At 44.8% G+C, this 144,179-nt stretch overlaps 1 protein-coding gene across 1 annotated transcript; it reads right to left on the reverse strand.

Moving 5' to 3' along the window:
• Positions 1–352: 352 nt before the first annotated feature.
• SHISAL1 (shisa like 1) lies at positions 353–91,838 on the reverse strand. Its single transcript, XM_063308287.1, has 5 exons — positions 91,748–91,838; positions 45,472–45,571; positions 42,973–43,186; positions 27,430–27,735; positions 353–2,122 (listed from the first exon to the last, which is right to left on the reverse strand). Coding segments are annotated over exons 2-5 (588 nt in total). The 5' UTR covers positions 45,539–45,571; positions 91,748–91,838; the 3' UTR covers positions 353–2,121.
• Between the last annotated feature and the right edge of the window lie 52,341 nt (positions 91,839–144,179).

The raw sequence follows: 144,179 nt of genomic DNA on the forward strand, positions 1-144,179 counted from the left end.
TTTCCAGTTTAAGTCAGCGTTCTTCACCACAGTTAAGGTTGAGATAGTCATAAGAAGCCCACTGACCTGGCCATGGGTAGTTTTTCATGGGAGAAAGGATACGCATCGAAGCCAAGGCTGTTTGAAGGGATTACATCACCTAAATTAATTCAAGAAGGTCACAATTCAAGAAGGTACAACTTTAAATCTACTTGAATTCTAAAGAAATGTTAAGGGATAAATTCTAATAACACCTCTGCAATTGCAGGTCAGACCGTCAGACTGTGTAATCCAGTGTTCCTCAACCTTGGCCACTTTAAGTTGTGTGGACTTCAACTCCCAGAATTCCCCAGCCAGCAAGGAATGGCTGGGGAATTCTGGGAGTTGAAGTCCACACATCTTAAAGTGGCCAAGGTTGAGGAACACTGGCATAATCCATCAACCATATAGAAGTGGAGGCAATCTCCAATTGAAAGTGGGCCCTAACTTCTCCTTCCTCTGATACAAATCCTTAGTTTTGGGGCACTCCTTTGCTAGAAGGTCAGGCATTCACCGCTGGTGTGAAAATGTGTCCACTGTATTTGTCAGAAACCACTGGTTGTGGGGTAAATAAAACATCCAGTGGCAAGGGCCGTCCTAGGAACATAAGTCCCCTTATGGAGAGATGGAATATGCAGGAATATTGCTCAGGCCAGTGCTGCTACAAGACTGAGGACATATGCAGGGCCTGTGGGAGAGAATTAATTCTCCCCTTGCTGCTTCCCCAGGATCCTTGCAAGGAATGGAAAAGCAAGACAATTTGAGCAAGCAACTTCAGCATGAAGTTAGGACCACTGCGTGGCAAAGGGCAGGAGAAAATGCCGATGTTCCCTTTCTTAGGAGGACGTGCCCAATCTTTGCCTACAAGGCAAGTTATCTCAGTGAAAAGCTGTTCTTTACGCTCTTTCTTGGATCTACCCAAAGCATACGATGTGTGTGTGTGTGTGTGTTTGTAATCCTAGTTCTGTATTCCTTTTGCACCAGCTATTATATTCTGCAGGAAAATGATCAATATTTTTCAGCCCAAAAGGTTTACACTGATGGGAGGAAACCAAATGTTTCCAGGAAAAACCTAACAACCACCTGCTAAACTGAATCGCTCTTCCGATATTGATTTGTTAAGTTGCTCGATGGAAGGGGGGGGGGAACTAATGGAATTTTGTAAGAACAAATCATCAGCTATGCCCTTTCTTTAAATATTCCTTTTCTTGACCAACTTATTTCAGAATGCACAAAGCTTGCCCACCATCCTGATCCTTAACCAAGGAATCGCTGCAGTTCTGTCAACAAGGACGTCACCAGCTTCCTGAGGGATTATTAGTTAATTATTAAGGTCAACTAATGGGCAAGGGATAGGTTGCTTACATGAACAAACGGGATAATGGCCTGACTGGGCAGGCAGCAGCTGTTTTATTGCTTTCACTTATTACAAGTGTTTCCATTTTTCTTTGATTTTTCCAGTTGGGGTCAGGAGAAAGGATGCTCTTTTCCCAATTCCCCACCTGCACAGGTAAGAGAGGCCACTTCGGTGTGCTCAGAAACTGAAATGCAAGGTTGCTACTTTCTTGCCCATCAAAACGGTACTTTTCCCCATTTCAAATTATAGCTTTTCTCTCATCCATCTCCCAAAGGAGGAAAACCATGAAGACAAAAGAAGATTAAGCCAACAAAGCCTACATCTAGCTTGTTGTGACAATATTCACTAGAGGACTTTAGGGAAAAGTCACCTACTTATTTTGACCCTTACGAGTTGGCTCAAGGGAGATTTAATGAACCAGAAGGACAAAGAAGTGTATTGGCCACGGGCTGGCGTTGTAGTGTATTTTCACCCTAGGTTGGACTTCCATGGGCATGGTACCCCCTCAATTTCTCTCTTCTTTCAGGATGGATGTCTTGGTCTCCAAGGTATCGCTTGTGTAACATTGCCTCACCAAGATCTCTGGATAGCATCGCTTGCCACGGTGGAGATTCAATTGACCCATCTCCTTGGAGTCATTTTCCTAATCGTTCAAGAACTTCCCATTGTGCTTTTCAGATAAAGCTGCTCTTCTTGGGCTGAAATCTTACCTCTCCCATCTTGAGGCACGTCAAAATACTCTCTTTTCTGGAAAACAGAGAACATCACAATAAGCAATCATTTGTGTCCTGGATGCTTAAAAAAATTCTCATTTTTTTCTAGAGCTGTGGTTCTGATTTGCCATGAACAAAATGGAACTACAGAATGTGAATACCCCTCGTATGCTTACTTCCTGTGTATGCAATAACACACTGTAGTTGCACATTTCTTAATTGGCTTCCTTTGTTCACGTGGGAACAAGCCCCATTGGATTCAATTCATAATCCTTCTGAGTGGATTGGACAGGACAAAATTTAAGCTTGAGTTGTTTTTTTGACCTACCTTAGCTTATTTTATCACTTCTCCTAGCTTCCTAACAGTATTAAAAACAGCTAAATATAATGCATGGAAGGTAAAGCAAAATTAAAAACTATCTGTCTGCCTGCCTGCTGTCTCAGTCACGAAATGACTCTAGACAGTTTGCAGAATAGATTTAAAACATAAGGTTAAAATAAAGAGACAAAATCCACAGTCAAGGACATGATACTCATTGGGGAGTAGCAGCTGAACAAACACATCCCCCACCAACTACCAGTAAGGACCAACTGATACATCTGGCCCCAAGGTCTGTTAAAAAAAATCTGGAAACCATGAGGGAATGTCAGGGGGGTAAGCTGGTTAAAATCCATCCATCCATCCATCCATTCATCCATCCATCCAAGATGAAGGCAAAACTATTTCCATATAGTTTTCCAAGAAACCTACATAGTTACATCCACAAAGTCACCAGGAGTCAATCTTCACTTGAAGATTAACCAAGCAGCTGACTATTTCATGTGTCCCACTGTTCTTTTCTGGAAGGCCACCTTTAAGGTAGAAATATGCAAACTGTGGAGGGATGTTGATGACCACCAGACAATGTACCTTGGATCTCATGGAGAAGCTGAATATGACCCTGAATACGTATGGAGCAGACTTCTCTGATGGAACACTTCTTCAGACCACGTTACTATGGGAGACAGGGGTGCTAGATCGTAGGTGAGCTCCACCCCCAGCTAAGATCTGAAGTGATACAGATCACACCAGCTCAGCAACAAACAGAGAACAGAAAGCATTTCATTCAAGTGGGGCTTAAGCTGGCATTTCTCAACCTCAGCAACTTTAAGATGAGTGGACTTCAAGTCCCAGAACTCTAGGAACTGAGGTCCACCCATCTTAAAAGTTGTTGAGGTTGAGAAACTCTGGCTTAAGCAAACAAGGAACAACCAGGAACACAGGACCTGACTCACTTAAGGGAAAGGGAACGCAGAAAAAGAACAAATAGGAGCAAGGAAGAGGGTTTTAAACATTGTACTTCTTTCACAGAAGGAGGTGCAGCTTCCTTAGATCATCTGAAAATCTTTTTTCAAACATGCTTTTAAAAAAATAACATTGTAGAGAGTGGGACATAATGGTTCCATAGTGATAAAAGTTTACAACCCCGAAGGTGAAAATCCATTCTAGAGGGGAGTTCCACAGGGCATCTTGGGGAGTCAAAAAAGTCAAAATGGTGGCCACAAAATGTGTGATTGAGCCCCACCTGCTTTGTGTATCTCATGTGACATCATAACACAAGTACAAAAGGTTACCAGGATGTTGTGCTACAAGCGGCGTCACTTGCCCTCCTCTGCAGATGACCATGTGCCAAGGCCAGAACACCCACAGGGAATTAGGAAAAACTGTGTTCCTCAAGGGCCTTCTCATCTGGCAAAAGGGCACTGGTGGGAAAAGTCTCTAGGTCAATAAACAAACATAACTGTGTGTACTTTGGCTAGGTTTTCCCTGAGATGATATAATCCTGGGTCTAGACTTAGTCTCTCGAAATCTTCCACAAGAACAGTGGAGCTGAAGGGATACAACGCAGAAGCGTCAGCTAGACTGAGGCTGTTGTCTCTTTATGCGACCAAGTCCGGCCCTTTGCATAATAAGAAGTGCATGTTATTACAAAATAAATATAAACCAATCTCAAATTATTGCTCGTTCAAAGGCAGAAAAAAAAATGTTCTTTTAGCATTTTTAGTAATTTCATGCCAAATATAAAGTTCACTCTGAGAAACTAACTAAACCAGAACTTAACATCTTGGAAAAGGAGCAGAGGCCTCAAGACCCAGGTTGTTCTGTGAGAAAAAGGTGGACATGAAAGGTTTTCTTGGGAAGGGGGTGCTTATCAATATATCAGATTGAGGCTTAAATGTTAATCAAGAGAGTTGCTTTGAAAGGAAGGCTGTGACACTCCATCTATTTGCTTTTCTAGCAATTTTTATGAAAGGGCAGATGCTTTCATGAGTGGAGCTCAATTCATCAGATGCACAGAAATCCCACATCAGTCCAGCCACTCTGTGCCTGCCTTTTCAGAAGAGAAATGTGGCAAGGTTTAGACTGCGATGGGGCATGTGTCATCTTGCAGATCTGGACCCCCCTCCCCCCTCCAGACCCCCTGCAAGTGGCACATATTCTCTACCATCAAAAGGCAGAATTGCAGTGCACCCAACAATGACAGGCAGGGAGCTGGGATCTATCGCTCCTTCCACCTCAGCTGATCAGTTGATGTTCTTCAGGTCTTCTGGAGGGCTGTAGAAAGTGTGGGGCACCACAAGCTGCTCTTAGCTGCCACAGCACCCCCAGGATGACAAACCAACGAAAAATGAATTTTCTCCCACTTCTGTCCTTCACCAGTCATATCCAGAGAAGGACTGACTCTGGAAGGGCATTATTCTCGCAACCTGAAGAAGCAATGGGAAGCTCGCTCCAAAAAGCATACAGACAGTGACCAGGCCAGCTTGCCCACTTCATTTGCGTTTGTACATTTAAATTAAGGATGACCATCAGCGGCTGCTTCCTCTTGTCAGACGCAGAGTGAAAATCAAATTAACCTGTTCAGCTGTCTCTGAAGAGCTTTGGAAAGCCAAGGAGAGAATGACTAACGTTCTCCTTTTGAAATTCAGTGGTTGTTGGGTGCCTCTGCAGATTGCTGGGCTGGTTTCCAGGTTTACTATCAAATTAAAAGAAAACAAAACGGAGCAAAGCAACAGCTTTTAAACAACTCCCAGATTCATTGTAATTGAACATCAGATAAACATAAAGGTGCCTCAGGAAATATTATGGAAATTGACGTATTGGCCAAATGGTGCTCAGAGCACCTTTGAATTCCACGGAAAGGGTTTGCCCGTGGGTTTGGTAGGGCGGGAGACGATATCCAGATTATTGCCTCCATGAAACCTGCTTCTGCCACAGGCTGTCTGCTCCCAAAGATGCACAGTTGTGCACCAAGTCTGTTGCACCGCAGGGTTTGCAAAAGGCATTGGCTGCGAAGGTAAGTTTTGGAGGGGAAGCCGCGGAGGGGAAAGTGGTTCAACTATTTTTTGGAATGATGGCTTTAGGTTTACACGTTTAAACCAAGAACGAGATTCTCAGTTATGCAATTTAAAAACACATTACAAGTAGTTGGGCTTTACTTCCCCAAAGACCTGCGTGCAGAGGGTGACTTCAGAAGCTGTGGGGGTCTAGTCCATTGCGGAGTCTTGTTAAATAAAATATACCAACTACGTGTTCCAAAATGGTAAACCTACAGGAAGGTTAGATACTTCATTGTGGTAAAAGTCAGGAGCCTGGTTGCACTTTTCCCAACTAACAAACGTTATAAAAAGCATTAACTTTTATTGAAAAGCTGTGCCTCATGAAACATATGCAGCTTACGACTAAAATGTGTTAGTCAGACTCCCCATTTTTTATCACCATAGACCATCCCAGCTCTCCTCCTCCAGTAACTTTGACAATCCTTTAAAAGCACACAATCACAGATGTGTGACTTACCCTATTCCAACATCCTGAGATCTTTCTGAGTTCCCTCAGTGCTTCCTAACTCTAATTAATCCGCAGTCCTCTGGATGTCGGCAGTCAGATATGGCAGCTCTCACTCCAAGGCCCTGGCTTCATCACCCTGAATGCAGGTCTTTTAAGGATAATGTCTTCTTGGCCATATTTAGATATTGGGCAAAATGGCTAAGCTTTTCAGCATCCTTTCCCAGGCTCATAAATGCTTGTTTGATAAGATAAGAATCAGTATCAATAATAGAATAAAGCATTCTATTCTATTGTTGATACTGATTAAAAAAAAACAGCTGGTAAAGTTGAAGTCAAATCTGGATGTGGACTGTTGGATCTAAAGCTGGGTTTCTCCACTGTGGCAACTTTAAGAAGTGTGGATTTCAACTCCCAGAATTCTGGAAGTTGAAGTCCATACTTCTTAAAGTTGCCACGGTTGAGAAACCCTGTTTTAAAACCATCCCTTTAGCTGCTCTCAACTAAGGCCTCTATCCTGTAAAACTCTGGTTTCCCTGATGCTTGTAACTTATCCAGAGGCAAGGAAAGTCCCTGAAGGTCCCAAAGGTGGTGGTGGGGAGCAAGATGGATCAATGACAACACTGGCATGATGACATCATCTCACAAATGCTGCAATGAATGCCTCTGCAAATCCATAATTGCAGCATTTTCAAGATGAGGTCATTGTCCATGTTTCATCATTCAGACATTGAAGTCGTTTGTTATGGATGCCACTGTCTCTGTTCTGTTTCAGAATTGCTGCATGACAATATTTGTTACACAAATCTATCTTCCATCCATCCATCCATCCATCCATCCCAGCAATGAGTAACCCCCAAATACAGCATTTCACAAAACACATTTTAATAAGCTTCAACTGAAATACAGTCTCCTTTGCTTTTGATGACTAAGTGATCTGTGTGATTTTGAAGGGGACAGATGAACATTTAATCAGGAAATAATGATGTCATGTTCTGAAGATGCATTTTGACGCAGACCTTAGGATTAGATGCAGACTGGCTGGCCTTGTCTGGAGTTGGCTTCAAAAACTCTAGCTTGGACAGGAGGAAATTTCCCCAAGGAAATTTCAGGGCTGGAGGCCAGACTGCAAAATGAAAAAAAAAAATCTTCTCAGGAGAAGGTAATGGCAAACCACTTCTTTACCGTTGCCAAAAAATCTTAACAGGCACATCCATGAAGCCACCAGCTGTCAAATCAACTCAACGGAGATGTGATTAGACCAGTAGCAGGAAATGACAACACAAAATCATTTGCAGCTCTTCTGTATATGGTGTGACTGTCACAACTGAGCATGTCCGGTCCATTGGCAGTGTATAGGCTCCTTGCCCAGAGCTCCAAAGTGTTTCCATTGGCAATAATTAAGCAAGACACATGTACATCTGATTTCCTGTGCAGTTTTCCAGAAGCTGATGACAGGCAGCTCCCTTGCAGAGAGAGAGGCCAACCCTTTATTGAGTCCACACTCTGCGATATGGCCGATAGTGGGGGAGGGAGGGGAAAGATGGGCCTGTGAGAGATTATGTGGCAGCTCCTCTTCCAGAAAAAGGAAAATTGCAACTTTCAACTGCTCTGCTCATGGAGGAAATGATCCCTGATGAGTTTTTTTTAGTTCTCCATTCCATTACTGACAGTTTTTTTCCTGAACCCCAGAAAAGCAACGTTCCAAAGATGACTAATTTTCCCATTATGAAAGAATCACTACATTCTGGGATGGGCTTTGTTTCAGGGCATCTTCTGTAACATACAATGAAGTACTGAGCTCTAGATTCATACCCAGAGAAACACTTGGGCCTCTAGACCTTGCTTGTACAATCTGCAAGTCTGCTGGTCAGGGCTTCCCAAGGCTGAGTTCGCAGCAGAAATTTCTTCTGGAGGTTGTTTCTACAGGGAGGGTGAGGGAGTTCAGACCTGCACAGGAACATGTCCACATGAACCTCCCTGGAGCAAAGATGCCTCCATCATCAGTAGCCAAACCCCTGGCAAGATCCCTGTCCCCCGCTCCTGTTCTGGATGTGCCCCATCTGGTTTGGGAGGCTAAGTAGGGGTAAGCCTGGTTACGGCTTGGATGGGAGACTGCCAGGGTTGCAGGCTACATTGGGAAGAAGGTAATAGCAAACTACTTGAAGGTTAGGCAGAGAGAGGACAGACAATTTCTATCTTACCTAGTCACAAAAGCAGCTGAATAATGAAAAATGAGCTAAATTATACACACACAGACACGTATAGTACAATATGCAATAATGTATGAAGATTGATTGAAGCACACAAAACAGTGAAACAAGGTAAAACATACAAAATAATAGCAATTACATTTGCTTAAATGCAAATAGCAATTACATTTGCTTAAAAGTTCACTGAATGGAAACCTTCATAAATGTTCTCACAAGGGATAATTTTGTTTCGTGGGCCCATCACCTGAATAACACAGCAAGGGGCAGTGCCCATCTGTGTTTGGAAGCTGAGCAGGGTCAGGCTTGGTCAGGCCTTGGAGGGGAGAGCGTAGGCTGAACTGGCTGGTTCAAAGACATCTTGCAAGGAGGCCACCGCAAACCATAACCTCAGCCTGGCCTGGAAAACATTAGGGGCCAACCTTGGCTCGAGGGAGCCCCTGCTTCTTCTACTGCCTGTGCATCCCTCAAATGGGCAGAAAGCAAGAAGGTGGGAAGGATTCATGCAGGGGAAGACACCCTCTCTTGATGTGAGCCACACCTTTGGCACTGTAGCTCTGGGACAGAGATGCACCCCATTCCCCCTTGACCCATTCCTTCTGGGTGTGCATAAAAGCTCCCCATATAAACAGCTCCATGATCAGGTCAGAGCAAGCAGGATTGCGGGGTCTGGTGATGGTTCCACCCACATGAGGACGTAAGCACCACAGGTGTTAACTTAAAAATGCAAAACCCTGCACTGAATTAGAGCCAATTTTAGAATAGAAATTGAAACTCAAAACAGGAGATTTCGGAATCTCAGGTTCAATACTCCATTTATGCAGAAGCATAATGAGCTTGTTCATTTCAAAACCCGTATTGCTTCTGGATGAGGATAAAATAAGCAGTCATTGCTATGTTTATACGCTGATTTTTCTAATGCCGGCATGTTTTTTAAAACAGACTTCATTCCATCCCTCCTCTCTTCCATACAGTAGGGAATGTGTTTCTTACACATGCACAAGGGATGAGGGTGAGGAGAGGGAAATAGGGGGACACATCTTTTATTAACACTGCCAGACTGCTTCGGAGTAATGTCACCAGAGTAAATGAACCTCAGAAATGGATAGGAGAAAAAAATAAATTCAAATGTCATCTTAGGAAACAGGAATCAATTTGTAATCAAAATCGCAGAAGAGTTTAGCCTAAGGTTAATAACTGGATTTGGTAAAGCTATAAACTCTGATGTGCTATATGGCCTCTCTTGAGCCTAATCTGGATTGCCAAGATTTTTTGTGACAGAGACAGTCGGACAGCAGGATTCTTTTCATTTTCTGAGTCTTTTCAATAAGCAGGTATCCAAGCTGCGTCTTCTCTTATCCAAGATGGTGGGTGTTCAGCTATAAACTTGTCAGCAGAAAACAATACTGTCCTCTTTCCATTCCAGGAAAGATACACTTACGAATTCAGCTCCCATGATCCCAGGCTGCAAGTTTATCTATCAATTATAAGAGATATTCTGGCATAAGGAGTGAGCAAGGTGCCTTGCTCCTTTCTATCCTAGAGAATACATATTCTAGAGAATGACATTCTAGAGGCGACGGACTCGTCCCTGGGGGAGCTGGGGGTGTTGACGACCGACAGGAAGCTCTGGTGTGGGCTGGTCCATGAAGCCACGAAGAGTCGGAAGCGACTGAACGAATAAACAACAACGTGCCTCGCTCCTCTTCCCTGTTGGCGCCAGCGTTCTCACTTTCCACTCTGTTGTGGCCTTGAAGACAAATCACGTTCCTCTTAGCCCACAATGGAGAGCACAGCCCGAGCACAGCCTTTCAACCACTACTCCCGGGTTATTAATACTTGAAGGGGCTTCACCCGGCGGCTTAGTTCACTCAGATTCCTGAAAACGGAAGTTTCTTTCTTGCTAGGATCTATGTCTAGATGACTGGGGTTAGGTTATCCAACAGAACAATGTTACCCAGTGAGATGTAGTGGTGAAAGTGGTGAAAGTCTTGGAGAAGGATTGGTGACCCCCAGGTTCAAGTTCACCCTCAGCCATGGAGGTTTACTGGGTGACTGAGCCAGTCACGCTTTCACTGCCCAACCCACCTTGCAGGAATGTTTTTGTGGGCCTATAATAAAGGGAGGTCCCCATGGGAACCACCTCGAGCTCCTTGGCCACTTGAAGATGGGTGGCTGGGGAATTCTGAGAGTTGAAGTCCACATTCGTTCAAGTGGCCAAGGTTGAGAAATACTGTCCTGGAAGAAGGGCAGGGTACAAATCCAATCAATTAATAAATAAGTATTCAGGCTGTGCAAATCTTTTGAAGGGCACTCCACTCTGAAGGTTTGAGCAAGCACATGTTCAGAGCTGCTTGCCATCTCATTTCTAAGAACAAAGCAAGGAGATACGGCTTGGCTAGAAGTCCACAGCCCTGAGGACTTCTAGCCAAGCTTTGGCACACAAGGTCTTCTGCCTGCCTGCCAAATCAAGACTGGAGAAGATGCCCTGCTCACCTCACCCAGCACATGCCTAGCTGAAGTTTGGGCAAGCTATTTCGGAGAGCCTGCCTTTCTGACTTCTCCAGCATGACCTTGCCAAATCAAGGAGAAGCTTCTGCCCTGAGAAGCTCCGAGGTCATGCAATGAGCTTGTACAAAACCAAGTGTGTTCCTCTTTGCTTCAGTGAAAAGTATCACTTTGCCTCTGTGTCACAAGCCTACCCGCGTGAGGAGACCTCCTGTTACTTATCTTCTCCTTCAAAAGTGGCCAGGAGCGTCCATAGGGTAAGGTCAAAAAAGTCAAGACGGTGGCTACAAGCGTGAGATTAAGCTCTGCCCATTTGTTATGCTGGTCGCCATGACACACATCTAAAACAGGCAGTATCAATCACACCATCGTGGCTGGCATCTTCTTTGACCACACCCTGCACACACCCCTAATGTGGCTTTAGAAAAGAAACGCAGGACATTAAGAACTCAATACTGTCTTTGCAACCTCCCACAGGCGAAGGCCTGAAATCGTTGCATCGCTTTGCAAAGTCCTCTTCAACCTTCAAGCCTTTCTGAAGAGAAGGAGATTCCACGCTGGCTCTTCTACGCCCTTAAGCTTCCCAAGACTTGATGACAAGCAGATGCAGACGCTGACTTCACTGGAAACAATCTGCTCGGATCTCATGTTGGAAGAGATGAAATGTGTGTGATGAAAGCTTGGGGTCCTATGGAGCTACTTATGGAAGCTGAGGCTGTCAACTGATGAATTAGACTTGGTTAACCAGCCCTGTGAGTTTCGTGACTGGAGCAAAGAAAGGAAATCCTTATTGCATGGGATGACATGGAGGCCAGGTGTAATGAGAGATGACAACCCATTGGAACCAGAAGAAAGTGTACAAGGAAGTTGAAAGACACACAAAAAAGTGAAATGTTATACAGAAGCAGGGACATCCGGGTGTGTGTGTCAGAAAAGTCAAGATGGTGGCTGCCACCACATGATCAAAGCCCCACCTCTTTTTTATATGCAATGCATCTTGAGTTTCTTGACACACCCCAACAGTGTACAGGAGCACAAACTATTAAGAAAGAATGTTCTTATTCTGAGAAATGGTCAGTCGTAAGCTGAGGGAAATACACGCTGGAGGCCCACCCCAAAGGTGCATTCCGGTGATCTGCAACTTGACCACTGCAGATTGTCATCTGAGAATCTTTCAAAGTTCATCTTCTAACCCAGTGATTTTTATCAGGATTAATGAGGCTTCTCCACAAAAGCCGTTTTTCATCTTGCAATCAACGCAGAGAGCAAAAATAACCTTTCATGTGTCTTGCCTGGCCAGGAGAATGTGTACAAGCAGATGGCTATTACAGAAATCTCTTTTCGTTTTTTTAGTGGTGTTTTTTAACCAGATTGTTTCCACTACAGAATCCACTCCTCCAGAGCTGAGAAGAAAGAGGCATAAAAAACTTCCTAAAATAGGAAACCTTCTTACCAGCCCACCTTGTCAACACTTCTTCCTGAAAGGACAAGTTATGCAATTGGTGAGACCTTCCTGCAAATGGACAGGGTGAGTCAAGCCATCGAAAGAGAAGATGGCTTGAAACGCCTCTTAGCCAAGAGAAAAGGCAGCTGTTAATTCTCTTAATGACAGCCCACATACATCCAACACTTGTCTGCCTGTGAGAGCCTCCACATGGGGTTGGGCAGGAGTTATCCATAAGGAAGACACAGAATAGGAGATGATCCCTCTTCCTAACAGAAGATTGGGAGGGGGGAGTCATAGGCAAAAATCCCACACAGGGCCCAGCTTTCCTCACTTGTCATCCTAGCATTGCCAACTCTAGAAGGATATACCTTTTCAGTCAATAAATGGGTGTGCATGATATCACTATATGCACACCCAGTTGTGCATTTAGGTATCTGCTAGAAGCTACCCTCTCCAAAGAGGGAGAAGCCAAGACAAAAAAAATCATGTATGTTATTCATATAAATTCAGTTCAACTAAATTGCATGTAAGATAAAGTACTCCATTTATAAATGTAATTGCTTGGTATGCACATACCAGCCATCCTCTTTCTCTCTCACAAGCTACTCTTATCATAGATACACATGCCTGGGGAGGGGGTGACTGTATCATCTGAACAAACAAATAATAAATCAATTTCCTCCTTTTAGCCAAAAGAACAAAACAAATAAAACCTTTTTAAAGGAACAGGACTGAAATGGGGTATGAAGACAGGTAGCTGCTGGGAAGGGGAGAAAAGAAGGGGCAGGAACAGAAGTTGAGGTGAAGAGGTCACTGGTCAGGGAAGGCAGTACGAAAAGGGTTAAATTAAGCCAGGCAGGCAGCTTCTCCAAGCAGCAGCTAATCTTCAAACTAGTCTTCAGAGATCCAAGCCTTGCAGTTATGACATCTGCAGCCACTGGCTAATTCCTTAATTTTCAAGAACTTCTAAGATGACCCCCAAATGCACAGGAAAAAACCAGCAATGGTGGTTGCATTACTTGAAGCTTGGACAAGAGTGACAGCCATAGAGACCCAGCATCTAGCAGCTTTTATTTGCAGTGCCTAGTACTGCTCTCAGATCTGAAAGGTCCTGGAGAAGCAGATGTTGCCAGAAGACACAAGGCCTTCTCAACAGAAAGCTGTCCTTGGTCTCGTCTGTGAGAATTCTAGTTCATTGACTCTCTGTGGCCTGCTCTGCTAGCTTATATCTACAATTGTTCAAAAACTGGGTTTAATTTCCTTCCAGAAATGTGCTCTCTTTACATTTCAGCCATTTGTGGGACTTGGTGAACTCAAGATCTTGCAGATGCTTAGTCGAAACCACCACCAAGCAGGACAGAAAGGAGTCGCCTCGTTTTCAGTCACAGACGCTTTATTCCGAGACTAGAAGCCAAGCGTGTTGGTGGTTGGTTTATGTTGTGGAAATGTACCTGACAGAATCTTGTTCCAGATCACACAGCTCTCAATGGTTTCCAGACTGAAGAAATGAAATGCTATAATTAGCCTGTAACTCTACTTGCCGCTAGAATCATGCTACAGCTTCAAAGTCAAAATTATGGTTGTTGAACTTAATTATTCTTCCTTCTTCCTCTATAAAACTTTAGTACCAAGCAACTGGGAACATATGATATATCCCAGAGGCCCCAGCTAGGATAATATTTTGACTACAGACATTTTTCCTGCAAATAAATAGGTACAATGGCCTGCTTCAACCAAAAACATCCCAACCATTCCAAACACCTTTGCTTCTGGGGCTCCTTGGAGAAGAGCAGCCTATAATCATATTTGCAGAGATGAAGTGAAAGATGAAAACTATTTGCATACATGAGTTGCAAAGCACTTCTTGCTTCAACTGACTTTCCACTATGAATCTAAAGCCCACATTCACAGAAACTCATCTACATTTAGAGATGCTTCTCATATTCATTGCAATAAATGTTAACAGACCCAGGCCAAAAGAAGATCAAAGTAATTTCATGTCTGCGAAAATGATCTTAGACTTAGTCTGGAATAAGAAGCAATGCGTATATATGATACCCTCTGGATAGCAAGTGGCCTTGTTTCCTATGGGGGTTATCAAGGGAATTGGGAATGTTTTCATTAAGAATGTTTCCTATGGGGGTTATCAATTTTTTTTAAAAATTAAAAAGTCATCTCCTTGACCATTTTTTCTGTAAATTGGGTGGCAGGTAGCAGCCAGCATGGACTATCACCCCACCTACTATTGTGGTTCAGGTGAAGAAAAAGGGGTATACGTTGAGTACATTGGGAAACACATGGTCTCATTTCCTGTGGATAAGAGCAAATATAATACAGTAGCTTATTTTTTTAAATGGAGTCTGGGTAGTTATAACACATTGACGTAGGTGCTCTTTTTGCCATTGTGCTGGGATAAACTTAGATATCCTAAGCTAAGTGGGGAAAAAAATCACATGTGCTTCTCCCAAGCACTGGGAGGACCAGCATAATTTTGCATGTGTTCCAGGTTGTGTAGCAAAAAAAAAAAAAAAAGAGGAGCAATTTTGAAAGCTTAGAAGAACATATTCAAAAAATATGAATATGAAACATTTCACAGGCCTACTATGGGGCTACAAAGCTCATTAAAACCTGGGTTTTGTTTGGTCATGCTTTGAAATCTTCATGGTACTCATGCTGGCTTAGTATTCCTTCACAGTTTCAATGCTCTTCTCATCTGGATCTGGAGAAAGAGCACTGCCGCATCAGGCACTGAATTCTTGTGAGAGAAAAAGTGAGCGGTTTCTAACATTTACACAGGACATTTTATTACTGTGGAGAGGAATCAGAACAAGTCAGAATCAGAACAAGTCGGAATCAGAAACTGTATTATGTGGTGAGAGAGCCCTGCCAACGAAAGTACTTAAAGCATTATTAGCCTCTGAAACTGCGGAGCAGAGAGAACAATTTGTTTACTCAAAAACTGGCAACTGTTTAGTTGCAATATGCATCTTCTGGGTTTCCAGAACATTGTGTATTTGGTTGCAGTTGGTTAAGGGTGGTGTGTCATCTGAAGCCCTCTGGACCTCGTCCCTGCAGGGACACGGCGCCTCTCTGCTCTTAATTAAAGCAGCCCCCACTTTGTTCAGCCTTCTACCTAGCCTGAAAAGGGATCCCGCTGCTTTAAGGCCTCTTTAAAGTAACTCCTCAAGCATTGGTGGCTTTCTTCTGGTTAGAAGAAAGAAGCTTGAAGGATAGTGGTGGCACTGAGGGGAAATCCAAAGCAGGCACAGCTCGCTTGTGTGTGCCAAGCCTGCTCGAAAAGAACTTTTCTCAGTGAAAAACCATTTTCTCTTCTTTCCTTAATTCACAGAGTCAGCTCTTGGAAACACTTCATGATCACCTTCTTCTGTGGTGATAGCAAATCCAACCGTCTCCTTTCGCTACTGATGGCTCTGATTTGGCCCATCCCAGGTGCCAAATTGTATAAAATGAACCTGGGGAGAAGGAAGGGGAGAAGAACCAGCTCCGCTCCAGACTTGAATCACATTACAGAAGTTTGATAAATGGCTTCTTTGCATGTTTAAATCCATTTAATATTAAAATTCCATGCCGATGTTCTATATGTTAATTAAAAGCCAACTAAACTCTAAACACGGGACGCGGTGGCGCTGCGGGTTAAACCGCTGAGCTGTCGATCGGAAGGTCGGCGGTTCGAAACCGTGCGGCGGGGTGAGCTCCCGTTGCTCGCTCGTCCCAGCTCCTGCTCACCTAGCAGTTCGAAAACATGCAAATGTGAGTAGATTAATTGGTACCGCTTCGGCGGGAAGGTAACGGCGTTCCGTGAGTCATGCTGGCCACATGACCCGGAAGTGTCCTATGGACAACGCCGGCTCCAAGGCTTTGAAACGGAGATGAGCACCGCCCCCTAGAGTCGGACACGACTGGACTTTACGTCAAGGGAAACCTTTACCTTTACCTTAAACTCTAATAGCTTTACTGGATTTACCCTCGCCAATTTCAGTAGAGTAGGCTTAAATAATATAATCCTCTACAGGCCTATTAGTAACTCCCACTATACAGCTTCTGGGTCAGGAGTGTCTGTGTCTGTAGGGGTAAAAAAGTCAAGGTGGTGCCACCACCATGCAGTTGAAGCCCTGTCCCTTTTCCATGTCTGTCGTGATGTCAATCATATCAATGAGAAGCAAGCAATTTCAAGGAGCGTGGAAAACATTTCACGTTCAAAATGCTCTGCCCTGAATTTGAAACAGACTGGTATCACTGGAAGACTTCTGCTGCTATTTCAACCATTTCAGAAGTATTCCAAGCTTGAAATGGCCCGTTTTGAACTCAAAACATTTCTAGGAGGATTGGAACATTTCCAACTACATCGCCCGAAATTCAAAAACCACTGTTTCGAGCTCAAAGCAGGGCATTCTGAGCATGCAATGGTTCAAACTTGGAATACTTTGCACACACCTAGCAATTTCTTAAAGTGGTTCTACATCTTTCTTGACTGTCCTTGTGCCACAGCTGGTCCAACTCCTCCTTCCAAAATATGAGATGTCCAAGGGGGCAAAGGGTTAAAAAAAGTCAAGACCGTGACCACAGCCATGTTGCCAAAGCCCTCTCCTTTTTATCTGTATCACAAAGACATTAAAAGCGGGCAGGGTTTCGACTGCATGGGCATGGCTGCCATATTGATTTGTTGACCTGCCTATGGATACCCTTGGTGATGTAAGTGTTGCTTGCACAGGAAGACAGAATTGCAGAGTGTAGCAAGCACCATTATTTTTTTATGGGAGGACTAAGTGCAGAGTTCAGTCTCTGTCTCTAAAATGAGTATGCCATCATGGGGCTGAAATCATACAGTGGAACGATTGCATTATGGCTGAATGATGCCATAATTCAAGGAAAAAGCTAGAATCTTTTCCTGTTGTAAACGATGCGACAACCTGGGATAAAATGGGCTTCTGCTGAAGTTCGTGAGAACTTGTATGTTCCTCAGTGGGAAAGGGGAAATAAATAGAAAACTCTGCCCAATTTTTTTTAAAGTTACTAGAATTTGTGGTGCCTCTTTTGACAAGCCTTAGGAGAGAAAGGATGAATAGGGGGAAATATATATATGGAAACATAAAGGAAATACACAGAAGCAAACTTTTCAAAATGCTGGGGATTTTTGTAGAAAAGAGGAGGGCAGCTGGGGGAGGAAACCAGAAGGGATGAGGGTCCCACCACAGTTATAACTGGAAGCATATCATCTGTGTGGGTTATGCTCACCTGATCCTAACATATGTCCCTCGTTTAATGCTTCAGAAAGCAAATTAAAAACAAAAAACAAGAACAAAGTTAATAACGTAACAGTTCACTTCGTACGCACTTCCTGTCTCCAGAATGTTCAAGATCTGGGATGAGGAATAGTGATGATGGTCATCCTATTTTTCCCTTCCTTTGCCCACAGCAGGAGGCCAACAAGCTTTCCGGTTAAATGTCTCTTCCTGCTAATCCTGCCCTCCCCGGACATGTTGGACGACAACTCTGGCCAACCAGCACACTGAATAACCATGTAAAATGGAGGTGATGAGATCTGCATAATGATCTGCAAGGACAGCGCATGCTTTCAGAAGGGTTCAGGAGAAGTGCTCTGGACCTTACACATCACTCTGCTTTTTCTATTACAGCAGCTTCTCTTTTTCCACCTACCATGCCTGAATGGAAAATGGGAAAAAAAAAAAAGGTGCGGCTGCTTTCAAGAGTCAATTCATCACAGTTCAGGGAACTCTTAAAGCAGCTACACTCCCCCCCGCCCCCAGCTTTACAGAGAAGCCTGGAGAAAGAAGATCTGCTGAGGTTGGCAAGGTCCTCTGATCTAGTTCAGCGTCTTGCCACTAACACTTAGCAGGTTGCTACTAAACTCCTTCCCCCCTTCCTTCCCTCTCCCAAAAGTGCAGCTGCATGGAATAGTAGTAAAGTAAGTAGTAAGTCACGGTCTATTCTTGGAGATTTCACAGAGACGTCCATCTACTGGTCCTCGCAATATTAAGAAGTGGTTTTCCATGGCCTTCTTCTAAGATGTTTTTTCAATTTCCTAGTCTAGATTATTAATCTGGGATTTCCTTGTGGTCTCCCATCAAAACACTACCCAGCTCTGTCCTTGCTTAGTTCTGAGCCCAGACCAGACCAGCCAGTTGCTGCTACTGCTGCAAAAACTTATTTTGATTCAGGTATCTTAGTGGTTGATTTGGACTGAGCTATTGTGACATGCCAGAGGAGAAACAGATTTTCTGGCTTGATCCTCATAGCAGTTCCTCTTGTCCTCACCAACACAACCCAACGGATCAACAGAATGGGGGGCTTTCATGTACACACGTGTATCATATTGTGAGTAGAAGGGAGAAGAGTGGATAGATTCAACTTTCAGGATGACTTTCTGACTGAGGCAGGTGCCTTTACCTGTTGTGGAAATCAGGCATTTCCCTCCTCTGACAGGCCATCCAAACCAACCCCTTAACACCCCCAGTAGTGCTGGTGGAGGTTTGAGAAGCTGAACCCGGCATGCCTGCTGATGGGGAACCCTCAGTCCTGCTTCAGGCCACCCAAATTTCTCATCATTTACCAACTTCAATTACAGATTAACACAAAAAAGAAGATCAGAAAACGAGAAGCTCTGCAAAATGCCTCTGGCTAGTTTCCTGCTCATTTAGGGTGGCAACCTCAGAGGCAGCACAGTTCCCCTCTTCCCAAGGCAAAGACAACTCTGCTGAATTGGATTATCTGGGTCAGTAGCACAGGAGCATCTCCGTTCCCTGAAGCTCAAGGGCCACTTTTTCAAGGCTGCCTTGCAGAAGTCCAGGACGCTTGGTTGGAAACATTTACCACTCTTGGGAAATTATCACCTTTTGGCCTTGGGACCTTTCAAAAAAATCTGAGTCACTTTTATCCTTCACTGAGAGGGTCGCCCTTGACAGCAGCATGGTTGTTTATAGAGGGCAAAATACTGTGGCTGCCTTTCCTGGATTTAATTTGGTTTACTCTTACAAACAAAAGACCAACCCGCAGAATACTGGAAAAGCAAGCAGGCCCTGTAAAACTGCCTAGAACCTCCAACAAATTTGGAAAGCCACAGGTTTTACCCAACTTGGAGTCCTTTCAATGGGAGCTGTTAGCCAAGGCCAGTAAGAAGTTTTTCTCCTTCTGTCTGCACTGAGATTGAAATTTTGGGCTGGCAAATGAAGAAACTTAGGAGCAAACAACATGCACATCCAACAAATTAATAGAATGCCTTCTTTGTTTCCCATGGAGACACCTCCAGGCTCCAGATGCTGATTCAGAGTCTCCCCACGGCCAGAATTCCTTGTGTCGGGAGCGTCCATTGAGGCAAACGGCCCCGAGACCGATTTAGCATCAGGGTGGCTCTGTGGGGAGGCCACACGGCCAGCTTTTCAGACCAAGGGTTTCCGCCTTGATTTGCTGTGGAGTCGGAAGGGGAACAAAAGACGCTCACGGAGTCCTCGACGGTGGGCACGCGCTCTCTAGGTTGGATCAACTCAGCAGCTGAAAGAAACACGCCCAGCCCTTCCGCTGCCCACATGCTTGTCCACCAGACTCTTGATCTCCCAGGTTCCTCTCTGCTCTCCCTTCGAACCTGACCCACCAGCCCTGTCGGGAGGGGAAGGGGAATGAAAGGCTTCTGGTTTCCGTGTTTTGCGCTCAAGGTTCCTCCATGAAGCAGCTGGCCAAGCCCCAGCCAAACCGTACTCGGAAAGACCGATCCGTGCGCCAACCGACCGGCGCAGGAGGGAGGAAGGACGAGTCTTGCTGCAAACGCGAATCCCCTGCCGCGCTTGCGGGCGGACGAGGGAGCCGAGACGGAGCAGGCGAGAGACATCTGGCTGGGCCATGTAGGAAGGTCTCCTGTCCGTGGCTCCGGCACTAAGGCGCCACCGGAGCTCAGCTTCCTGCTTTCAGCCAAGGGGGCCTTTCCTCCCCCCTGCGCGGCCCCAGCCGAGGGGGCTGTGGCCTCCCTGAGGCTCTTCCCAAGCTTGCCTGTGCCCCGAGGCCTTGCGCGCCCCAAATCCAGCTGTGCTCACCCCTGTTCCTGCAAGTCCCCACGCGGTGCTCTCTTGTAACCCTAAATGCGGCTATAGAAATCGAATAAATATAAATAAATAAATAAATAACCTTTTAGATCAGATCTCAGTTCAGGGCTGATTGCAAGAAACTTCAGCAGATCATGATCTGGGATGGATTAAAACTAATTTCTATTTTAACTTTTTAGGGCTGACCTCTGGAAGCCATAATTGCATTCATGAGAAGAGAGAGAAAGGAAGGCAACTCAATTGGTAAACAGGCGCTGATTGCGCTCAAGAGTACTAATTAGATGCATACAATTTTTGACATAATTTTAATTCTTTAACTCTCTATATGCAAATATAACTACCCTGTGCCCCCAGCCCATAAGAGAGAAGGGTGGGCACACCTGACTATATAAAAGGGGGTTATAGTTCACCTTTATCAAACTCAAAAGGTTTTATTTCAGAGGAAGTAAGTGAGGATGGAAACTTGTGCATCAGCCATACCAAATACCGATCCAGAAACGCACTTCCCCATGCCCCTTTTTTCCTGGGGCATTTCGAGGGGAGACCTGTCCATATCCTCTGTGAAGGCTGCCGACTGACAATGTCTGCTGCTCACGAGGCAAAAGGCCTCCACTCTTGAAAAGCTTCCACTGTAAAGCCTTTTGTTTAATTTGAAGAGATCAAAAATCACACCCCAAACCCACCTTCCCTTTCCTGTCTTTATTCCCCTGCTTATGTTTCCTGGGGGCTGTCTACAAGGGAGTCAAAAAAGTCAAGATGGTGGCCACTACCACGTGATCAAAGCCCTTCCCTTTTTTATGTGTGTCATGGCTGCCTTCTGGACTCTTTTGACCTGCCATCTTGGCTTTTTTTTACTGCCTCCCTGTGTTTCCCATTGGCATTTACATTTCCTCATGCAAATATTACCATGTTTCTCAACCTTTGCAACTTTAAGACGTGTGGACTTCAATTCCCAGAACTCCCCAGCCAGCCTGGATGGCTGAGGAATTCTGGGAGTAGAAGTCCAGATGTCTTAAAGTTGCAAAGGTTGAGAAACACTGAAATATAATTACATTCAATCAAGGTGACTCTCCTGTGTGGGTTCTTCGCTCAACCTCCTCCAGATTCTTTTCTACAGAATTCCCATTACTTCAGATTTCAGTGGCTCATCAGAGCAGATCCCAATATGGCATCATCTTCTTTGAGTTCAGCTCAGAGTGTGATGATTTCATGGACCCACACAGGTAGTTTTCTTGGAAGAATGGAAGAACTTTGCCGTGGCCTTCTTCCAGGTTCAACTGCCCAGGTTAACCTATAGCTCTGGGGGCCTCCCATCCAAGCGCTAACCAGGTCTGACACTACTAAGGTTTTTTCCCCCAAAATTGGCGCATATAGGCTAGGTTCTGCCATCTGCTGCGTACCTCATATTTTTGCTGGCAACAGTACAGAAGAATTGAGTGTGGTGTGGTGGCTGAAGAGCTGCAGCAGAAGCGGGGAGACCCAGATTCTAGTCTCCCTTTGTCACAGAAGCTCACTGGTCACTTAGGGCCACACTCTATCTCGGCCCAATCTACCTTGCAGCAGTTGTGGGGGAAACGTATCTTCTCCTGCATTTAGAAAGAACTGCATGCCAAATAAAAATATTATTTGCCACTGTCTTCTTCTGGGATTTTTTTTTTTACTTCCTGATTTAAGACTACCGCCACGGTGTTTCTGGACTTCTCTAACCCTAACTGTAGTCCTAACTACAGGCAAAATCCCACTGAACTACAATAGGGACCTCATATATGGCTTACTCCTTCTGTTGTCTCCAAGACTTTTCCCAATGCTAAACTTAGCTACAATGCATAAACAATTTTATTAAGAAATAGTACAGTATGGCCAGATGGGTCTACTCATGCATGAAGGGCTGTATAAACCAAAGGGTGGGGGCTAGAAGTGTGTTTGGTTATACAAATGAACATGCAAGCATGGCAAGCTGGTATCCTGCAGAGTTACTCAGCTCTACTGATATACTTGAGGCTGCCATTGCACACGCGCGTGCGCACACACCCACACACACCCAATTCATGAAGAGGCATTAATGAACGACTGCTGTAAGAAGCTACAGAGCTTATGAAGGTGGAGGAGGAGGAGAAGAAAAAGAATGGGGGGAGTAGGAAGAAGAGGAAGAGGGTTTTCTCCTGGCTGGCGTTCCACTATCTCACCTGGTTTCCTCACCTAGGCCTGCAGCTTCTACTGCCCTTATTCCTGTGACCAGCACCCCTCCCTTCACAACTCTGTCTTGGCCTCCTGTCCTCTCCCACAATCTTGCCTTCTTCTCACTGTCATTCTTTCCCCGCCTGCAAATTGCTTCTCAAAACCTGGCTTTTGGATCTGGCAAGCTCTCCTGGAGAGAAACTACCATCTCATCTTTTGCAAACCAATGTATAGCACAAGGGAGCCAGTCTGGCGCAGTGGTTAAGGCACTGGGTTAGAAACCGGGAGACTGCGAGTTCCAGTCCTGCCTTGGGCACAAAGCCAGCTGGGGGACCTTGAGCCAGCCCCTCTCTCTCAGCCCTAGGAAGGAGGCAATGGCAAACCACTCCTGAGAAATCTTGCCAAGAAAACTGCAGGGACTTGTCCAGTCTCTGAGAACTGGAGACAATTGAATGGATATATATATATATATATATATATATAGAGAGAGAGAGAGAGAGAGAGAGAGCACGTGCGTGCACACACAATGAGAACAGTCATTAGGCATTAATGAGCTGTTTACAAACTCCCTACTTTACAGTGAAAGCTGCAGAAATAAACCAGCCTGATTACAAGCATGGAAATAGACAAGCGTTCTGTGGATCCATTAATCTCCTGTGACCAAGACGGTGCAACACCGCAAACAACAACATTTGTCACTCTGCTGCTCCCATTCAGTGGGAAAGGACCTTGGGGAGAGGACGGGAGAGTCGTCGTGAAAAAGTAATTTTAAGATAAGGCTCAAAAAATCAGCCAAGACCTCCACATAACAATGATAAATAATTAGATAAAGAAGACAGAGAAGGTTAAAGAACGAACAGTAATTACTGTAAGAAAGAAAGAAGAAAAGCAATGTTGCTTGCTCAATTATAGCCTTTAGTTTATCACATGGAGCAAAAAATCAGCCCAGGCGAGGGGCATTAACCATAAGGATATTTTCAATGAACAAGTTACGCAGACTGATGTACCTACTAGTACATATGTAAAACATATACTGTTATACAATAAGTGTGTGTGTGTGTGCGTGTGTGCGTGTGTGTGTGCAAACGCAGGCTGGAAGGCAATGGAAGGTGGAAGTTTGAAGTTTGAAGAGAAACAGGAACAACAGTGCTGTAGCAGCTATTTTTAATGCAATTCTGTCCAGGCCAGGAAACCTCTCTAGCATGCTCGCCTAAATATTATCAGTCCTCTACTTAAAAGGAGGCTGGGGAAGCTTCAAAACAAGGGCCATTTATAACCTGATTCTATACACAATTATTTGAAGGGGTTTTTTTTCTGCAGGAATCTAGGCCATTAAGCTACAGAGGATGAAAAGGAGCAGCGCTTGTTTAGCTAGAAGGCATCAGCTTTCTGATCGGTTCTCCCATCCCTGCAACGCAGGCTAAATTTTCACCTCTGTTCCGCATGGCCAGCCTGAAGGCGCCCCCTTTTTCTGCATTACCACAATGGGCACTTAGCAGTTAGGGTCCTTTTTAACCTGGGGAATGGGTGATTGGCTACCCATGTCAAAAAGCTTTCTTTGATTAGAGGCCATTCGCTAGCACATGGATTAATTATTAATGGACCGGGATATCTCAGGACTGGAGGCCATGTTGGTGCAATGCTTCCTCAATACCTCTGGACAGGCCAGGCTCATCTCTCTCTCTGGGGAAAACACTTCAGCGCTGTACTTTTGAGGAAACTGCTCACGTCATGCTTATCATTAGGCTTCCGATCAGTGATGGCACTGCAGAGTTCATGTTACAGCACCAGAAAGGCTCAGGGCATCAGCTAATAATAACGCATGCCTCTTTTCCAATGTTGTTTGTGGAGAGCCGGTGGAAAATCTGGCTCTCGGGATGCTTTGAATGGCAAAGCAGTTTTGCAAAATTAGTTGGGTTGCTACTTGCTGCCTTACTGCTCATCAAACAGATTCTGTAAGGGCTGGATGAAACCTGCCCTTTATTTTTGTGTGTGGGGATATTTTCATCTTCCTGCACCACACTCATGCTGCCTGCCCTGAACACTTTTCTACAAAATCAAATACACACCTTTTGCAAGGGAGGTTGAATCACTTAGCATACATTTTAATACCTACCAAGGGCATAACTCTGTTTCTTTGGGATGGATATATATGCAGTAGATCAAGTAACTAGAATTCCACATTTTGTGTGCCTTTGTCCCTCCAATAGGCTTAATTAATCATGCATCCCAATCAAAAGTAAAATGTAGAGCTAAAAAACTATTATCTAGATTGTTAGTGCACAGTTCAGCTGTCCTTTTCGCTTTCTCTAATTGGCCCAAATGAAATATTGTTTGCCTAGGGAGCAGAACATCCGAGATGTTCCCATTCTTACGCAATCTTATTACTTTCTAAAGTCCCAGCTAGGTGGCAGCACCCGGATGACTTGGCTGTTTGCCAAAAGCTAACCACGGTCAGACTTGGATGGGAGACCACAAGGAAATCCCAAGACGTTAGGTTAAAAACCAAAGACAGCAATGGCAAAGCCACCACTGAATGGCTGCCAAAAGACTTTCCCAGCTGCTTCCTGGATCACCTTGAGTAGAGCTCAACATTAAATCTGCCTGTCTCTTCAAATGAAGCTCCTCCACTTGTTCCATTGTTCATTTCAGGCAAGGATGAGATGAGAGATGAAAAGCCGCATTGTAGCTAGGCGAGTCTGCAAGATGCCACCAAGCGCTTTGTGTTTATAAAACAATGTGTTTTTTGTTTTCTGCAAAAGAGACCCTGCCTTTCTGCTTGATAAATGTTGCCATGTATAGGAAGAGTCAGGACTTTGCAATACTGAGCAGAGCACACCTCGGCTTCCTTTTTCCTTCTAGGCGAAGAAAGCTGCTAAGGGTCCCCTCACTCCCCACCTCCTCTCAAGCCAAAATGTCTCCCATCTCCCTCTTCTGTTGCAATGGGAAAATTGAGGCACCCAGGCATGTCTGGAAAGTATGGTCCAAACAGTCAAGATGGTGGTCCTGATGGTGTGACTGAAGCTCCACCCACTTTTTATGGGCATGGCGACTGCCATCTTGACTTTTTGGACCATGCTGTCCGGACACCCCTGGAGGCATCTAAGACCCCTGCCCTGTGGATTGGCCTCTTCTCCATGCAGTGATCAGGTGTTGCCATTTTTTTAAAAAAAATCAAAGCAAAAAAGGAACCTATATTCTTTTAAAAATATCATCATCATCATCATCATCATCATCATCATCATCATCATCATCACAGAGGCCATGAATGTGCTATGGAAGCTCTCCCCCCTTTTAAACTGGAGGAACCAGAGGTTCAATTCCAGATCTCCAAGGCCAGTTGATGGCTACTCTAGTTACATCTCCTGGGTTTATCTTTACTTATTATTTTTATTTATTAAATTTTGCCACTGCCCATCAACCCCCAAATTTAACCCCTTTGAGAGGGGGTTTAACCTCTAACCCTAACCCTCTAAAAGGGGCTAAATCTATGGCCCTGAGGCAGAGCTTCCATTACAGTTAGGGCTACCACCTTGATGTTTTTTAAACCTCCCACCCCGACACCCATTTTTAATCCCAAAGGCCATCTAGGGTAGATGGCTCAGATGCCCACAGCTGCCATTAATGCCAACTACTGGACAAAGGTCCATTCCAGAGAATCTTCCCCAAACGCTACCAGCTGCACCCCATGGGACTTTGCGGGGAAAGGGATGGATTGGCTTGACATCCAGCCGATGCATCTCCAGAACTGCGGCTGGTACAATGAGCACTGGAGCCCCAAAGGCTGGCTTTCCCTGTCGGTGCCACTCCAAAGCCAGCAGCCTGGGAGAAACCCTCCATATCAAAAGGCCCCGACTGCAGCCACGTCCCAGGGGTCCACCACTTTGCGCTCTTCTGCCATTACTCATCGGTTGGGAAAAAAATCGGCAAGAAGTGGAGCAGAAGCAGGGGATGCAGGGCAGGGAATTAAAAGGAATTACTGTAAAGGGAGAGGAAGGGAGAAAGCAGCTCTCCTTGCTCCGTAAATAAAAGCAGAAAAAGGCAGATGGCTCCTTCAATCGCTTGGTGTTTCTGCCTCTTTTCAAACGCAGGGGCTGCTTTCAAACTGCAGGGCCAACACAGGCCAACACTGTGCCCAACGTCCCCTTCTTTCCTGTCCTCCTGAATTAGAAATGCCCGGCACAGGCGTGAACACACCACCACCACCTTTCCAGAGTCCTCAGCACAGGGAGCAAAACGCCATTAAAAATGTACGAGTCCCCAATTCTAGCTTTCTTACAAAGCCACTGAGACAGAAAATCAGGCTGTACAAAACCAGAAAAACACAGCTTAATCTGTCAACGCAATACAGTGCATAGTAAAGTGGGAAAATGGTAACTGTTGTTAAACTTACCGAACCCTCTCAAAGCAGGAAGACACCATCGTTCTAGGGGCTCCGTTGGATGGAGGCAGCAGCAGATTTACCCCCCCCGTGGGTGGAGCTGTACTGGAGCAAGACTGGGCCCCCCTGATGCTCTCGCCCCCTGACCCTGGACTCCTGCACCCCTCCCCACTCGGGCCAGCCGCTTGCTCACCACCAGTGATCGACCAGCCTCTCTCCTGCTGAGAGCGGGGGTGTCTCCTGAAACTGCCCGCAGCCTTGTCCTTGGACCGAGGATAGAGCTGCTGGCAGCCTGGCGAGCAGGCACCCGACCATCTTGATTCTTTCAGGAGACTTGTGGGCATTTACTCTGGCTCACCTACTAGCTATCTGTGAAAACCGGTTCTGCTGGTGTCCTTGGCAGATGCAGAGAACCATCAGCCGCTGCTTTCTTCTGGGATGTTGTTTCACTTCCCAGCCTGCCTTGCGATCCTGGCGTGCCCTGCGGTCCCCCATCCAAATATCAACCGGGTCTGCCCCAGCTTCCCTTCTGAGCCTACAGGAAGTCAGACGGGTGTGGTATCTCCTGAGGCTTCACTTCCAGACGGACACAGAAGCATCAAAACAAAATCACGCAGCTCTCAAGGTTTTTGAGTTATGAGCTACCTGCTGCCCTGAGCCGCTTCCAAATAAAAGGTTAGGATATGAAACGAGAGACGTAGCCTTGAGAAACTTACCAGGCAGTTGAACTTGGGAAAGACATCAGCGGTGGAGTCAAAGCTTCTCCTTTTAAGCTGTGGACAGCCTGGGACGGTTGAGGGGGAGGCTGAGAATGCGTCTGAGTCTCTACTCGCCTTGAGTCCTGAGCTGGTTTAATCCACCGGCTTGTTTCCGGTTTCATCCACTTCCCCTGGATTCCCCATCTTGCCATGTAAACTTTGCAAATGTCGTAGTTCATGGAGGAGTAATACAAAAGGTCCAGAACCAGCAAGACTACAACGAAGAACCCATAGACCCAAACTCCTAACAGCGCGCTGTAATTGCTGCAGAAAGAGGAGAGAGAGCCGGTGTTAGCAAGGGATTGTTACGGTTGCTTCCCCATCCTCTAATTAGGCGTTTAGAGCTACGAAATGCACAGCAAATACGATCCGTGTTTCTAGCTCTACTTCTGCTTCTCTTCTTCCCCAAAGTGAAACCAGTGTGCTTGGACTCTTCTGCAGCCTCCTGAAATACGCGCACATTGCCTAGCTTCAACAAGGCCATGGGGCATCTGCCTATGCGCATCTCCTTGACATTGGTGCATCTTGCCCCACTGATGCCCGTGAGGGAGGGAAACACACACGCTTGCAAAATCCTGAACGGACAGACTAACTCGCAGTTGTGGCTGGAACAAAGGAAACCTGGACTCTGTGATGCCTGGAAGTCTTTGAAATGGCATGGTCGAGATCAGGGTTTCTCAACCTCAGCCACTTTAAGATGCGTGGACTTCAACTCCCAGAATTCCCCAGCCAGCATGGGAATTCTGGGAGTTTAAGCCCATGCATCTTAAAGTTGCTGACTTTGAGAAACCCTGGGGCAGATGAAGTTTTTCTATCTCGTGGCTTCTTTGAAAACCAGATAATTGCGGTCAGAGGACTTCTGTTGCATCATGTAGCCTAAAGAGTGCAGCTCAAAAACCCCATGTTTCAATGCCATCCATTAAAAAGAACAATTTGTGTGTGTGTGGAGGGGTGGGGGGGATGGCTAAAGAAACTAGAAAAAGTTCAGGGAAACTTTCTCTCTTTTCTTTACCCAGGAGAATAATTTTTGTTTTTTGTTTTGAGATATTCAAGCTGTGACAGTTCAGTCTGAGTAAAAATTATTCAGTATGACTTTGCCAGTTGCAGTGTTTGGCCTAAGAAAAACCCAGGCCTGCCAAGCTGCTCCCTAATTTTGCATTCCAGTATGTGGCTTTTTATCCAGAGTTCTGCTTCTAGCAATGCTTTGTAAAATGTATTACATTATGCTACAAATTACAGTCACAGCCTGCTTTATTTCTGTGCTTCATTTCTCCTGTATATGCCATCCAGGATGTCATCTGAAACTACAACTGGATCGGGATGAAGCAGAGGGTGGGAGGGAAAGCATTTTTTATATACATGCTATTGGTTCAATGAGTAGAGAAATGAAGAGGCAAAAAAAATATTGGATCAAGTAGTTTATTTTAAATAAGGCTTTTAAGCAATTTTCTCTTTCAAATAGGATCAATTGATTTTCAGAATCTGCCTATTCAGAAGCTGCCTATTGCTAACTCAGTGTTAAAACCAAACAAGGTTTTATTGGATCTTTTTCCACTAGGAAAGGCTTCCTATAAAAGTTTTATATTGCCCAAGTACCAAAGGAAAACTTTTTTTCAGCTGAAATATGGTCAACTCTTCCATTAAGGGAGAGTTAGAAAGGAGCACCAGAGTCAGCTTGAAGGTTCCAGGTCTACCAAGCTTGCGGTCAGAGAGGAGAAGCATAAGTGCCACAGAGACATGGGGTTTTCAGAACGACAAATGACATTTCCCATACAAAATTAAAGCATTTGCTGCTTGGGTGCGAGATCAGGCTAAAACAATGTAAAGTCCGTGAACCTTTGTAGTTCCACAGGGCACAAATACGTATGTGGTCAATAGAACTATTAAGTTTATAGTTAGGGCTGTCCAACTGAGAACGCAATTTATAGAACGCATTGGGGTGGCATGTAAAGGTGATGATTTCATTTAAACTCACATCGTTTCTGTATTTTATTACTTGTTTTATTACATCTTGTTTTTATCTTACAATTTTATCTCTATTTTACCCTACTGTATTTTATCATATTTTATCTTACCATAGTATATTTTAGCTAATTTTACTGTATGTTAGCTGTTTTACTGTATCATATTTTATATTTGATATCTTATAGTGGCTGATGCCCAACTTTCTGATATGGTCATTTGACTAATCAATAAAGTTACTACTACTATTGTGAACCTTAGTCTGGGTCTCAGCAGACATCAGCATTTAGGAAACCTGGGGCGATCTTGACTAAGGAACACTGTCTGACCTGGTAAATATTTGGAGGGGAGATTTTAGCCTTCTGTGTTATATTCTGTTGCATTTTATGCTTGTTGTTTATTCGTTTAGTCGCTTCCGACTCTTCGTGACTTCATGGACCAGCCCACGCCAGAGCTTCCTGTCGGTCGTCAACATCCCCAGCTCCCCCAGGGACGAGTCCGTCACCTCTAGAATATCATCCATCCCCCTTGCCCTTGGTCGGCCCCTCTTCCTTTTGCCCTCCACTCTCCCTAGCATCAGCATCTTCTCATTATGTGGCCAAAGTATTTCAGTTTTGCCTTTAATATCATTCCCTCAAGTGAGCAGTCTGGCTTTATTGCCTGGAGGATGGACTGGTTTGACCTTCTGGCAGTCCAAGGCACTCTCAGAATTTTCCTCCAACACCACAGTTCAAAAGCATTGATCTTCCTTCTCTCAGCCTTCCTTATGGTCCAGCTCTCACAGCCATATGTTACTACAGGGAACACCATTGCTTTAACTATGCAGACATTTGTTGTCAGTGTGATGTCTCTGCTCTTGACTATTTTATCGAGATTTGTCATTGCTCTTCTCCCAAGGATTAAGAGTCTTCTGATTTCCTGACTGCAGTCAGCATCTGCAGTAATCTTTGCACCTAGAAATACAAAGTCTGTCACTGCTCCTACGTTTTCTCCCTCTATTTGCCAGTTATCAATCAAGCTGGTTGCCATAATCTTGGTTTTTTTGGGGTTTAGCTGCAAGCCAGCTTTTGCACTTTCTTCTTTCACCTTCATCATAAGGCTTCTCAGTTCCTCTTCGCTTTCAGCCATCAAAGTGGTATAATCTGCATATCTGAGATTGTTAATGTTTCTTCCAGCGATTTTAACTCCAGCCTTGGATTCCTCAAGCCCAGCATGTCGCATGATGTGTTCTGCATACAAGTTGAATAGGTAGGGTGAGAGTATACAGCCCTGCCGTACTCCTTTCCCAATCTTAAACCAGTCCATTGTTCCGTGGTCTGTTCTTACTGTTGCTACTTGGTTGTTGTACAGATTCTTCAGGAGGCAGACAAGATGACTTGGTATCTCCATACCACTAAGAACTTGCCACAACTTGCCACATTTTATGCTACTGAAGTTTTAAGAAGCTCTTATTTCCTCTTGCTTTACTCATGGCCATATAGGGTTTCAGAAATGAACAAGCCTACTTCCCTATTTCCTTCCTTATCTTTCCCTCCCTGCTATTCCACTGTTGCTCCAATACAGCCTCAGCATTACTGGATCTCCCCCACTGAAGAAATTAAGCTTCTCAGACGGATGCTCAACCAAGGCCCACCTTTCTCTGGCCAGAAGCGTACATTCTTTAAAACCCCTCCTGTTTACACCCTTCAAGACTTCTGAATAACTTTAAGATGTGTGCTGGTTGGGGAATTCTGGGGGTTGAAGTCCACACATCTTAAAGTTCCCAAGGCTGAAAAACACTGATTTATCCACTTACAGACTGAAGGTCACAGTCACTTTTTTGCCATCAGAAAACACATCACCCCAAAATCTGTTGCATCTTGAGAACACGTATGTGTTCATGCTTTTTACTGAGTAAGGACTGTATTACCCAGCTAGATAAGTGGCATCCAGCTGACCTTGAAAAAGCTTAAGAGTCAAATCTGATTTGTACTTAAAGGGGGGGTGGGGGCTGGATTCAGAAGTTAAAAAAAAAAATCCTCAAACATCCCAAAAGGTGACAGTGGCAAGCCACGTTCCTATTACTGCCAAGAAAGCAATGTGGATGCATTTAGCTAGGCATCAGGAGTTGAGCTCAATGAAAGGAGACTTCCCTACAGATTACTTTCATGATTTCATCTATGAGCAGATACAACAATCAAGTTTTAAACTACATCAAATCTGTGTTCCTTTAATGTTGGTCTGTCCATTCTCAGCTGTGGGCTAGGGAAACAGCTAAGAGGTACTTGTGAGATTCTTCCTGTGAGGATCTTGTAAGAGGCAATGAGCAATGCTTAATATTTCTCAAAGTATTTAACAAACATTATCACCATAATTCTTTGTCATGTGTTATTGCACTCCTATCCCAAAGGAGAACCTGGAGCAGAGTAACAGTGATTCAAGACACAATGAATTATGGACGTACTGGCTCAGAATTCACTTTTGCACAGCTTGGCTTTTCATTCCAAAAATTTAGATCTGAAAGCGATTCTGCCTTGACACAAACTGGAATTCTGCACTCAGTTGAGATCAACGTGGGCCAACTTGACCTTTGGCTGGCCTAGTGAAATGGGAATCTTTGTCCACTGCAGAAGCAAGTGGGGTGGCCATGATCATCCAGCCCCTTCACAGAAAGAGCCCTGCTTCGATGCCAGTTTGGTATAGCGGTGAAGGTGCTGGCCTGGAAACCAGGAGATCGAGAGTTCTAGTCCCACCTGAGGCATGAAAGCTGGCGGGGTGACTTTGGGACAGTCCCTTTCTCTCAGCCCAACCCACCTTGCAGGGTTGTTGTGGGGAAAAGAGGAGGCAGGAGGATTAGGTATGTTTGCTGCCTTGTGTTTTTTTGTTTGTGTGTGTGTGTGTGTGTGTGTGTGTATATATGTATGTTTGTATGTGTGTGTGTGTGTGTGTATATCTCAGAATAATAATAATAATAATAATAATAATAATAATAATAATAATAATATGATGCTTTGCTTGTATCAAACCTTAGCACAATCTAAGCAGGGCAATCCATGGGTTGCCCAGTCCTGGGATACATTGCTGCTCTGAAGGTTTAGGATTGGAAGCAAGTATCTGTAGGATTGTAGAAACAAATAAAGACTCTCCTCATGCGGAAAATGAAAACAGCACTTGCAAATGATGAAGCCACCATCTCAGCAGTCTTAAAAAAGCAGGTTTGGCTGATTTTCAAAATGAGCGAGGAGGGCTGTATGTGTTGCACACTGGCTTGCAAACAGTTCTGAGATGCTACAGTGAAATCTCTTAAGATACATGACACCAATCAGTTTTCTCTCCACAATCCTCAATGCACCAGAGAAATGTGGATGTGTGCAGGCAGCACAGACCTTTCCAAGTGATGGAGAAAAGGGAATCTGCACTTTGTAGGGCTTCCCAGTATTTAAATGACATAGGAAAGTAAAATCTCTCCTGGGATGATGATACTTTTTCCTTTGGGCTAATTCACAGCCCAGTCACTGAGATTCCACAACATGGTGGACCTCCAGCTGCTGCTTACCTACAGTCCCCAACATCTTGTAGTCATGCTGAGTTTGGATCTGGTTATTTAAGGGAATGGCAAAGAGGGGTGGGTGGATCTTCGTCTGACCTGTTGGGTGCGTCATTCTCAATATCCAGTTTTATACAGTCAGCATTAACTTCTCCACCAGTCTCACGTTCTTTCTGTTAAATGTTGTCAACATATTCTTCTTACAAAAATTAAATTGCTGGAGAAGTTCCTTAGGAGTCTATCTTTTGTGGGGTGGGACAGCCTAGAGAAGTAGATTTTCTGCTCTTCACATAATCCCAGCTTTACATTTTGGGATGACGGGGAAAAAACACCATGAAAGAGCTGTTATCTGTATGAAAAAGAATTCCGAATGGATCATATACATAAGAGTTTCTTTGGATTTTTATTTGGTGCGGGGAAAAGACTTACTTTGGGAAAGAAGATTAAACAAATGGCTTGTGTTTCAGTATTTCAGGTGATGGGAAGGGGGCAGAAACTACAAAAAAGCTGAGTGTTGCTGATGAAATTACCTAACCAGCTACGCTGCCCAAATTGAAGGGGAAAATAAGGGGGAACAAGTCCCTGCTTGGACCCACTTCTCAGCAAATAACTGTGACTCTGAAATACATAGAAGGGAATATTGTTTTCACTCCTGACTTGTTAGAAGTCACCTGTAGACTCACATGGATCCAGGGTGGAAAATCAGCTTCTCTCCTCTCATTGTCTGACTCTCCATACCTATTGTTCATAAAGCGCTTACTTCGGTTCATTAAAAATTATGTACTGAAAAATGAACACTCAATTTTAAAATAGCACTTTATTCAATGAGGCCATTATGTGGGATCTCCATCTGTTCCGTAAAAACAACATCTGCTTAGGGTAAGTTTAAATACAAAAATGTATTTTATCTGATTTTAAATATAGCACAGTTCTTTTTAAAAGAAGGATTCGATCATAAGACGAAATGCCTGCCTTTTAGATGCTGTTCACTCCATTGGCTTCTGCCTTTAAGTCTCAGCTCTCGAATTGAGCATTTGTGTGATAAACAGCACTGTCAAATCAGTATTGAATTTGTAGTGATAAGACACCATTCTTGTTTATATATAGCAGTTACGCCTTTCCCACTGATTGCTATAAAACACAGGAGTCTATGCTGGGGCTGTCAAAAAAGCCAAGATGGTGGCTGCACCCATGCGATTGAAGCCCTGCATCTTTTTAATTTGTGTTGCAACCTTGTTTTTACCCCCTCCCCCCTTAACAAATCATTTTGGCTATCTGCTGGATTTCAAACCTTTCAACCCAGGTTTACAAAGAGATGTTCTGGAATTTTAGGCACAAAGCCAGCTGAGTGGCATTGGGCCGGTCGCTCTCTCTCAGCCCTAGGAAGGAGGCAATGGCAAACCACTTCCAAAAATCTTGCTGAGAAAACTGCAGGGACTTGTCCAGGCAGTCTCCGAAACTCAGACATGATTGAATGGATTTATATATATATATAAAAGCCTTATTTAAGAAGCACTGCATGAAGAGAGAGCTCTTAACACCCTTTCAGGGAGCAATCATAACTCCAGCTATTTAGTAGGTCTTGCAAGTAGGAGACTGGCTTAGAATATCTAAACATCTAGGCAAGTTCACCATGAGTCAGGGAATCCCTCAGGTACCCAAGATCTAAACCCTCTTAGGGCTTTAAAGGTTAACCAGCTCCTGCCTTATACCTAAAATGTTTGTTTGTTGTGTTGAGCAAATTACTTCTGGTGCAAATCACATTTCCCTCTGCTGTAATTTCACATCGTTTAACTCTGCTTATAATATCAAAACACTGGAGCACGAGAAATTGGGAGGCCTCTTCTCACCCTATCATTAGCTCCTTCACGATCCAGAGATAGCTTAACTCAGACAAACTCCACAGTCGTTCCCTGGGTGTTGGCGCTGCATCTCAGCTGGTACGCTATGAGTTGGAGACAGACTCAGTTGGGTGAACTTCAGGACTAACCTGTCCCTCTGGTCTCAGGTCAACCTCAGCCTGGATCCAACTCCAAGAAACTATTCCTGGCTTTGCTGATGCCAGAGAGGTGGAAGGCAGAGAAGGGGCATTCGTGGAGAAACCCAACTGCCAGAACAGAAGAAATCATCACCTACTTTCCAGACAATGCAGCTTTGCCTTAAAGAATTTTGATCTACACAGGCCCAGCTGAGAAAACAGAGAACATTACAGAAATCCCCCATCTATTTTATTTCTCATGTACCATGTATAGTGGGAGTTGGAAGAGACCTCAGTGGTCATCTGGTCCCACCCTCTGCCCACTGTAGGAATCCACCATTACACCACCCCAACAGAAGGCAGTTTAGCCTCTGCTTGAAGACCTCTCATACTTCAACTGGCAGCCAGCTTCACTGGCCAATAGTCTGTATCATCAGGAAGTTCTTCCTGAAGTTAGGCTGGAGCCTATTTTCTTGCTTCTTCTCATATTCTTCTTTGGATCTCCAAGCTTCTATTAAGTAACAGATGAAAACAAAAAACTGTGTGTGGTGCTGATGAGGGAGTCTGAGAGAAGCTACATCACGTTTCATCAGCTTCTGTTGTATCAGCTACTAAAAACAAATTTCTCTCTCTCTCCACAAACAGACACAGTTGGAGAAAACCATATGAATGTAAGCTGATGCTATGCTGCTTCAATGGCCAAGATCACACCAGATTATCTTCTTTATACATATTCATTTATAACTGCATGAATTTCCAAGCAAGAACTTTTGGGACCAAACCACGTAGACAAGAGAGAAATAGGATGGTGAAAGGATGGCCCTGAGTCAGTGAATGGAACTCGGAGGCCTCTGGCTGGATTCACATGGCTAACCCAGGCACCCAGCTTAAAGTGCTTTAAAGCAAAGTGATGCCATTGGAACAGTCTGACCCACACCCCCATCACTCGGTGGCAGGGAGGGAACACCTGGGGGTCCAACTTTCTCCTTTTAGATCTTAGCAACTGGGAAGGACGTAATTTGCAGCAGCAATTCGTTTTATAATTAACTGCTCTTTTGCATTTAAATCACCCACCCACCAAGTGGGCATCCTGCTGCTTCCCTGCTCTTCCTAGATGGCTTCCAATGGTGGGGAGCCACTTTGCTAGGAGTAACTGGATTGTTTAATCATTCTTCAATTAGGCAGAGTCTGGAAGACAACAACTCCTTGGGTGTCTGCATGATTTAGGATTCTAGCTTCTCTCTTGCCAAGAGAAGTCATGCTCAGAATGGTAACTCATTCAGAACTTTGTCAAGGTGTGGGTCACTGTTACGATATTTACCTGTCCCCGAATGGCACGAGGCATAGGAGATGGGTGAATGGATAGCAGCAAATCAACCCAGGAGACACCTTTCTGCTGCATTGATTGGTTGATTTGGGTACTGGAAGACGACCTCAAAAAACCCCAGGTGAAGTTGAGTTGGCTTTCTGGATCAGATGCCACCAGGAAGGTTACAAGAACATGCTGGAACCCAGCCAACTCTGTAGTGACACCAAGAAAATTCCATGGAGCTTGTGACATCATTTCATTTTCTGGGGAGTGTGCATGTGTGTGTTGAAAAATAAGGATGCCAGCTGTTCAGGAACATCTGTGGAGGGGAGGTCAAAACGCTCAAGATTGGGGCTGCAACTGTGAGACTGAAGCCCTGCCTCCTTTTAAAGCTCTTTGCAGCACACTTTAAAAACAGGCAGGGCTTTAATCTTGTGACCGTAGTCACAACTTGACTTTTTTGACCTCCCCTAAGGGTGCCCCATAGCTGCTCCAACCAATTAGCACCAATTAAGTGAAACAGCGGTAACAAAACGATGGAAGATGGTGAGTGAAGACAGGATGCTTTTATGTCCTGTGAAAATGACCACAATGTGGGTGTCGGCGAAAAAATTCTTAAATTTGTGTTTTAACAGAAACTTTCTCATTTGCTACTTCCCAAATGTAGAGGGATGCAAAAAGAACCTAAAAAGTGCATGGTTTCCACACTGTAATACAATGCATCCAAAGGTAGAGATTAAAATGTGAATAACTGGCCCCCCAAATAAATATATAGGGATAAGGGTGAATAAAACTTGTTTGTTGGTAACATTTCAATGCTATTATTTTTAAATAAACCCAAAGAGGGGTTGCAAATTCAATTAAATAAAATGCATTAGATTAAGGAAAGGCCACTGGAAAATACACATACTGGGTTAGGAAAAATATTAGGAGAAATAAGCATGGAAATGCACATAAATCGTCTTGTAGAATTCAGCAGCAAAAGAGATCAGTTTCACTCAAGGGCTTCACTTGACAACTGCTTCATCACTGTAGCGTTAATACTTGGAATGAACAGGCCAAGATGAAGAGAACATCTGTGGCACCTCTTGCTTCAAAAGACAGTCATTTTACATGCCACTGTTTATTGGTTCGAGGTAGCCAGCCCTGTTCACTTTCTCTATATAGCATGTATAATGCAAAGTCAACCCCACTTTGCTAAGAAATGCACACAGAACAACAGCTGGAAGAACTGTGGCCTCGAGAGCTGCTGAGAAGTTCAGTAACCAATGGATCCTATTAGATCATTTTCTTACAGAGGTCTGCAAATAGGGTTTCAAAGCAACTCCTTTCCTACTGTTTTCTAGGCCACCTTGAAGTTTGGTGAGAACTTAGCAAGGATTTCTCAATGAGGAGAAAAGGCTTAAAGCACTGTTTCTCAACCTTGGCAACTTTAAGATGCGTGGACTCCAGCTCCCAGAATTCATGGCTGGCTAGGGAATTCTGGGAGCTGGAATCCATGCGTCTTAAAGTTGCCAAGGTTGAGAAACACTGGCTTAGTGAATTATAAACTAACCCCCCCCCCCCCCAGAATTTGATCCTGGCTCCTGGTAACTTCCTGGATGTGCCCACATAGATTTTCTTGGCAACAATATTGTTTATTCATCACATTTTACACTGCCACTATCAAAAAGACCCTGGGCGGCTTACACAGAACAGAGGGACAATTAAAACATTCACGTTAACATTTCAAACCAAAGAAGAACTTGACAGGGGAGAGCAATAAAGCCCACCATCAGCCAAGAGGAGCTCAAAAATAGAAGATGAAAGTTGGCATCAGGAAGAAACATTGGGGAAAACCCTTCGAAACTGCCTCCCCCTGAAATGCTTTTTCGATTCCCCTGTCCATCTTCATGGCCTCTCATCAAAGTACTAATCAGACCTGCCCATGTTTTGCTTTGGGGGAAATGCCTAATTGATCCAGATGTTGCTACCTGCACCCTCAAGTCAAGCTCAACTCCTGGACTATAAGGACCTCTCCATGAAGGTTCCTTGGTATCCATAGGGAGATGGTTTGCCAATGGTTCTTTGGGGATGGTTTTTCAACCACCCAGTCCAGGCGACAGCCCTGTGATTTCCTTGTGGTCCCCCATCTGAGTATTAACCAGGTCTGGCCCAATCTAGGCTTTGGAGATCCACCAAGGTCAGCTAGGTGCTGTCAGCTTGCCGGGCTTCAAGTTGCCTAAAAATGGCTCTGCCCATTTGGCCTGGATGTCCACCAAGGGATCAGAGAGAAAGCTCACAGAAGCCAGGCCTTATTTGTGCCTGTTATAATTTTATACCATTTTTCTACTAAGGCAGGTTACCATACAGTCTATAAAAATATAAACACCAACACTGGAAGTGTCCTAAAGAAATAAAATGATACAACGGGAGATTAACTGAAAATGCAAAGTTCAATGAAAAGCCAAGCCAAGCTGATTTGCTAGGAATCAGAGAAGGGAGAAGCAGCCAGGTGGGGGCAAACACCCCCCCCCCCAGTTTGGGTGAGACTCACTTTCACACGTGCATGCCCAACGGCTTAAGTGGAGAGCAGTCCAAAGAGCCTCTCTTGCAGTTAAGAGACAGGTTGGAGCCAGATGTGGTCACTCATCTATTCAATCAGCTGAACAGCTTCAGCTATTTTGGCCTTTAAAAGTCCAGTGGCATTCTGCCAATAGAAGAGCCTCCCTGTAGTCAGGGTTGGTTGGACTGTGGCGTCTCGGGTGGTCTCCGAGCTGGGCCAGTTGCCTGCAGACGTTTCATCCTCCAACTGGGGAACCTCTTCAGTGCGGGGGGGGGGGGGCAGCAGACCCCACCCCCCTCGCACTGATGATGCTACTCAGTTGGGGGACGGAGCGCCTGCAGGCAACCAGCCCGGCTCGGAGAGCACTTAGAATGCTACAGCATTTTGAACAAGGATGGGAGAAATCTGGTTTTTCTGTTTTATACTTTCCAACTAACAACCTCATTCTCAAGTAGCATTTGAATCCCGGCCACTTCATCAATTCCTCTGTGCAGGTTTGGTTTTTTTGGCAACAAATACTCCAAAGCAGTGTTTCTCAACCTTGGCAACTTTAGGATGTGTGGACTTCAACTCCCAGAGTTCCCCAGCCAGCCAGTATGGCTGGCTGGGGAATTCTGGGAGTCAAAGTCCACACATCTTAAAGTTGCCAAGGTTGAGAAACACTGCTCTAAAGCCTGAACTGCAGGTAGGGGTGTGCACGGAGGGGGCCACAAAAGTCAAGATGGTGGCCACAACCACGCGAAGCCCCATCCCTTTTTTAACATGAATGAGCTGCAGGTCACAAAACTTCTGCCTTTTAATAAAACGTGTTAGTCAGAAAAGGCTCCACCAGATTCCTTCTGATTTTATGCAACCTCTTTCTTTTTTAAGCAAGCGTGTGCTTAAATCTGAATCTAAAAAGAGATTAACGGATCCTGACTATCTGCACTTATCCTAACTCTCACGTGCCCTGATAGACTGGAGGCCGAAAAAGCCCCGATCTTGCTTTGGGGCCTTCCCCTCCAGCACTGAAAGGAGGCCAAACCTTGCTTAGTGCACAGCAATGATCGCCGCTGTTTAAGGGGACACCGGAAATATAAATTATACATAATGACATTTGCAAAAATATGGAAAAGGTTTTCTCTTTCCCACCTCCTCCTTCAATCCCGTTCAGAAAGATGTAACTCTAACTTGAAAACAAGGCATGCGATCTATGCAGTAAGAGCAAATCGTGAGCATTTTTATTACAACTCAGCCAAATTTCCACAGGACAGTTTTGGTGCAAAAAGACAGCCTGCACGTGGGCCACTACTTTTGGAAAGACTCTCTCCAATCCCCTTTTAAAAATATATACAGTATATATACAGTGTGTGTGTGTGTGTGTGTGTGTGTATACACACACACACATACATACATATATATTGCATGTTCTCTGCTTCTCTCAACAGATGCATCAGTATCATTTGGGGTTTAAAAATAAAAAGCAAGCTATTTATTCCAGCTACGTTATCCAAACAATCAGACATTACGTATGACTCTGCATGGCACCCACTACCAATCTGATGCCACGGCAAAGCTCTTCTGGAGCGACAACAGTAAGAAGTGTCCTTACTCTGCATGGGAGGACTTCTGCATCCTACCTTATGGGCCATCCAAAGGTATCACCAAAACACGTAAAAGCACATTTTAAATGCTACATCTTGCTTCAGAAAACGTTCGTCCCCTTGTTTCAGCTCCACCCAAACTTAGATGAAATTTAAACTTCCTTTGCCTTACAATCGAGAATTCTTTTCTAACTACAGGGAACTTGTTCCATATATATTTCTCTGCTGAGGGAGCTCTGCAAAGTGACCCCAAATGCCATTCCACCTGGGTGCGTGCGTGCATGCACTCATTCAGTTTATATCCCGCCTTAATTTTGAACAGTTCAAGGTGGTGCATATACTGCTCCCTCCTCCTTTTCCCCCCATAACAGCAACCCTGTGAGGTGGGTGGGTTAAGAGCGAGTCTGGGAGAGGTGCAACAGATCAGCCAAGGTCACTGGCTTCCAAACTATTTTAATGCTGACTTCTGGGATGAAAGAGGTAAGAGAAGAAATCCCCCAACTCTTAGGAGGACAGCTGCAGGGGCATCTCTGGGGGCGGGTCTGCAGGACGTAGCCAAGAAGTCAAGATGACGGCCAGGGTGCAATCAAAGCTCCATCTGCTTTCACTCCATCGTGGCCACCATCTTGACTTTTCTGATCACACCCTGCAGACACTCCTGGGGGGCGGGGGAGGAAGAGTCAAAATGTCAAGATGGCTGTGATGCCATGTTCAAAGCCCCGCCTGCTTTTAAAATGCACGTTAAAAAGCGGTGGGGCTTTGACTGCACAACTGCAGCCTCCGTCTTCTTGCTTCTGCGCCCGCCCCCCCCGGCCGAGGGTGGATCACGGACAGCTTAAGGCTTTGCCTCCTGTTCAATTGCTGGCGACCTCTGCAAAAGCAGATGGGGATAAGAACAGATGTTCAAAGGGAAAGAGCAACGTCAGACAACCTGAAGATTCAAAGCTTGTCCAACTTGGCACCCAAGGCAGATGGTGTGGGCGCCTTTTTAGATCCCGAAGGGAGGCGCAGAGAGATGGAGGGAAGCTTTGATGAAGAGCCCCTTCTGAGATCTTTGCTTTAGCCTGAGTGATCACAGATCCAATCATCTTCTGCTTTCAAGAGAGTGCCTTTGTCCACAGCTGCACCCGCCCAGGAGTTCCGCTGATGTTCTGTCCTTCTGAATCTCCGTAAAGACCAGAAGAACGTCAACTCCAGCATAGGCAGAGGGTGGCTGAATTTGATCAGGGATCTGGGTCCTCCTTTCAAAAGTCTCGGGCTGCCCATGTTTTCTATTTTATTTTTTTAACCCCATGGAGCCAAAGCGCAGTCTTGTTGAAATAAGAAGAGAGCCTGCAATCTGTGCAAGTGACTTACTCCGCTGAAACAAAGGGCCTACGAGGAGGGACTGAGCATCCTTCTCTGCACACCAAGTATTCTGATTCACATCATCCCACCTTACACTGGTGCCGCATCAGCAGAAGCTAGAAGGGTTAGGGTACGAGATTCATCAGTTGATCAACTGATCATCATTCTACGTATTTTAGCCCTGAAACACCACAAACACAGATGAAGCCTTGAGCTGGGAGAAGATACCATCAGGAGGCCTATAACATAAATCCTGGTTTAGCGTTACATAAATATCCTTCAGGGGTGCAAGTTTCTTCCGTTCTTCCTTCTCCGCACAACTATGGATGACCTAGAAATATTCACTTCAATTTTCTACTAACCCCCATTTGTTATTTCATCTGACTTTGGACAAACTTTGGTTAATATGGCATGTGTTGTCCAGATAAACCAACATCACATTGTGATTTTTGATTCTGAACAGGCAATTAATCCCAAAGTAATCCAACTATCACAGTGCAAATAAAAGAAATGACACTTGGTTGAAAGAGGAAATGGAAGTTTCCAATTGACCAAAGTGTCTGTAGGGGAGGGGGTCAAAAAAGTCAAGATGGCAGCCATGGGACGTAATTGAAACCCCACGTACATGGCCCTGCCAATGACCACATTGATGGGAAGTTCCCATTATCCAACTAGGTTAATGTTAATGTTAGTTATTTTGCTGTTTCTGAGCACTGACTGATGGCACTAAAAAGCAAATTCTGGGCCTAGGCTGTGGTGAAAGCTGCTTCAGATATAAACATGCTGTGAAATTCAACTGCTTTCTTCATCACCCTTCAGTCAGAGTTTTTAAAGGATACTTCCAAAAATAAAAAGGAATACAAGGAAGGAGGGAAGCAATAAGAACAGGCCACAGAGTTTAAAATTAAAATATAGGAAGAAAACTTAGGAAGAGGCTATGCTCCAGGGATTATACAGTCAGATGCACCTTACTGCTTAAGTGCAAATGATTACAAGTAATTAATATGCAAAGCCTGCACAAGTTTAAAATAGCAGTTAGCCAAGCATAACCCTTCTGCTGTGCAGAAAAATGGCAATTCCCTCTCCTCCTCCTTTTCCAGTGTTATTTATTTCTTTTATTTTTAGCTATACGTATGCAATTAAATCCATTTCTGCTACCTGCTTTGATGACTCAGTAAAATGTTGAATATGGAAATATCAAATTTTGATTACAGAAAAAAGAGGTAATTTCAGCTCAGTGTATTTACTTACTTATGCATGTATCCATCTGCATTCCCTGTGAGGTTCATCTGCATAACAGTCTGAAACTCTGTTTCATTACAGCAGTATTTAAACACGGTGTTGTTATGGTGACAGCAAAAGATGTACGATTTATTGTCCGAAAGTCGGGGACAATGGAATCCAAAGTGGGGACGACCTTTGTAATCGGTATATGGCTCACAGACTCGAAAATGTGCGGAGAAAGCTGTAAGGCAAGGTGTAAATCTCTCTGTTAACTCATTTGCAACAGAAAAAGGTAATGGTTAGCTTTTATGCAGCACTGCAAAATAAGCAGGCATTTCTCACACACATGCGCACCCTCGTTATCTCAGCTCTTTAAGTAGGTCTTGGTCTTTCCTAATGCCATAGCTGTGGATTGGGGCAAAACAAAATTATTTCCCCAAGCTGTTGTAACAAGGTTGTGGCTCGGAGGAGCTTAAATCAAAAAGTTCCCAGGTTTCTTTTTCTCATCAGAGCTTGTGATCACTGGATGCCATTTTGACTCTTTGCAGTCTAATCCAGTGTTTTTCAACCTTGGCAACTTTAAGATGTGTGGACTTCAACTCCCAGGATTCCCCAGCCAGCCTTGTTGAAGTCCACACATCTTAAAGTTGCCAAGGTTGAAAAACACTGGTCTAATCCTACATCTCCACTCAGCTGGAAGCATTTTAGTCTCTGGGGTTCAGCCAAGGACAAAGCTTCATTTTTTCCAAAGCCACAACGTGAAATGAGATTCTCCACTTCATGGACTGATTATAGGCTCTTATGGTTAAATCCCACTGATTTTTACGGTAAACAAAGCCCTTTAATTTTCCTGTTGAAATCAATACTACAAGAAAGGGGTTGATGGAGACCAAACACCATCCAGGTTGTCTGTGGCTAATGATGCACCAATGCATACAAAGGTGTCAGGGACATTCAAGAGAACAAAAAGGCACAAAGGCAAACACCTCCTGCAATCTGCCCTCGATCAATAGAGCCGAGCGAGAGTCCTCCAGGTGTCTGTGGTTGTTGCTGTTTGCATAATGGACAATTAAATCGATATCCACCTTTGTGGAGATGAAAATGGCTGCCTATTTTGACTAGGGTGGGAGACAAACCCAGGTAATTACTGGATTATGGAATGTTCAGAAATGGGAGAATCAGTCATTCCATCATGATCTGTCCCAACCAGGGGCATCCTTGGGAGGGAGGGTTTAAAAAAAAAGTCAAGATCGTTGTCCTAACCGTCAGGAATCACGCTGAGATGAGGAATAGGTCTCTAGCATTTATTGCTGCTACATAAGACAGAAAATCCTGCCAAACTGAAGAAGCATGGGAAAAACCCAGACAGATAAACCCCAAAGTCAAGGCAGGTCTGATCTGTGTCTCTTGGAATGGCTGCTTAATTCCTCAGCACTACGCATGTGTTTCCCCCCCTGGATAGAGGCCCCCTCCTGCTCGCCATCAGTGCTCATGACAATCGTGGGCACAACCATATGATCAAAACCCCACCTGTTTTTTACATGTGGTGGATGGTTGCTACTGCCATCTTGACTTTTCTGACCTCCCCTCCACCACTGGCCTCAGTAATCCTAGGTGTGACCACAAGCATCCATGCCATTTTGGAAGTGCCGCTGCCCCTCCACAGTACCTTATCTGAGCTGCAGATCAGCCTCTTTTCAAAAACTCTGTCCACCCTGTTTACCCTGAACTCCCTGAGTTTCCCTGAAGGTTTTATAAGATCTTGCCTACTGACAGTATACAGAGGCCTTGACATATTTGCCTGTAAGTTGTGTTTATTGGTGTTGTTCTATTAAAGCTATTAGTAGCATCTGACTAGGAAGTAATACAGGTAGTCCTCAATTTACGACTATTAGTTTTGCGACAATTCAAACCAGACTTACGACTGGTCCTCACACTTACAAATGTCACAGCATCCCTGCGGTCACATGATCACCATTTATGACCTTCCCAGCCAGCTTCCAACAAGCAAAATGAATGGGGGAAGCCAGATTTGCTTAACGACCATGTTATTTGCTTAACAACCATGGCAAAAAAGGTCATAAAATTGGGCGCAGTCACATGATGCCTGACTTGATGACTGCATCACTTAACAACCAAAGTTCCAGTCCTAATTGTTGTCCTAAGTCAAGGACTACCTGTATGCAAATATATTAAATAAATAAACTATTTCTAGGTTGATTTTCTAAAACCAGTTACTTGCCCTTCCCAAGTTATACCAGCCCTATTGTTGTTTAAAAACGAACAGCAGCATCTGTCAGCATCTTAAAGATTAAACAGCCAGATTGTGAAATGAGCTTTTGTAGGCAAAACAAGTGCAGCTTTCTTCTACTGCCTTTTATTAAATATGTGCTGACCCATGAAGAGCTCCTGCAAAAAAGCTATGCTATTTTTGTTTTTCTTAGCAAAAAGAGCTTAAGTACAACAATACTTCAGGGATCTGAAATCCAAATAAAAGCCAGAGATAAATTAAAAAGCAAGTCTTACCTGCTGACAAGAGTGAACAGAATACAACCGTCAGCGTGTGTAAGGACTGCCGACCACAACTTGTCATTGTTTTCTTTTCATTGAGCTGTTTGAGAATTACCTGATGAGCAAGACAAAATCGTGACGTTAAGAGGGGGGAATCTTTGTACCTATATATATGCTGATCTATTTAAGTGGCCCAAAGGTTTAAAAATGGCACCTTCAAAACGAAACGGCATGAAAAAGGGGATGAAGCTTCAAGGCTCTGCAGCCAACCTCATCCTCTGGCTTACAGACCCTTTTACGACTGAAGTATACTCAACCAGAGCATGCAGAAACTTTGAGAGCATCGCTTTTTTTTCCTCTTTGCAGTACGTAAGTACTACGAAGAATGTGTAAGTGGTAAAGGAGTGTGCATACGGCAGAACTGCTTGCACTTCAGTTAATTCATTTCTAGACTGAACTGTGAAATAGAACTTCTGTACTCTTCAGGGCTTTTTCCAGCATTCAAAACTCCACCTGCAATTTCTTCCAGGCTACCTCCAAAAATTGCATCTTTTCATCTTGCCCCAACAGGGATGATGGTTCCTAGAAGCAAAAACAAGTCAGCTGACAGGTCACCAAAGGATCTGATTTGCAAGTTAGGGTGGCCAAATTTGGGGACCTGTTAAATGGCAATTCTGTTGAAGCAACTTTCTTTTCTCCACATGCTTATCTTTCACGTTTTTAGCTCTTTTTCTCCCTGCTTCCTAGATTTCCTTTCCAGAATTCAGGCCTGCCCTGAAGTTTGACCTTTTTCTTTCTCCTTTTCTCTTTCTTTAAATGGCAAAGGAAATCTAAACATTTTGTTCTCTCCCTGGAGTCCAGAATGTTTTCAGGCACCTTAAAATTGGGATTATTTTCCCAGCTCTCAGCATAACGTATCATGAAACACACCCAGGGAGAGAGGCTCTACTTATTTTAAATATTTCACCCTAGTTCTCTACTTTAAAACACACTCAAAAGGAGCAGAAGCCACTGTAACAAGTCATAATGACGTCAAAACGACGATGCGTGAGCCATGACATCATTGAACGAATGGTGCAATTACAGGATTTGCATCAACTGTGCAGTTTGTGTGATGATGGCTGTGTGATTCGCTTCCGTTTGTCCCACCCATGGATGCTTGTGCAAAGAAGATATAAAAGACATGTTTCAAGTCAAGCTCAACTGATTCCATATGTAGTTTTCTTGGCAACAATATGCAAGTGGTTTTCCATTAAACGGGTGGGGTGGGGTCAAAAAAATCAAGCCATGACTATGTGATTGAACCTCACCTCTTTTTCACGTGCATCACACATGGCATGCAAAAAGGCGTGGTGCTTCATTTGTACCATCGTGGCTTTTTTGACCCCCAATGCAGACCCCACCCGGGGCCAGAAGATCTGGGCAGCCCAATCAAACACTAATGAAGGCCACCCTTGCTCAGCTTTTCTGAATCAGCCAAGGTATGGAGTAAAGCATAAAAACAAAGCTTTGGCACTTGGAAATGAAAAGAAAATGGCTTAACCCGGAAAGTTTCAGAACATAACAGTCATATTCAAAGGGCCTCTGGCTGCTATTAAGCACAATGGGTTTTTAAAACCTTTAAGAAAAGATCAAAGGGAGCTCTTGGACATCACACAAAGCTCCTAACACAGTGTTTCTCAATCTTAACAACTTTAAGATAGGTGGACTTCAACTCCCAGAATTCCCCAGCCAGCATGGCTGGCCGGGGAATTCTGGAAGTTGAAGTCCACACATCTTAAAGTTGCTGAGGTTGAGAAACATGGCAGTAGAGAGCAAGGGTGTCACACAGGAAAACCTCCAGACCTGCCCTTGATCATTCCAGAGCTCTGGGCATGGAATTGTGGATGGAAGACACGGGAAGGCAGATTCCAATGGGACAGCAGCAAAACATTCCTGTCAGTAACTGCAGTGCACCAATGACCAAAGCAGCTGTGGACTCCATGTCACTGGAAGGGTCCAAGCAGAGGCTGGATAGCCCCCAATCAGGGATACTTTCATGTGGATGCCTGCATTGACCAGAAGGCTGGACTAGAGGCCCCCAATGCTCAGGTCCAACTCTAGGGCCATAGGGAAAAAATCAGAAAGTCAGGTTGTAGAGATCAGAGCAGTGGAGAGAAGATGCAGCATTTCCGGTGGAATAAAAGGAGCTGTCCCCTGATTTAGTACTGATGCGAATGGGGACATTGTAGGAGGACAGCTGTGTTGAATCTGCGGTGGCCAAAGGATCAGGAGTCTGGTTGCACCTTTTCTGACTAACACACTTTATGAAAAGGCAGATGCAGAGAGTGGCTAGAGCGATGGAGGATTTCTATGCATCCGATGAATTGAACTGCACTCGTGAAAGCATCTGCCTTTTCAGAGAGGTTGTTAGCCAGAAAAGGTGTGACCTGGCTGCTTCTGCTAGGCATGAGGGAGAAGCTTACACAACTCCCATTACAGCAGCAATTAAACAAGGCAACTGCAGATCGTTCAGCTTCTGATTTCAACAACTAAGACCCTGTGCAGCTTCAGAGGGGCGACTGAGTCGGAAGCCACCTGATCCAATCAACCCTTGAACCGAATCTCTGAATCAGACCTCCAAGGTGATTCAACGTCTTGAATTGAGTCGATGCCTCAGGAGGAGACTTGAGGACATCTTGCAGATTTGATGGACATGCAGAAACTTTCTGGCTTTTCAGGGTGTGACACACTGCTGCACTTTTCCTTCCAAAGCTGGGGGGGGGGCATCAAAAGGTGTGACGCGGTCTCCAATATCAACATGAGAAATCAGCCACCAGTTGGATCCCTTCTGCAAAACTCGGCCTACCAGATTGCTCCTTCTTGCTTTGGGGAGGGAACACATTTTGCTGTTTGGGTTTCATTCTCCTTTCTGAACTCTTATCAAATTCCTAACAGAGAGCCACATGCCACAACTCCAAGACTTCACTTAACTTTTCAGAAGTGTCTGCACAGTGTGGTCAAAATGGTCAAGATGGTGGTGCAATCAAAGCTCTGCCTGGTTTTTATGTGCACAGATTATGATCATGATCCAAGACCCTGGGAATGTACATCACACTAGATTTGTAACTGGATGTCCTGCATTATTCCCATCAGGAGCTGGCTTGCCAAGAGGAAGGAATTCATGCCAGGCTTGGCTGACAAGAAAGGAAGTGATCAAAGGGATGAAGGGTAGACATTTGTATCTAAAGAGCTTGGCTTTGAAAACCCTGGGAGTTACAAGAGGCAAGCAGTTTATTTCTTTATTTAATTTTCTATCCCGCCTTTATTATTTTTATAAATAACTCAAGGCGGGGAACACCCCAGTACTTCTTCCTCTGCCCATTTTCCCCACAACAACCACCCTGTGAGGTGAGTTGGGCCGAGAGAGAGGGACTGGCCCAAGGTCACCCAGCCGGCTTTCATGCCCAAGGCAGGACTAGAACTCTCATACCAAGCCTGATTGGCTCTTGGGCTGAGAGGGAGGGACTGGCCCAAGGTCACCCAGCCGGCTTTCGTGCCTAAGGCGGGACTAGAACTCTCATACCAAGCCTGATTGGCTCTTGGGCTGAGAGAGTGACTGGCCCAAGGTCACCCAGCCGGTTTTCATGCCCAAGGGTTGTCACTTGGCATCCTTCTGAATCTTTCTCCAAAGAGGAATGAATGTCAACAAGCCTAGAAAATCAAGAGCTCAGAAGGCCATGGACCCTTTGATCTTTAAACAGAGCTCACTTTTTAACTACTGTTTAAAAAGGTTTATTTTTAAGTGGGAACAGGACCCTTTTTGCAAGGGCTCAGCACACCTTCTCTGCAGACCCTCTGCTGTAAAATTGGGAGCCTGCTGTGCTGTGCTGTGCTGACCCTTGCTATTTCTGCTCTAAAAGAAGTCCAAGCGGAGTTTGCAAAACTTTATTTCCCTAACTGGATCCCATTCTGTGCAAAACAATGAAGCAACTGTGGACATCTTTGATGCTTCCCCATTAGATCCCAGGACTGAAACTTTCTGCCTTTGAATCTCCACTCTCAATCTCAGAATCCTCTGGCCTTTAACTGCAGATCTCACATTCAAACGGATTATTGTCTGATTTTCATTCTCCCTCTAAATTGGGTTGGCTAATTGATGTCCACTTTTCCAGGGGGCAGTGGTACTACCCAATGGCAGGTATTCCTGCCAAAAGTTATCATAAATCAGCCAAGGGGGTCCCCTTCCTAGCTACATTCAGGAGTGAAAGGTTGTGATTAACAAGCAGGGAACCAAACTGGCATTAAAGAAACTGTCAATCTGTTTTTGAGAGAGATAACAGAATGCCACTTATCTATGCCAAGATCAGAGAAAAATAAAATGTGTGAGACTCCGCCTGCTCCTTCTTTTATGTGCCTATCTCATTACAGTTAATCAGGCGCTAAAAAATCTGTACTCAGAGTTTTGATTAGTTGACCAGCTGAAACTGGAGGGAGGATGTGTTTTCACATGGATGTTCTACAGCCTATTCCTTCCCAGATACTCATTAGGGCAAATGCAGCAATCTCTCAGCTCCTAATAAAGCTGGACCTCCCTGGTCAAGGGAACGGCCACCGAGATCCACCTTGCCCATCGAGTACCTGCCTCGTCGCTGTAGCTGCTTGCCTTCTGGGGCGGAAAAACTTTCCCGATGCATCGTCTCACAGAATTTAGCCTGCGTAACAGGTGGCTTGAACTTCAATCTGAAAAACATTCAGAAGCAAGTAGCTAAACTGATTAGGCAACAGGGAGTCAGTAGAGGAGGACACGAACGCTGGAAGAGAAGCAGAATGTCTTTTTTTCTGGGAAGCTGGTAAGAAGGGAGTATTCTCTCTATTTGTGTAGATACTACTGATACCCATTCATCCCTGAAAATATTGGCTTGCACCTGTCTATTAAATGTATACATTGTGTTCCAATGGATGATCAAAACCTGGATTTTGTCATCCATAAATGTACATCCGTAATTTCCCCAAAATGTAGAATAGAGGGATGCATTACTGAAAGCTGCCAATCATTCGGCGTGACATGTTCCAGAGGGCACAAAACATATTAGGTGCTGCAACAAAATGCAACCCACTGACGAAAGTCTGCCACAGTAGAATTGAAATTTCTCAACCTCACATTTTGAGCATGCTTAAGGTGAATACTTCACGCCAGCAGGTACTTTTTTGACACACCCCACCCCTGTGGACATCCTGAATTTTAGTTTTGTGATGCAAATATTTCTCATGTTGACTGGCTATACCTCAAATTTAGCATTCTTTAAGAACAAGCCAAGACACCTGTCAAGTATTTATGAAATCTTATAGTGAGATGCCGTGAGACATTTTAAAAGCATTTCTTATTTTTGTGGAGTCAATGCACAGATACAAATAAGGTACTGAAATTACTATTAGCATGCTTTGAATACCCAATAAAAACAAAATTGAAATATTATCAATATGCATAGTTCAGTTACACTGATAACAGTGTTAATGCCTAGTTACAATTAGCTAACCTCAGTTTTTCCATTTGCACAGTGGGAATCAACAGTTATATATAAATTTGTTAGAGCAGGGATAGCCAGGTTTTTGTATTCTTTGGGCCATAGTCTGTGTAGCGTGTAACACGAGCCAATTCCTTGTTCTGCACTTAGCTATAAGTGCAAATGCAATGCCCATAAAAAAGGAACAGGGCTTTAATTGTACAAGCATAGCCACCATTTTAACTTTTTTTAATACTGCCACCCCATCCCAGATGGCGTTGGAACAATTCCACCAAGGGGAAAAATAGAAGACAGGAGAAAAATAGTCAAGGAACCACCAAGGAGACAAACAATCAAGCAGACAAACAATCAAGCGGAAAACAATACCCTAATCAAGGAACTACCAAGGGGAAAACCCCACCCCCACCAGCACTGGCAGGGCAAGTGACTGTATATAGACAGGGAGCTGACCCCACCCTCCCTTGCACTGATGATGTTCCCTAGTGGGGTAATGAAATGTCTGCAAGCAAGCAACCGAGCTCAGAGAGCACCAAGGACTCCACAGGAAAAAAAAACAATTGGGCAGCTGAAAATGCCCAATATGCCAATTTGTGCATATCTGAAAATGAGAAAGGACACATGGAAGACATGGAAAAGAGGATACCACAAGAGACACAAGGAATGCTCAGAGTCGTGCAGATGGGTCAGGAAAGTTCAAGACTGCAGCTGGCAGAGATTACAGGAATCCCGCGGATGTGATATATTTCTCTTTCAGCGAAGTACTCCATGAGATTCTGATTAGCAAGTCGGTAAGTGTGAGTTGGATGACAGGGCAGTTAAACAGATACAGAGCTAGGAACGCCCATCTCTGGTTCCTCATTGAACTTCAGTGTCATTAGATTAGGCACCGCAGAGTTTGATCCCGATAGTCTTAACATTTCCATTCGTTATTTGGAGGAGGAAACATCTGATCCATGTTCTTCAGATCTGCAGACAATAAAAATTTGGGTGGGCCAGACAGTATTCCCCTAACTGAGTTCTAAATCAAAATAAGGCTAAGAAATGAGCTGAAAAGATCAGAGGCAAATACAAAGTTCTTCACTTAATGTAAGTCAAATGCCACAGGCATACCATGGGGAATGTCTAGCTCGGCTGCAAAAAAAGATCTTGGAATACTAAGCTACTGACTCTACGAGCCAGCATTGTGATGAGGTTGCCAAACAGGGAAGTGCAATTTTAGGCTGCATCCAGAGGAGCCTAGTTTCATTCCACTCTGTTCTGCTCTGGTCAGACCTAACCTCATGAACTGTGTCTAGTTCTGGGCACCATCTTTGAAGGGTTCAGAAAATCTGGAATACCAATAGAAGAGAATATATGTAGCTCAGGGTTGAACTGTGAAGTCCTTGGTGCTCTCTGACACATCCATGGTGCATCCATGAACACCAACTGGCAGTCAGAAGACACGATGAAAACTCCTTAATCTTACAACAGGTGGACAGACTCAACCATAGTTTCAACTGGAAAACGGTGAGCATCCTAGACCAAGCCAAATCCAAAAATACTACGGAATTCCTGGAAGCTGGGCATTCGGACACATCAGCCATTAATAGACAAAAAGAGATAAACCACATTTACAGTACACATCATTCAAAAGAGACAATAAAAAAGCTAAGAAGGAAACAAAAAGACCAGAACACATCCTCTCCAGCAGCCAACACTCAGACAAGCAGGGATTAACACCAGACAAACAATCAAGCAGAGAACAATATCCCAATCAAGGAACCACCAAGGGGACAAACAATCAAGCAAACAATCAAGCAGAGAACAATTTCCTAATCAAGGAACCACCAAGGAACCCCCCCCCAAAAAAAAACTGGCAGGGCAAGCAATTATATGTAAACAGGGAGCAAACCCCACCCTCCCTTGCACCAGTGATGTTACCTAGTTGGGTAGTGAAATGTCTGCAAGCCAACAGCCATGCTCAGAGAGCACCAAGGACTCTGCCATCTGGAACACATTCAGAGGATGGCAACATGGATGATCAGGGGCAAGGCCCTAACTTCTCTGAAGAGAGAATGAAGATGCTGCTGCATTTAGCTCTGAGAGGAGTTGACCGAGGGTAGATATGAGGGCATTCTTCAAATTCCCCAAAGGAAATAACCCAGAAGGATGTGACATGTTCTCTCACGCTCCAAAGTGCAGCATACAAAATAATGGATCTTAGTGCCAAGAAGCAGCTTTTGTTGGAGTGCTACAAGCCCCCCTTCTGAAGCTAAAAGCAGTTGCACAGCCCAAAGGGGCTGGGATGTCCTTTCCTGGCTGCGCGTGAGTGAAGGCTGGAGAGCGATCTGTTAGGGACTTTTTAATGTTGATTCCTGCAATGAGCGGGAGAGTGAGCTTGATGGCTTAAATAGCCCCCTCCAATTAGAAGTCTTTGAAAAAGAGAAATCAGGCAGAATTGTTCAGGACAGCAGGAGATCTTTGGCTGCAGAATAGGACAAAGGAAGTGTGGAACTGCACGCACCAAAGAAATGGTTACACTTTCCCTCTGTAACAATGAATTATTGCACTATTATAACATTTACTGCGTTGTATTCTAAAACCCCACCATCTACTAGTATAGACAAAGAAAGGAGGCTGTCAGATGAAGGGCATCTCCACCAACTAGGAATCAAAACTTCAGTCGTGGGTAAAGCAAGACGTATCACTGCACCAAGCAGGGCTGGCCTTGGATAGAAGCCCTAATCAATAACCCTTTTAGAAAGAAGAGCCACTGCCTTGGGAAAGGCTGAGCAAAGAAGCAGGTAAGAAGCAGCTGGACAACCATGTCAGCCTGACTTGTTCACCCAAAGACCATCCTGCAAAATGGGCTTGAAAAGCAGAGCTGGCACAAAGTCAGCCTGCACCCCGTCACAGCTCACCACGGGTCTTGAAGTGGCTGGGCTTGCAGCTTAGGCTAAGCCCCCATTTCTTCTACCCTTGCCTTTTCGATCAAGCTGAAGTGGGTTGGTTCCGTGTGGCACGACATGGCATAAACCACCAAGGAGCAGGGAGCAGTTGGGGATCGGAGGACGCCAGAAGGGAGGCAGGTGGCTTGGGACTGATCAAAGGCACGCGGACACAGAGGGACCGCCACTGTCTTCTTCTCTGGAGATGACAAACACAATGCATGGCGCAAAGGCAGGTTGACTACCTCCCCCAAAGAGAAGGGAAAGCAGCCAGAGGCCAAACGGTCCCCCTTCCCCCTTACGTGATTATCCAACTGATGGGCAAAAATAGGGGAATAGCTCCAGCGGGAAGACTCGCTACAGGGGCTCGTCCCTACCCAACTGGACTGCTGTAACATGCTTTACCCAGGGTTGCTTTTAAAAAAATCTAAAGAAAAAATAATCAGCCGGCCTACGCACAGCAGCCCATGCGCTCACTGACACCCGGCACTGGGAGCACATAATGCCCATGCTGATGGAGAAGGCAGAGGGAATGGCCTTCAAAGGCAGGAGGAAGGGCCAGCACCAAGGCAAGGGTCAGATAAAAGGGGCTTGAGCCCAGGCCAAGGAAGTAACACGAGGAAACATCTCAGACCAGACCCTCCCTGGTTCTCGTGAAGGTAACGGAAGGGATGGGAAGTGCATTCAGGCTTGCAAGTTTCTGTTAGTGTAGCTTTATAATAAAAGTAGTCCTCACCTACATGGCATTGGCTTCCTAGTCTGACCTACCCTGAACTGACCCAGGGACAGTTACCAATAAGCTTCTCAGTACAATTTAAAGTGCAGGTTTTAACCTTTAGAGCAGTGTTTCTCAACCTTGGCAACTTGAAGATGTGTGGCTTCAACTCCCAGAATTCCCCAGCCAGCGTGGCTGGCTGGGGAATTCTGGGAGTTGAAGTCCACACATCTTCAAGTTGCCAAGGTTGAGAAATACTGCTTTAAAGCCTTCCATAGTTAACACTAGGTCAGATTCCAGGTTGGAATCAGTCCAACCTACATGACCTTTCCAGTGGATGCAGCTTGTGACAACTGCCCTCCAGAAACAGCTTAAAACAGAGTGTTTGGGGCTGACACTCTTTATTGTTATTTTATAGTTCTATTCTTAAATTTTCCATTTTTACTGTGGATGTTTTAATTGCATGTAACTGCTGAGAGTCCTTAATTGGATTACAGCAGGATATAAATGTAATAAACAAACAAAAAATCATAAAACTTCAAGGATGAACCCATGAAGTCACCAGATGTTGAATAGATTCAACCTTAAAAAAAAAACGAAAAGCCACCCAGATGGTTTCTCCTTAGTGACAACAATAACCATGAGAAATGCATCCAAGAACTAAACATTATATGGATTTAACCTTCAGGGGGTTGTATTTCAGCTGATACCCACCTCTGCAACTTAACTCAAATTAAGCCTGCCTTGCAAAAAACACGTCCTTGATGTCCTTAGGCATAAACTGCTGTCACAATAGTTTTCGACAGGAAATAAATGGGGGCAGAAATACCTGAGCTGATTTTGCTGCCGAAGCCTCCGTGCCTGGATGGTTAAAGGCTGCCCATGGAGCTATTCTTAGGTTACAGCCAGAATATTTCAGTCTTGCAAATAGTGTAATCCAGATTTGAACATTTGAACCTGAGCCTTCCACGTTCAACACTGAACTTCCCATCATAAAATATGCCCCATAAAGCCCAGATGAAGAGAAGCCAAGAGTAACTGAAACGGAACAACAAACTAACGCGTTGGAAATGTCATGGTGAAAGTCACCCCTGAACTGACAACAGTGGTTTATGTTGCAGAAAAGGAAAAGATTCTTTAGGAAAAAAAGATCCTTTCCTCCCTCCTGAAATCCTGAATCCTCTTAAATCTTCCCAGTATTCATCTTTGCTGACAGAAAGCATCTTATGACTTGCAAGTGAAAAGCATGGAATGAGTCACCCGTCCCCCATACAGTAAACATGACCCAGGCATGGATTTTGTTCTGTTAAATTATTGTACACCTTCATGTTGCTGCTTCATGGAGAAAGGAAGTCCACAGATGATGTGTGGACAGTATCTTGTTTTGTTGGTGCTTTTGAGTCCATCTTGACTCCCAGCAACTGCCTGGACAAGTCCCTGCAGTTTTCTTGGCAAGATTTCTCAGAAGTGCTTTGCCATTGCCTCCTTCCTAGGGCTGAGAGAGAGCGACTGGCCCAGCTAGCTTTGTGCCCAAGGCAGGACTAGAACTCACTGTTTCCTGGTTTCAAAGCCTGACACTTTAACCACTACACCAGGTTTGCTTTTGGGTGAGATGGTAACAAAAGAAAAGGCTTTGTGCATCGGCTTTCACATTTTCAGAGCCTGCAGAGAGAAGGCCCATTAGGTTTTCTACCAAGGCCCCTCTTCTCCTCCACCTTGCCAGAAGTGTTGGACAAGCCTAATGGTTTAAGGTGCTGGACAAGTCCCCATATGACCCCAGAGCTCCCTGGATGACTTTGGGCCAGCTGCATGGTCTCAGCCCAGCCTACCCGGCAGGGTTGTTGTGAGAGGAAGCCCTCATGCGTGCTGCCTTTTTCTCAGAGGAAAGACAGAATGTCATTTTGGTAAAATACATTTAGGGAGGTAGCCTTGTGGAGAAAAAAACCCAACTCGTTAAGCTTCAAACCTCAGGCACAAATGAGTAAACATAATTCTGAAAGACTGGAGCATTTTAGGGGAGCTGAAGATGTGAGGATTAGAGTAGCGTTTCTGAACCTTGGCCCCTTGCTGGCTGGGGAATTCTGGGAGTTGAAGTCCACACATCTTCAAGGGGCCAAGGTTCAGAAACACTGGGCTAGAGAACCACCTTCTAGCCCATTCACATCTATAGTGTGGTTTATTTATGCCACACACACACTTTGGACAGTTCATTAGCCAGCAAAAGGTAGGAATAAGAAGCCAGTGTTGCTTCTTATTCAGCCAGATAAATTACCCCCCTCCGTGGATCACCAAGCCAGTGGGACCCAAAGCCACACGTCACACTCAAATTACATTAAGGCTGTGACCCAGCATGCACCTCTGCAAACAGGCACACGGCTGTTTCTGCAGCACACCGTCCAAAGAATCTGCCACCGTCCCCTCAGCTTTCAAAAATGTCATTTTTTTTTTTCATGTAGCCAACCCTGGAATCTATACTCAGACTGCCCCATGCATCAGAGGCTCCATCAGCCTGGGGGCTGTTGCTGCTGGCCAGGAGCACTACGACGCATGTTTCTAGCATGAAGCTCCTGCAGCCCTGCGTGAATCCTTTCACCTGCGCCGAGCTGCCTGTGCTCGCCGCACATTCAGGATGAATGAAGCCTGAGCTGAATTTGCCACTGGAGAAGCACACCATCTGTCAGGGTCAGCCTCGCTTCGCAATAAGACACAGACTCACTTAATGGGTATTAAGGATTTCTGGTTTATTGGAATGATAGCTGACAGAACGAAAAACGGGAACGGGGTTGGTGGTGTGGAGGTGCCCCTTTTATACCCTCTTGTATTGCCCTGAGCTTCCCCACCCTGCATTGTCCCGATCCCTCTTGATGGGACCCTTGATGGCTGCCTGGGCGTTTTCCCGGTGTCTTCCTTTGTCTCCCAGCATTGGTTGTGTCCTCCGGGACACCAGGTGCGGCTTATCTCCGTTCCTCCGACGCCCTTCTTTTCAGCTGCCTATGGGTCCATGGGTGTGGGTGCTTGTGTTAATCCCTAGTTTGATTATCTCCTTCCTCTATTTCTTAATGATCATGATCTACGTTGTGAGGCTCTTTGTGCCTTGCAACGAGGTCATGACACCATCTCACCAAAACAGAAGCTGCCCAAGATATAAAATACATCAACGAGCAGGGTTTAATGCTTCCCATAAGGAAAGACATAAAATGCACAGACTGAGATATACAAATATTGCTTATGCTAGATGACATTTAAAAACCGGGAGTATTTGACCAAAATTGCACAATGGGCAGGAGAGCGATGGGACAAGTTCCCATCAGTTAGATAGTAATAGCTTTGGGATGGGCAGATGAAGCAGGCTACGTTGCTCTGATAATTCACAAGCCACCTTTAGGACTGTGGTCTGTGGCAAGCTATGGTCAATCAGGCGTGTCCACAAGGTTCGGATGGTGTCCCTGACTGCACAATCAAAGCCCCTTTTCACAAGTGCCACAGAGGTGAACTCCAAGAAAAAGGGGAGGGCTTCAGTCATATGGTCACTGCCTCCATCATGACATTTTTGACACACCACCCTGAATGCATGTGATGCCAGCTCATTGTGTTTTGCAGCATTGGCCCGAAATATCTGCCCTTGAAAGAAATTTAAGTCTGGGGCACACAGAGGGTACTGGCAATTTGCATTTCTTGGCCTTGAAGAAGATTAAAACATGTGTGTGGACACGGCACAAGGCATGCTAAAAATCCCCAAAGGGTCGCTAAGGATGAAACTTGACATTGGCAGGGCAGACATCTGACAGTCAATACAAAGGTGAAAAGTTTTGCCTAGACTTAAATATGCAGCTTCCAATTAGGCTTATTTTTCTCCTTTCTGACTTCAGAACAAGGGGAAAAAAACTAATTACTGCATGCCACTAGGAAAGCAGATACTATGAATTAAAACCTGTGTTTCTTTGTCAAGCAAGACAAACCAGAAGTTCTGTGTAATGACAGATTAGAAGTCTGCAAATGAATCTGAAACTATAGGAAAAAAGAAACCATGAGGAAGAAAAAAATAAGGATGTGCTGTCAAGAAGACATGCTGAATAGAAGAAAAAGAGCTACCATCGCCTGGCCAGGGATATACAGAAGGCAGGAGCGTTCATGGGGATGTGTCTCAAAATTTGCAAGATGGTAGGAATGGAATCCATTTGGTACATGCATGCATCCTCCTATTTCAAAATATTTTTTAAAAGATTAAATAGCAAAATCTCATGCCACAAAGCAAGGCAAAGCTTTTGTGGCTAGCCAAGGTTCCCACCACTTGGTGAGTGTGCCCACTGCCCACTCCCAAAACTTCAGATGTGCCCCCACTCCAAGCAGGCTGCCCTTCCCTGCTCTCAAACACTATTTATAGGTTTATAAGGAAGCACCGCGTGGGGACTTGCAGGAACAGGGGTGAGCACAGCTGGATTTGGGGCGCGCAAGGCCTCGGGGCACAGGCAAGCTTGGGAAGAGCCTCAGGGAGGCCACAGCCCCCTCGGCTGGGGCCGCGCAGGGGGGAGGAAAGGCCCCCTTGGCTGAAAGCAGGAAGCTGAGCTCCGGTGGTGCCTTAGTGCCGGGGCCACGGACAGGAGACCTTCCTACATGGCCCAGCCAGATGTCTCTCGCCTGCTCCGTCTCGGCTCCCTCGTCCGCCCGCAAGCGCGGCAGGGGATTCGCGTTTGCAGCAAGACTCGTCCTTCCTCCCTCCTGCGCCGGTCGGTTGGCGCACGGATCGGTCTTTCCGAGTACGGTTTGGCTGGGGCTTGGCCAGCTGCTTCATGGAGGAACCTTGAGCGCAAAACACGGAAACCAGAAGCCTTTCATTCCCCTTCCCCTCCCGACAGGGCTGGTGGGTCAGGTTCGAAGGGAGAGCGGAGAGGAACCTGGGAGATCAAGAGTCTGGTGGACAAGCATGTGGGCAGCGGAAGGGCTGGGCGTGTTTCTTTCAGCTGCTGAGTTGATCCAACCTGGAGAGCGCGTGCCCACCGTCGAGGACTCCGTGAGCGTCTTTTGTTCCCCTTCCGACTCCACAGCAAATCAAGGCGGAAACCCTTGGTCTGAAAAGCTGGCCGTGTGGCCTCCCCCCAGAGCCACCCTGGTGCTAAAACGGTCTCGGGGCCGTTTGCCTCAATGGACGCCCCCGACACAAGGAATTCTGGCCGTGGGGAGACTCTGAATCAGCATCTGGAGCCTGGAGGTGTCTCCACGGGAAACAAAGAAGGCAGTTTGTGTCTTGTTTTCTACTGGGAAGAATGCAGATGAACAACATGAGATGCAACCTGTGGAAGAGGGTTCACACATGCTGTCAGCCCCACCAGGCAGACCAGATCACTATAGGGTCACAATCAAGAGAGTAAGTCATTCTTCCCTTTGATTTTGTATTTGCCAAACTACACCTGGAATATTGCAACCACCTTTTAGGAAGGACCTTGACAAACTAGACTCTGTTCAGAGAAGGCCAACTCAGAGAATAAGGGAGCAGGAAAGAAAAACCGAAGAAGAATGGCTGGTGGCATCAGCTGGGGAGGTTTTGCCTAGAGAAGGTAAGTATCTGCAGGGCCGTGGTGTAGAAGATGGAGCAGAATTGTCAGCGACGTTCCAGAAAACAGGACAAGAAACAATGGGCTTAAATTACAAGAAGGTAGATTATAGTTGGAGAAGAAGAATTTCCAGAATGGAACAGGGGAAGTGGTGGACTCTTTTCTGAAAGTGTTTGATGGCCATCCAGCAGGGATGCTGGTCATGGATCCCTGTACTGGGCAGGGAGTTGGATTAGACAATCTCCAAATTCCTTTTCAATTCTCCCGTTCCTTCATTCTTGAATGATCTCCCAAGGGAAGGCAATGGCAAAATTACTTGAGAGTGTTTATACCAGTGTTTGTCAACCTTAGCAACTTTCAGATGTGTGGACTTCAACTCCCAGAATTCCCCAGCCAGCAAGGCTGGCTAGGGAATTCTGGGAGTTGAAGTCCACACATCTGAAAGTTGCTGAAGTTCAGAAAATTGGTCTATATTTCATAAAAGAAGTACAGTTAAGAGGTTTGCCCAAGACCATCCTGTGAGTCACAGCAGAGTGAAATTTCTGCGTACAGTCTCTGGAGCATGGTGGTTTACCAGTCTTACAAATAAAATTACAACTGCTCACTGTCCAGCTTGGGGCAGTCACAACCCTGCAACTTAAGCCCGCCCCCTTTCGCAACCCACGCAACACTCATAAAAGGGGCGGGGCTTCAATCGCATGACTGCAGATGTCACCTTTAGTTTTTTTATGCCCCTGGTCCAGTTCACAAATGACAGCTATGCTACATAGTCACTGATCTATAATCCCCTCTCAGTGAACCCCGTGAAGAAGGCCCATAAGGGAGACTTTGATCAAACCCCGATCAGTTCTGAGTATACACTGCATAAAAATGGGGACCCCTCATTTGTTTACTTCTTCTTCCCAGCTAGTGGCTCCAAATTAGTGAAGTGGCTCCGTTATTTTTAACATCCTTTATTTTTTGGTTTTAGTTTTAAAAAAAATTTTTTTAGTGTATTTATTGACTGTTTTTAACTCTGTTGTACACCATCCAGAGTCACTTGTTGTGAGATGGGCGGCTATATAACTTGTATTAAAATTAAAAATATATGTAAACTATCAGCCACCTTCTACAAGTCCCTATGGTTTTTTTATTCCGACATGTGAGGTGCCCAGCATGTCATGGGTGTATAATCACTTCCCTCACTAGATGAGAAGCGTATATTTGCAAAGACTGTCGCACGTCTCTGGACACACGCCCAGTGTAAAGCCCTCCAGGGAGCCACAATAAGCTGTAACCCTTTGCCCGCTGTATCATCCTTATTATTGTCCTTGCCTTTAAGAAAGGGGTTGACGTGTCTGCAATGGCTACTCAGTCGTAAAACAGCGGAGGGGGCACATCAAATGGAAACAATTATGAGGTGTGCTCTGACAGACCAACAAGCCCAAATGACTTCTGAGCCTCTAACAACCATCCTCAGGAGGTAATCTAAAACGGAGCCTCGCCCACTTTTATCTCCCCAGCCGTACTCCCTGGACAACTGTAGCACACGATTCTCATTCCACAGTGCCCAAAGAACCAAACTGACAACTTTCGGAGACTGCTTCATGTGCAATGCATCGTCCGCTGCTCGTGAAAATAAACAGATCCTGCAGCTGCAACAGACTCAGAGGGGCATCCGCAGGAGGATAAAAATCTGCAGGACGTTGAAGAAGTAGCGGTTAAGCACCTCCTTTGACATGAAATTGGCCAGAAAAATAAAACTGAAAGGTCTACTAAGGATCAGCTTCTCATGTTGCAGATGCGCATGATGCGCACCCGTGCACCAGGACCGGGGCGTCTATCACACCGCACCCACCATCTTTGCAGATTCTGACCTCCCCCAAGCAGACCGATTAAGCCTCTGCACGGGAACCCCCATTTCCACCACTGTTATTATCCACACCACAACCATAGCAGAGAGAGGGAAATCCATGCAAAAGCCAACATTCCCTTCTTCTTTAATCTGGCGGCTGAATCTGCCCACTTCAGAATTAAGAGCAGGAAATCAACAATGATGCCCCTTCAAAGAAAGACATTCCTTACGGGTGTTACTGCATTTCTAGCCACCTCTCTGGCCATTTCAACAGCTGGACCTTTTTATGACCCACCGACTGCAAGGTGATTAGGGTTAGATGGGAGGCCACCAGGAAATACCACAGGCATTGGCTAGACGGGGGTGTTGCAACAAACCCCAGAGGAAGACAAGTATAAAGTCACAGTGGGTGAGAACCCCTCACCAACCTTAGCTGATCTCAAAAAGCTAAGCAGGGTTGGGCCAAGTTAGCAGTTGGATGGGAGACCACCAGGAAATCTGACAGCTCAGACTGGGAAGTAAAAAATCCTTGAAAAATATAGCGGCAATCTAGTTTTGCTGAGAAATACTATTGCCAAGAAAACTGTATGGATGTGTCCATAAAGTTGCCAGGAGTCCAAAAAGCTTTACTTCTATACATATTTCTTCCCAACATTCCCTGCACGATTTTTACCAATGCATTTCCCAAGTGAAAAGAGGGCTTTCATATCTTATTATTTCAGGAATGCACCAAGGATTCCTATCAAACCATTCCAGAACAAGCCATGTGATCTACTTGCTCTTTCAACAAGCTACGCTTTTAAATAAGAAGTGAAAAGTACATTTTAAGCGGCAAAAATATATTAAGAAAATGCCAGTAGCTTGAAGCACATATTTGACGCAGCTTCGGCTCAGCTGTGTTTCACTGACCTTTTCAAATGTTAGTTTCTTATTGGCAAGATTCTGCAGGACAAATGCATCTGACCAGATAAATCTTCATTTTGTGATAAACAGAATTTTCTAGCTTTGTGGGAAAAAGATTTCCTTGATAAAATGGCTGTCCAGTAGAAACAAGGGAAGCTAATCTGGAGCCGAAACCAGCATAGATCATCTTTTCAGTATACCTAGAAAGCTATGATTGCAATTAAAAGTAATAGATTTAGTTAGATTTAACACAGTCAAACTCACTGAGATGTAACTGCAAACGATCCTTCCAAAAAACTAGGAAATAACTCCCATTAAGTAGTGTTCTTCTGCAACAGCAAAGACACATAATGGGATTAGACACAAAATGCTGCTTAATTAAAAAACAACAGCACAAAAACACCTCATATCACTATCCATAAAGTTGCAAATAAAGGCATGAAAATATGTGCAAAGTTGGAGATATTCAGAGATTTTTCTACCACAGAATTTGGATTAATTTAATCAGGAGTCTGAAAAAAAGAGGTAATAAAGTTCATACTCCATTATCTCTGCTGACCTCATCAAAGATAGCCTATTAGGAAAAGAATGATAGCAAATTACAGCATCTCCACCTCTTTCAACCTTCAACCATTTTCCCTTACAAAAGAAGCCGCAAGCAAAACTTGGTCTCATAGCCTGATTATGGGTCCCTGAATGCAGCTGATGAGCTGCCATGCCTATCTTTTTCAGCAAACTGTCTTTACTGATTGAAATAGTGTGGATGCACACACGTGCACAGATAGGCAGAGTGATCCATGTGGCTACCAGATTCGTCTCCAGTCTGGGAACAGGATTTATTTTCCAGCTGATCCACTCATTCGTTGTTGGGACAGTAAGCTGGACACTATTTGTGTAGCCAAGGACCACCTTCAAGGTTTTGTGGGGAGGAAAGTGCCACAAAATGTGTGGGGCCACTCACACAAGTAGACATGGTTAAATTTGGGTAGTCATGGTTAGATTTAGATTTTCATTTTAAAAACTAGGATGTCCCTATTTTAAGGCCTACACTGCAGCTTTCATCAGTCTCCCACTGCATATAGGGGGAGCGGTTCCATCAGACAATGAACCCACAGAATCCTGAAAGGGGACTTGGGGTGGCTTGAGACCTTGGGCTGCCGGTTACCAGCCCCTGTAAGCCAAGAGCACTCTTTGGCCCTCCTTCCTTCCTTTCTCCAACATCAACCCAACTGCCATAAGCATTGCTCAGGATGATGGGAACTACAGTCCAACACAACTGGGAGTAGCCAGGCTGAGAGTGACTGGCTGACAGACTGAGTGATTACATGCCATCAAGTTGTTGTTCACTCTTAGCAACCACACATATAGATTTTCACCATGATGATCTGTCCCTAACCTGGTCCTTCAGGTCTTCCAATGGAGCCCCCATCGCCACTGTACCTGAGTCCCTCCACCTTGCAGCTGGTCGTCCTCTTCCTCTCTTTCCTTCCACCTTTCCCAGCATCAGAGCCTTTTCCAGAGAGCTGCTGGGTCTTCCCATAATGTGTCCAAAGAAGGATCGTTTGAACCTGGTCATTCGTGCCTCGAGTGAGAGCTCTGGGCTGATTTGTTCAATGATCCACCGTATTGTTTTCTGGGCTGTCCGTGGTATTCTCAGGAGTCTTCTCCAACACCAAAGTTCTAAAGTGTCAATATTTTTCCCATCTTGCTTCTTCGAAGTCCAACTTTCACTTCCATAGAGTGTCACAGGGAATACCACACATCACAGCATCTGAATATCTTTTCCAAGGCCTTCAAGGCTGCTCTACCAAGTGCTAGTCTGTGGCATATTTCTTGACTGTTTGTTCCTTTACTGTTGATGGTTGATCCAAAAAGGCAGACACTGTCCACTACTTTGATATCGTCATTACCAGTTCAAAGGCTGGTTGTTCTACCTGTTGCCATTAGTTTGAACTTCTTTATGTTTAATTTTAGTCCCATTTCTTTCCACCGTGCTCCTTGACTTTTATTAATAGGCCGTGCAGATCCTTTGCATTTTCGGCTGTCTGTGTAGTGCCATCAGCACAGCGCAGGTTATTGATGTTTCTTCCTCCAATTTTAAAACCACGCTCATCTTCCAACCCAGCTTCCCTTAATGTATATTCAGCGTTTAGGTTGAATAAGTAAGGGGAAACGGTACAGCCTTGTGCACTCCTTCGCCAATCTGGAGCCAGTCTGTTTCACCACGTTCTCTCCGGACTGTGGCTTCCTGACCTGTATATAAGTTTCCCATGAGGACAATGAGATGTTTTGGGATTCCCATTTTTCTGAGCCCATTCTAAAGCTTGCTATGATCGACGCAGTCAAAGGCCTTTCTATAATTGATGAAGCACATTCTGACTTCTTTTTGGTATTCTTCGGCTTCCTCAATTATCCAGTGCGCATCAGCAATAATGTCTCGTGTTCCTCAGCCCTTTCTAAAGCCAGCTTGAACATCCGGCATCTCTTTTTCCACGTAGGGCTCTAATCTGCATTGGATGATCCTAAGCATTATTTTGCTAGAACGTGAAATTAAGGATATTGCACGATAGTTTGCACACTGTCCTGTCTCAGACCAAGCACACAAGTACACGAAGTAGTTGCAAACTTTTACTAGGTGGGTTTTTGAGCAAATAGCAAGGAGCAGAGGGAAGGGTTTGTGCAAACGCACACACACACACACACGCAAGAGCAATCAAGTCCCCACAAGTCCTGCAACCTTGCCTCAAGAGACAGTCAAAAATCCACGGAGCAGGCCCAAGAGTGGTCAGGCAAATCCAGGGTTCAAAACGTTGTAGCGAGGTTGTCAGCCAGTCCAGGTTCGGAGTCACAATCACACGGGTTCAAGTCCACAGGCAAGGCGCACGGAGCCTGGGTTTGCGGACGGCTGTTTCCAATGAAGAAGCTCGAGCTACGAGCTCGTAGCTCTTCTTAGATAAGAGCAGTCCCGGCGTGGCTCATTTAGGAGGGCGAGGCTCCTTCCTAGCAAGTAACCTCGCAGAATTCTTTGCTCTGCTCTCTTCGCAGCCCAACAAGCTCTTGCATCAGGAGGGGGCGGTAATCCCGTGCCCGCGTCTTCAGAGAGCAGCAGCCGCTGCTGGTTGCTGACCAGCCCCACTTCCTCTGTCTGCTCACAGGGCAGTCCATCTGGTGACTCTGGAGGTGACTGTTCATCATCTATGGCCACTTCTGGAGTTGGCTGCTCCTTGGTCTCTGCCTCTGAATCTGAGCCCACCATGACACACACTCTGTTAAGTCTCTTTTTTTGGCATTGGAATGAAGATTGACCTCTTCCAATTGGCCACTGTGTCATTCTCCAGATTTGCTGGCGTAGCTTGGTTAGAACCTTGACTGATTCTTCTTCTGTTGCTTGCCCTATTTCAGTGGGTCTTCCATCAGTTCCTGCAGCCTTCCGACTCGGTAATGACCGGAGTGCCGGCCTGACTTCGTGTTCTACTACTAGAGGTTCTTGCAAGTAGGGAATACCTTCTAAGGGATCTTGGATGTTGACATCTCTACTGTGCGGTGTTTCAGTATGCTCCTTCCATCTTAGTTTGATTCCCTTTGAGCTGGTGTCCTTTAGCATACCAATTTCAGGTTGGAACCTCCTTCTGAGTTCAGAGATCTTTTGAAAGACTTTCCTTGTTTTTCCGTATCTGTTTCCATCTTCGACAGCTCTACAGATGTTATTGTAATATTGCTTCTTGTCTCTTCTGACAGCTCTCTGAAACTCTTTGTTAAGTTCCTTTCTGAGATTTTTGTCTTTCTTAGCTTTGGCTTCTCTTCTCGGCAATTTCTGTGGTTTGTTCTGACATCCAGTTTGCTTTTTTCTCTTCATTTTTGGCAGTCTCTTTTCACATTCATCCTTAATTACTTCTTGAAGTTCAGGCAGGACAAAAATATAATAATAATAATAATAATAATAATAATAATAATAATAATAATAAACAATTCCATATTTTCTCTGGTTCTCTATCAGGGAGGTTCAGGACACAGTGATTCCTGATGTTCTCCTTGAAAATGGTGGGCGTATGTTCAGGATCGCATTGTGGAAGCCGACTGGCTTCCTTCTTCTCCTTGAGCTTAGCTTGGAGCTTGCACGCGAGCGGTTCGTGATCTGTTCCGCAGTCGGCACCTGGCCGTGTCTCTGATGCTGTAACTTTGCTCCTCCCCCTCCGTTTAGCAATGACGTAGTCAGTCTGATTTCCATGTACTCCATCTGGCGATGTCCATGAATAGAGGCATCGTTCTGGTTGTCTGAAGACAGTGTCAGCTACGAAGAGATCACTGGAGAGGCAGAAATCCATAAGCCGGTCTCCTGCTCCATTTTGGTTTCCTAAGCCACGCAATCCAACCGCATTTGCCTCTTTCATGTTTCCGACTTTGGCACTGCAGTCTCCAGTCTCACGCAACACATCCTGCTTGCATGTTCGGTCGATTTCGAACTGAACTTGATCATAACACTCATCAACCTCCTCTTCTTCTACACTGGTAGTTGCTTCTTCTGTTCCCTGTTCCTACTGTAATTCCGTCTTTGCAACTTTGGATTTTCTTTCTGTATTTTTACCAAGAAAACCACATGGAAAGAAAATATAAAATGGCTGATGATATAGCGCCAGATGATGGGCCCCTCAGGTCAGATGGCACTCAACATGCTACTGAGGAAGAGCTGAGGAGTTTTCGGAGTTTTGTTGTTGTTGTTTATTCGTTTAGTCGCTTCCGACTCTTCGTGACTTCATGGACCAGCCCACGCCAGAGCTTCCTGTCGGTCGTCAACACCCCCAGCTCCCCCAGGGACGAGTCCGTCACCTCTAGAATGTCATCCATCCATCTTGCCCTTGGTCGGCCCCTCTTCCTTTTGCCTTCCACTCTCCCTAGCATCAGCATCTTCTCCAGGGTGTCCTGTCTTCTCATTATGTGGCCAAAGTATTTCAGTTTTGTCTTTAATATCATTCCCTCAAGTGAGCAGTCTGGCTTTATTTCCTGGAGGATGGACTGGTTTGATCTTCTTGCAGTCCAAGGCACTCTCAGAATTTTCCTCCAACACCACAGTTCAAAAGCATCGATCTTCCTTCGCTCAGCCTTCCTTATGGTCCAGCTCTCGCAGCCATATGTTACTACAGGGAACACCATTGCTTTAACTATGCGGGCCTTTGTTGTCAGTGTGATGTCTCTGCTCTTAACTATTTTATCGAGATTTGTCATTGCTGTTCTTCCAAGGATTAAGCGTCTTCTGATTTCCTGACTGCAGTCAGCATCTGCAGTAATCTTTGCACCTAGGAATACAAAGTCTTTCACTGCTTCTACATTTTCTCCCTCTATTTGCCAGTTATCAATCAAGCTGGTTGCCATAATCTTGGTTTTTTTGAGGTTTAGCTGCAAACCAGCTTTTGCACTTTCTTCTTTCACCTTCATCATAAGGCTCCTCAGTTCCTCTTCGCTTTCAGCCATCAAAGTGGTATCATCTGCATATCTGAGATTGTTAATGTTTCTTCCAGAGATTTTAACTCCAGCCTTGGATTCCTCAAGGCCAGCTTGTCGCATGATGTGTTCTCGGAGTACTAATGGTGTTTATGACGTGGTTAGATTAAAGCCTTTGGGACATCTAAGTTGCGATGTTGCCATACATGCTGAGTGTAGAGGCTCCATAAATCCATTTCCTAAACAGAAGCAAAACCATCCACAAACCATTAACACAACGCCGGTTACTTCTTCACATGCTTGATTACCTGCTATCATGAAGATTTATTTCCTTAATTTTGTCAGTTTGCTGAAATAAATGCTACTGGTTTTGCAAGCTAGTCTGAATTCTGGTTTCTGATTATCTGACCAGAAGAAAATAAATAGTCTTAATGTCACATGAAATTTGTTATTCTCAGGAGACCCATCTATTAGTCATGAGATTCAGACAACATACAATATTTATCTAACCACTTCCAGTCTAACAGAAGCTTTTGGCTATCAATCCCTCCAGGAGGAAAATTATTTCTTTTTCATCCATAGAGAGTTATGAGCTAGAAAGTCCTTACAAATTAATTAAAATCACAAGAGATTTTCCATCCTTGAAATTAGTAAGAGGGACCTTGTTTGGTTCATGAAACAGGACTCAAATCAGCTTTGCTTTGGGCAAGGTTGCATTAGCAAGTGGCCACGCCCAGATAACCTTGACTGGACCTGGCAACCAAGCAAGGTCAGACCTCGCCAAAACGTGGATGGGAGACCACCAGGGAATCCCATCTCAGAAAGTCAAAACAATATGCTGGAATAAGGCAGTGGCAAACTTCTCTCTAATGCTGCCAAGAAAACCACAGGATGTGTTCATGTAAGCAACAGGAGTGGACCTCATCTGGCCTTCTTTAATGGCAGGCCTGGGGAATCCTGAGCATTACACGAACACAAAGTACATCTTCATAAACAAACTCTTAATGGTCAAATCCCAAACAGACCTATAATAAAACCTGCAGGGGACGCTGCAGAAAATGAAACTTCTGGGTTGGCCTTGCCCATCCTGGGCACCAGCCAGAGGTATGGACTTCAACTCCCAGAATTCTCTACCCAACATGGCCATTGCTGAGAACTCTGGGAGTTTAAACTGACACAACTGGAGGGACTGAGGGGGGGGGCTGCTGTGAGTCCACAAGATTTTTTAAAAAGTGAAGTTGAAGATCCTTCCGTTCACTGCACACACTTAACAAGCATTAGGCCCATTATTCTCTTGCAATGTTTTTTTCACAATTCTTTTGCTTGGTTTCTTTCACTCTCCTTTGTTATTTCAAGCCCATCTCACATCAGTATTTTTTTTTTAAAAAACTGAAGGAAAAGAGTTGTCACAGTCTTCGCCTTTGTACAAAGTCTCCATACGCAATTTGTGCATGCAGCGTGTTACTCTTTAATTATCAACCACAGCTTTTTTCCTGCACGATCAGAACATAATCTAACACAAAACCATTTCAAAAATATCAGCACATGCTTGAAAAAACACAGTATCTCTAGAGGCTGACTGTTGTTGTTTTTTTTAAGAAAAGAGAAAAAGGAAAATGAACGGAAACATTTTTTTAAGAAGACAAAAGAAAACCAACGGCATTATAGCGGGAAATGAACTGTTTGTAGATATAAACATTTTGGCAATTTGATCAGATTGAAAAGTTGTCTGATGGCGTAAGGATGAGTAGATTCAAATGAGCCTGAAATGGGGATCAACATCCTAACAGCTTTAAAACTGTAATTTGCATTCAGTGCATATTGCTGGATTAAAGAGAGAAAAGATTTTGACTTAGGAATTTAAAAGGGTCTGGAAGGATAATGATCCTTCAAAACAGCCACCTTGTGTTGTTTCATTTGATGTGCCGTTATGAAGCAACACAAGAGGGACGCAGGTAGCAAGCACCACCCACAGGGTATCTGCAGGGTGAGGGTCTAAAAAGTCAAGATGGTGGTCAAACCATACCACTGGAGCCTCATCCTTTGATTGCAGGAAGCAAGCACCATCCTGATATTTTACTCCCCTGCAGATGTTCCTGACTACACATCTGCAGCAGCTGTATCTTGTTCAACCTGTTCCATGGTTCCTAGCTTTCTCAACCTCCAGATCTGACATCTGGAATGTGGCATTCAGAATATGAATGGAGCCTTCCTGGACAAGCCCTCTAGTAACAGGACCTGCCAGCCTCCTTAAACATGGACATGCTGGACCACAACTCCCAAGGACTCCAAGCCAGCAAGGAAAAAAGGCAACAGAATCTTGGATGGGGGGTGCGAGAGAGGGAATGCCCTACTTGCTGCTTGGGTATGACAGCTGGGACATGGTTGCTGAGTTAAGACAAGGAGCCACCAAGCCTTAAATATTTCTATTTGTACCTCCCCCAAATTCTAAAGTGGCTGGAAAGAAAACTGCAAGTTATGACTGTGGGATAAATCTGTGGGATTTCATGAGTGTTGGGGCTTGGAGGTGCATGCAGCTATTTCCCCTAAATTGACTCCTTCCCATTAACAGAAAGGAAAATCCCACCCTTGCCTTTCCAATTTAAAGTCATTGTCAAGAACACTTAATTTATCATGCACAAAAATTACGGCAGGCCTGTGCTCCAGCCAACCTCATTATCAAATTAAAGCACTTTTTACAAGTGTGGGAAGATTTCATACCTTGACTAAACACTATAGGAAAATTAGATCCATTGATAGGAATGAAGAGACAGAGTGAAAACAAGAGGAAGGAACAGAAACAGCCAAGCCACTGAAGAATATTTTTGGTCAGTAAGAAACTAAGCAAATCATGGAACTGCAATAAAGATCTTAATCAGTGTCAAAACCTGCAAGTTGGCAGGTGTGGCCTCATGACTACAGCCCCGCCCTTTTGTATAGGGCTGTGATTGCAGTGTCGCACCTGCCACATTGCAGATCCTGACCCATCCTGATCTTAACGCAATGCCTGCAGAGAAAAAAAAAATTGAAACAATACAGGTAGTCCTCACTTAACAACCACAATTGGGACCAGAATTTCAATTGCTAAGCGAAGCGGTCCTCAAGCAACTCTGATCCAATTTTACGACCTTTTTTGTGACTGTTGTTAAGCAGATCACATGGTTGTTAAGTGAACCACATGGTCATTAAGTGAATCACACGATTCCCCATTGATTTTGCTTGCCAGAAGCCAGCTGGGAAGGTCGAAAATGGTGATTGTGTGACTGCAGGATGCTGCAAAGGTCATAAATGCGAACCAGTTGCCAAGCGACTGAATCGGGATCACATGACCGTGGGCACGCTGTGACAGCTGTAAGCGTGAGGACCTGTTGCAAGTAGTTTTTTCCAGAACTGTCGTAACCATCGCTAAATGAATGGTCATTAAGCAAGGACTACCTGTATGGCTATGTTCATGGAAAACATACACACACAGAGATACAAACACAAACACACACCTTCCACCTGGCACCTCTGATTGCTTTAACGCACAGCCATTTCCTGCTCTGATACCTGATAACAGGGGTTCCAGGGGACTGTATCTGTCAACTAATTGGTGACAGAAGTCTGTAAGTTTTTAAATGATCTCACACAGCATTTTCATGCAGATATCAAGGACATTTTTGGGTTGGGAGAAAGTTCCCACATGGAAGGGAAGAAGTGTCAGCTTCCTGTTTATGTAACAGTACGTGGGAATGACCTTGGGAGACCAGGTAAAGAGATGCTGCCTAGGGAACAGGCAGATAAAAGGGAGCACAGCCCACAGCGGAATAGCGGGAAGAGGAAGAGGCTCAGGAGGGACCCTCCCTAAGTTCTCAGGCTGTAAAGGAGACAGTGGGAGATTTGTACTTTCAGATTTGCAAGATCCTGTAAAGGTAGCTTTACAATAAAGTAGAATTAGCTTATCTGGTCATGCTTCCCGTCTGGTCTACCTGGGAAGGCTGACAGTTTAATACCTCTAGAGCACTGTTTCTCAACCTCGGCAACTTTAAGATGGGTAGACTTCAACTCCCAGAATTCCCCAGCCAGTGTGGGGAATTCTGGGAGTTGAAGTCCACCTGTCTTAAAGTTGCCAAGGTTGAGAAATAGTGCTGTAGACAACAGAGCACTTTTTTCCAGAGAGGTGGTAAGGTAAAGGTAAAGGTTTCCCTTGACGTAAAGTCCAGTCGTGTCCGACTCTAGGGGGCGGTGCTCATCTCCGTTTCTAAGCCTTAGAGCCGGCGTTGTCATAGACACTTCCGGGTCATGTGGCCGGCATGACTCACGGAACGCCGTTACCTTCCCGCCGAAGCGGTACCTATTGATCTACTCACATTTGCATGTTTTCGAACTGCTAGGTGAGCAGGAGCTGGGATTAACAACGGGAGCTCACCCCGCCACGCGGTTTCGAACCACCGACCTTCCGATCGGCAGCTCAGCGGTTTAACCCGCAGCGCCACCGCGTCCCATGGAGGTGCTACCTCCAGATTAACTTCAGCCTTCAGTGTTGGGCTTCCAAAGTTGTTTACATCGCTGATAACCCATGATCAAATTTAGACAGGGAAGACAACAGGAGAGACCAACTCAGACACAAGGTTAGACCAGCAGTCACCATCTTAGCAGTCATAAAGAAGCTATAATTCTTTGGGGTTTGATACATTTGAAACAGCAGCAAGTTCCCACCAAGCTAAGCCACTTGCTAAATAAGCAACTGGCCGAGAAACACTTCATGGTTTAAGTACCGAGTGAACTTACTGACCGCTTGACTGTAGAAATTTGAATCTTTTGAAACTGGTTAAATGTATTGCATAATCCCATTCCTTTTAGTCAAGCTCTATTGCATCATACGCATAAGCAAAATCAAACTTTGAAAAGTACCTTCTTAATTATTAGCAGGAAATCCAAAAGAAAGATAGAACATTTCTGATGATACAGCTTTTCATGTCATTTTTATAAGTGGCTTTTTTTTTGCATCTCTGAAAGCCACACAGAACCATTGAGAAAGTGGATGGTATAAACATTTTCAAAATAAATAAATGAATTTCAAAACCTGAACCAACAGGGGCATCCATAGGCATGTGTCAAAATCTGTGTTATGGCAGGTACAGCGTTGTGCCAGAAGCCCTGCCCCTTTTGTACATGTGTGGGATACACCCGTGGTCAAAAAGGATCTGGCTTGGATCACAATGTTGTGCCTACCATATCACAGATTTGGACACACACACACGCCCCTGCTATTCAACCAATTTGGTTAAAAACAGGAGTAGATCTAAACTGGAAGCCAAAAGAGATCAAAGCAAGATGTTGTCCCCCCACCTCCTGCCCATAATTTAACTTTTTTTTTTCTTCCAAGTATCTGTCTTGTCTTTCTCAGCAGTAAGTGATTCCTGGTGATTTTGTCAGTAGTTTTCTTGAAAGCAGTATGGATAAAATCCACACCCTTCCTCTTTGCCTACAACCTTCCGCATCAACTTCTGTAACGTCTTCAAAACAGCATGTTCTGGACCCTTCCACAGAGATTGTAGCAACCAGTCTGGCATCCAAATGAGGAAAGAAATATTTTACACATCTTTATCTTCCTACTGAGGAAGACAGCAGATGCACCACGTCTACAATGAGCTGCCATTTTCTGTTGAATTCATTACAGATGCTCTTCCATCATTCACCGCTGCTGTCTTGACCCTGCCACCATCCCAGGAAGCAGAGTGAGCTCAACAGTAAAAGGCACGTACTGTAGAGTCAGACAGCCCTGCTCCAAATGCTTCCTTAAGGCCCTTTTATCCAGATTTATCAGCCAGCTGAAATGCTGCAACCTGAGTCCATTGGGGACAATAGTAGGTGACTTTATACACGGAGCCGAACCAAAAGCAAACCAGATTTAACATTATTTATGAATTAGGGCATTTTGTCCAACGATCAACTGCCCCTTAATCTTCAAAGCAGTAATCTGCTCAGTATATCATGGGATCAGGTCAACAACCTGACACACATTTATACAACTACAGGCAAAATTGGAGGAGGGCAGCTTTCCCCAACCTGGTGTCCTCTAGGCTATTAACGTCCATCATCCCAAGCCAACATGGTCATTGGGCATTATGGGAGGTGGGAATCTGGTGGGAACCAGACTAAAGAGGCTATAGGAAGCTTCATCAAGCCAACAGCCAAATTTGTGCATCCAGATATGCCTCAGATAAATCATGTACTTCAACTTGCACATTAGTTCTTCTTTTTGAGGCTTGTGGACCATCCACAATTCTGCCGATTTCCAACAGGGCATCTGCTGAGTAGGGAATGCAAAATCCGGTAGCTAAACCCTGTATCTGCTATTGTTGCCAATTGTGGTACAACTTTTAGGTTAAAAACATCCATAACATTTAAGTAGAAAGGGATTGCTGCAAATCCCCCACGCAGACAGGCATACACCGACACAACCCACAGATGACTGGCTTGAATGAGTTTGCTTTCTTTCTAATGACAAAGCAATTTAATCTATACAACTTCTAAATCATCCCTCTTTTCTGGACCATTTTTTCTCTCTCTTAACGCAGCTCTTCTTTCCTATGAGAGAATCCATCTGAAAAAGAGTCACTAGGGAAATTAAGTATTGTTTTTATCTTTAGAGGTTTTTATCAAGATTGTTGAACCTTTTGATTCATGGTTCACAGAAAACCAAGTACAGAACTTTAGAAAGAGAAGTTTTTGAAGGAAGGAAATTCAACTTCCACATGACTCCATATCTGTAGAATCAAGGATGGCTCCAAGATTTATCACAGGATTCGTCTCCCTGAAGGAGGGAGAGAAAGCCAGGGAAGGTTGCCCAGACTTTTAGGGAGGAGATGCTCAGCCCTGGTGGGTGGCAAAGCCAAATCGAGGAACAGCAACCCTGAGTAAATGAGAAATAAATAGGTTCTTCTGATCTCCAGCTCTCACTTGGCCTCAGATGAGTTCTCCAAAAACCATTCTTTGGATGATGTAAAAATCACATGCACCTGTATGTCAAATGGACTTCGGTCCATAAATCTACAGTGGCTTTTGCCTAAAGCTTGGGTAAAATCTTAGATCAGGACAAAGAGTTTTATTAAGGCAGAACACCAGAAAAGCAAGTGACAGTTCACACAACCCTAATAACAGCTGTTGTCAAACTCATTTAAATGAAGATAATTACTCTTCAGTGACAGTGTTTTCAACTTCCAAATGCACTGAACACAGCTGGATGCACTTCTAGATAAATACACATAGGCTTGTCTTGCAAGAAAATTAAGTGTACAAGGAATATGCTTTAAAAGGGTGGGGCACGTATTTTGTTTATGTCATAGAATTACTCTAACACAGTGTTTCTCAACCTCAGTAACTTGAAGATGTGTGGACTTCAACTCCCAGAATTCCCCAGCCAGCACTGCTGGCTGGGGAACTCTGGGAGTTGAAGTCCACACATCTTCAAGTTACTGAGGTTGAGAAACACTGCTCTAACAGGTAAGAACTCTAAGGTTAGTGGGTGTTATGAAATTATTTTGGATTACAATGTGAACAAGTTCATATTATTGTTAATATTTAATAATGATTATTTAAGAAGGCTTGTCTTTGCTTCATTGACTGCAGCTAGGCCTTTGTCCCACAATGTGGATTACATTAAGACTAACAGCCAGGCCAGAGTTACCACATTCTTCTGGGGAATCTTTACTGTATAAAAAAAGTACCCCAAGAACTGAATTGGAAAAACAGAATGGCTGAGAACGAGGAAGACAGAGAGACACAGGTGCCCACTGGAAACCACAATTACATCAGCATGATGTTATACTCAGTAGCCTATCATGTTGCAAATGGAATCTGCACAATGATGGGATGATGGGCCCCTTCCTTCAGAGATGACCAAGAATGGATCTTCTTCTTCTGTGTTAATTTATACAGCTAATATGAATGTCAGGTTTTGAGGAGGTGACAGCTGGAATCAGAACTGGAGTTCAAAATAATTTACTTCATCAGTTGGAAGTAAATTAGAATAAAGCAAAGAATATTTAGAAGATCTCATTATAAAATAAAAATGGAAAGTGAAAAAACCTGGATTAGTGTTAAGAAGACAAAGGTGATGCCAATCAGCATACTTAGTGAATTCACAGCTGACAATGAGTAAGTGAATGCAGTTTTCTTTTCTGGGGCTTGAGAATACTTAAAGATGCAGAGTGTGCTGCAGATTAATCTATGGAGGGAGGCACTGACAAAACAAGACCAGATCATAGGGGAAACATTTCTTCGACAACAAAAATCAGGCCAGCTAAAGTACTGTTCTTTCCAGCGATAATGGACAGTTGTGAAAAATGGACAGAAAGAATGAACCCCATAAAGAAGATGGGTGGCTCGAAATTACGGAGTAGCAGAACAGCTACTGGGAATGGCATGATGGACCCAAAGAAGCAGCAATTAGTCAGTCAGTCAGTCCATAAGTCTCCATGAAGGCCTGCAGCTGTGATGATCAGGAAGCCGAAATGCTCACATTTTGGGCATGAGATGCAAGCGGATGATGGACTACCAAAAATGACTGGGCTCGGCAAGGTGGAGGAAAGTAGAAGATGGGAAGGATCAGAAAAATTACGGCATTTAAGGCATGGTAATCACCATTTCCAACTATGAAAATCCAGGTCTGCGTTAAAACGGTCTGAACAGAGAGCTATGGTGACCTCTGCATTATGCATCACTAAGGTGAAAAGAAACCACGTGTCAATGAAGTGCCAAAAGGCTTCCCCAGAAGCCCGGCCTGTTGTTTATTTCTGCTCTCACCTTCCTCTTTAGCAGTTAATTTTCCCCAAAGGCTGGGAGAGGGAGGAGACAGGAAGGTAAGATGTCAAAGGACTGAAAATAAGCAGAGACAAACAGCTCGGCTGTCTCTAGAGTAACTTTCACATTTCTCAGCACGGAGGCTCTGGCTTTTCCACGCTGACGTGAGGCTATTGAGCACCAAAGGTCCCGCTCCTCCATGTCAGAGCCAAGCTTGCCTCCAACTCAGAAAGTGAAACTATTTCCAAGTCAGAGGAGGAATCGGAAACTTACTGGGCTGGAATCGGGGAAACGAAACTCCAGCATGACTCAGCAGGGTGGGAAGAATCCACGACGCTGATTGGGCGAGATCTGGAGGAGGATTTGAATGCGCCAATCAGTGCGTGCCAGAGACGGGCTGAAAAGCGCGCAAAGGAGAAGTCAGCCCGACTGGCTGCGGGAGACACCAAGCGCACCAAAGATTGGGATAAAAGGCAGCCACGCCGAGAGCGGGCTGCTGGAGACAACCGATCCTCCAAGCCTGCAGCTTCAGGAGAAGAGTCCTTACCAGCGTCGGAGGCAGCGTCTGTGGACGAAGAGGAACCAGCGCTTGAGCTCCACTCCGAAAACGAATCGAATCCTGCATCTGCTGCCAGCGAGGAATCAGCGTCAGCCGTGCCCGGCAGCCTTTGCCTTGTTTCCAGCCGTGAAACTCCATGATCTCCTCAGCAGCGTGGGCAAGCCTTGACGTTCCAGCACTGCCATTTGCCTTCACTCCTGCGAACCCACACTTTGCATGCTCTGTTGTGTTCAGGAATTTCCAAGTTTTAAGCCTCGCTCCCAGCCTTCAACCCAGGGGATCCAGCCTAGTTCCAAGTTCCAAGCCTTGCTCCAAGTCTCCAGTCCAGAGAATCTAGCCTAGTCCGGGGCTTCCAGCTGAGGCCAGCCTTGCTCCAGTTTCAGGCCTTGTCTTCAAGTCTTCAGTTCAGAGTAACCAGCCTAGTCTAGAACCCCCAGCCGAGTCTAACCTTGCTCTGGGTTTGAGTCCTGCTCCAAGTCTTCAGTTCATCCCTGTCTGTTGTGCGTAGTCCTGATCCCAGATCCAGTGAGTCAGAGATTCAGCGTTAGCGTAGTTCCAGTACTGTGCCAGTTTGAGAATTGTTGCCTCCAGCCTTCGTGTTCCAGTCGGATCCAGTCAGTCCAGTTGGGCCTGTTTAAACCAGTCTCACATATCAAGGACTTATTTATTATAAACAGTTGTTAATAAAGAATATTCTTTGAAAACTTGTCTGGTGCTTAGTCTGAACAGGACACTCCAGTGCAGAAGGTGTCCTATTGATCAATGCTTGGAAGAACTAAAAGTCACACCAGAAATAGCACCAACTGATTCTGCAGGGGCATCCGAATGGGAGAGTCAAATGACTGATTGCAATCACACAATCACAGTCCTGCCTCTTTTTGTGATGTGCGTAAAACAGGGGCTGCCATCTTGTCTTTTTCGACCCCCTCTCCCGCAGACCCCCTATCCCTGTGCATCTACAGAGAAGAGTCAGAGGGGCTGGACTTCTATTGCAAAGTACAAAAGAACCAGTATCTGCCATCTTGCAGATGTTGCCCTTCCTCCAGACACCACTGAGCAAGTCACTCCAAAAATTTAACATGGATGTATCCACAAGCTCACCAGGAGCCAAGCTCAACAAATAAGACTACATTATCATCATCATCATCTTCAGCATCCCTACTGGGGTTCTGATGACGTTAAGTAATTTGCTGACTTTTGGCTGAGCACAATGTGGTCATTCAAAAAATTTGGGGACAATAAAGTAGCATCTGAAATCAAGGCTTGTTGTTGACTTACTGGCTGCCCCAGTAGCTCAGCAACTCATGTACAGCAAAAATGAAAAAAACAAAACTGCAGTGCAAACTAATTTACCTGTAGCAACCTTGATCAAGGATAGATCACTCATCTATAGTTTAATGTCAGAAAAACAACCCTAGGAAGTCCAGGGATTTCCAATGCCTCTTTCACTCTTTTCCTGATTTAAAACCAACCCTAACCCCTCTCCCCTGGTTATTTTATTTTGAATTATGGACTCTGAACCTATGGTTTCATTCTGAATTTTCCTTGTTAGCCACAGCTAACAAACCACAGCTCCCAGGGTTTGGATGGTATGGCCAACAAGGATTCATTCCAGAAGCAGAACTTTCTGATCACTTCCTCTGATACATGAAAGGAGGAAGACGGTGGCTTAGCTAGATCACAGGAAAATCATGGCCTCTTACAGAATCATAGGATTGCAAGGGACCTTGGAGGTCTTCTAGTCCAACCCCTGCCCAAGGCAGGAGTCCTCATACCATCTGGGACAAATGGTTGTCCAATCTTTTCTTGAAAACCTCCAGCAATGGAGCATCCACAACTTCTGGAGGCAAGCTGTTCTGCTGCTTAATAGTTCTCACTGTTGGGAAATTCCTTCTCATTTCCAGGTTGGATCTCCCTCTGAGGAGCTTCCACCCATTGCTCCTTGTCCTACCCTCAGGTGCCACAGAGAATAAATCAACTCTTCCCTGTGGCAGCCCTTCAAGTATTGGAAGACAGCTATCATGTCTCCCCTCAGCCTTCTCTTCTTTTGCTAAACCTACCCGATTCCTTTAGCCGTTCTTTGTAGGACTTAGCCTCCACACCCCTTATCACCTTTGTTGCTCTTCTCGGCGCTCTGTCTAGGGCCTCAGCATCCTTTTTGTATTGTGGTGACCAGAACTGGGCGCAGTACTCCAATTATGGCCTCACCAGTGTGGTATAGGGCGGTACTATCACTTCCTGTGATCTTGATACCATCCCGCTGTTGACGCAGCCCAGGACTGGGTTGGCTTTTTTGGCAGCTGCAGCACACGGCCAGCGCATTCTTAAGCAGTGGTCCACCAGGACGCCTAGATCCCTCTCATAGGCGCTACAGTTGAGCCAGGTACTGCCTATCTTGTACCTGTGCATCTGGTTTTTCCTGCCTAAGTGCAGGACCTCACATTTCTAGTTACAACTGATCCTGGCCAGTGTGAGAGGCAAGTACTGTCCATACTAACATTTGCTTGGCTGAAACGTATGAAAATCCTGGATGAATTCAGTTGATTCCAGGTCTCCTTCGAAAGAACGGGAAATGCTTGAGAGAGACGGCAAAATGGCCGTGAGGCATTTTCAAGTAATGTATTATGTCTGTAATGCATTGACAGTTCTAGTTCAGCTGGACAAATGGGTGTACTTTTTAACACAAACCCTGCTGCTTGTTTCCACAGTGAAACCTCAAGGTTAAAGAACACATGTGGCAAGATTTACACGTAACAGGACACCAGAAATGTGGTTTGTTTCATTTTATGGGCCCAACCAGGCCTGACCATGCTTTTCCAGAACTGACAAAAAGCATTGATGAATTGCCACATTGTCTACATGTGTGTCTTCTTCCTTTCCAACTGCATATATGAAAGACAAAATAAATATTTGCTGGCTATCACTGTGCTTGACGTGTTTCAATTCTTTCCGTGTCAGGCTAATGTGTGAGCAGGAATCAGTGAAGCTGTTTCTTTTGGCACTTTCAGTTCTGGTTTCTGTTAATGAATATTCTTCTTCGTAATAAATGAGCTTCTGTTTCATGGTAAGGATACGATCATTTCTTCCTAGCAATAACTCAGAAAGGCATCAATACCTGGGTTTTGTTATTCTGAAAATGTAATTAAAAAGGTGATCAACAAGTAATTATTTACTTGGCTGCCCACACTAATCTGCACATAAAGTTCAAGGAGTTATAATAAAATGAATTATTGAGGCAGATTATTCATGCAACTTTCTTATTAGAAATGGCCTTAGAAGAATTAAATTTGTCTTGCTAATGGGATGGCTTCCAAAAAAATGTCACCAGGGCAGCATAAAATGTCATATCCATTTAAATAGCTCTGTGTCACAAAGAGCTTTGATAAGCACCCCCTGCTCATTTACGGTAAGAATTTGGGGTATTTCATCAATGGGTAACAAGGATGACACTTGCGTTACAACTGGAATATATTATAAAGTAGGGGTGTCTGCAGGGTGTGCTTTAATAGGGTGGCTGTGACAGTGCAATCATTTATTTATGTGTCATAAACGTGTGAGACACACATAAAAAAACAAATGGAGCTTCGATTGCACCACTGTGACTGTCATCTTGACGTTTTTGACCACACCCTGCAGAAACCCCTGTGAAGTATATCCTTGAATGTAAAAACTCCCCTCCTCAGCTACTGATGTTTATTATTTATTACACCATGATTCCCAGACAATTGGGATTGTCTGCAAACAGATGATCAGATCACCAGAATGCACACCATCACCGCACAGAAATCTGCAACCCTCTGGTTGCTTTTCATTCCCTCCTGGGTGTGGAAAGAGCAACACAATCGAGGAAGCCATGCCTAGTCCTCGTTGGAAACCAGAAACCATGTGGGCTAAAAGAATATATACATATATTCCAGTACATATATTCCAGGGACCCCAACCAAGAAGCAAAGCTCTGGTGACAAAAAATGGTAATAAAATGGAACAAAATTAAAACTTGAAGTTCACAATTACTTGGAAGGTTTTAACCAAACAAATCAATGTTCAGTGATTAGGATGTGACTGCTTTCCCTTAGAAAAATTGTTTGTCCAAAAGAACTTTTTTTTAAAATTTACTTTTTCCTCTTAGCTTCTCATGGAACCCCATCAAGTTCCCTGTGGAACACAGTTAGAAACCAGTTACTACTAAGAAACAACATCTTGGACAGAGTTAGTTAGCTCTAAGACACTTCAGATGAAAGTCTTGGCCATGGATTACGAAAACAAACAAACATAAGAATCTATATACCTTCCTGGACCATTTCATCAATACTTAAAGAATAGTTAGATGTGAATAGATCCATGCAGTGAGGAAGTCTAACCAACGCAGAAATCCCGCAAGTGTTTACAGAGAAGTAATTCCCACCATGTCCAATGGAATCTATTCCTGACCGTGCGTGAAATTGTTCTAGAAACCAGAGGAGTGGAATTTGAGGAGGGCTACAAAGGGAGATGCCACAGTCATCGTGGGCTTTGCGTTGTGCGCGTTATGGGAGTGAGGGGTCAAGAAGACGTCAGCTCATTTCAAAGACAGGGCACCCCAATTTGGGGCTTATTTCCTGTGCAATTGGACAAAAGCACTGTCGAGCGTTTAAAATGCAACTATTTACATGGAAGTCAGTAAAACAAAAGACAACAAAAGAAAACAAGGCTGACCTTCGATTATAAGCAGCATCTTTCCACCGCTAGGACCTCTCTTCCTAGAAAAAGCTGGGTCAGATGTTCATAAGACTCCAGGAGCGGGTTTATTAGCCAGCGCTGGAGACTTTCTGCAAGAGGGAGTTAATGAGCTAATGAACCTCTCGGCCAGCTGACCACAACACAGCTGGGGTTTAATGGTGGCCCGGTCAGACCGGGTACGAATGAGTCAGGCTCCCCAGGAAAGCAGTGCGGGTGGTGGGGAAGCACAAACCGAGTTTCTAAAGCATTTTTTCATCTAGTCAAAAGATCCTTAATCTTTTGTAATGTAAATTAACGCTTTAATTGGTTTTATATTTGAATGCAGCTATGTTCTGAAAAGTAGTTCTTTGCAAACTCATCTAATGAATCCATTAGCAAATTTGTTCTGTTCAGAAATCTGGAATATATTCTTTCTTCGGCACTGTTATTGTACAGCTAAAGCTAGAACTGAGTCTCAGGGCTGATGAATTTTGACTGTTTGGGACCTGCTTGCAAGATGTCAGCTAACCAGACAAACTGTAAGCATTGCATTCATTCGCTGCAAAGGGGTTGTCTAAAAACATCTCTGCAGATGATGTACCGACTGTGTTTCAACCTCTGTGGTACATGCATAAAATTTCATGAATGTTACATGATGAACAAAAAGTTAAAGAAAAGCCATTTTTCAAATTACCCATTGTAGTCTGTACAGAGCTTCAATCAGGCTTGTAAATAGCTATTCAGAGCTTTTATAGGCTGGGAGAGACCTGGACACGATGAGAAGATGTTCCAGACCCATAATAAATCATAAAAAAAATTTCTGTTATTTCTTCATGTTATTACGAAGCTTTGAAAATGGTTACTAACATTTGCAAACTTATTTACAATTTCGCTTTACATGGACATCTGTCTTCCAATTGCTTCAATGTAAGGACACAGCTAAAGAATGCAAAAAAAGTTCTGCATGTTAATTAATTAGCATATACTATGCAAAGTACTCCCTATGCAAATTACTTACTTCCATTCGGACAGTACATAACGGCACAGTAAACACCTGCTGCTGCTACAGGGGTACTTCCTTGCTTAAGATACAGCACACCGATCCACAGACTGAATTATTACCCAATAGCATCATCGCTGAAGTTTTGATTCTTAAGGTGCAAGTTGAGTCTGCACAGATCCATTTTCCTCCCTGATATCAAATAAAACAAGTCAGAGCTTTCCTGACAAGCAAAACTTTATCTGCTATCTAGCACTATTCTAAAATCCCACCCACGAGAAACAACAAAAGGACAACCAGAATTTCTGGCTCATTCAACATTAGTCACCAGAGTGACTGAAAGAACACAATCGTATTCTGTGGAGTGGGGGAAGGATCCTGGAGACTGATTCTATCAAACACGCGACAGTATTTACTCTTCATGCCCTGCTGATAAAATTCCAGATCTATCTTGCTTGACCATTACAGTGAGGGAAATTTGGGCACTAAACCTCTGCCAGTCCATTAAGAATATATGTGAGGAATTTTTACTGCCAGACCGAGGGCTCATCCTAACAAGCACAAGACAGCTTGTTCGCCAGCATCCTTTTATTACAACGAAAGAATGCTCAGAGCAAATGCACACTACCCCTTAGGAGCAAGCTCATAAGGAACAAAAGCACAGTTCAGAATGTTCTCCCAACCTTGCCTGACCCTGAACAGCTAAACAAGGTCTAGCCCAGGTGGGAGACCCACAGAAACCCCATCCTTTCCTAAACTAAAGGTAAAGGTAAAGGTTTCCCTTGACATTAAGTCCAGTCGTGTCCGACTCTAGGGGGCGGTGCTCATCTCCGCTTCAAAGCCGAAGAGCCGGCGTTTGTCCGTAGACACTTCCTCCATGGTCATGTGGCTGGCAGAACGCCGTTACCTGCCTGCCGAAGCGGTGCCTATTAATCTACTCACATTTGCATGTTTTCGAACTGCTAGGTGGACAGGAGCTGGGACTAGCCACGGGAGCTCACCCCATCATGTGGATTTGAACCGCCAACCTTCCAGTCGGCAAGCTCAGCAGCTCAGCGGTTTAACCCACAGCACCAACTAGGAAGCCAAAAAATTGAAGTCTGGGAAGAAGGCAGCAGTGAGCCAAGTCGGTGGTGCTGCCAAGAAAGCTGCACAAATGCATCCTTTCCAATCACTAGCATTTGAGCTTGACTCAAGGGAGACTGCCTTTCAATCAACCCTTGCTTCTCTGGGGTGGATTAACACCATCTACAAGTTTTGCTTCACCCACTTTTATTGTCACTCTTTTCCAGCTAGAGCAGAAGATACTTCCTTATCAATTAGGGCTGCGCAGAGGCCTGGATTCGAAAGGCAAAATGCAATGGAACTGCGTGTGGCCCTGCTGGGAACACCCTGAGGGAACCTTATCTTTTCCTGGGATCAGGCATCAGGTGCAGAGGCAGGCACAGGAGCCCAGAAAAAGACACAGCTACTTCAAGGGGTTTCCACCAGATGCTAGGTACACCCAACTTACATTTTCACCTTCAAATCCACATGTCTGCCCAGTCTGGCTACTCTGCCTTCATCCTAAAACTCCATTATTTTGTTACTGCTCAGCAGCTGCACTTGGATGTCAGAGCCAGTCTGCCCTCCTCACTGCAATTTGTTCCACTATTCCTGCTCCACAGAGAACCTACGATGGAGCAGGGAAGCAGAAAAATTAAAAAACGAGACAGTGAATGCAATCTGCAGTTATTCTTCAGAACTGATTCAAAATGCACAGGAAATCTGAACTTCCATTTTAAGTCGCTCTTTCTGCATGGTCATTCAACAGTTTAAAAACTTGCCAGAAGCAGATTCAAAATTAAATTTCCTCTTTACAAAATGCAGAGCAATGGGAGAGGAACAAGGGGCGGTATGTCAGCCCAGAGTAACACTTTGCTTCTAGTTCCATGCCTGGTTTGTAAGGTAGAACATAAACCAGATGTAATGGTAGAGCAATATCTTTATGAAAGACCCAATTAAATACGTCACATAAATTAACTTTCCCCAACATCTGTCCTCCAGATGTGTTCAACTTCAACCCCATTATTCCCATCCTGAAAAAGAAATTATGGAAGTTGAAATATGGTTGCGTGCATGTCAAAGATTAGACAGGTAACTAGTTCCTAAAAATACTTTCCCCCCCCTCCTTATTTAGTTTAACATCTGGCTACACGAAGACTTCTTAGAAATGTAGACACATTTTATACAATTTAAGCAATCAGCTATTCCTGAAAGTATATGCCTTAAGATATCCGGAGTAAATGTACAGACTAAATTTAAATGACAAATGCCAACCACGAAGTTTAAAGTCTCTCCAGTTTCTGCAAGAACTCTCCCTGCCTAGCGTATCAATCCACCAAAAATAAAAATATAGAGCAGTGTTTCTCAACCTTGGCAAGTCTAAGATGTGTGGACGACTTCAATTGCCAGAATTCCCCAGCCAGCATGAGAAACATCGATATAGGGAACAGACAGTGGCAGATGGTCTCTCTTTTCCATGTCAGACAGAAGACAAATGAGATACCTGGAAGAAATCAGTGCAGGGGAGGAAGTAAGTCCTCTTCAGCTAGATAATCATGGTACCCCATTCATCTGTGTGACTATAAATATCAGGCACAGGCAGGATGATAACCAGAACAATTTTAGGGGTCACATTGTCATGGAAACACGTCTCCACTAATGAGCTCTCCAAGACACCAATGATTAAGAATGGCAAACATTGACTCATAAGTCAAATGTATGCAGAGCAGGCAGGCAGAGGTTTTGAGGGAGCACATAATTTTGCTAACCTTGCCACCCGAAAGGCAGAAAATAGCAGACATCATAACATTGGCTTGCTTTCTCTCCTTCAAGTCTGCCTGGGAGAAATATCCAAAACTTCTTAGCTTGGAGCAAGGGCTCTTTAAAAAGTGCTCAGGAGGAGGAGGAGAATTGTCACCAATTTCCTGCCCTTGTTTTCCACTTCCCACCCAGGGAAGGGGCTCAGTATTGCCCAACATCTTCGTTGGAAGAACAGACCACGTGTGGGCAGGGCTCCAACTGGGAGGGGGGGCAAGCGGGGCATGTGTCCCGGGGGGCGCTGTGCTGGGGGGGGCACCAAAATGAGTGCAGGGGCACCAAAGTGGATGCGGAATCCATATTTGCCCCAGGTGACACAGACCCTAGTTGCAGGCCTGCATGCGTGAGGCCTCTAATGAAACCTTCCAATGTTCTCCTTCCCTTGAAGACTGCTAGGTTGCAAATCCAAAGGGAAAAGGCCCTTCGGAGGGGAGGGGTCTTGACGTAACATCTGTTGGCAACTCGGTTGGCAGCTGCCTCTGTTCCTGTGATTGCACAGCTGCCTCTGCAGCTGGGAGGAAAGATGGCTGTGCATCAGGAGTCGCTGACAGGTTACTCGTGCAGGGGTTTCCTTCTGCACCAGCAGCTGCAATGCCTCTAGCTTTCAGCAGGACCTGCCCTGGAGAAAGGGGAGCCAACAGCTTGCTTCCATGCCACTCAATTCCCAAAAGCAGGGAGGCATGTAGTCCTTTGTTTGAAGGACTTAAAGGACAGCGTACCTGCAGCAGATTAAGTTCTCAGAGGCTTACTCATGCATGACACCAAAGGTCTGCTTCAGTGGGCAAGTTCTCCTGGGCCGTCTGTGGCTACTTCTGGCTGCTACTGAACGTGGGGCTGGGGCTGGACTCCTTGGGCACCTGTCCCTCGTGGGGAACATGCTGGAGGGCTCCCTCGGACGTCCCTCTACAGCTGCCTCTGTGCCCCAGCCAGGCTGTACCTGAGCCTGGGTTTAGCAGCCTTTCAGAAGAGGGCTATGCCTGGGTCCAGAAAGAGCCCAACCGAGAGGCAACAGAGGATCAGGGGGAGAGCCCAGGGCCCTGGTCGTCAGGCAGCTTGACAGGTGGCCAAATCTGCCATTCTAAGCGTTTGGCTAAACCAAGGCAACTTTAAGATGTGTGGACTTCAACTCCCAGAATTCCCCAGCCAGCAATGCTGGCTGGGGAATTCTGGGAGTTGAAGTCCACACATCTTAAAGTCACTGAGGTTGAGAAACACTGATTTAAAGGTTAAAACCAGCACTTTAAATTGTACCGAGAAGCTTATTGGTAACCATCATTGGGCCAGTAGCTACCAGCCCTTCAGCATAGCTGGCTGAGGAATTCTGGGAGATGGAAGTCCACCTATCTTAAAGTTGCCAAGGAAACACTGGGCTAAACTCACCATACCCCACAATGAAGAGAGGGACTGGTTATCTTCCCTCTGGGAGGGAACACAGGGTGGGCGTGGAAGCGATCCCCATTCCCCTTCTCCTGCCCAAATTTTGGGGCTCCTCACAATGGCTCTCAGAACCCCTACTGAGGGGAGCAAACACTCGCGCTGGACTGGGGGTACCTAGTTCAAACTCTTCTGCTCAGCCACGGAGCTCGTGGGAAGCTCAATCCTCTTTCCATTTATCTGGAAGCACACGTAAAGGAATTCCTGTCCTATGCATGCATTCTGGAAGCAGCCTGGGTGGTCCGGGTCGGCCGGCCTTCCGGCTTCTCAGGGTGTGGGGGAGATGGATGGACTCCGGTTGCTTTCAGAAGGGGAAAACAGCATCTGCAGAGCCGTCCCTATAATCCAGCCCCCCCCCCCCCGCAACATTCATTCCACCCAAGAGATGCTCTCTGCCAAAGGGTGGGGTGGAGAATTCATGTGTTCTCTGAAACTCTGCAGTACTGTAACCCCCTAAAATAATAAATGTTTCAGGGCAACCCCCCCCCCCACCCCCCGATGCATAGAATGGACAATTTCATTGGGGACAGACTTAAAGGAATTCTCTCTATTTTTGTATCAAATTGAGTTCAACTCCATATGTTCTTGGCAATAGTTAGAGGTTGTTTGCCTTGAAAAAACCCTTCTACTGGATCTTTTTTCAGCTTCCCAGTCAAAAAAGTCAAGATGGCGGCCACAATGGAATGATCAAAGCTCTACCTAACACAGACAAAAAATGGGCAGAGCTTCAATCACACAGTCATGGCCACCATCTTGACTTTTTTTACATCTATGAACCCTGGGATTTTTTCTGCTGGAAAATACTAATAAGATGTGGCACCATTTGTATTCTGAGCCCAGAAATCATTGGACATTTGCTGCCCCCGCATTACTTTCTCTTTCCACAGCCATCACCTTTCTTGCATCTCCAAACTAAAAGAAACATGGTTTTTATGAAAAACAAATTCCCACAGCCAAGGGCTGAACTGTTGCTTTTTTTTTTAATTGTATTTTTCAGTCTCCAAGGATGCGTGGCTAGTGAACCCCCAGCCTGGGTAAAGGCAAGTCTTTTTTCTCCTTCTGCTGGGAAAGTTTATCCTTGTTGACTCCACGGATGCTCTGGGGACACACAAGAGGGACCAAAGAAAGCTGCAGGTTGCCCATCCTTGAGATAAAATTGTATTAAGGAGCTCAGGGCTATCTCTCCATCAGTCAATGGAGTAACTCTCCAAAACCCAAACAGGATGGGACCAAATTTGGTACAGGGAAGACCTTTGCAAATGAAAAATCAAGACCAAACGCTGACTAGATCTGGCCAGGGACTGCAAAGAAAAAAATGTCAGAAAAATGCAACGCAAGGATACCGTAATGCAGAGCCACCCACCCCCCTGCAAAACCCATTTCAGTACTTGATTACACAGAAGAAAATACAGGGCCTCCTAGGGCCACTCCAGCTAAAGGGGGTGGAAAAAAAGAATCAAGAAACCAGGCTCTGCATGCCTCTTCTAAGTTGCTTAAGTGTGTTATTCATTTTGCTGGAAGACGTTTCAGGTAAGAAAGCTGTTTCCTGTGCACAGGAGCGGGTGGGGAGGGAGTGGAACCAGGTCTCAGGAGAAGGAGAAAGCTCTCCTTTGGGGCCCAGTGGGCTGGCTCAGGGCCAGCTGCTGGAGGTCCCCATTCCTGATGCCTGTTTTATGAATGTCAACCCCAGAAGTCAATAAAGAACACCCTGGTCTTTTCCCGCTAGCAGTCGAGCCCTGTTCAGGGGCTACCAAATGTGTTCCCAGCACATCAGCCAGGGGTGGGGTCAAAAAAGGCAAGATGGGGGCTACATGCATTGCATGCCCCCTTCCCTGAATTAACCAGCCCCTTTATCTTTACTTGTAGGGCAGGCAATGCTTCTAGTCCGCTGGAAAGGTGCTTCAGTGATGGGAACGAAGCACAAAAGGACAGAGCGATTCCATTGGCTGGTTTGCTGAGCACGGAGCTGTCCGAGGACTCTTTTAGCCTAACTGGCTGGCCAGCCTGTTGGTGAATCCCTGTTTCACTCAAACCCATCCAACTGAGCAGAGTAAACCACAGTTGGCAATTACATCCTGAAACCCCAGTCACAGGCTGCCATGCACCATGTACAGAAAGGCCAAAGGGAGTGGGAGTAAAATTTGTCCTTTCTAACCCCGCAACTTCCAATCTGACTCCCAGCATTTGCAGACCAGGCAAAGGCCACGCTAGTTAAGAATTTACGGGCACTGTAGTTCCTCTAGAGAGCACTAGCTCGGGGGGAATGTGTGCCTAAGACTATGGTGCTTTTGGTGCACCATAATTTTTCATGTCTTATCCCTTCTCAAGCCCATAATGCATTTAAAAAATTTTTTTTTTTAAATCCATTAAAAGTTTACCAATGTTTGATGCAACTGAATGACCTGACCAGAGTTAGATTCTGGGTAACTCTTCCAGGGTGCCCACAGGAGAAGTCAAAAAGGTCAAGATGGTGGTCATAATCGCGCAATCGAAGCCCCACCCATTTTCCATGCTGCACAACACACACAACGCAGAAGGGTTTGATTGTGGGTGCCGTCTTTACTCTTTTGACCTCCCCTGCCATTCACTACTTGTCCCCTTCACAGCCACTCCCTTTTACTCCAACCCCTGCAAATTCGGGGACGCCAGGCGTGCTCCAGGTCTAGGAGACACTCTGAGCATCAGCCTGCCAGAGTTGCCCCGCCCCCCATCATCCAAGGCAAGGCTTCCTTATGCCTTACAACTTCACCCACCCCAGATGTGGGTGCAAGCAGCAGCGTGCAAACTTGTCAACCTCCAGGGAAAGCCTGCTGCCAAAACCTCCCTGTCCACGCCATATTAACACACAGACACACACGCACAGAGGGTGCTGGTTACAATTTCCTTGCCCCAGATCTTTTCCAGTTGCCAAGAATGAATTCAGTCAGCCAGACTTCACAAGGTACCTGTTATAGGAGGACAGCTGTACCAGCGACCGCAGCCAACAACCGCCAGCCGTCTGGTCTCACCTTTTCAGGCTGAAGCGCGCCAGCTTTGGCGAACTCCCGGAGTCCGCCAGATTTTTGTAAGTCGCCCGGACAAAGCAGGCGGGCGGACGGGCGGACGCGGGATCCCTCCGCCGCGCGTTGGGGGGTCTCCGCCCAGTGAACGGGGCGGGCAGCGCCCTCTTCCCCCCCGCGCCCCAGTCGCCCGGCTGACCTTCCGGCGGCCGAGCCGGCCTCTAGCGGCATCCCAGCCCCAACTATCCCCGCAGGCAGCGGGAGAGCGGGGCGGGGAGGCTCCGCTAAACTTTCCGCCCCGTCTGCGAGGCGCGGACCCGCTTTCCGCGCCCGGGGCGGTCGGGCCGGAGCAGCGGCTGGTGGAGGTCGCCCCCTGCCCTACCTGGCCCCGGCGTCGCTTCCACCTGGGGCCGCGGAGCGCGCGCGCCCTGACTCGGGGCGGAGCGGGGCAGAAGGCCTGGGGACCCCCGCCCGGCGCCGCCGCCCCTCCCCGCGCCGCCCGTCCCGGGAGCCCCTCGGCGCCTCCGGGCAGCGCGAGCCACTCCCCCGCGGGGCCCCCTCGCGCGAGGCGGGGCCGGGGCGCTGCCCGAGCCGCCAGCGGAGCGCCGCTCTCCGGCCTCTGCGGGGAAGCGCGGATTTCTTCGCGCGCCGCCGGTGCCTCTTCGCTCCCGGGCGGGGAAGACCGGAGAGAACGACTACTGCTCCGTTCACCAACGCAGGCGCGCGTGTTTTTATAACGAAATGGTTCCTGGAGCGCATCAGCCCCCCTCAGGCGTCTCCAGTCTGCTCCCACAACACCCCTGCGAGGTAGGCTGGGCCGGGCAGGGGCGGCGGACGGCGCGGGCGAGTTTCCCGGCGCTCGGTGGCTGCAGCCCTCGCCCGCCTCCCGCGAAAGGGCGCCCGCGCCCGGCTCTTCCCGCAACCTCTCCGGGAAGCGGCAGCCCGCGAGGGGGGGGGGTCCTTCCCAACTCGGCGCACGCCAGAGGCCCCGCCCGGCGAGGGAGGAAGGGGGCCGCGGGGGCGGCCAGGCGGGGGCGGCGGAGGGGAGGGGAGGGGGACGGCGGGGGTCACCCACCTGAGCGGCGATCCGGTCCCCCCGCGGGCAGCGCCGGGGCCAGCGAGCAGCGCATCACCGCCGGCGAGCGAGCGAGCGAGGCGCGCGACTGGCCCTCCCACCGCCCGGCCGCTTTTCAGCCGGCTCCTGCCGAGGGCGGATCGGGGGCCCTCCCCGCGCGGGCAAAGCGACGCCCCCGCCCCCCCGCGCCCGAGCCAGCCGGAGGGGTGGGGAGAGGGCGGGGCGGGAGGAGGGGCGCGGCGCGGCAGCGGAGGAAGCGGGCAGTCGCCGCCGCCGCTCGGGCGGCGGGGAAGCCCCGGGGGGAGGGGGCTCGTCCCGGCGTCTGGTGGGAGGGGGCGGCCCGCTCTCCCCGCCGCCGCATGCGAGGAGAGCCGCCCGCGGCCCCAGCGGGACTTACTTTCCGAAGCCGCCTCCCCGACCGCGGACGACGGCAGGGCTGAACTCCGAGTTGGTTGGCGGTCAGCCCGCGGAAGAACGCCGCCAGCGCCGGGGCCAGAGGCGTTTCCTCGGGAGCAGCCCCGCCGGGCTCTCGCCGCTGCCTCCCGGCGCGGGGACGGACGCGCCTCCGCCCAGCGAAGCCGCCCCGGCGCTCCCGCGGCCGATCGGGACTGACCAGCGCGCCGGGCGGGGTCCCCTGTCCGCTCCGAAGGGGCCCCGCGAGTTGAAGGGACTCCGCGCAGGGGCTGCAGCCTCCCCGCGACCTTCAAGAGGCGAGCGAGCCCCGGCACGCTCGAGACCGGCGTGCCCGGCGGCCCTTCCAAGTTTGGCTAGCCACAGTTCTGTGCCAGCTCGGCGGAAAGCGAGAGACCCGCGGGAGGGGAGCGCTTGGTGAGGATGGCGGGCTGGGAGAGAGCCCGCGGAGTCCCAGTTTGCCTTTTCTAGCAAAGCGTTTCTTGTCAAGGGCCTTTGGGCTGCCCCCGGCTGCTTCCCAGTAGTTCTAAAGGGGCTCCATCCAGCTGCTTTGCTTTGCAGACATATAAAAGTATGTACATTTACATAATGCCATTCTTTGTGTACATGTTACATGTTATATTTGGGTGTGTAAAAATTAATTACAGTTACATTTGGCCAGGAAATGAGAGGCCTGCTGAAGCTGCCTGCCAATTCAAATTCTGTGATGTAAAGTCTTCCCTTGGGTTTAATAGAAACTTTCTAAATATAAAAGTCATTTAAATGTTCATGAGAAATAATTATTCTCTTTCTCCTCTGCTTTCTAAATTGAACCCTCCTGTTATTTTCACAATGACCCTTGGGATCAGCGGTATATCTTAGCTCCAGGGAACTCTTAACTGGACATGCTTTGGAGAAGTCACAACCCTTTAAGAAGCAATGATGTTTTTTTTTTAATAGTAAATTTTATTAGGTTTCAAGAGAAGAATAAAAACTACAACCCCCCCAAAAAAACTACAAAGAAAGGGGAAAAAAACTTAAAAAGTGCGGAAACACAAGCGAAAGATTTTTCAAATTTACAGAAAGATGTGGCTTCCGACTTTTAACAGCAAGGATATACAAAAATTTCCATAATCTCTTACTCAATATTAAACTAAAACATCACATTATTTCTGTAAGTTGTTCCACTTCAGTAAAGATAAAGGTTTCCCTTGACATTAAGTCCAATCGTGTCCGACTCTAGGGGGCGGTGCTCATCTCCGTTTCAAAGCCAAAGAGCCGGCGTTTGTCCGTAGACACTTCCGTGGTCATGTGGCCGGCATGACTAAACAGAACGCCGTTACCTGCCAGCTGAAGTGGTACCTATTAATCTACTCAGATTTGCATGTTTTTGACTGCTAGGTGGGCAGGAGCTGGGACTAGCAACGGGAGCTCACCCAGTCACACGGATTCGAACCGCCAACCTTCCGATCGGCAAGCTCAGCAGCTCAGCGGTTTAACCCGCAGCACCACCGTGTCCCTTTGTTCCACTTTAACACATAATAAATAAAAATCACTAAGTACAGTTACTCCTCCCCCTTCCATATAAACCTCCTAAACATCTTTCTCCCCTCCAAAAGATAAAACATATTTAATTATTCTATACATTTCTGTCTACTATAATAGGAAGTAAATTAAAAAGCACATAAGTTGTCTGCTATTATACTTGACAATACAACAATTTTAATAATCCCAATCTTAATAAACCCAAAAAACAAAGAGAATTCAAAACAGTAAACTCAAATCTTTAAAGGCAAAACTCTGGCGTGGGCTGGTCCATGAAGTCACGAAGAGTCGGAAGCAACTAAACGAATAAACAACAAAAACAAAGGCAAAGAGCATCAATCAAATCTTTAAAGCAAACCAGTAAACATTCTTTAACCCTGATACAACAGTTTTAATAATCCCAATCTTAATACACCCAAAAAACAAAGCCAATTCAAAACAGTAAATCCAAATCTTTAAAGGCAAAGAGCATCAATCAAATCCTTAAAGCAAGCCAGATGAACATTCTTCAACCTTTACCCCACTTCAGAATAAACCGAAGCAGTTACATATCCCCACAACGTGTGCAGAGCTTTCCTCTTGAGAGAACCAGGCAGCCCAGCTGCCCCCCTCAAAGATTCCAGGTCCTTTTCTCGGCATTCCACCAGGAGATGGATTTCACTTCTGGCTTGCAGATCACTCTCTCCCTTAGATTTCTCCAACTCCATTATCCAATCTTCATCCAGCGTCTCCATAAAAATCCCAATCTCAGTCTTGAAAAATACCTTCCGATCGCTCTTAAATTCCTCAGTTCCATCCACCACATCCCCAACCCGATGGCACAGTTTAGATCTCATAGTTTCCACAATCTCCTGGGTATCTTGCATAAAAGCTTGATAGAAGTCAGAAGAAATCCTGTTTAAAATCCTGGTGAAAGTCAGAAAGTAGTAGATCATGGCGCCCCCAGGAGCTTAACCAGCGAAGGTCGAAGATATGGGGGAGCTCCCAAGTGTGTTTACAGAAAGTGAGAGTGAGATAGCAGACAGTTCTCAAGGGAAAGTGAAGACAGAAAGCTGAAGGTTCAGATCAGCCGATTCAACATGTAGGAAAATGCTAGTATCTTCAAATTTAATACAAAAATAGTAACAGGAAGACAATTGTTTACTCTCAATCTTTGGAATTTCCTTTGGAAGGAAAACGAAATCCAAAACTTAAAAGAATTAATTTTTTAAAAAAAGTAATCCCAAAAATAACGTTAAACACCAAGAGATCCAGCTTCTCCTCACTGTAGAAAGCCTCTCGTGGGGTACATGTACTTAAATATATATACATACATACATACATACACACACATACATACACACACACATACACACAGACACACACACATACATACACACACACACAAATTGGTGATTTAGAAATGGGGTGGCCGGTCTCAGTGTCCCTTTCAGGCTACAGCACGGCTTGGAAAGTGATGACGTTCACGCCTCCCAGCCGGCTCTTACCAGTCCAACACGAAACGCTGTTTGCGATCTTGCGTACATCCAGTAAATACAATAGGCTACTTTCCAGGGCTGGGTGTCCATGTAAAGGAAAGAGCGTAACTGTAGAATTAATTAGGCACATAAGCTGATAGTTTAATATAATGAAGCGTGCAGAAAACCCACGTCTTCTGAAAGCCAGAGATCCCCTGTGGGAGAACGGAGAAGAGTGGGAGAAACGTGCAGGCAGGTGGAGAAGACATCCAGGGGTGTTTCTAATTACGGTCTGAGTCGGGAGCCTGCCCTGTGTCTTGAGGCTCCTGCGTAAAGCCCTGGGAGATTGGCGTTCTCAGTCACAAGGAAGCAAATTCATGCTTGCTGCTTCTCCGTGGGTTTTTGATCAAGTAAAGGATTACCTTTTTTTCAAGTGTGTGAAAAGTGCGTGCACTTTTCAAGAAGTGAGTCCGAGGGTTTGAGTTGGATGTTTCAGGCCTGGTTATGGTACGAAGACGGCATGCATTGGACTCGTGGATGATCTCTGGAGGGCTCAGGAGCATCCGTCCTGGCCCTCCTGGGTCCCTTGGCGGTGTTCAGCAACATCAGTCATGGTATCCTTCTAGACTGGCTTCAGGAGCTGGGAGCAGGGGGCACGGTTTTGCAGTGTTTTTCCTCTTTCCTCTGAGGATGGTTCCAGGTGGTGGTGGGAGGGAGAGATTTAACCCTAGACCCTTGGTGTGTGGGGTGCCTCAGGTCTCAAGTCGCTCTCCACTCCTGTTTAACAGCTACGTGAAACTTTGCTGGTGCCCGGTTAAGTACCTTCAGTGCGCTGCTGATCCTCAGTTGTACATCTCAACCTTGAGACCTCTAAATGGTGCCACTGATGGGAAAGAACAGGCTGCAGCTTGCCCTGGCAAGCCCAAACGGCTGTGGATTCCCCCCCCCCCCCCAAATCTGGGCATTTTCCATCTTTGATCTCTAGATGGAGTAACATTTCCCCAGACAGAGCTGGTGTGCATCTGGGGGTCCTTCTGGAGTCACAACTCCTTCTTGGGCAGCTGATGGCAGCCATGGCTAAGGGGGCCCTGCTCACAGTCACTCACACCTCAGTCACTTCCTGATTGGATTACTGCAACAGTCGCTACACGGGGCTACCCTTGAAAAGCATGCAGAAGCTTCAGCCAGTCCAGAATGCAGCTTCATGTCCCTTTACAGGTCCCTTCTGTAAAACAGTGTCACCTAGTAGGACCCAGAAGATATGTCTTCTCTGTCACAGCACCTGCCCTGAACAGCCTTCCCCTTGAGATCCAGATGGTCCCAATCCTCTTGGCCTTCTGGAAGGCTATGAAGACCTAGCTTTCCCCCCAGGCATTGTGAGCAGAGCCTGGTGTGTGTTTTGTGTTGTAAGCTGATTCACAAAGGCCCTTTGTTACTGTGCTCTGGGTATCTTTTAATTGCATTTTTGGTCTTGTTTTACATCGGTTTTATATTATAGTTTCTTGTGTGTGTTGTTTGTAAGCTGCCAGTATTATTTGTTTAAGGTAGGGTCGCCCTATACATTTTCTAAACAAAGAAATTAATAAAGTGCTGAGCTCTTTCCAAACAGAAAGTAATGCAACATGGAGGAGTGGGGACCAAGCAGCAATCACAAAAGTGTCTGCAGAATGCTTTTAAGTGTTCTCATTTAACTTTTGTCCTAATATAAATTGTGATTTTGACAATGCTTTTGATTGTGATGGATGCCTCCGTTATTTACCACTGAATCCTGCAATGTTGCAGAGGATGAGGAATGCCCAATTAGTTAATTGGGGCTTTAGCTCCAGCCTATTGAGCCTCACCATGAATCAGCAGAAATAGAGAATATATCCAGGATGCTCTGCATTTTGTTTGAAAAAGGCAAGATGGGAAATCGGAGTCCTGAAAAGCTTTTCTTTTGTTCCTGAGCTTTGCAGCGAACTCAGTAAAAGCTTCCGAGAGAACTCAAGGCTTCCCTTTAGAAGTTAGAAAAAGAACAGTTTTAAGGGGGGGAAACACATTACACCAGCAACAGCGTGCATCGACTTGCCTGAAAAAATCCAATTGCTGATTGAGGTAAGGTTACTATGGTAAAGGAAGAGACTGTATTTTTGCTCTGTGTTAACTGTACATTCAGGCAGGCCTCAATTAGTGTTATAGGCAAACCTCGCAAGCACAACTACAATTTGTTCTGAAAATATGTCAAAGACACTTCCTTTGAATAGCATCTCCTAGGAAAAGAATGACGCAAGCAGCCGTTTGCTGGTATCAGCACTGCCAAACAGCACCCTTGGCTTAGGGAGAGGTTAATCTAAAATGAAATGGAAGGAAATTGCAGAAAGCTACTCTGAGCCATAGGATGGGGTGGGTGTAAATAGGAGAATAGCTTTATTCTGCATGCATGCGTACACACACACACACACACACACACACACACACACACACACAAGGACAGTCTGCTGTTCCATTTTTAAGTCAAAAAGCTATAGGGCAGATGGCAATGAATGCCAGCCCTTGTTTACAACCCTGGTTTACAGAGATGCAAATAATGTTTTGGAAGTGGTAAAATACCGCAGCGATGTTTGGAGCTGCCATAGGTTCCGTATCTACTTGCATTTAACCACGATCATGCCTGGAAAGCACCTGTGTTTGTTGTCAGTTATCCCCTCCTCAGCCTTTTAGAGAATCAGCCTTGAGTCAACATTAGCTGTGCTAAGAATAATATTTTTCTCTTTATACTGACATAGTCCAACAACAGCTGAGCAAATCTACAGCATGCTCTGAAGCCTTTTATCTTAGAGTTGGGTGGCCAGCAGTGGGTGGGATCAGAGGTGTGTTTGGGAGGCCAGGCATGGGCCCCTTTTGGTCACAGCCGGTCTCTCCCGGCATTTGCCCCCCGCATTGGTTCGTTCTTTCTGGAGTTCCTTTAAAGCCCGCCACGTTCCTCCGGTGCCAGCTTCTCTCAGCCTCCTTACAAGGGACAGGCGCCAGCCCTTCGGGGTAGGCCAGGCCCAGAAGCAGACGCCGCAGGGGTTCCATGAACGCCCCTGTATTGTCGGGCAGAATGACGGAGCCGGCCACGTCCTTCCCTCTCCCGTCTCAGACTCAGCGAACTCCAGGCGGGCTGAGTTGGAGTTGCTTTCCGGCGCTGGCAGTCGCCTCTCCGGGCCCCGCTTGGCTGCCCTCTCTGGCCTTCCCCAAACCAGCGCTGGATTCCTTTGGGACGGGAGAACAATCTCCGTCCGTCACTTGTGGGAGGGGAGGGAGGGCGACGCTGGTGCTGATCCAGTTCCACCCAAGACTTCCACTGTATGCCAAGGCCTAGTTCCCAGTTCCCCTGCATTCCACAGCCGTGGGACGGCAGGGACCTTGAAGGGCACCTGATCCAACCCCTGCCCAGGTCAGGGATCCACAACTGCAGGATCTCCCCACCCCCCCCAGCAAGGGAGGGCATGCCCCCACCCCCCCAGCTTCTCTTCACTGGCTCTGTGGACCGACCTGGGGGCAGAATCTCTGGGGCTATTTCCGTCCTGGCAGCCTTCTTTTCCACCCTCTTGGAACTCGGGAGCTGCCCAGATGTGGACTGGGGGGGGCAGAAGCCTGAAGTCAGACCCCCCCTCCCCATCGGGGGGGGCGCTTTCCATGCTGGCTGGCACCACAGGGCAGGGCAGCAGGGCCAGAAGAGACCCAACCTGTGAAGAGCAGCGGATTTTTAAATCAGAACAATGCACGGAACACACATAAAAAGGGGACAAGGCCTCAGTCTGGGCCTCCATCTTGAACGTTTGGACCGCCCCCCTCCCGATACCCCTGACAGGGCCGTCTGCGAGGAGGGTGGAAATCTGCACGAGGGCAGGGGGGGTGTCCACCGTCTTGCAGATTTTGATGCCCTTTGAAGATGCCCCTGGACACCCGCAGCAGACAAAAAAGGGGAGGAGCTTCACTCCAGCTGCCACAACTGCCTTCTTGCTTTTTTTGACACAATACACACGAGCGCACGCACACACACCCCTTGGATGCCACATTGTGAACTTACCCCTTTGAAAGCCATCCACATTAGTGGTGATCGTGACATCTCATGGCCAGGCTTTCTCTAGGTTAATTACATATCGTTTAAAGAAGTATTTTCTTTTTTCTATCATAAATCGCTTTCCAGACAGCTTTATTGGGTGACCCGGCTGTAGGCTAGCAGACCAGGAACCGCCTTGGCCAAGTCTTCTCTCCGTCCTCCTTTTTCTAAGTGAAAGAGTCTTTTAAAAAAGGGCCATTGTGGTCGCCATCTTTTATCCTTATTTTTTAAGTTTGGTTGATTTTATTGTAATTTCTTTGTTTGATTGTTGTGAGCCCCCAGCATCACTGACCATCAGGCAGCATGCATGTTTAATAAATGGCTGTTGTTGTTATTAAGATTCTTCTGAGGAAAGCAGTATTGCACCAATGCTTTGTATGTGCAGTTGTGACATTGTGCACACATGCAAAATGGACTGAGCTAATGTGACAGTGCATCATTTCAACAAAAGTGATGCATCTTGCAGACAGTTCAGCTCTCCGAAGAAGGCATTTGGGCCTCCAGCACCCTCTCCTGCATTTTTTCCAGCCCAATCGTATCTTTTTCCTAGAACCCTACACTGTATTCCAGGCATGTAGATTGTGGAATGAAGTCTTTGTCTTACAGTGATGGCAGTTCTATTTTCAGTTGCTTTCCTAACAGTGTGGATGTTCCCTTTCTCGCAGCGGCTTTGTAATGCAGAGTAACACTTTTTGCAGTTGACAAAATGGGTTTTAGCCTCCCGAAGCTTCTGCCAGAATGTGTTCCTGATTCATGTTCATTATGTGTTCTGGTAGTAAAAGCCCAATCAGATGTCATAGGATGTAGCACACAGCGTAACACAATTCTTGGAATTTTCTGTGCTGAAATAAGTAAAAACTAATATTCCTGCATTTAATTTCCCTCTCACCTCACTGTTTACAATTCACCCTAGATTGTGTGTCGGGATACACTTACCACTTCGATTCATTGGATGAAGAAGAAGGCGGTGGGCCACCAAGGCTTATGCCACCCCCAATTTGTGAGGCACCTTTGTGCTGGTTTTGCCACCCTGGGGTTCTTCCGGACCACCAGCCTTCCTGCCACCCAAGCCTTCACAACACCCTTCAAGGCCTTCAGTTCCCTTCCTGGATCATACTTTGGCTTCATTTAACCCAATAAACAGCTTCTTAGATGTTCTAGCATTGAAGGTTCGGTTTCTTTCATGCTGAGCTCATCTCCTGGAGACATCAACAGTCCTATGTAGCAGGGGTGTCCACAGGGAGGAGTCAAAAAAGTCAAGATGGCAGCTGCACCCTTATGTTCAACGCTCTACATTTGGAGCTTTGATCACATGATTGCAGCAGCCATGTTGACTTTTTTGACTCCTCCTGTTGAAGCCCCCACAATGTAGTTTTTTCAGCCACAGCTAATTATCTATGCCTTTGCTTTTTCCTGGAAAGTTTCTTCAGCTTTCCAGCCTAACCCACTGTGCACTTATTCCTCCTTTGTTTTTTAATCTGCTAGAAATCTGACTTGCAAGAGTTCAGAAACCTCCACACAACAAAACAGTTGGATAATGCATTTCTTAGAAATGATACAAAAGACACATCTTAATATATTTCTAATTTGCCCAAATATATTGTGTTTAATATTCTACTCCTTGTCCATATATGCTGTTTTTTTTATTTTGCATACCCTTCCATGAATACTCTATAATTAATAATTATTACATAATTCGCTTATTACTGCATAATGAATTGCTTCCCTCCCTGAAAGCAGGTAAGCTCTTCCAATGCAAAATGAGTCTTGCTGCTTCATCCTGAGTTTCTGTCGAGCCTGGTTCACAATGCCCAAAGAACGAAAATGGAACATTGCAACCACGTCCACTTCTGAGTGTCACACTCCTGGGTGGATTCAGAGAAGCCAAACTGGCTCAGCAAAGGGCAGTGAAGACAATCACAGAACTAAAACCTAAGCCCTGTGGAAAAAGATGGAAGGGCTAGGAATGGTTAACCTTTGAGAAGATGGAGGGCAATATGGTAGCCATCTTCAAATACCTGAGAAATATTGCATAAATGAAGGTCAATCTTTCTCTCTCTTGTTCCCAAGAGCAGAACACAGAATAATGGATTAATAATGAATAATGATCTACGATGGGAAGGCTGATTCCTACTGAATGTTAGAAATGACTACCTAACAAAACAGCCAGTGGGGAAACCAATGACCCAGAGAGGCAAGAAGCTCTGTTTGCTAGACAATCATATCTGATTTTGGGTTCCTGCACCGAGTAGGAATGCAGGTTCTGATCTTAGATCTCCAGGTCTAAGGTTTCTTGAAATCCCTGTAGAAATGCACTCATGAATTCACTTTATCCTTCAACGTTGAGCCCATTTTTGATTGAAATGCCTTTTGTACAGACTGGTTTTTGGAAACCGTCTGTCTGGCCCAGTGGTGTCCATGGGGGGAAGAGGAATGTGTGTGTAAAAAAAGTCAAGATGATGGCCAAGCTCATGTAAAAGGAGTGGGGCTCCAATTGCAGTTACAGCTTTACTTTTGGGGAAAAAAACCCTCCAGATACCCCTGGAGTTGGCGCCTCCAAATTCTAGCCCTTCCGTGATAGCCAGGCTGCTAAACCAGTGCCTTTTGACTGGAGCAAGAGTGAACTTGTGTCTGGGAGAAAAGACTTCCAACATATATTTCCATCCAGGCAAGACATATAAAAGACATCAAGATTTATAAGAACCACCATCTGCACTGAATTAAGGAGCAAATGGCTGACTCTTACGTCTGACAGGAAGTCCAAACGCAGGTGAAGGCCTTCCAAAAACCAAAAAACAACCAACTATTCCAATGTCAAGGAAATGACTCCCAGACTCAACCTTTTACTGTAAAGCCAGACTACACAGATCATTTTCAAGAAGAAACAGCTGCTAGATAAATATCTGAAAATGCCCGTCGACCCAGCGACGTTGGCAGCGCCCATCACTGCAGGCCTTAAGCAAAACTGCAACTTCTGGAAAATATGTGCTGCTCAAGGCAACGAGCGGGCACAGGCTGGGGAAGGGCGCTTGCAGTGGGGCTTGAATTGAGGTACATTTCAGCACAGGGAAACTGGAGCAGAGAAAAGCAGGAACATTTTGCGGGCCTGCCAAAGCGATCGGGTCAGCTACCCTTAAGGAGACAGAACCCGCTCCATTTCTATAACCTTTTCTCTCTTGGCAACACACACGGGGTAAGAAAGATGAAGATGCAGAATGGTGTTTTGCTTTGCTTTTGCTTTGCTTTTGCTTTGCTTTTGCTTTGCTTTGCTTTGCTTTGCTTTGCGGGATCTTGGTGAGGTGGTCCCTGTTCATGATACCCCTGTTCTCACCACAAAGGTTGCTGTCTGTGGGTGCACACAGACCCACACCCACACAACCCCCAGGAGTTGCATATTATGAAAAGCAACTGAGAGTTGGCAAAGGTTTAAATCACTCTCCTTTGAGTTCAGCCCCACTCCTGGTGCCTTCCTGGATAGGTCTGTGTTGGGTTTCTTGGAAGTGGTGTGCCATGGCCTTCTTCCAGGATGTTTTTTCAACTTCCTAGTCTAGGCTACAATCCTGGTGGTCTCCTTTCAAAGTGCTAATCAGATTTGACCCTCCTTAGCTGTCAGAGATCAGCCAAGATCCGCTCAGTTACCCACTGGGAACAAAATGAGGGTCTCTCGGTCAAGCTGAGCTCAACCCTTGTCTATGTGGGCAAATCTGTTATTTCTTTGGCAATGATAAGACAGGATTTTATTTTATTTTTTTACTTCCCAGTCTAGCCTGCAGCCCTGGTTGTCTCCCATCCAACTTCTGGCCAGGTCCCACTCTGCTTAGTTGGGTCCAGGCAAGGTTGGTTGCTGAGACCCTAAAGGTCTAACGTTGTGCATAATTTCATAGTTGTCCTTATTAGAGAATAGCATCGTCTTCATGACTTAGAGACAGTTGTGATTTAGAAGTGCATCACATTTATTCTGTATTACTTCCAGTAGAAGCTAAGAGCCTTTTTATAAGACCATGCATGGTTCATACTTCCCACCCAAATCTTCCCATTGGTACCATTGGATGTGCATTCCTACCACTATGCGTGGTCTACTCCTGTGTTGATCAGTGCTTAAGATTATGTGAAGTCTGGAGTGTGACATCAAACCTGGAACTAGGCCTGCTGGAGCTGGGCTGGAAAAAACCTGTATGATCACAATTTGGCAGGAGAAAATTAGCTTTCTGAATCACTTTGCTATCCTATAATTGTGTGGATCTTTGCAGCAAGTGGGTGGTGGGAATGTCCTGGCATGAACTGGGGAGCGTGGAGAATGAGATGAAGCAACGTTTTAAGACTACTTTGCCCATGTCTCTGTACAAAACCAGCAACACCTATCTTCATGTTTTACCTTTGCCTGCCTCTTTCTTTCCTAATCTGCTGTAATACCTCTGAGAACAGCTTTGTGAATTCCACATTGAACCAGGGGTGCCCACGAGGAGGTCAAAGACAGCAGCTGCCAGTGTGCAATCGAAGTCCCACTCCCTCTTTACACACAGGGCTTCAACTGTGCATCAGCAACCGCCCTCTTGACTTGTTTGACCTGGGGTTTCCCTGCCTTCAAACCATCTGAGGTCAGTCTGGATTCCTAAATTTCATTCTGTACTCTGTACTTTACTTTCCATTTCTAAGGCAAATGGGTTGACAGCCACTTGGGAACATTTTTCCCCCTAGAGATGCAATTCACAACTCTGGGCTGGGCCACATGCCTTGTGCTGCAAAAGACACTGAATGAAAAGCTGGTATAGTGGGGGCCTTCAGCATTCAACAGAAGGGGAGGCTTCTGTGACATTGATTTCACTGCCCTCTGCATTTTTTTTTTAATATGTTGCCTTCTTGGGTTCTCACCAGAGGAGAAAAAGAGGATGGAAATCAAATCACCTCAATCAATCACATAAGGCCCACGGCAATACCCGTATAGTAGAAAAAGGGGAACACTTAGATTTCACTCTAGCGTACCATGACATCCAGAAAATGAATGCCAGCAGGAAAGAGAACCCAAAGGACATAGATTCGCATTAAATCTGCAGGTGCTAAACTACGTATACGTGATCCGTATAGATGCAATGTTGGAAATGCTGAATACAATAAGGAAAACAGAATTCTTCTCCAAAGCTGGACGGGCACCTTCATATTCCTGTCATTCTTTAGTGTTAAATCAGATTTAGAATAAAGAGCCCTTCTCGTAGCAAATACTTCAAAACAGAGGCTTTTCCATCTTTAGTGCAGGGAGGGTGAGGTGGCTGACCATTCATCGCGAGGAGGCACTCCACCCTGGAGGAACGAGGTCAAAAAGTCAGGATGGTGGCTGCAAATGCATGATCTCTTTTTGACATGCATTGCGATGCCATCGTGACTTATTTGACACCAGGTTTGCTTCCTCCTTTAGAAGAGAGGGGCCACCCGGCTTGGCAACATGGCTTCAGAGGTGGGCTTTGCTTAAAGCAACCTCAAAGCAAAAGGTATCTTGGCAGGAAGTTTCAATGCCAGGCTGACCTTGGCTGCTTTCAAAAAACCAAGGGCACATCCTTCTGGAGGGCAGGAATGGATGTCACCCTCCATTTGCTTCCAGCCCACTGTGAATGCAATGTCTGCCCGTGTTTCCCTGCATTTAAAATACTTTCTGCTGGGTTTTACGCTGGTGATCTTCAGTATTCCAGGCAGTTTACGATGACTGCACTACCGGGACAGCATTGTAATGCCAGTTGTGGCAGAGATGAGGGAGCCACACCTTGGAAAATGCAGGAAAGGAACTTTTATTTTAAAAGAGGTTGCTCTCCCTGCACATATGTGCATTTTGATGCTTTAACTTAGTAAATGGCATGACGTTTCTCCAACGGTTTGTATGTCCAGCAGGAAAGAAACGATTGGCAATCTCTTTCCTGGCACAGAAAGTTGGGAGGGCAGGGCAGCAGCAGTGGACTCATCCCATAGGAGGGTGTGGGTCAGTGTTTCTCAACCTTGGCAACTTTCAGATGTGTGGACATCAACTCCCAGATTTCCCCACACCATTGGTGTTGGTGATCCAAACTGAACACCTGCCAAGCAACTGCCAGAGCGTCCATATCTGAATCCAGTTTTCTTAAGCTGGTCTGGTCCAGCCTGCATCACCAGCAGCATCAGACAGGAGAGGCTTAAGGGAGCAGCTGGAAGTTCCCTACGCAGGGTCCAACTTGGTTCGTGCTTGGAAGGCATCAGGAATCTCCAGGGCTGTAGAACAAACGGGCATTTTCAATATATATTTTTTAAACTTCCCAAAGAGCTTCCATCCTGTTGCCAAGAAAACAATGTGAATGTTTTCTTGGCAACATGGGAGTCACCAGGGGTCAAACACAACTTGAGGGAGACTTTGCTACCAGTTGTGATGCTAGATTCACACCACAGCAGCAGGCAAGTGGCCATCCGGTTCTAACCACAAGGGTGCCAACACGATGGGACAGGCGTGAAGATGTGGTGGTGCCAGCGCCGCCCTTTCCCACTTCCACTGCAACATTGCACCCAGGAATATAAGGGGTGGAGCTGCAGAACCCTTAGAGTCCACAATGGGGTGGGGGGTGGGGATGTTTGTCAGAAAATCCGCAGTATGGCAGGTGTGATACCCGGATGGAAGAGATTGCCATTGATCACCACCCCAGCAGATGCCAGTGTGCAGAGCTAAGCATCAATTCCATTATTTCCAGAAAGAGAAACACGTGGCTCCCTTCTTAATCACTGGAAGTTTTATTTTAATGCTGCTGCAAATGAGATCTGTCTCAATCCGGCGTGTAATTCATTCAAACAATCTCTTCAGATATCACTTTAATCCCTTTTATTGAGGTTGGCTGGGGGTATGGGAGGAGATGAAAGGGAAATGAGGAGAAGAGGGAGAGATGAAAGGAGAAAGTTGAACAAATCAAAATTCTCATCCGGTTAAAATGCCACAATATTTTCATCTATAGATGGCTTCATGCTAAAAAGGAGAAATGTTTCTTTTCCCCTTAAAATTTAATTGGAAGGATTCTCTGCAGCTGATGCCTAAGAAGCAGCAGCTTTTTATAGAAGAAATATGCAAAAAAGAAAGTGACACTGAAGTATTTCTATGTTGCGGAGCAATAAGCGTCTCTAAGCCGGGTCAAATGCTTGTTGAACCAAACTTCCCAGCAAGATCCGTTGCTCCTCATGTTTGTTCTGTTTCCATGGATCTCATCTCACAAAGGAGATGATGGAGGAGGAGGAGGAGGAGGAAGAGGAGGAGGAGGAAGAGGACAAAGAGGAGGAGGAAGAGGAAGAAAGGAAGAAGAGGAGAAGGAAGAGGAAGAAGAAGAGGAGGAGGAGGAGGAGGAAGAAGAAGAGGAGGAGGAAGAGGAGGAGGAGGAAGAGGACAAAGAGGAGGAGGAAGAGGAAGAAAGGAAGAAGAGGAGAAGGAAGAGGAAGAAGAAGAGGAAGAGGAAGAAAGGAAGAAGAGGAGGAGAAGGAAAAGGAAGAGGAAGAAGAAGAGGAGGAGGAGGAAGAAGAAGAGGAGGAAGAGGAGGAAGAGGACAAAGAGGAGGAGGAAGAGGAAGAAAGGAAGAAGAGGAGGAGGAGAAGGAAGAGGAAGAAGAAGAGAAAGAGGAAGAGGAAGAAAGGAAGAAGAGGAGAAGGAAAAGGAAAAGGAAGAGGAAGAAGGAGAGGAGAAGGAGGAGGAGCACAAGGAAAATCAAAGGAGAGATTTCCCCCAGTGTTCCACCCCCAGAGGATTTTTCCTTTGCAGTAGGATGTTATGCACAATAAACAATGAATGGAAGTGACTAATACAACTCCCTTGTGAACATGAAAAGATCCGTGTGGATCAGATCAAAGGCCTTTCTGTTTCATCACTTGTCCCCACAGGGGCCAAAAGGAAGCCCCGAACCAGAACTGAGTGCAAAATACCTTCCACTCATATTCCCCCACTGATGATGAGTCCAACAGTGGAGGTCAGGAGTAGCCATCAAGCCTCATAAGCACTGAAGGTTTTACCCTCGATAGCAGTGTTTGTCAACCCTGGCCACTTGCAGATGTGTGGACTCCAACTCCCAGAATTCTCCAACCAGCATGGCTGGCTGGGGAATTCTGGGAGTTGAAGTCCACACATCTGCAAGCCGCCAAGGTTGACAAACACTGCTCTATAGGTTCATTGAATATCCTACCCACACTGGCAGTTCATACCAGAGCCGTTAGAAGTGAATGCCACAGTTGAACTATGTGCTGTGTGAAGCCATGTTTTCTTTGCCATTTGCCACCGTTTACTTTCATTGTATGGGCCTGGATTCAAGAAATATGAGATGGAGGCTTTTAGTCTTTTATAATGCAATCGCCCTGTTTCACTCACGAAGTTTGCATTTGTTTGCAAAAAGCTATATTAGCTGGGGAAGGACAGGTTAAAAAAAAGGGTGAAAGGTCCCCTGTGCCAGCACCGAGTCATGCCTGACCCTTTGGGGGGACGCCGCTTTCGCGACGTTTTCTCGGCAGACTATAGTGGGGTGGTTTGCCATTGCCTTCCCCAGTCACCTTCCCCAGCAAGCCGGGTGCTCATTTTCCCGACCTCGGAAGGATGGAGGGCCGAGTCGACCTGAGCCGGCTGCCCGAGAGAGAATCCGGCTTCCGCCGGGATCGAACTGGGGTCGTGGGGAGAGTTTCGGTTGCAATACTGCCGCCTGCCGCTCTGCGCCACACAAGGCTCTGGGGAAGAACAGAACATCAGGGCATTTTCTTCAGTAGGTACCATGCACCAAAAGGGTGTGTGAAGCATTGATTCCACTGAATCTCTGAATGGAACTGATGTTCCAGATTGAACCAGGAAGTCAAGCTGCACTGTTGTGTTGGATTGGAAACCTCAGTACAATGCTATGAATTCCATATGCCGTCTGATTTTGGAAACCTGAATTAACCTAACATTTAACTCAGTGTTTCTCAACCTTGGCAGCTTTAAGATGTGTGGACTTCAACTCCCAGAATTCCCCATGCTGGCCGGTTGCCATGGTTGAAAAACACTTCTTTCACTGAAGTGTAGAATCCAACTGGTTTTCTGAACTGATTTGACCAGCTGAATCAAATGAAGTCAGTTATCCAGATTGGATTGAAGCACGCCCTAGCAGAGAGCAAACTGCAAACTGTGGGGAATAGATGGAGTTTCAAGGGTTCCCTTTTTTCACTCAATTGTGCAATTTTCATCTCTCTTCCATTTCTAAAACTGCAATTTGCTTCAGGTGAAAGCTGAATCTTGAGAGCAAGATTCAATGAAACAGATAAGGTTACAAGAATTTTAGCAAATGAACTGTTTTTGATTTGGAACCAATTTATCTTCTAGTTACTGGCGCAGAGATTATTTAGTTTCTTTTTAATGGATTTCCTATGAACCCATGAAGTGACAGTATTTTTCACTGTTTTTGATAGAGGACTTTGCAGAAAATTGCCTTTAGAATCCTTACTGGTTTGTGAATTATATGCCCCTTGACCTGGCTGAGTGGGGCGCTGGTGGTGGGGTAGGTAATCTCACAGAGCAGAACATTTGCTTTTGAATAAACAGTTACAGATCTCTGCCTGTAACCATTTTATGGAAGTTTAATCAACTTTTTAAAGAATGAAGTTGCAGCCCAAACCTGCTTTGGTTTATTAAGAATAAAATAAAAATGAAGCAAAACTCATGAAACAGATAAGATAAATTGCATTTTCTCCGCCTTGAATGAATCACGGCTCTTTCTATTGTGTAGCAAACCGCACAGCTCTGTATATAATGGAAGTCCGCAGTGTGTGTGTGTGTAAGTGTAACAGCCGGTGTAACAGAAGCGACTGTATGAAAACAAATATGGTGGCTGAGATGAGATGGTGAAGGCAGGTGATGTGCAAAGAATGAGGGGCCTTCCATTCAGTTCCATACATGCATGGCATATGTACACATGAAAATGCTCCTCTTATAATTATGCTGGATCCTTGCCCACATTTAACACTCTGCAATCAAGAAAATTCTGCGTAATTTATTGTACTTGGGCAGGCATACGTTCACCATGTCCCCGAAATGTCTATATTCATGCAATAGTTTGAGAAATATAAGTTAGGTTTTTCTGACCTCCATTTGGAAACAAACTTGAGTGTCTTTAACCAGGGGTGTTTGTGGGGGGAGGCCAAAAAGTCAAGATGGCAGCCCTAACCATGTGATTGAAGCCCCGCCCCTTTTAAATGTGGATCACATCTAGAAATGGGGTGGGGCTTCATTGTGCAGGGGAAGTCACCATTTTGACTTTTTTGACCATTCTCACCAATACCTTTGATTTTAACTGATAGAGCTGAACTTTGTCATTTCTCTGTGCATTTCCATGCCTTTCTGCCAAGCAAGTTTGAGAAAGAGAACAAGGGAGAGGAGAGAAACCCCAGTGTGGTGGTCATCACAAAGCATTGCACGGCCTCCTGGCATTTGCCCAAAGGAACCATTTCCAAAAAGCTGAAGCTAAACCCCCTGTTGATTTCCTTGGCAGCAACCCGTGTGGTACTCAGCAGCTCCAAAGGCGTGAATGTTCAAGCAGTGGGGAGTCCTGTGTGTGGATAACAGATGGGAACGGTCCTTCCAGGCATGGCTGAATGAACAGAACCAAACCCATATCCAACTTTGCAGAGCCAGAGATGCATTTCATTGACTGAAGCTAAAAATAATGTCGTCTTTATTTAGGCAGAAGGTCGGTTTTGGCCAAGAGGGGTTGGACTGTACAACATCAGATGCTCATTGGTGGAGTTTCCCTGCTGGCATTAAACTGCGGTGCTGCGCCCGAGACGTCCTGAACGGTTTTCTAAGTTGGTGTCCCAACAATCAAAATATCCATAGCTGCCACGAGGAGTGAAATAGGACGACATAGCTGCGTTGGCATTTGCATACGACAGACGATTGCCTGAGAGTTGTTGCAAGGTTCGGATTGAAGGTATCGGCTCTGTGGACTGCAGGGTGTGGCAAAGCATCCGTGGAGCCACGTTTAGATCCACCAGATCTGGGGTGCAAGAATTTGGCTGACCACCGGATGGCAGAAAAAAGAAAAGGAAAACCAACTCTTGGCTGCCATCAGGTGGTTTCGAGCACATCTGGGACAGTGTCTTCTACCTGAAGCCATTGGTGGGCCTGCCTGACCATAGAAAGGGAGACTTGGGCCCAGGAGTCAACCCATTTCAAGGAACCCAGGGATCTACAGGTAGTCCTTGCTTAACAACCATTCATTTAGTGATGGTTTGGACTTACAATGGTGTTGGAAAAACAGACTTACAACCAGTCCTCACACTTACAACTCTTGCAGCATCCCCTGAGGTCACGTGATCACAATTTGGGCACATGGCAACCAGTTCACATCTATGGCTGTTGCAGCATCCCAGGGTCACATGATCACCGTTTTCAACCTTCCTGGCAAGCAAAATCAATGGGGAACCACATGATTCACTTAATGACCACACGGTTTGCTTAACACCCATGGTGGTTTGCTTAATGACCACCACAAAAAAGGTCATAAAATTGGGTCAGATTCACTTAACGACCATTTTGCTTAGCAACCAAAATTCCGATCTCAATTGTGGTTGTTAAGCGAGGACTACCTGTATAGTTTTATGTAAGAATGGGGGAGAATTCAGTTTCCACAGCAGTTTAAGCAAAGTGGTCACATTCACATCTCTCAAATTGGATTGGAAATGGAACTTAAATCAAAAGCCGTGTTCTCTCTCCCCCTCCTGCACATGCACACACACAGGGGTGCCCACAGGGGAGGCGAAACAAGTCAAAATGGCAGCTGTGACCACACCATTGAAGCCCACCTCCTTTTTATGCGCAGCAGTGAAATGATCCCCTTATTAAAGAGGAGTAATATTCAGTCTGAGAAATGAGTTCAGCTGAGCCAACCCACATAGTAAGAGTTACAGAGCATTATTCTGCCGTTGGAAAACATGGGCAGGAAAAAGAGGGGACAAATTTTTACTGTACCTCCTCTATATGACCAGGGTTTTTATCTGATATTGTCTCTTTCATAATTCTTATCTTACAGAATTGCCACAAATTAGGTTTATTTCAACAATGTAGAATCTCTAGATACTTTTATAATTGTATCCATCTTTGTTTGATGATAAGGCAGGCTTACAATTCTAATAAACAAACAAATAACATAGTCTTTATGTAATCTGTGTGGCATAGCCAGTGGCTCAGGACTACTCATTCATTCATTCATTCATTCATTCATTCATTCATTCATTCATTTATTAAACGTATTTCTATGCCTCTGCAGTTGAAATGATTTTCAGCGGCTTCCGTAGAAAAAGTATAATAGAAAACATACCCACTACAAAAAATTGAAACACAAAAGCAATATGACTTTTCATACTGTAATCTGGGTCCACCAAAACAGAAAATAGCCTATTTCTTCCAAGAAGTTTTCCGTTATTATTCGTATCAATTATGGCATATGTTAGGTCACAAACTTTGCAATAATACAGTTGACGGTATTTCTCTGGCTGTAAAATAATGAGCCACGGTTAGCAGGGCTAAAGCAGAGCTTGCCACTTGGGAGCAATCTTTCCCGAATTCCCGATCAATACATCCATTAGCGAAGGAGAGCTAATTGGGGCTGGAGCTGAGCTTACACTCCAGCAGTCATTCTCCAACCCCAAACCAAAACGTAGGTCTAGCTCAGCCTTTCTCAATCTTCTGACCCTTGAAATATTTTTCAGGCCTTGGGGAACCCCTGCGCATTCAGGCTCAAAGATAGGCCAGAAATTATGAAACTATTATATTTGTTTCCTGTGTAGGCCTGTATATGTGCATTAACAGTGTTCTTAAACTAAAAATAAAGAATGAAACTTACCTCTGTAATGTGAAGTTGCCCGAATTTGAAATAATTTTTAAATAAATCATGATCTCCCAGGGAACCCCTAGGGACCTCTCCTGGAACCCGAGGGTGCCACGGAACCCTGGTTGAGAAACTCTGGTCTAAATAATGAGTGGAAACTCACTGGAGCTGCAGCAACATTTATACTATGGGAGCAGATTTTGCTTAAACCCAGATCAAGAAATACATTCAAGTAATGAGAGAGCACTACCTAGCATAGACTGAAATTTATTTTATTTTGATACTGATAAGGTCAGATCTCTCTGAGGTTTCTCATTTGTTCAGATGCTCAGTCCCCTTGTCTCTGTACGCTTGGCTAGAGTCTGGGAGCTAATTCTCCTCCCTGTTTCTGGTCTCCTGCACTTTTTGCAGTTGGGGAGCAGAATTTCATACCACCCAGATTACTTCTGCAGGCCATTAGGGGTGCTCAGAAACACCGACGTATGTACTACTGCTTAAGATACATTAGAATAAAGTACCTGGCCTGAACCACAGCTTCATGGGGAACTGACCCTTTTGCCCTGTGAGTTGAAGATGAGATAAGGATGTGGAGAAACCCACCGTTGAGCTGAAGAGCTCAAGATGAGTAAGTTCACAACAGGATGTCCTCCACACACATAAAAAACAGGCAGAGTGTTGATTGCATTATCATGGCAGCCATCTTGACTTTTTTGACCATACACTGTGGTCACCCTGTTAGCAACACTTACAATATGAATGCAGGTTTCCTTGCATTTGTTTAAACTTTGCATTATGATTCAGAACTTTTTCAGAAATAAAAAAAACACTGGATCGTTGACTGCAAAAGGACTTCCAGTCTGTATAGAATTAGAATGTAGATTATAAAGCACGTGTAAAATAGCCGTAGAAATTGACAGAGCTAAATATTTACTCATGTATTTAGAAGAGCATACAAAAGCGGCTAGCAGATTGAATGTTGACATAAAAAGCTGTCGCCTTGCGCACATAGCCTTATCTTCCCTCGAACGAGTGCCAGCGTACCTTGAAACTGTAAATTTATCAACATAAGTCAGGCCATTAAAACCATCCGATGTTAATTTTGAAATTAGAAACTGATTCAGCTCCACGAGCTAAGACGCCTTTAATGGGGAATTGGCTTAATTTAAGGAGAATAGCTACATCCATCACTGTTAGAGGTTTATAATATTTATGCAATGAGAAGGCGGCCTGGAACATTTGAATGAGAGGAACTGTATTTCTAAATAACATCTGTTGAGGAGCAACAGGGAGTCCGGCCCCTTCTTGCATGCGCTCATCCTTAGAAGCCTCTGGCTGGCAACCGAGAAAAGCAGAACAGTGAACATAATGGGGCTTTGGTGTAATTGAGCCTGCCTTCTTTTATCTTCTTAATGGACAACAGTCACATTTTGATCTGCATCCAATTCTGCCTTTGGTTGTGACTGCACATTCAGTTGAAAGTAATTGACATGTAAGCATTTGCATTCAAACCCTGATGAAGTTCTAATCGGGGAGAGACAACCTTTTTTCCTCCCCTCCCCTCCTCTTTTCAGTTGTAGCTGCACTTTCCACTGTTTGGGCTTCTGACGGCTGAAGGTGGCATGGGGTTTTAAGCCTTGCAAGCAGCTGTAACCTGGCTGGTTTACAGTCACATTTCAGCAGTGCAATCTGGGCATCCTCTGAAATGGCCCATCTCAACCAAAGATGCCCCGAGCATTCTACAGTTCTGGGGTGTATGCTGGTCATTCCCACGGTTTCTAACGGTGGGGCCATCCAGGACCATGAAGTTATTGGAGAGAACAGAGAGAGATTCCGCTAGCTCTGTCCTTCATTAATTTTGCTATCTGCTTAGGTCATGTTTAGCTTCCACTGAAGGAACAAGCGTTCTTTTTTCTCGTGTTTGCACAGTAAGGTGTTTGGTTAATTAGAGAGCACAGTATTGCAGTGTCAAACACAGAACACTAGACAGAGACTTCCTTACACAGTTCGTAGCAATTAGCAATTAGCTTCTGATAAAGCAAATGCAAAGAATCTGTTGCTTATAACCCATTTTGACCATCTTTCAGAGCTGGAAATGCCACGTCAGAAATTATAAATGCATTGGCTTGGAAATGTTTAAGCGATGTATTATCATGATAGAACTTGGAGAATGCTGAGATCCTTCAGGTGCCTGCTCAGCATGGTCTTCTCAGCAGGTTACACCATTCTCTGACCGCTTCTTATATTGGAGCCAATATGTTAAAGCAGTGTTTCTCAACCTTGGCAACTTTAAGATGGGTGGACTTCAACTCCCAGAATTCCCTAGCCAGCAAGGCTGGCTGGGGAATTCTGGAGTTGAAGTCCACCCATCTTAAAATTGCCGAGGTTGAGAACACTGTGTTAAAGGTGGATATTTGTCAACCTGAACTGTGATGGATGTTGTGGTTTAAGCTCTGAGTTTTGGTGAATGCATTAGATACAGATACTAATATTAAGTGGCTGTTCTGTACAACCCATACTGTGCGTAACCCTCTCAAAGCTGCCTAGGTATCAAGTAGGAAGGGTTCAAAATAGGCTTTCCCTACTTTAAAGAAACAGAATGAACATTTGTAATAGGCCTATTTTAACCAGGGGGCAGATGATTGAAAGTGAGGACTTCATTAGCTATCCATGGCATTCTGTGTAGTGGTAATAACAAGAGATAAAGTGGCGAAGAAGCCCGAAGCCCTTCATTGACAAAAGAGAGCAATTGTGGCTTATTTCAAAAGCTTCTCCACCTTCTTCAGCCACTGGTTGTAGGAATTCCCAGATCATTTCTGGAGAGAAGCTGAGAAGGGCTTTGGATCCAGGGGAACCACAGGATGGTGTCTAAAATCCGCAAGATGGCCGACACAGAAGTGGGATGCCATGTCACTGCTGCCATCTTGAAGTTTTTACCCCCACCCTGTGGACACTCATGCTTAGATCCATCGAATTCAAAGCCCTTTGGGTGTCCAGCCTGCTCTAGATCAGGCCCCTCAGCCTGGCCAGCCTGGATCTGGCATAGATTTCTGTTGAAATCAATTTCCTGAAATCAGTTGAAAATAAATCTCTAGTTGGAAGCAGGAATGGATTTTTTTTAAAGTAACTTCTCAAGAGCAGAAAGGAAAAACGATCATATGACCTCCAGGCCCTGATCATTGTTCTCAAAGAGTTGGAATTAAAGTGTTCCATTAGTTTTTATAAGACAGAAGCAGTTCTGTGTGGCTGATAGTCTGCTTTCTTCTTCAGCCCGCCCACTGCTTTTGTTCCAGTGGGCCCACCTTTTCTCTCCATTTAATAGAATGACCTCCTTCCACTACTTTCAACAGGGGAAAACAAGAGATCGTGGATTTTAATCCAAGCCCAGAGATGTTCAAGGGAATGTAAAAGGCAAATCTCCTGTGCACAAGTTCTGTTTGGTGGGTCATATGGGCCAATATCCTATTATGGCTAAAAATGTCTTTGCGTAAACCATTTGACAGGCCCTGTGCATGCTGGCTGGGGAATTCTGGGAGTTGAAGTCCACATATCTGAAAGCTGCCAAGGTAGAGAAACACTGCGTTAAACAATACACCCCACACAGGAGAACTTCTTAGCCTGTTTCACACTGAGTCTTTGCACATCATTAACTTGCAACTACAAAAGCCAAGTGTAGCAGACTGGAGTTAGGGCATGAAGTTTTTAGATTGCTTGCAGTTCACTAACCAAATGCCAATAAGAAGCAAATGCAACAGAAGGAAAGTCAGCCAAATTCTGGGAAATTGGAAATACCAAATGGATGAAAAAGCTGGAGTTTGTGATTCAGGAGGTAATTTTGCTTATCCTATCAGAAGCAATGAGAGCCAGTTTGGTCTAGTGGTTAAGGCAACAGGCTAGAAACTGGGAGACTGAATTCTAGTCCCACCTTAGGCATGAAAACTGGCTAGGTAACTTTGGGCAAGTCACTGTCTTCAGCCCTAGGAAGAAAGCAATGGCAAACCACTTCTGAAATCTTGCCAACAAAACTGCAGGGACTAGTCCAGACAGTCGCTGAGGATTGGATGTGGTTGAATGGGGGGGGGGGGGATCAGAAGCAATAGGAAAATCATGACTGAGAAAGCTACTGATGACTGTGTGAAAGGTGAAAGGTCCCCTGTGCAAGCACTGAGTCATGTCTGAACCTTGGGGGGAAGCCGCTTTCGCGACGTTTTCTCGGCAGACTATAGCGGGGTGGTTTGCCATTGCCTTCCCCAGTCATCACCTTCCCCAGCAAGCTGGGTGCTCATTTTCCCAACCTCGGAAGGATGGGAGGCTGAGTCGACCTGATCCGGCTACCCGAGAATCCAGCTTCCGCTGGGATCGAACTCGGGTCGCGGGGAGAGTTTCGGTTGCAATACTGCCGCCTACCACTCTGCGCCACATGAGGCCCACTGATGACTACTAGTCTATAAATATTAAAACCACATTGGGCAACCTCCCTTGGTCTCCCTCCCTCCCTCCCTGCATTGGGCAACTTCCCTTGGCCTGAAACATCCAGACCAAAATAATATCAATAAGAGATGGCAGAGTTTGGACTCAATGTCGAGCTTAAAGTTCTTTTGTATTTAAACGTTTCTAAACCAAAGCAGCAAAAAGTAAGTAATCCCAAATGGTAATAAGGTGTCATTATGGTTGAACCATGTCCTTATTCCAGCTGGAGGTTTCCATGCCAATGCAAGACTCAAATTATTTCCTTTTAGGTGAGCTTAGCTCCTGTCACTTCACGAACATGTCTGCCCTAGGATTGTCTGCATGGTCTCCATCCAATTACTGATCCAGCCCAACAGTGCTTAGTTCTTTCACCCAGACAAGGTTACTGAAGGCTGCCATTGGCTAATATAATAAGAAGACTGGGAAGTGAGCAGATAGGATTAATCAGCCTTTAATAGATGCTTCCATATGCAGCAATGCAGAGAATCTGTACTGCTAAGACCACAAAAACACCCTATGCTAAATCAAACCAAGAGCATATCAAGTCCACCAGTGCTCTGTCATCAACGTGGCCAAACAGATCTCCTTGGGAAACTTAAAAGGAAAACCAGAAGGGGGGGTCACCTCCCTCACCCCACTGCTAGCCTTCAGCAATTTGTTAGTCATATGCACAGAGCCCCTAGAAAGGAAGGCTATATTAAGCTGACATTGCAAATAGCCTATTGATAGATTTATCCTTCGGTGTGCAACTTGGCCCTTCATTATAAATCAAGAAAAGTCAAATAACTCCTTGAAAAGCAAGGAAGTGCTCCATTGGTTTCTAATGCAAGCAATCATCTCAAGTACTGTGCCATTATAGAAAAGAGAGACAGTAATTAATGTATATATAAAAACTGGGCTCAAGTCATTCACAGATGCTGTGTTAAGGGAGCCATGGGGAATCTTGTTTTCTTATGGAAGGCCTGTCTTGAACCACAAAAATCCCAGGAGATGAGATGACCTTCTGGCTGTTGTAGAAACAGCTTTTTTCTGGGTGATGTAATAGAGTAGAATTTCCTTCCAGTTGATCCATGTACCCAAGTTTCTCAAACTTGGCAACTTTAAGATGTGTGGACTTCAACTCCCAGAATTCCCCTGCCAGCCAAAACTAAGATAGACCATTCAGAACTTCAGTTCAAGCCGCTTAAAATTTATTGGTTCCAGACGATCTTTCCATAATATTGTTTTCATGGCACTGGTGTTTGTAATTCAGAACTGTATCATAATTTGCTTTCTTGGCTGAATCTTGATGTGTCTTGTGTAGGATGCCTTGTGAGGGCAATCTCTTAAAAGAGATTTGCTAAATAAATAACAAATCATGAATAAATGTTGGATCCGTTGCAGTGAGGAGGTGTGCAAATGGGGAGATACAGGAGATTCATTCACACCCAGCCAGACGTTAGCGAATGAAGGAATCTGCCATCTGTGAATGCTGTGCATTGTTTGTGGACTGTAACGCCCTCAGACTGACAGCCCATTTCATAATATCGTAAGAGAAAGAAAACAGTAACTTTAATGCTTGTACAGATAGAATAAAACAAGATATCCAAACCTTCCATTAGTCATCTAATGATACCTCTGAAGAAAATGTACTATAATTTAGAATAATCACAGTTCTTTTTTTTTTTCTGACACAACACGGAATTCTTTTAATTCTGAATGCCTTCAGAAATAGGGGTGACAGAAGGAATGAGGTCTGGAGGGATGCAGAAGGAAAGACTGTTAAGACTTGGACATTTTCAAACTTCTGAGCCCCAAAGGACCCATCACCATTTCTTAAATATCTGTTTCATCGCTCTTGAGACAATCCAGTATTCTCTCTTTCTCTATAAATTTAGCACAATTACAAAGGAAATGTAACTGCCACGAAAATACAATATTTTCCTGTTCCTGTTCCTGTTTTTTTTTTCTTTTCTTGCAAAACCTGAATGAAGTCTTACTGGCTGCTTCTGAACTTATAACCACTTCATTGCATGGATCATGGCATGATCAAACTGTCATGGCCACCATCTTGACTTTTTTGACCACACCCCATGGATAAGCCTGTATCACGGCCAGTTTATTGAGCTTTGGGAATGAACTCTTCACCATTTGACATCATAATGTCTTCCTGCAGGAAACTCTCAAGAGCATTAAGAACTTCGTTCTGGATTAGCTTTTCTGTAGTATGCACTTTGCTCTTATTTCATGACATGAAAACGAAAGCAGTGTGTAGACCAGCAGAGGGAAGGAATGAGAAGGAACATTTCAGGAATAAAGGAAGTTGCATTATATACCATGTCAAACTGATTCAAGCAGAATATGCAGCCTTGGGCAGGGAGGGGGGAGTGCAGAACGATGTACTTGGGGTTTTTTTGAGTGAGATATTAAGGCCACATTCCCCAAGGTGGGCAAGATCAGGGTAAAAAGTGCTTAGGATGACAATTAAATTTGACTATATGAAAATGAATAGAATTCATTGAATACCGTTGGGATTGTTCCCCATGCAGTTCTCCTTTCTCTCACACTTAAAATTATAAATCAGCAGCAACTTGGGGAAGGACTTGGAGCTGGGGTGTCCAAACCTGTAAGGCCACATGTACGAAAGGAGAGGGGCTTTGACTGCCATACTATATCCTCCAGATCTGGACACCCCTGGCTGTGAGGGCTGCACTCGAGGTTTGACCAAGGGGAAGAGAACAAACGCCTTAAATCAGTGTTTTTCAAACACTGGGCAACTTTAAGATGAGTGGACTTCAACTCCCAGAATTCCCTAGCTAGCATGCTGGCTAGGGAATTCTGGGAGTTGAAGTCCACACTTCTTAATGTTGCCAAGTGTTTGAAAAACACTGCCTTAAATTATACACTCCAATATAAGTTGGGTACCTTGGCTCTTCACAGGCTGTAGTTCACCAGGTCTCCAGCAACTGGTTTCCCCAAACCTGCTCATACTTAACAATGATCTATTGTCGATGTTTTCAAAATGTGTGCAGAGAAGTGGAAACTGATCCCTACTTCTATTGTGAGAAAGTCAGAATTATGACCATGCCACCTTGTAAAACAGCTTCTGAAGCCACATGGGTTGCAGGTATGCTGAAGTCACACATTCAGTGCAGGCAGGGAGAAGTGAGGCCAAGGCTGCAGGGGCCATGCAGGGTCTAAGCAGAAAATGTCCCAGGATCGTCTGCAGCTCAACCGTCAAGATTTCTCGTTAAATGGATCAGGAAGGAAAGTTGTCTTTGAAGACAGAAAGTTCACACTTCTTTGGCCTCCTGCGGAGCTGGTGATGTCGAGAAGACCCATCGTGGTCAAACATCTTAGGAAATGCAAGTGGCGCATCTGCTCAGGGATTCTACCACTTCCAGTCCTAGCCAACGGCCACCGATAATGATAGTTCAAAATATCTGGAGAATACCCAGTTGCCTACATATGTAGAGCTGCCTGCAAGGTGTGGAGGCCTTTCTGTCTTGAGGGCACCAGTTAGATGTGTGGACTTGTTGACGTGCTCTGTGACCCACAGTTGTAATTTTCCTCTTGGTTGGTAATTGTGAGCTATAGAAGGCTGCCTATTTGTATAAAAATTGGTTAACACACATACACACCAAGATGTGAAAGAAAAGCTAGGTTAAATCTTTCTTTCCTGCATGGTAATTATGAAAATATATAGAAGCTTTTTTGTGTGTGGAGGAGTATTTAAACATTTCCCCTCCAATTTGTAATCTGAAGTGACACAGCCACGCAGCAAATTAATGCATCATGTGCAGCTAATGGGATTCAAAGCGCCTCCAGATCTGGGGAGAGGTCGCTTGCTCAAGAGCGTCCCAGCAGCGGGGCCACATGGGAGACGTGTAATCTATTCCAGTTGTTTGTAAATCAGATTATTAAAAATAGTCCCTGTCTCACAATCTGACATGCATCCACTCAGAAATAAGTCTGACCAAGTCTGATTAATGGTTGCAACCTATCCCTGGGTCCCACAAAGGCTTTGGGGCAGTTTACAACGCATCAAGAGGCTTTATGAAAATCAACCCAGAATAAAACGAAGCAGTTCGACGAATATCTTATTTGTTGGCTTATTGGATTTCAAGGCCGCCCAACTCCAAAAAGACGCTGAGTAGCTTACAATTGTTAAAAGGATTCATAATTTAAAAAGCAAACAGGAACATGGCTGCCCTGAAAAAACCACATTAATAACATCCAGGAAAGAAGAGCCACTGATCCCCCAATCCCAGGCCTGGGAGCACAGCCAGGTCTCAAGGAAGCATTTGAAGGGTGTGGGTGGTATAGTCTTGGCATCCATATAGAAATACCCCTTTTCTGGATAGTTGTTGTTGTTTTTCCAGCTTCTCACTTTAGACTACAGCCCTGGGCTTTCTGGTTGCCCTTCATCAAGATTTGATCCTGCTGAGTTTCTAGCCAGCTACTGCTGATTCAACATTATCAAGAGAGCCCACCACAAGAATGTACAAAGCAGCCTAAGAGATCTTCTTCCAGGTTTAGGAACTCTACGGTGAAAGCACCACCACCAAGAAAACTCGTTCCTTCTTGCAGATGTGCCTTCAGGTAATCTCCCAGGTCTCATGCTACTTGTCACGTATTATGGGTACTGCGCCATGTATTTAAAAAGCAAGTATATGAAAATTAAGCAACAGCAGTCATATAAATCCCTGTCTCTTAGGTGGGCCGAGCAACGTTCAGAACCAGCTCTCTCATTCTCCACCGAAGACCTGCTCGGTCACCGAGAGCAGCAGCACTATCAGCGAGTCCATTTCTTCTTCTGCTTGAAGAGCTAAGAGAGAGAACATTAAAGTGGAACAATACCTTTAATACTGGATCTGCTTCAAGTCATCTTTCCTGTTATGTATCAAGGACAGCATTCTAAAACCACCACCTTGGGGGAATCTAGTTTCAAACTACTGCTTTAAAATGTCAGGGTTGAGTCAAAACACTTTCATTTGTGCACAGAATTTATTTTCTTGCTCATATAATTCCCACCTAAAATTTTGAAAGACTAGGTGATCTCTCAGCAGACATTAATGATGTAATGTAATGTGACAATATAAAGTAATATAATTATAAACAAAAGGCAGAGTATTGTAACCAAGTATTTGTAACCAATACAACATGAAATTAGTAATATTTCAGAAAAAAAGAAAGCTTCCTCAGAAAGAGCAGAATGAGTCCTTTCTGTTTGGGTATTGACTGTTCTTTAATATTCTCTCTTTAAAAAATAATAATGACAATTCTTTATGATACTGATCTGCTCCAGTACGGATCCTACTACGGGCTGCATTGCGTGATTTGCATAAAGTGATACAAACTGAAAAAAAAATGTTCTTGAATTGTGTTATATTATTTGGTGACTACTTCTGTGGCTCTTGAGAATTTGATATGAGTTGAAGAGGGTGGATTTCTCCAAAGAGTCCAGCAAAGGGACGTGCAGAAGTTCTCGCGTGCCCATCCTTCGTTCTGCGATCTGTCTTGCCTGAGTTACAAAATGGAAGGGTTGCTCCCCAGCCTTGGCCAAGCAGGAACAGGGCCTCTTCTTTCAATTACAGATTCTCTTTAATGCAACCAGGGAGCCGGGAAGGTAATCGGCGTGCTCACTTTCAACGCCCGTGAACAGATGCAGGAAAGGAAGTCAAGACAGCAGACGCGACGGTGCGATCAAAACTCTGCCTGGTCTTATATGCATCGCACCGTCGCGCCTGCCTTCTTGACTTTCTTACACACCTCCTGGACACCCCTGAATAGATGGCCATCTTTCCAAGCTCATCACAGATTTCAACGATATAAATTGGGGACCCGGTAGTCCCCCCGCCTCCCACTTTCAGCTGTTCCAAGTGGTTGGGAAAGCAGCTCTGGTTTTCTGCATTCCTCTGGCTTTTTCCCCAGCATTGTGGCAGGCAAGGATCACAGTGCAGGTAAACGTAATGTGAAGCTGTCACCACATGGGCAATTATGCTTAAAGAGTACCAGGGGTGGGTAGATGGGTGCGCAGCAATCCTGGTTATGGCAGGAGCCCTGACTCATTTGCAGTGTTCATGTTCACTTTTTCTGGGCTGTCACCAGCATACCTCTGCAATTGTCACAACATGCCACTCACTAACAGTAAATAAACAATAATAAGCCCACGCAGGAGGCACACATCTGCTCCTGACAGGAGCAGGGAAGGAGAGAGAAATGAATTTCTCTTTTTTCAGATCGATGCCCCAACTGGTTGGAGAAGGACTTCATTGATGAGAAACAGGCCTTTTATTAAAACGGCTGTATTTTGCAAAGACATTGTCATTCCTGAAGTAGAAAGTTCCACTGATGGATTGCCCTGAGTTGTTTTAAAAAAAGAAACCACAAATATAGGAAAATCTCATAAAAAATAATTCAGTGGTTCAACGGAAATGCGTTTGCTTAACTGGCCTACAATTCTGACTACTACTGAACTGCAAAAACAGTGCCAAAACTTTGTTTAAAACAAAACACCTTAGAAAATTTGCACAATCTAATAAGCATGTGGATAGAAAGGTATGACAGGATGCTGTACATGGTCTGTATCCCTTAATATCTGGGAATTTTGTGCACCTTCTTTCAACTTTGAAATGGAATTTTGACAAGGGTGTTTCTTAGGAGCTCCTTGGAAAGTTTTAGTCCCAGCGGTGGGACTGTCACACCAAAGTGTGTTGTCCCAATAATGGGAATTTTTGTTTGGATTAAAGCTATCCCTCGTCTTCTACAGGTTTCCCATTAATGAACAGATGCAAGCGATTCACAATGCAAGTCAAGGATTACAACTGGTGAGAACATCTTCATAATAGCCATACAAACATAACTGTTGACATTGCTGTAAGAGAAACACTAAACATTTAGAGAGAAAACAGTTGCCCACTTTGTTCTACTTGCATGGAGATTTTTCTGTGAAACTGGAGAGGAATGGTTGGTTTGAAATGCCATGTTTTTCTAATTTGTGTAGAAAAAAATCAGTCTGAAAATAATACAAGCTACAGTATGGTGAAATAAAGGTGAAAGGTCCCCTGTGCAAGCACCGAGTCACGTCTGACCCTTTGGGGGGATGCTGCTTTTGCGACGTTTTCTTGGCAGACTAAAGAGCGGGGTGGTTTGCCATTGCCTTCCCCAGTCGTCACCTTCCCCAGCAAGCTGGGCGCTCGTTTCACCAACCTTGGAAAGATGGAAGGCTAAAATATGCCTTTTGAAAATGCACATGGTCAACCGTGAGTTTGAGTTTACATCTCCCTGGGGTTATTTCAGCATTGGCTCAAAGTGATTCCACAGATCAATTTTTTGTGTCACTGGGCAAGGATCCCACGTTCTTCCCACACATTGCTATCAGATACGAGCTGTGTGAACTGCAACAGTGAATGCACTCTGGTATGCCTCTTCCACATATTTCATCCCTTGTATGGTGGTAGGGAGATTCGCAGAGATCAGAGGCATGTCTATCTATGTCCTAACATAAAACACGTGAAAGGTGGGAAGTTCTGATGTTCAGTGATGTTTAGAGAGGAACATTGTTTGTCAGGGGTTCAACTCCAGCCATATATTGGTAACGCAAAGACCAGCATTTCAGACCAAAAACTCTAGTAACCAGAGCCAAATACTTCCCTCTTAGCACAGAGAGTCATTGCTCTGGTTTTCACTGCAATTCAACACCATCAATTTTGGTGGCCAACAGTAAAAGTGCTGGAGCTGACTCACTCTGATATTGTCAAGTAACCCAAGGGATGAGGAGAGCTTTCTTGAAAACCTGTAATTCACATTGTTCTTCTCTTTTTCCTCTTGTCTCAAACTGTCCTCTCTGCTTACCGCTTCGCTTTGCCTTACCTCTCCTCACTGATTTGGTGATGATCAGGTTTTAACCTCCCATTCCAGGGGTGTGTCTTCAGCCAATAAACCAGAGTTTCTCAACCTTAGCAACTTTAAGGTGTGTGGACTTCAATTCTTTGCTGGCTGGGAAGTTCTGGGAATTGAAGTCCATACACCTTAAAGTTGCTGAGCTTGAGAAACACTGCTTTAAACTCACCATTCATGTTACAATCAGCTTTTCTTGTGATTTCCCCTACACTGTTTGGGCCTACGTGCATGTTTGAAAGAATGATCCACTTAAATGCTGCAGGGCTGAAGTTGGGGCTCTGTGTACGTTGGTGTTTCCCTTCCATGCTTCCTGCATGCACAACCAGCATTGCATGGTAGCTTTACTGCAGGCATGTGGGTGCAACTCATTTTGGGCTAAGGACCACTCTCAGATGGGGTGACCACAGGAAGGGTCAAAAAAGTCAAGATAGCTGTCACAACCACACAATAGAAGCCCTGCCCCTTTTTATGTGTGTTGTGTGTACGAAGCACTCAAAGAAGGGTGTGGCTTCCGTTGCATGTTGTGGCCACTGTCTAAACTTTTTCTACTCACTTGAAGATGGCCTTGATTATGACAGCATCATGTTTAGTTGTGAGCCCTGTTGCCATCCCTGATTGGCCTCCACTTGTAGGATATAGTATCAGCACTGACACATCTGGAGAAGAATTGCTGTCAAGGTACATCGGCACCCTTACAATTGTGTGGAAGAGTGGAAGACTTGCTGCAGTTGTCACACAGATTGCCTTCTGCAAAACCCAAGCCCCACAAAGGTACATTTTCCCACTAAACAAAACCACTTGTCTCTGTAAACCTCCATGATCATAAACTCTTCAGAAAAGCATCCGACCTTTTCTGATGGCATTCAAACAAGGATGCTTATCTCCGAGCTAATGCTATGTCACTACAGTCAACTTTATAAAGGTGCTCACCCAGTAAGATTATCATGGGAAGAAGAACATTAGTATAGTATATTCATATAGTATATTAAGACTTAAATGGCTATTTTGAAAACAGTGTTCTGAAAGATAGTGTGTATATGTTCTGATGCATGATAGTGGGCAATTTAACAAAATAGAGAACTGCTCAACTTACAAAGGAAGTACGGGACCCAAACACTGTAGAGTGAGTACTTACTTTGATTGACAGTAACTAATGAGTATCAATATTTTTCTTTGTTCTGTCTGTCATATAAGGCATTTAGCTTTGGAGCTAAATTTGAGAAGGGGGAGGGAGTTAATCTTATTAGATGGTGCTAATTAAAACTAGCGCAGGTGGATTTCCATAGAACTCCACCCACACACCTCTTCAGCAGAGCCGTTAAGGTGGCAGAATTGCATCAGCAGAATAAATCACCATTGGTTAGTAAACCAGAGGGCAGTTCACTGTTGCTTAGCAACTCCCGGGTGCTGATTCTTACTATTAACCCTATCACAGCTTTGCATAACCTGTTTGTCCACCCAAGATGAAATAAGCATGGATCAACTACACTGTTTCCTTGGTAGATTATCAGCAATAGCTTAGCTTAGGTCCTTTATCAATTATTTGTTTCCATTGAAGACATGATGGATGCTTGACTTTAATGACTCATTATTGGACTATTGTTGGTGAGTAGAAAGCCTGATTTAGGAATTGGGATTCAACTTGTACTAGAAAGGACTGCATTTCCCTGGAAGGATCATGTTCTGGCATTGGTAAATCACTGTATCACAACCTGACTGATGCACCTCTATGGGGCTGTCCTTGGAGACTATCTGGAAATGTCACTTGGTGAAAAATACAGCAGGTGAGCTAACAATCTACAATTCTGTGGTCATATCTCACCTATACTAATCGCAGATCGTTTTCCAGTCAGGCTCAGTTCAAAATATTGGTTCTTGAAAATCTGTATTGCTTAGGTGCAACAGTCCTGGTCCATCAAGCCAGAGTCAAACAGCAAGCAATTCAAGCCTGAGAGCCTGAAACAGCAGTGAAATTAAATGAGGGAAGTTGTTGTGTTCTAGTCCAGATTCTTGTTATATAATGTTCTTTTCAGAAACTTGGGTCTAAGAACAAGATGATATAGTTATACTATGGGGAAAAGTTAAGGCTGGCTGAAAGAGTTAAATTCCAATTAGCAATTAAGCATGGATCTTAATTGCATGGGAGATGCCAGACAATTTCTTGTGTGGATCTGAATCCATACATCTGAAGGGGTCAGCAGATACCACATCTGATTAATTTACTCCCAGCATTTAGAAGGTTGAAATTTCCCTCCTCTAGAGGAAACAGGAGCAAAGAGGAATTTCAAAAATCAAAGAACTAATATTATATAAAAGTAGCTGTGGAACAAGGAGGATTTGCAGGATCTATCATTATCAACTGGATACCTCAGATCTTCCCATCACCCTATATTTCACCTGGCTAGCTTATAAGTAGGATTTGGGGTGTGTGTAACTCAAGCAATTACATTTTAATAAATAAAACTGATTTCACTTCAAAGTATGATGTTTCTGACCCTGTGATAGGTCATTTCAGGTTTGGGGGATCTTTAAGTCCAAATTATGACAAAGGCAGTTAGAGTTGTCAGTTCCAGTCAACGACTGAGGTTTTCCAACAAGCCTTCATAGTTTGTAACAAGATATGTAAGGTTGGTTCTTAATCCCAGGCTCCATCTCAGCATAGCTGGCCCTGTCTGGCCCTGAGTCAGAGCCAGGCTACTCAACACACTAGTCCATTCCTAGGAGATTAGCAAAGGACTAGGAACTGTTCTAAGTCCCTGCCCTCTATCTTTACAAGCATCAGGAGCCCTGAAGCTTTTGGCTGTAGCCAGGTAATTCTGGACTCTGGATTGAATAGTTTCCTGATTTCAGTAGGGCTGTAGATTTTTCATCAAGCTGCTATTCACCATGCCTTTAGCAATAATTAGAGCAGCTGAATAATATGGTCGTCTCCATAATTATGAAAAGCCCAGAGGTTGGACAGGAGTATTATTCAGCTGCTTCTATACAGAGCAGTGTTGCTCAACCTTGGCAACTTGAAGATGTGTGGACTTCAACTCCCAGCATGGCTGGCTGGGGAATTCTGGGAGTTGAAGTCCACACATCTTCAAGCTGCCAAGGTTGAGAAACACTGATATAGAGTGAGAAAGAAAGATTAATTCAGCTGTGCCCTCCCTTCTCTCTCTCAAATTTAAAAAGTATGCTCTCTTTAAAACCAATAGCATCTTTCCTGCTATTGCTTCCCTTACTTTAGATGATATATACAACCTGACAATGGTAGGTTGCAAACCGTTTTTGGAGAGAAAGATTAATAATTCAGTCATTTTTCAGTAGGATTGTAGGAATGGCACAAGTTTTCATGAGTGCAATTATGGCTCAGATGCGGAAGGAGCAAGCTGAATTAAGCATACTGAGACATACATACCCGTGACGGTACTATATTCTCTTTTGGGCTAAGCAACTTTAAACACAGAGCAGAAAAGAATTAGTAAGCCAAAGAAGTCAAATACATAATCCTTTTTTTTTCAGTTTCTAGCTTTATGCTTGCTAAATAATTATTGAAAGTCCATGAGCAATGTCAAATATATTAACAAGATTTAAAGAGATTCCAGGGAAGGTGGCATTTGACGTCTTCCTAGTGCTGTCTAGATTTTTTAGGAGGACAGCCTTGTTAGTTTATGGTGGCAAAAAATCAAGAGTCTTGTAGCACCTTTTCCCACGAACAAACTGCAAAGGCAAGCGCTTCATCAGATGCATAGAGTGACTAGACTGAGATGGGATTTGAATTGGGGAGAGGTGGGGGAAAAGGAAGGGAAGACAGGTCGGTCATGCAGAGGCAGGTTACATGTGAAACAGATTTCAAGTATCTTACCGATCAACGATCGTAATGTGTTAAAAAACCAATGTCTTTGTTGAGAACCTCTGAGAAACCTTTTGATGTATGTGATGCCAACAATTTCTTGCTTGGTGATGCTGTTAAAGTCCTGCTTTCCCAAAACAGTCACTCTGGAATCTATCATGGAATGTCCTGGGAGGTTCAAATGCTCTGATATTGCTTTGTCCTTGGGTGAGTCCTGATGTCAAACTTGTGTCCTTCAATTCTCTTGTGCAACATTTGGCCCATTGGTCTTATGTAGAATCCAGAGGGGCATTGCTGGCAGATGATGGCATATACCATATTAGAAGAGCATGTGAAGTCACCTCTAATCTAGTGTGTGAATTTGTTGGTGCCTGTGAGGGTGCTATTGATGTAAATATGGGAGCAAAGTAGACATCTGGGTTTGTTACAGATGATATATCTGACTCCTCTGTTAGCCTCATTGTTCTTGCTGCTTGTGAGAATCTGCTTTAGGTTGGGTGGTTGTTTCTCTGCAAGTATGGGCCTGCCACTCGGTGCTTGAGAAAGTGCGACGACATTGTCCAGTATGGACTGTGGCTTATTAATAATGCATTTGAGTGGTTTGAGCTGTAGCTGACAACCAGTGGTGTTCTGGTGTTTTGTTTCTGTGTCTGGCTTTTAATAGGTCCTCCCTGGGAATTGATCTGACTCCATTGATTTGTTTGTTGATCTTATGGGGTGAGTAGTTCAGTCTCCTGAATGCCCAGTTTAATTCAATCAGTTGAGCATCAAACAAACAAATATAGTGTAGAACTTTCTCTACACCATAAAAACCTTTCTCAACTTTTGGACCCTGGAGGAACCCTTGAAATATTTTTCAGGCTTCGGGGAACCCCTGCACATTCAGGCTCAAATATAGGATTCCTCTGCCCAGCTAAGTTTAGAGGGAGAAAGTAGATGGAAAACTCTGGGCATTAGAGTAGATGCCTAATACACCAGCTTTGCACAGTAAACAGAAGCATTGACTGACCCACCTGAAGCTACAAAGAGGTTGCTACACTTTTGCTGTTCCCAGGGCCTCTAAATCCAACTTAGAGCAGGGAGGGTCCCACTTGTTTTATTAACACTAGGACACACAGCTGTAAACAATGAAACAGAAGGTGGCATTGGCTCTAGAGAGGCCTTGGAATTTCCCCCCTTTTGAGGGAGGCTGATGGGAACAGGCTGGGAGCAAGTACAAATGGATGGAGCTTTGATTGTGCAGTCCTGCCCACCACCCTGACTTTTTTGGTCTTCACCTGTGGAGGTCCCTGGCCTCAAGCAAATGTCAGACAACATATTTTGGTGGATAAGTTATATTTCTAGCTGTTAAAGACCAGGCTTCAATTTTCTTGCTGGCATAGGTGGGAAAAAAAACAATTATCCCACAGAACAGAAATTGAGCAAGAAAAAGACCTAAGTTATGAGTGTCATGAAATCCAGTCTTTCCTGGAAGAACAATAGGAGTTTTATTTATTTTCCTTTTTGGCATGGGCTATTTTAGCCCAGACCTCTTCTTAAGATGCCTCAGTTATTTATTCTCCATAAATCAGTCTGGATCCTTCATGATCAATCCAAGGCTCAGTCAAGATGACACATTCTGAATGGATGATGATTTGACCTCACTGGACTTCAGTGAAATCAAAGCTCTGTAATCCACACCTCTCTCAGCTTATCTGGGTTTCAGTTTGGCTTCCCTGTCCCATTTTCCCTAAAATTTCTTTAAAATTATTATTATAAATCAAATATAAATTGGCCTAGAACATGCTCATTCTGTATGTAGGAGTGAGAGCTATTTCCATCTTTTATTGCCCCTTTGTGAGAAAAAGAGTGGATATACAAGGTAAGAATCACTTAACCGAAGCTTCAAATGTGTATTTCTAGTTTCTTGTGTGACTGATACAAAGAAAAGGAGGGCAATCATTCCCAAATAATACTGATACTTAATAAATCATTGAATAATTAATCTTCTTCCATTTCTGCTAAAACACAGCTTTAGGTTATCAAGCCTGACCAAAGTTCATACTGTATTTTTTGTATGGAACAATGAAGATTAATTTAATATTTAGCATTTATAATTGTACTTTTGAATGCACGAAGCCATTAATCTTCATAGAAATTCTTTAGGGTAGATCATGTAAGCCTAAGGCAGAAGTTGCAATGAAGAGGCTGTCAAGATTATGGCACAAATGAGACCCAAGTTAAAGTGAAGTCTCTTTCAAGTGAACTCAACTCTTGGTGACTTTATGGACACATCCATATATTTTTTCCTTGGGAGGAAGTGGTTTTCAAACTGTCTTCTAGGAATTTTTTTTGATTAAAGAATAACTTATAGCCTTGGTATTTCTGATGGTCTCACAGAATCAGAAAAATAGAATTATGGAGTTGGAACGGAGTGCAAATATTCTTCTTTCCATTTACTAACCAGCATGAGCTACTTAGCTGTTCAACATATCCAAGGTCACAGAATCACCAAAAGTGGCTTCCACAAAGACCACCAAACTGTCTCCTTAAAGGAACTGATGCATGAATTGCAGCATGTCAGAATGCAGCTATGTAGGTAGTTTCTCCCACACCAGGGAAATAACATCAGGATGGGACATGATTTTGACTCATAGGTTGGAACTGTTACTTGAGTCTTCCAAAAATGAGACAAAAGGCTGATCTGAAGGATCCTGCTAGGATTCAACAACCATAAGAAGGTTTGGAGGAGCTAACAAACCTGCCCATACGGCTTCATAACAATTGCTCAAGGAGATTTCACACCTTTCTAGTTGGCATTAAAAAAAAATCACCTAACATGGATTTAAAGCAAATCTACTGAATAGCCAAAGGCAAATTAGCTGTAGGAATTGGTGGACTATTAAGTTATGTTCTTGGGGTGAAACTCATGCATTCTACTCACCCCTAATTTGAGTTTTCCTGTTATTATCTATTATTCAGTGCCTTGAATCTGCTAAAATTTAATCATACCTTCTTGTCAAGAGTTCTTGTCAAGCAGAATAGGCAGTGTGCCACTAGACAGATCTCACGCATGCACGCACGCACGCACACACACACACACAAAACAAACTGGCTGAAAGACCACCTTGCCATAACACCTAATGTTAAGAGTGCCTGCTTTGTTTTCTATACGTGGGAGGAGGGTGAAAGATTCAGCTGCCATACCAGACTGAAGATTAAATCAAAACCTGTCCAATTAAACCAGTGAGATTCACTCTCCTTGAGGGAAGGCATCAGGCAGCTGAGAATTGCTAAAAGGAAATTCTGCTACACAAGCTGTCTCAGATGGCATTGATCTAAGCTGAGTTTGGTGTCTGATAGACCTGTGACAAGGCCCTTTTGCACTGTGGAGGCAACGTGATTTTTCTTACCAAGGTGAGGAGATATGTGGGACATCCCTACCATGGATAAGTCTGGGGCAAGGGAAAGTCACTTCACAATACTTTATGAAGACCAACACAGTGTTGTAGGACAACAGGACAGGAACACTGTATGCAGACACATACATGCACCCTATGTTCCATTCACTTTAATGAACACAGTTTTGAGAATTAACAAAAACGAAGTAATGATAAGCACCTGTTGTTGACTGTTGCAACCATCACATTGGAGCTAGCCCTCAACCTTGAAGGAGTTTAGTTGCTGAGAGTGATCACATGCATGTGCACATATATAACACATTTGCAGTTCAGTTACAGGAATGGACTGTGAGTGGGGCTGAGAATTAAAAACTCTCTGGAAACTTCAGTTGGTTCAGACTGTAACATGATTTCAAGTCATACAACTACGATGCATTGCAACACAGAGATCAATTACAGAATATTTCTATAGTTGGCCAATTTATTTCTGAGTATTAACCTCCATTGATTTGGGTTGGGGAAGCATCTTCTGGGTGTCAGCTATGGTGCATCATGATTGATAGGAATAAGGAAAAGGGTTTCCTCTGTGGCTGAGCCCAGACTGTTGGATCCCTCATTGCATGAACCGAACTTATCTTATGAACCAAATATTTTGACATCAATACCAGGAAAAGTCCTAGAAAAGATAATCAAGCAGGGAGTTTGCCAACACTTAGAAATGAATGAGCTGATTACCAGAAGCCAAGGTGTCTTCATTACAAACAGGTTGTTGCAGACAAATCTTCTTTCTTTCTTTGACAATGTGATTAGATTAGTGGATCGAGGGAATGGTGTGGATGTAGTATACCTAGGCTTCAGTAAACCATTTGACAAAGTAGGCCACAGCCTCCTTCTTGATAAACTGGAGCAATGTGGGATGGATCACTACCAGATGTGTTTGCAGTTGGCTGAACAACTGTAGCCAATGTGTGGTCCTTGGTGGATCAATGTCCACATGGAGGGAGGTATGCAGTGGAGTATTTCAAGGTTCTATCCTGAGTTTGGTGTACTTTTCAACATCTCCATAGATAAGGGAATAAAAAGGATGCTCATAAAATTTCTGAATGAAACAAAAAGGGGGAGGGGGATTGTTAACATCTCAGAAGACACGCTGAAGTTTCAACAGGATCTTTTGAACATTGAGCTCTATCCAGCAAAATGTTGTTCAGTGGTGAGAAATGTAAGATTCTAAACTTAGGCAGGAAAAACCAGATGGGTGGTCTCTGGCTTGGAGGTAGTGCTTGAAGGAAGGATCTGGAGTCCTGGTGGACCACAGCTTAAGCATGAGCCAGGAGTGAGCTGCAGCTGCCAAAAGAACCAATGCAGTCTCGGGCCGTATCAACAGAGCTGTAGTGTCAAGAACACTGGAAGAGATAGCACCACTCTCTACTGCACTGGTCTGACCCCCCAAGGAGTCCTGTGTCCAGTTCTGGTTGCCACAGTTCAAGAGCAACGCTGAGGAACTGGACGTTGTGCACCGAAGAGCAACAGAGTGGTAGGGGGCTTGAAGGTTAAATTGTGCAAGGAACTGGAGAGGGTTACCGCAGTAAGAGAAGGCTGAGGGGAGACATGACAGCAAACTTCCAGTACATATTATAGAATTAACAGGAACAAAATAATTCTGATGGAAGAGAATAATGGTTGCCTGCACTTTGCATAAAACTCAGCATTTTTGTAGAGGATGAGATTCTTTGCTTATGATGCATATAATACTGGGCAAAATTCATGGCTTTATGCTTTGGCTCAGTTTTTAGTAAATGTCAGGCAAACTTTCCTGCCTTATTAAAACAACTCTAATTTAGAAGAATTCAGTGTAATTCTTCTCCTATCTCTTTACAAGCTTTGTTATTGATTTAGTCTATTAAATATGAGACATCATCTTTCACATTTTGCCAGCAGAATTCTCAGAACAGCTATTTTTTTCTTGCCTGAAAAGAAAAGGAATATAAAAAGAATCTGAGAAGTTACAGTAAATCTAGGTATTGTACTTTTGGTGCAATGGAAAAATATACTTTTTCTTTTCTAGTGGTAATAACAAAGAGAAATGCCATGAAAATTCACTGCTACTGGGTCTAGCTTGAAGCCACTGACAATTTTAAGAGCAAAGCAGACTGCCTGAAATTATAACGTAAATCGAACTTTGCTTCTCTCTCTACGTATGAATTTAAGCATCCTTGGCTTGGTTTTTGCTGGAGTGATAAATCTGTATCTGAGTTGCATCGTATCAGACTACAGATCGGGCATATATTCCTTAATACTCCTTACCAAACTGCTTTCACAGGGAAAAGTTACACGTCTTCTCATGTGTCTCTCTCAAGAGACCTCCAAAGGTTGCTACAGATTGGAATTTTTAATGTGATAGATGATAATTATGTGCCATCAAGTTGTTTTCGACTCCTAGGGATCACATAGATAGATCTTCTCTATGAAATGTGACAGAAGGGGGAAAGAATTAAAAAGCTGCCAGGAGAGCACTCATGGTAACCATATTGGATTTTAATTATATTTAAATATAGTTCAAGTGTTCCTTTGGTCTTCACATCATTTGTTACTTATTAGATTTTGGACCCATCAAGATGGGGGCTCAACAACTACAAGGTGGTGTGTGCAGCATCACAATCAAAGCCCTGGCTCTTTTGAGCATTCATGCAAAAAGGTGGGGATTTGATCAGGTGCTGCACATCCCATCCTGTAGATTTTCACACATACACAAGCACTGTAGTCATCCCTGGTCTCCATCTGGCAGGCCATTCAAAATCCTCATGTGGCCCTTGAGCCCAGAAAAGTCATTCCTGCCTTGAGCGAAAACACAGCCTTCTCTGGGTTGTGTCAGAACTCCAGTCTGCATCCACACGGCTTGTTCCTGTCAGTTTTATGGCAAAGAAACACACTGAACCTTCCCCACTCCAAGAGGCATGTCATTGTGGGATGTACTGAGAGGTACATCCCGTGCTATTCGTCCTGCTTGCTGCCCATCTAAACTTCTCTTCCCTCCTTTCAATTCATTCTTTAAACCTTCCCACCAATGTTTTCTATAACCATGTATACCTTTAATTAAAAACAAAATCAATTACAAGCACTTGGCACCTGTTGCTGAGTGCTCAGCTCACAACATAGCAACCCTGTGTTTTGCAATAATGAAAGGAGCTGTTGCTTGCAGTGAAACTTTACTAGCAGCATTTAAGAGGTCAACTAAAGAATGTGTTGGGAAAGAGGAGAGGTTGGGATAATATCTCCTAGGAGGCTGAGAGCCGGAGCTGTTATCTTGGTTCTCAGTGGCATCTTCCTTCAACATGAATGTCACCCCTATTCACAGCTTCATTTTATATTGGAAAATACCCAGGTGTTACCTAGACTATTCTTCTAATCATTTTTGCTTAGTATCTAGCCAAAAGTAGAGTTTTGGGAAATTCAAAAGTTTGCTCACTCTTTGGCCCTGTTACAAAAAGTCACTGGCCCAGCCAGGGGCCACACAATACACATAAAAAAGGGGCAGGGCTCCAAACGCACCCACCATCTTGACTTATTTGACCCCCCTTATGGACATACTCAGACACCATTTTGTAATGACTGCCTATTCAAAATCACCATCAGACTCACGCAGGGCTTTCATGGATATCTGATTTAATAATGAATAGTATGCAGGATCACAAGCAAAGCTGAGAATAGTAAAAGCGTGGGATTTCTCCCAGTAAAAACCCTGGCAGTGTCCAGTCCCTCCCCCCAAAGTCAGTACAATTCCATGCCCTGCAGGTGCCCCTAACGGTTCCTGCCGGTCTGCGGGAAACGTCCTTGACCAGGCGAGATAACCCAAACATGCATTCCTCATTCTTCACTCCTTGCACTGCAGCCTGGTGCAAGGAACAGGAGCAGCCCCCTCCTGTACAGCGACTCGTGTCAGCCCCATGGCATGGGAACCCGTTACGATGTTTTTCAGGAACATTGGAACAGTAACCATGACACATTTTCCCTTCCCAGTCCATTTACTCCTCTGAGTGTGATGGCAACACCCCATCTTGGATAACTCAGCCATTTGGTGATCATGCAGCTTCTCAAGAACTTGGTGTTGAGCATGGATTTGGAAGAGACAGAAATTAATCCCCTGCATGGCTGGCTGGGACTGGTACTGCAGCTGCAGGTAGTTGCCTGAGTTTCGTATAGTGTCAGGAAGAAGAAACACACACACCCAGGCAGCCAGAAAGATTGATTGCCATGTGCTCCATAAGGAAAACTACCAAAACCACTTTATGAAGACTAACCAAGTGTCATAAAGGTGCTGTTCACAAGATATATTAAACTGTATTAGGTGGGTTTCTCAAGCAGGTTCTGTAAGCTCCAAAACTGTAAACAGACTTAGTTAACCTAAAGGGAGTTAGATTTAGCCTCAAAGAGGCCCATTCTTATTTGGGGTTGAGCCAACTTTCCCTAGGTACTTGTTATGAGTATGGATGGTGCAGTACTATTTTTGTAAGGGAATGGGCTCTGGGGAAAATAAAAAGAACAATCCCCTTTTTGAAACTTTCATCTTTCTACAATTATTTGTGTTGTAGGAATGGAATAAGGGCTTTTCAATCCAATTCACTAATCAATATCTCTTCTGTTGTTTCATTAGCTAACAAAATCCACATGAAAACTCCCAATGAGAAGAAGTCTGTCTTTCAAGATGGTCTTCAGAGTACCAGATTAGCAACTGGTAACTCCAGTATTAAAATAGCTCCTCAACACACATGCCCTACTGTAACTTTCGCTCCACCATCTCCCATTACGATGGCTGTTCCGCTGTGAATATTCCAGTTTCATCTGTTTCCTTTGAGAGAACTAGCTTGAACCTCTGAAGCAAGCCAAGGTTGTCACAGCAAAGCATGATAATGTATCAGCTATAAAAAGCTTGCAAAGGATTGAAGACCCTTGCAGAAACATTCCACGGATGGAAAACAGCTGTGCTCCCTGCTCAGAGACAGCATGTTTGGTATTGCTCCCAGGGAAGTAGTGCAAATGAATGAAGCATGGCTTCCCAGTTTGACCAAGCTGGCTATTGCCTTCATGTTCTCCTAGGTACCGTTCTGGAGTCTGAAATCCCAGGAAATGCCACATTTTGAAAGGCTATTGAGCCGTGGCAGGTCAGATTGACCATGCCACTACCATGTGTCATCAAAAGCTCTGCTGCACTTGACTTCTATCAAGTGACGATGGTCAAATTTCAGTTGAGTGAAATTTCAAATTCATTTATAGGGTCCTGAGAAGAAGAAAAATCTCAGGATGTAAGGCCAAATCCCACCAGCTAGGCTAATGCTGTGTATCCAAAGAGTGTGCCTGTGTGTCAAAAAAGTCAAAATAGTGGTGATGGTAGTGAGATTGAAACTGCCATATTGTCTTTTGTGACCCTCTCTACAGGCACCCCTGGGCTAATATTTGTGTCATCTGAGAGACCTTGCCTTAATTCTCCCCCTCCCCAGTTGGCCTCCATTGCTAATCTCATTGTCTGAGAGAGGGGGTGGCAACTTGGGGCCCTCCAGACAGTGCAGATTAGTGTTTCTCAACCTTGGCAACTTTAAGATGGGTGGACTTCAATTCCCAGAATTTCCCAGCCAGCACTCACTTGTGCTTAGAAGCATCTTCCCTTCTGTCTTGCTCATTTTCTATATCAGCAAGAAGAGGGGAACAACATATGCTATTTGGTGTAAAAGAATAGAATAAATCTTGCTGAGTAGAAAAGTCTGTCCTGTAGATAAACAAACAAGGATCATTTCATTTCTTCAGTACCCTGTTAGAATTTATTTAAACACTTGAAAACATTTTAAACTCCAGCTTGGATCTTAAGAAAAGCACTATCTGCTTGTTGCCTTATCTAGCTTGAGCACATCAGAGAAAAGCACTTAAATGAAATGGCTACAGAATGCCAGAGCTTCGGTTGTTCCAAGGTGGCATAGAATCACAGCATTCTAAGGGAACTTAGAGGTCATCTAGGCCAACCCTTTATTGTTTATTGTTGTAAGCTGCCCAGAGTCACTTGCTGAGATGGGCAGCTATAGAAATCAAATCAAATCAAATCAAATCAAATCAAATCAAATCAAATCAAATCAAATCAAATCAAATCAAATCAAATCAAATCAAATCAATAAACCGACTGCTCAAGGCAGGATCCATTAGAGCAGATGTTTTTAACATTTGTGTGCCACGAACCTCCTGGCTTAAAACTATATTTGAATGCATAAAATAAAATGCACAGGTATAGACTGTATTACAAAGGAAGCCAAATATGCTCAAATTTTATGTATTTATTGCACCTTCAAGTCAATCTTGACTCCTGGCAACTGCTTGAACTAGTCCTTGCAGTTTTCCTGGCAAGATTTTTCAGATGCGGTTTGCCCTTGCCTCCTTCCTGGGGCTGAAAGAGAGTGCTGTCTTTGGGCCTAAGGTGGGACTAGAACTCAGGGTCTCCTGGCCTGGTGCCTTTAACCACTAAACTAAACTGGCGCTCTGATGCTCAAATACAGTTACCAAAATATTAAAAAATAAGAAATATGTCATACTGGACAACCAGATGTCCAATATGTTTTCAAGTTTTTGTTTTGATGGTTACAAGAGTTGAAAATCCTGTTGTAGTTTTTTTTCCCATCCGAGTTCACAGAGCCCCTGGAAGCAGGTTAAGAGGCCCTGTGCTAGTGCATCTCTGGCAGGGGAGCAGCCATCTTCTGTATGACAACTCTTAATGTTTGAGGGCTGCTATCATATCTCCACTCAGTCATCTTTTTGGTAGGCTAAACATGGACTACTTGGACTGCTCCTCAAAGGGCTTGGTATCCAGATCCCACACCATCCTGGTAGCCCTTTAGAACAGCCTCCCCCCTGAGATCTGGTTGGCCTGGATCCTGCCTGCCCTTCTAAAGGCATTAGAGCCCTGGCTTCCTCCTCAAGCAGGGAGGGGCACAATCCTGTTGGATGAATTTTTCTGGCACTTGCAGTCTGCATGATTTGGGTCTTTTTATACGGACTCAGTCGTGGGTCCTTTACTGATGATGTCGGCCACCTGGCCCTGTGCCAAGCAGGCAGCTATATAAATCAAACTGATAAAATTTCTGGGGGAGAAAATATGTGAATCTAGGTCTTGTTGTTACTTCATTCTTTATTATTCATTTGCCTCAATTTATGTTAGCTAAAAGAAGCAAATGAAAATCCACCTCTGCTTTTATGCACCTTTACACACTTAAAAACCCTGCTTCTAATGTATGACTTCAATGTGTGCTTTTTTATATCTACCTTTCTTCCAGATAGATAGATGGATAGATGGATAGAGAGCAAACCTGTCACAGAAGAACTGATTGCTTCAGTGCTATCCATGTGAGAGCAAAATCCATGCTGGTGGATCCAATGCTGCTGCATTCACAAAGACACTCAGATGAATTTCTTTGCATTTCTAGACTCCTCACGTGTGGTTCATTGACCGCCAAAGATGTTGCTATTTTTGGAGAGCAGCCTTATCAGACCAGACATGCCTTCTCAGCATTGTTCAACAAAATCCACTTAGCATTTCCCAAATGTGATCACTCTCTCTTCGCCCCTTTTTCAACTCACATGTCTTAGCTCCATCATTTCTTCTTCAGTGAGGTGCAAATCAAAAGAAATGCAGAGGAGACGTCCTGCCACACGGTAGGCATTTCAGCTCCTTAAATTAGGGAAGCTGCTGACAGTCACTGGAACAACAGCCAAAAAGGTGATAGCCAATCCAGATTTAATTTCAGACAAGTTGTCTGAAGAGCTAATCCACCATCCTTATTCATTCTTAACCATCAGTGTTGAAATATAACCCTATTCTAGCAACAAGCCATTTAAACATTATTTAGGTGGTGAGCATCGGGGTGTGAGGATGAATATGTTTTAGTGACAATGCTCTGCGTTTTGTGGGGTATCATTGACGCATTTATCATCCTCAGGGTGATAATACTCTCTCTAAAAGCAGAACACATATCTATTTATTTGTTTTGCAGTAACTTATATCTCACTTGCTCAACAAACTCTAGGGGGCTCACACAACATTATAATTATATATTATCTCAAAATCATTAAACAGCCCTATAGTTAAAATGTTGAAAAACTTAATTAAAATTGGCCTTGAACCCAGAGCCCTCAAACCAGAAGCACTGGTCAGACACCCAGGTTTTCCCTGCTTTCTAAAATGTTAATCAACTGGTGGCCATCTTAATGTCGCTGGGTCAGCAGCTCATGGACTCTGCATGCTGATCCAGCTGCATTTCTCCCAAGTCATGGAATGTCAGTCCTTCAAGGTAGACTAGATTGGAAAACCAAAGTTATGAATACTAATATTACTTGTATTATACTTGCCAGTCTGAATGTGCCTCCCCCCTCCCTGCCTTTATCCTAAAGAGAACTAGGGAGGGTTAAGTCTGAGACACTTCCTCAAATTACATTTATGCTTTGGGCTCAGCTTTCTTTTCTCTGACCATGGCCTTGGTTGTGGTTCTTTCTCTTGTTCCTCAAGGTTATTCTCACAGCCCGTTACATGGACCTTTCCCTCCAGGTGACTGTAGCAGCTGGCAAAAACCAAACTATTTTGGTATGAACAGCCACTTCATTTGCTGGGAGTCCATTTTAACTGGTTTTGTCCCATGCAACCCCTTCCTACCTTTAGTCATGAAACAAGGACATCCACTGTATCTTCTGTTCAGCCCAGCATGGAGATGTCCTGAGGCCACCTCACTCTGAAGGAACAGATGACTTCCCCAATGGTTTCATATGGACCTTATCTGGCATGGGGAAGAGAAGGCTCAGAAGCCCCTCTCCTCTTCCTAAGGACCAGGATGGCCCACCCAGGAAGGACTGAAACCACTGCAGTGCAACGCCCCCCCAACTCCCATTCCTTGTAAAGAGTCCAAATGGATGCCGTGGTTGATGGCATCTAATGCCACTGAGATGCCTGCTTGAACATGCATCAGTCCAGCCTTCCCTTCCATAATCTTTAGCATTCCAGTCCGTTTTTCCCTGTACAGCATTGGTAAGGATGTCTCTGCTTTGCTCCTGTCAGGCAGCCAGTCACATGGAAAAGGACCAAAGATGACCTCTTCATCATACTGTCAGTGTGCCAGCAGGGTGGAAAGGTAGGCCTGGCTGCTGGCTTTTACAGCAGCTATGTGTAAGTTGTCCGAATCACAACAATCACATTCCTTGCAATTTATGGTTCTGGTTCTGTTTCTGTCCCAGACACGTTCACCCAGGAACCAAAATGCATGATTAGGACAGTCATGTGATGCAGGTTTTATTGAGGGTTGGAATGAATAAAATGGTCCTAGTTCTTCCATGACAGACCATTTCATCCAACAACCCCAATATTATGCATTCTTAAGTCACAGAAGCATTCTCTCCAGCATGTTCAGCAAGTTCTTCCACTCGGTCCTTTTTCAGCAGGAGCCAGGAGCTTGACCTGAGATCCTTTTTGTGCAAAGCATTGAGTGCTGGCTATCAGATATGACTAATTTGTCTGGAAATCTGAATATACCCTGTATTTTTTTAAAAAAATGTCTTCCCCTATGAAACAGGAGTCATTTTCTGATTCTGGTGGTAGACCAATGTAACAGATGAGAGAGGAAGATGGAGCTACAGCAATGAGACGTCCTTGAATCTCTTAAAACACACACACACACACACATTCCTGGACTTGTAATTCAAGACCCTCCATGTCAGCAAGGTTGGAATACCTTGCAATCCTTGTCCATATCTGTTTCACCCCACAGAGCCCCCCTTTTTCCTCTAAGTGGCCACTGGAATCTTACCTTCCATGAAAGTGTAGGATCTCCTTAGCCTCATTTTCTTATGGAACATGTACCCACATTTTGCATGGCCTAGTAAGGCTGGTTGGAGGGAAAGGTAAATGTAGCTACTTCCCTCCTGCCCATGGGAGCATATTTCTAACAGTCCCTGCTCTACCAGTGGCTTCCTCCATGCTGCAAAAAAGGCTACTTGCTCATTTCATGTATCTGAACAAACTCTTTTACCTGAAATCTTTTGAAGACAATTACAGGTTGTGGAAGTACAATCAGCAGTTGAGGTACACTTCAAAATTCTCTGGCTTATGGAAGAGAAGATATACAAGAGGAAAGAAAATGGAAAGAGGACCCCTGTCTCCCTTTTCAAACCCTTTTCTAAAGAACAGGAACAGTTTAGTGGGTGTGGACCAAATCTGGAGTTTCTACATCAAAGTTAATTTTAGTTTCAGCAAGTCAGTCAATTCGAAGCATCTACGTAAATAATTCTGGTACATGTGTACATGCAGCTATGTGCAAAACATTGGCCATTGAATACATGAACTGTAAAAGGTCATTAATTCTTGCTGTAACTCTTAACAAGTCCATTTCGCACATCAAGAGAGACTTCAGGTTTTTCAAAAACCAAATAAATCATAACGTTTAAATATTTATAGAAGGTTTAAAACATTTATTAGTCTTCTGTGATTTAAGACAACTTTCGCCCACCTAATAGTTGCCATTTCTTAGTACCTGAATGGGAGAAAGGAAATTCCAAGGCTGGAGTCTAGACTGGGTGTCAGAAAGACTTTCAACAAAACATCACAGAAGAAGGCATTGGCAGATCATTTCCATTTTGTTGCCAAGAAAACTACATCTTGTGATCCCTTGTGATCCCTTGTGATCACCAGGAACCAAGCCCAAGTCAAAGGAGACTGATTTACTCTATTGTTATATTGGCACACACTACAAAGACTCATGATAGATTCCAGTTAAAAACCAGAAAGAACAGAACAATAATATCCAATAGCTGATTACAGGTAGTCCTCACTTAATGACCACAATTGGGACCGGAATTTCAGTTGCTAAGAGATGCAATTGTTAAGTAAATCTGACCCAATTTTACAACCTTTTTTGCAGTGATTGTTAAGCAAACCAACATGGTCATTAGGCAAATCATGTGGTTCCTCATTGATTTTGCTTGCCAGAAGCTGGCTGGGTAGGTCAAAAATGGTGATTATGTGACCACGGGACACTGTGATGGTTGTAAATGCTAACCGGTTGCCAAGTGCCTCAACTGTGATCATGTGACTGCAGAGACGCTGTGACAGTTGTAGGTGCAAGGACCGGCTGTAAGTTGGTTTTTCAAATGCCATTGTAAGTCTGAATCATTGCTAAATAAATGGTCATTAAGCGAAGACTACCTGTATAATATAAACTAAAATTCACAACTTCAGCTAGTATTATTAAGTGTCCACTTACTAGATCTCAATTCTGAAATGTCTTTCTGGAGAGCTCTGTTTTCACCCCCTTTTTAAAGGTTAGGGCTGAAAGTGCTGTCCAGGTCTCCAAGAGGAGGGTATTTCAAAGGGTGGGCACTGCCATTCAGAAACACCTCTTTCTTGCTCTCCCCGGATCTCCTTTGGGATAAGAACCCCCTCCGTATCCAGGAGACATGCATGGAACAGATGGGATGACTTGAAGCAGGCAATCCTAGCAGGTATCCGGATACATTACCTTTCTTTCCTACTAAGTAGTATCATCCAGCAGACCTTGGTTGACCTTGGAAAGGTAAGAAGAGTTGGATCTAGTTAGTACTTGAATGGAAGACCACCAGGCAATCTCAGAGCTTACCTTGAGAAGTTGAGAGAAACCTCTCAGAAGAAGATGATAGCAAACCACTTTTGTCTGGTAGCCAGCAGAACTACGTGGACACATCCATGAAGTCATCAGGACTCCAGGTTGACTAGAAGAAGCCAAGTCTTTGCTTAGCTCTCCTGCATCTGGCATCCGACTGGGGAAAACTGATCAGTGTGGTTGCACTGTGGTTGCTCCAGTACAATCAATTGTTAGGAAAGACTATTAATGGGAAGAAAATGTTCAAAAGGAATCGACAGTCCGTATGTTGTCCCACTTGCCTGCCTAACGAAGTCCGAAGAGAACGATGCAATGGAACTGTAATGGTGATTACATGAATTAAGCAGGTCATTGTGCAGGAAGGAGGTGGAATGAAATGGAAGTATCAAAGGACCAATAATACCTAAATACAGCGGTGTTCTCAGAGTGTAGTCAAAAAATTCAAGATGGTGGCTGCAATGATGGGAGGGTAGCTCTGCCTGCTTTTTATGTGCATCATGACCACACCTGCAGACACCCCTGCTAGAGCCGATGTTTTATATGTATTTCATCTCCTGTAAAAGCAGAGTAATACTTCTCATTCCCTAAGAGCCTCCAAGATTAATCTCAAGCTTCCCTCAACCCTCACTTGCTCCTGATTATGTCGATGTTGCAATTCTGATTGTAATTACTGTCCATTTCTCACATCAAGAGAGACTTTTTGATTACAGTGGCCAAGAAAGAGCGGTTGTCACAAAGTGCGCAAAAGTATTAAAATTCAGAGTGAATCTAATTTTGTTTGCTAGCAAGATAGTAAATGCACATTTCCAAGATGCAATCATGAATCGAGATACTTTTTTTTTCAGGATGTTGTTTCTGACTCAATAACTTACCTTCCTGAATTTGTGTATTTATGGA

The sequence above is a fragment of the Candoia aspera genome, chromosome 7 (genome assembly GCF_035149785.1).
Source record: "Candoia aspera isolate rCanAsp1 chromosome 7, rCanAsp1.hap2, whole genome shotgun sequence".
Taxonomy (NCBI): Eukaryota; Metazoa; Chordata; class Lepidosauria; order Squamata; family Boidae; genus Candoia; species Candoia aspera.

Bases quoted from the DNA above. Each gene is read 5' to 3' on its own strand.
- SHISAL1 (XM_063308287.1), bottom strand. From the start codon at position 45,538: ATGACAAGTTGTGGTCGGCAGTCCTTACACACGCTGACGGTTGTATTC. The intron at 43,187-45,471 runs GTAAGACTTGCT...CTTGCCTTACAG, and splicing joins CTGTTCACTCTTGTCAGCAG to CTTTCTCCGCACATTTTCGA. The intron at 27,736-42,972 runs GTAAGTAAATAC...CTCTTTCTGCAG, and splicing joins GCAGATGGATACATGCATAA to CAATTACAGCGCGCTGTTAG.